The 144179-nt window shown below is 40.0% G+C and overlaps 1 protein-coding gene across 1 annotated transcript; it reads right to left on the reverse strand.

Moving 5' to 3' along the window:
* Nucleotides 1-11608: 11608 nt before the first annotated feature.
* GABRA5 (gamma-aminobutyric acid type A receptor subunit alpha5) lies at nucleotides 11609-103757 on the reverse strand (the record flags this gene model as incomplete). Its single annotated transcript, XM_080914687.1, has 9 exons — nucleotides 103645-103757; nucleotides 88284-88405; nucleotides 86596-86663; nucleotides 86271-86491; nucleotides 47235-47317; nucleotides 25427-25570; nucleotides 21902-22054; nucleotides 16919-17130; nucleotides 11609-11917 (listed from the first exon to the last, which is right to left on the reverse strand). The coding sequence occupies exons 1-9, from the start codon at nucleotides 103728-103730 to the stop codon at nucleotides 11609-11611; spliced, it is 1398 nt and encodes a 465-aa protein (XP_080770813.1). The 5' UTR covers nucleotides 103731-103757.
* Between the last annotated feature and the right edge of the window lie 40422 nt (nucleotides 103758-144179).

Consider the following 144179-nt stretch of genomic DNA (forward strand, 5'->3'; position numbering starts at 1 on the left):
CTTTAGCTGTCTTCAGAAACACCAGAAGAGGGCATCGAATCCCATTACAGATGGTCGTGAGCCATCCTTTTGGTTTCTGGGAATCCAGATCACAAGCTGTCTGGAAGAGCAGTCGGTGCTCTTAACTACTGAGTCATCCCATCAGCCCCATCATTAGTTTTCAAATCAGAGAGAGAAACAGGGTGTGCCTATGGGCCATAGGTCATAGGGAAGGGAAGAATACCTGGGAGGAGGTGGGGGGAGGGAGGAGAAATTATAATCAGAATATATTGTATGAAAAAAATCTATTTTCCTTTTTTTAAAAAATGACCACTCCCAAAACAACAACAAACAACAACAAAAACAAAACAAAAAAAAGGTTAAAATTATTGGAAAATATATTATAAGGCAAGGAACCACCCAGTGGGTTACATTAGCATTACCTGTTACTTCTAATGCGGCATGAGACATCACACTCCTATTACAATGGATGGCTGTGTAATCCAACACTGCAGTCTAAAGTCTCCAAACAGCCAGAGCAGCTTCGAGACCAGAATTGGATCTTGTTTGTGAATTATTCTTCATAGACACAAAACTTAGGAATAATTTTTAACCCAAAGAGGTAAAAGAAAGAATGAAGGATCCAGGGAAGTCTTTCACCGTGAAGTGAAGAAGGAAAACAACTGAAAACGAAGGCTATGTTAGCCAGTTCCCCTGGCTGTCATGTGACAGTGTGTAGGAATTTCAAGTCATCACAGTTTATGCCCTACTATGTACATTTTCTTGTTTGTTGTATCTAAATAAATTGGGTTAAGAATAAAAATAGAGAAGGACATAAAAATATTCTGAATTCTCTGTAAAGTCAGCTTGATGAGATGCTTGTCTAAATCTTTGATAACGTCACAATAAAAAGAAATAATGACAATTCTGAATTTAGCTGCATAGGATTAAACAATAAAGCACATGTCTAAACTACAGATGATAACAGAGATGAGAGAAAGTACCTCCCAATTATAACATAGCCTACTAATAAATACTGAGTAGCATTTGAGCTAGAAGAGCAGTGTTGTACAGCCAGCTGCAAGAGCTGCTATTGCATAAAACTAAAGTAGTTAAGTACTCTCAAATCCTTTCCCCAAAGAACAGTTAACATTTAAAAGAATAAAAGAGTAGCTTTATAGTGGAGAAAGCTGGCAGACCGAAGCTTAATGCAAAGATCAATGTGATCCAACAGGACATATTTAGCAGTAGGCAGCACTAAGAAAAGCAATGCTGTCCAAAAATACATAACCCAGACCCCTAAGATCTCTCAGACACTGAGCCACCAATCAGGCAGCATACACCAGCTGATATGAGGCCCCTAACACATATACAGCAGAGGACTTCCAGGTCTGTCGTTAGTGGGAGAAGACATACCTAACCCTCAAGAGACTTGAGGTGCCAGGGAGGGGGAGACCTGGTAAAGGGGGTATCCTCTTGGAGACAGGGAGAAGAGGAAAGAAATGAGGAACTATGGGAGGTCAGAATGGGAGGGAGCAATGACTGGATGATAAAGAAATAAATGTAATATTTGAAAAGAAAGGACATACTTCTTCCATTTAAGTTGATGCACTGCAGACATTTGTTACCGTGATGCGAAGCTGTATGCTGCATACAAGGCAAATTGGCCGAAGGAAGAGGTTTGTCATCCTTGCACTAAATAAACACTTAAATAGTCACAAAAGAGGCCTGGTACAGTAGTGCACACTTTTAATCCCAGCACCTCAGGCCAAAGGTAGGCAGATCTCTGTCAGTTCAAGGTCAACATGGCAAACCTAGGGAGTTCTAGGCAAGCTATGTCTATATAATGAGGCTCATTCTAAAAACCAAATTTGCAAAAGAATCACAAATGCAAAGTCAAGCCAGTACATTTAAAGGTGTGCAAAGTTTCAGATGATTTATCTCATAGATGAAAATACTCTATTTTCTTGCATAAAACAGAAGAACATTTGATGAAATCAAGACCACAGTGAAATATCAGAATGGCTACAATTTTAAAAGGCAGTAAAGTCACATTTTGTCAGATTGTTTAACTGCCTACTTAGTGGGAATATTAAAAGCCAGAAGAGCAGGAGGCAATGAACTCCAAGTTCTGAAAAACTAACTATGCCATTCTGGACTACGGCACCCAGCAAAGCTGTCTACCATAGTTAAAAGAAAAAGAAAATATTTCATTATATAACAGGCTAATATAACTCAGGTAGGTCTATGAAACCAGCCTTACAGAAAGTACCGAAAGCAATATCCAAGAGGTTACAGGGGAAAAAGCCATAATCCCTGAAGTATAAAATGAAACTAAAAACATAAACAGCAATAATAAAATAAAATTGATATTCCAATAATAACTTTAAATATTAGTAGCCTCCAACTCCTTCATCAAAAAACATGGGTTGATTTAATAGATTAAGAAACAAAATCCATCCAGGTGTGATTGTACCTACCTTTAGCTCACTACTTAAGAGACAGAGGCCTGAGAATATCTGAGAATTATGGACAAGCTTGATCCACAGTGCAAGTTCCAGGATAGCCAGAAATACATGGACAGGCCATGTCATAAAAAAATCATATTCTTGTTGTCCTGAATAAAATCACCTATTAAAGAGTTGTACAGTGAAAGGATGGAAAAGGTATTACAAGCAAATAGGACCAGGAAGCAAGCTGACATTGTTGTCCCAAAATCAGATAAAATATGCTTCAAATCAAAACTAATAGAAACCTACAAGATATGTCTCATGAACACCAAAGAAAGCTCATTCTACTAAGAAGCCCAAGCAAGCCCCTCTAAAATAAGCCATATCCTAAGTCAAAAAGCCAACTTGAACAAATTCAGAAAAATTGAAATAACTCCATGTTATGCTATCTGTCCACAGAGCAATACAACTCAAAATCACCAGCAAGTAAAACTCTGGTAATAATAAAATCTCATTACTGAATGACAAATGAGTCGAGGAAGAAATTAAGGAAGGTATCAAAAACAATTCCAGAACTAAGTGAAAACAATGCATTACCCCTGAGACAAAGTAACAGAAGTCCTATGAGTGACATGTTTAGCTCTAAATGTCTACACTTAAAAAATCAGAAAGAGCTCAAATAAAATGACTTCATGACATGACTAAACAGTTTGAAAAAAAAATAACACAAACAATCAAATCCAAATCTAGTAGACAGAAATAAATAATAAAAATCAGAGCAGACATTAACAAAACAGAGACAAGAGGGGAATTGTATTCTTTTGAGAAGATAGAAAAGAATGCCAGAACTTTTGCCCAGTTAGACAAAGGAAAGGTAACCCAAATGAACAGAATCAGAAATAAACAGTAAAATGTTACAACACAAGCCATGGACATTCAGATATCAGGAAATACTTCATTAAACTATTATGTTGAAAATGAAAAAGAAATAAATTTCTAGATTCATTCACCCAAGCCCCCAAAATTAGACGAAAAAGAAATGAACAATGTAAGCCAACCCATCACAAATAAGGAGATCAACATCAATAAAAAGCTTTGCCTGGGTGTATTCACAGCAGAATTCTGTGAGACTGTTTTGTTATATTTTCTCAGTTCTTAAAGACTTGTATACAACGTGCCTTGATAATGTTTGCACCCTTTCTCAGTTCTAAGAAGGTCCATCTTCCCTTCCCAACCTGTCAGTGCCTTCTTTTTCTTTTAAATCCATCAAGTCTACTTTGAGCTGCCCACATACTCCTGTGTGTGTGGTTTTCCCTGCAGGGTGGTCAACACACCAGGTACCACATCTTTTAAAGAAAACTGACTCCAGCATTCCTAACAGTGGTCAGTTGTCAATAGCCTCTTACCTGGGGTGGGACATCAGTTCCAACTCTCGTCTCTATGCTGGAATTTTTCTAGCTTGAGCTTAAACACTTCTTATGTATGCTGTTTCAACTGCTGTGAATTCAGATGTGCGTTTACTCTACTTTGTCAAGAAAAGCATCATTTTTCTGTGGTCGTCTACTACCTCTGGTTTTTATTATGTATCTACCCCCTCTTTAGCAATGACTCTTAAACTTGGAAGGGATGATCGATTGTGATATAAACATCTTTAAGACAGAGCATTCCATGGTCTCTTATTCTCTGCACGTGAATCATTTGTGGCTCTCTGTTAATTGTTATTTACTACAAAATGAAGGTTCTCTGGTGAGGGATGTGCTTTGTGACCGACTTCTTCTGTAGAGCTTCAACACCAATAGTCTACTCACTATAAAAACGGGAACCCACAACAGACCAAAGAAATAGATATGATTGATTGGACCAATGTCCAGCTTTGGTGAGCCAATAGGTTTTATTGGGGTTTCTTCTAGGGATATGGGTGAGTGGTTATTTACAGGATCATAAATGACTGAAAAAAAGTGTATCACCAAAGCTCAGTATAATCTGAGTGACAGCTCACCAAAGATGGCAATCTGGAGCACAAGAGTACAGCCTAAAGGCAGCTTAACTCTTAAAAGAGAGGCCTTTCTATGTGGGTTTGTTGTTCTGAGCCTTTTCAGGCTGCTCTGCTGGCAGGTCTCTGCTTCTTACATAGAGTCTTCACAACTTGACTTGCCTGAAAGTGGTTCTTGGCAGTTTTTTCTGTGAATACATCTTGAGAGGAGAGAATCTAGTGAATCTGGTTAGTTTCAGGAACTTCCTGAAGCTAATTTGAGATGTTTATATCATGTTTTAATGAGCTTTGGATCAGGATGGAAGGTTTCAATCTCAGGTGAAAACAGCTACATAACAGATTGCTTTCTGCTGCTGGGATAAAGAGCAAGATCAAAATCTGCTTGGGAAGGAAACAGTTATTTCAGTTCAGAGTCTATAATCCAGGCCAAGAAGTGAAGGTTGGAGCCTGAAGTCAGGAACTGCAGCAGAAGCTGTATAGGAATCTTGTCTACTAGCTTGCTGTCCATGGTCTGCTCCACTTGCTTGCTTATTAAAAGGCATTTTCTCTCCCTTGGTGACAAAGATATAGGCAGGATTAGGCCAGATTAGGCCAAATTAAAAGTAGATAAAAGCAGGTTTATTAGGAGACAGCTCTTGGGTTGGTTCACTGATCCCACACTTGGAGATCAGAGAAGTCATACATCCAGGATAAAGCAAGGGGGTTTATGAGTCTCAGGCACAGGGTGAAGACATGTCAGCTAGGAGCTTCATAAGATTGTGTCCATATGAAGCTGAACCCTTTGCTGGGCACCCATGGGTGAGTTGCTGAAAGCTCCTCAAATTTTCTGCATGTGAGCAGGGTTGGGGGAGGAACTGAAGATGGTGTTTCTTAGCTTGTGCAGGGAATGAGCAGGGATTTGAGCCAAACACGTACACTATCCAAGTCCACCTGCCCAGTGGTGGCACTGTTCTCAATGAATTGGGACATTCCACATCAGTCATTAATTAAGAAAGCATCCTACAGACTGGGCTACAGTTTAATCTGATGAAGGCATTTGTTCTGTTGAAGTTCCTCCTCATGGATAACTCTAGCTTGTGTCAAGTTGACAAAATGTAAACAAAACAAGTGTTGACAGATGTGCTAATCTGTGGGTAAAATGATGAGTCATTAGAAGTTGACTTTGTTTTTCTTTATGAGTCAAGTTTCTGTTCTTTAAGCAGAGATGTTTGTATTATTCAAGAATGAACTAATTCATAGCAAGGTTAGAATCTGTAATTATTTTTTTTTTTGATATTTGTGGTACGACTTTGCTATAAGTCTGTTGCTTTCAGCAGTTCCATCAAGGAGCCTCAGACATGTTTCTTCTGGCTCTGTGAACCAAGTCCAAGGTCCTGTGTCTCAGAATAGATAGGGCAACTGCAGTGCTTTAGCCTGGTTAGTGTCAGGACTTTGGCCCCCAGAATTACATATGCTGGCTAGAGGTTCCCTCCTAGGGATCAAGCTGGTATCTGGCTAATCCTTTAAGAGAGGAGACAGAAAAAAGGAAGTGGCTGTTCTTTGCAAGTAGCAGAGGCATTTCCCCAAATGGAGGGGAAAGGGATAAAATCTGCTGGTAGCTTACCTCAGTGGGAGTTGCATAACAAAGGAGGAGTTGGAATGGGAGAGGCAAGGGTGGACATGATGTAAGCACAGTATTATTTTAGGGTCACTATTGCTCTGATGAAACACAATGAACAAAGCAACTTGAGGAAGAAATGGCTTGTTTGGCTTACATGTCTCTTCACTGTTCATCATTGCACAAAGCCAGGACAAGAAAAACTTAGCAGGGTAGGAACCTAGATGCCAGAGGTGATAACGAGGCAATGGAGGAGTTCTCTTCATGGCTTGCTCAACCTGTTTTTTTTTTTTTTTTATAAAACACAGGACACTAGCCCAGGGATGGCACCACTGACAATGGACTGGACCCTCCTTCATCAATCACTAATGAATGAAATACCCTGCAGGCCTGCCTACAGCCAATCTCACGAGGGCACTTCCCGAATTTCCCTCCTCTCAATGACTTTAGTTTGCATCAAGTTGACGTAAAACCAAGCTGGCACTTGTACTGCTGTACAAAATTATCAGAATAATTCCTAAAATGTACTTTTCTAGTCAAATTTATCACCTTCTTATGGCACTTTGATTTGAAGACAGAAAAGTTCCCAACGCTCCCACATGATAAAAACAAACCAGTGTTCCTTCTGATGTCTGACTTTTTCTCTTACTGCTGTTTCTGAATTGTGGTTTGCTGCATAAATACAGAATCTTCAAGTGTCTGCCTAGATGCCACACAACTCCAAGGCTCCACTTTGTGCTCCTGATTCAGAACAGAACCATCTCTACTTCGCCATGTGTCTCTGAGCTGTGGTCAACAGTTCTTGTCTTTGCTTCCATGTTGAGTGTGTGTTCACATGTGTCACTCAAGCAGTTTCAATATTTTGGATTTTCAAATCAAACCTTTGATCTACCATACAGAATGACACAGGCTTATATATTTCCATTTTTTCTACAGGAAAATAACCAATTTTCACAGCACTACATGTACTTTTTTCCAATATATGGTTCAGATATCTTCACAGAAATATTTAGTACGCATATCTTTTAAAGTTTATTCCAAAGTCCTCTATTCTGTTCCATGTGTCTACCAGGTTGTTTCTATGGAAACACCTTCCTGTCTTCATCACTATAGTTCTGTAGTATAACTTGTGAGCTGGTGATGTGATGCCTTGTGCTGTGTTTATTGGCTTTAGGATTACTTCGTCCATTTTTGTGACTTCTTGTGTTTCTAATAAGAATTTCTGGTCTGATAATTCTAGTTCTCGAAGTATCATTAAACTGTTGAGAGAGACTGTACTGAATCTGTGGATGACTTTTCTTAGTGCAGCTGGTTTTACAATATTGACGCCGTCATTCTAGAAGCACTGCACATCTTCCCATCATCTAGTCTGTTTTAACTTTTTTGTCAGTGTCTTAGCATTTTCATCTTGGAGGCCTTTCACTTCCTTCATTAGATTTATCTCTGGAACTTTTAGTTTTGTTTTTTGTTTGTTTTTTATTGAATCCCTAGAAATGAGATTTTTTTCAAAATTATTCCTCATGAAGTTTGTTGTTTGTATATATGAAAGCTACTGGGTTTTGGATGCTCTTTTTATTCGTTTTGTGTTTTCTTAAAATGTTTTAAAATTAAATATAGATTCATTTCTCATGTAATACAATAACCAGAGTTTCCATTTCTGCATTCTTTGCAGTCCTCTTCATCCCCTGTCTTAGCCAGGGTTTCTAGTCCTGCACAAAACATCATGACCAAGAAGCAAGTTGGGGAAGAAAGGGTTTATTCAGCTTACACTTCCATATTGCTGTTCATCAAAGAACAAAGTCAGGACTGGAACTCAAGTAGGTCAGGAAGCAGGAGCTGATGCAGAAGTCGTGGAGGGAGGGATGTTACTTACTGGCTTGCTTCCCATGGCTCGCTCAGCATGCTTTCTTATAGAACCCAGGTCTACCAGCACAGAGATGGCATCAACACAATGGGCTGGGCCCTCCCCCTTTGATCACTAGTAGAGAAAATCCCTTACACCTGGATTTCATAGAGGCATTTCCTCAAATTTCTCTGAGGTTCCTTTCTCTGTGATAACTCAAAAACCAGCCAGTAAATCCCATGACACATTACATCTCCCCCAGATATAATACCTCTCTTTTGTCTCTTTAGGGAAATGCAGGCCTCCAAGAGACAATAGGACAAAACAAGAAATAATAAGACAAAAATCTCTCATAGGTAGGCTGAGCGTGGCAAAGCAAAAGGAGGAAAAGAGTCCAGAGAGCAGGTAAAAGAGCCAGAGATACACTAATATACCCATTCCCACCAAGCCGTCAGCCATAGCATATACTCTGGTACAAGTTCCATGCAGGCCTGTGCATTCCACTGCAACCTCTGTGAGCCCATATGAGCCTTGCTTACTTGATTCAGTGGCCCATGTTCTCCTAGTGCCTTTCCTCCCATCTAACTCCTGGAATAGGAACGCTATTCTTCCATAGGTCTTTTTGTAAAGAATTTGGACTAGTTTTTGAATTTTTAAAAGACAGATAAAAATGTATCATTTCCAAATTTTCAAACAAGGGGTTATTTTTCTCTGAGATTAGGTCTTATGGTAGAGGCTAATGTTGACTGAATACTCTGTGCAACCTTTGTTGTTTTCCTTGAGGCGGTTGTTTCTGGGGCATCACCATAAACATCCACACTAGGACTCTGGAAAGAACAATCAAATCAAAGACAGCATGTCTCTCATCATTCATCCAGTGATCTTCTCTCTCTCCTTTCTTCTCTCTCCCTCCCTGCTTCCCTCCTTACATCACTCTGCCTGTCTCCCTTTTACTTATGATAGGAGTGCTACTCTACACAAGACATTACGTTTGACATGAAAGAAGCACGGACTTTATAAAGAAAGTGTAGCTGGGAATGCTTTCAGTGGGAAAAGTATCTAAACCATATTTAATGTATAATCATTACCCAGGCCTTGGAATCAATACTTGTGTCTTAGGTCACATTTGATTCTAAATCATGATCCACATAGAGGAGTTCGATGGTGTTGTGAACTCAGGCTTAGAAACTGTGAGACTGAGAAATAAAGGGCTGGCTTTATGCCTCACTGGTCATATGCTTTAGGGCAAAGGGTTGATGACTTTGAGTTGCAGTAACACTGTTTATAAGGCAGCATTTTCCTATTTGCTGCTCTTTCCTACAGCTTATCCCAAGCGAGAAATGCAGTGCAATTTCTCAGATAGCATTAAACAATGAACAACTGGTTTACAGCCTCTTCCTTTTCTTCAACAGACTGCATTTGCTGGACAATTTTAGTTACTCCTCAAGCAGGTGAACAAGATCATCAAGAGCAAACTCAGACTTTAATGTCTACATCAATCAAAGCTTGCCCTAGATAGACCATTAGACTCATTAGAAAGGACATATGAAGTACTGATTGTGGACTGTTAAGAACACCCTTTTTTATATTGTGGTGATGTAAAAAAAAGATACATTTAAATATTCTGCTCTAAAAGTAGAGCAGTATAATTTATAATTATCTTCGGAAATGTTATTGCTTGCCTTGTCATTATTCCCCCAAGGTGATTCTTTATTATGTTCTCATTAAAAATAACAAACTCTGTGAATGTCTACAACACAAAATCAGAGAATGAAAAACAATGTGATTGTTTTTGTTAAATATTCATCAGATTACAGGTTCAGCAGCATAAAATGGGCAGTCTCCCATACGCTCAGCAAGGACTTTGGTGCAAAAGCCATACCTTAAGAAATTCAGTGTATCCTGGTGAAGAAGGTATCGTTATCTATTGAGAGTAAGTGGTTCAACATGGGTGCTAACACATGTAAACATTTTAGTATTCCTCTTCCATCTTCTTATAACTGCACTGTGATGCTGAGCAATAAGGAGAGAAGAACAATCCAGAACTAAAAAGCATAATGGAAATTAGACTCCACACTGAACCCTAGCTTTGGTTTTCTCAGGGCACTTTCATACTGTGTTGTAATGGAAACATGTCATGCTTCGGATGTCAGCATCGTATTTCAGGGAAATGCTTCCATAGCTTCCATGGCCTTTGTGTCACTCTTTTTCTGAGACACTGAGCATTGTTGTAGAGGTAATAGTGGAGGGGCTGGTGAGAGGGTTGTGTCAGGAAAGTGCTTGACGAGCATCATTTATTATTTATTCCAACAGCAAGTATGTGCACCAATTGTTCTACAGTGTCTGACTATTGATTAGCAAGTTAAATCAGGTGCAGAGCTAGGAACAGCAGACCCTTAAAAGAAAAGGAAATAACCAGAACCAGTAGTCACCAGAGCTGTAAGAGAGGTTGTATGAACAGGTCCAGCAATCATCTGACCCAGAAAGAAGGGCACAAAGCCAGGAGCAGTTGTCACCAGGTCCATAAGGAAATTGTAAGTTCAGGATCCATAGTCCTCAAGTCTGTATAAAACCCTGGAAATATGTTGAGGGAAGCACACTGGCTATATTTGTCTACCCTTACCATATCAACTGTGTCTTCTCTGAGATTCTGTTCTTAGAGTCTTCTGCATGATTATATTGGAAGAGTAGGGGTCTCCCACTAGGTTTTAACTCTCTTAGTTTGATTGTTCATGCGAGATCTTCTTATACCTTTTTTGGGAACTTAGTTAACCAAAAATCAAATCTAAATTATAAATTATATGGCATGAGATCAGTTCAGTTTTACATTTTTTAATGAACATTTAAGAGTCATATACAAAAGCTATCAGAGCGATAATCCAATCATGAAATATGTACAGGGAAATAAAACATAAAATGACTCAAATACAAGTTCTCAGCGCGGAAGCGGCAGAAGATGAGCTGGCATCCAGAAACAGTGGGCATGGAGTACCGCTGCCAGAGACCAAGGCCTTGTTGCTTTAAGGTTTTAAGATTTTTGTTTTCTTAGCCATTATTAAGGTTGTGGAGGTGTTTGGGTGGGATAATAAGTAAATATAGTTTCCACAAAACAAACGACAAAATTAACTTTGAATTAGTTGATTTCTTTTCCTCGGGGAAGTATTGGATCTGCTAATCTAAGACACTATGTGCTTGTCATTAAATTTGTCTGCATAAATATTTGCTTATTCTACCTCTTAATGTCAGTTCATGCAGTATTTTTCTAATTTCAGAACAAGAAGAATTGTTAAAGGCAAATCGTACTGGACATAAATGTCCACAGTTTGCTCTTCATGGACAGTGTGTACCCCAGGATCTTTGCTTTTTTGCCTGTCAAGTAGTCATCACCGGGATTCCCTAAAATGTTCTGTTGGCTGGGAAAAACGGTATGAAATGGCATTCGAAGTATAAAAACGTCATATACTCAGAACAGTTAAAAATATACTTATCTCGTTTGTAAACTATTGATGTTAGGACACTGAGCATCTGAGAGCCAGTCCTTGCCTCCCGTTGTTCTAGAAGGCCATTTGCTTGGTTTGTTAAGGGGAGATCCTTGAAACATTTGAAGTTACACGTAGAAACATCAAGGCAATATTATTTGTACATATTATTAAACATGCAAAATTTCCTGAAAGACAGTACCCAAACAGTCTCTGTGAGCTTGGCCTCTCCTCGGTTTCATTTCTGTGGGAGTCTAGTTTCCTGTCTTACTTTGGAGAGGTGGCTCCTTTTATCACGGGCTCTCTATTCAAATATGTTGCCCAGTAAACTAAGTTGAAAGTGCCGAACAAAATGGGGAACACTATCCGGGACATTTTGTCGATCTTGCTGATGCTGTTGTAGGTCTTTTTACTCTCAGAAGTCTTCTCTTCTGATGCTTTGATTGAGGCTGTACCCACAGCATTCCCCGTCCCAGCTGGAGGCTGCTGCTCCTTTGGGATGTTTGGAGGATGGGTCAACTTCCCAGTTGTAAAAGCATTTGTTGACTTATTTAGTATGAGTTCACGTTCTTTTTTCTGCAAAATAGAATAAGAAGGTAAAGGCATGTCATCTTTCATCTCCTAGTTAAGGTCTTGTATTCTTTCTTCAGAAGAGACAATGAACATGAATTCAGCCCTGGGAAAGGACCCGTCCCTTGCATGCCTAGCATCCCACAGCAGATACAGGTGGGTGAGCAGGAGTCCTTACTGATGTTAATGTTTGCTATTTCTCAGGAACCTACTGTAAACTGAATTAAGATCATTTCTTTATTTAAGTGTGTCCGTGGGAGTGAATACTGTATGTAGCTTGTTATAAGAAACATTCTTGAGAATGATCTTTAGAGAGTGATTGAAAGGAGAATGATTTAAAATGCTGACTACTGTAAGCAGTCCTTGGTGCAAGGTGTGTCTCAAAAAGGGATCTCGGGAATTAGCCATGTAGCTGTTTCCAAAAGCACAACAAAAATGTCTTTACTGTTGAGTACCATTTCTTTTCAGAATGTATAATTATATCTTTTTGATGGGAATATGTGCAGTCTCCAGTTCTGACTATTCTGGATCCAGCAAATTCCTTCTGCACACTGTCTTGTTTTCTGGGTTGATTGTTTGTTTTAATTACATATGGAACTCTAGAAGTGAGAATAAACTTTATGTGGAAAGACCAGAACCACGGTTACATTTAGAGAGGTGAGGACGTGAGCTGTTTAGAAAGAGATATATTGAGTTTGCTAATTGCTAATGATATGATGTAGATTTGGGGGGCATAAGAGTTGTGTTTGTAGGAACTCAATAAAGATATGCCTAATGTTTGTGTCCTTCATGTTGGATAAATTTTTCTCCAAGGGAATAAAATAAATAATAAATTACATTGAACTCTGGTTGAGGTTGTGCATGGAATTTATTTTGATATATATAAAAAATAAAATGAGTAATTGATGAAAGTGGGTCAGTAAATCGATAATAGTGTACAGATCATAAATAGGCACATGGATAATAGATGTTTGGATGGATGACAAATGATAGCGATTGATGGATGCAAGGTAGGATGCTGAATAGATAGAGAGGGTGCATAGATTGTTGTAACATAAACCTAGTAAAATGTTACCAGCAGAAACATTTTTAACATTACTATATGTTTGAAAATATAAATATTGTCTAATTTTTATTTCAATTTCATCATCAATATAATGCCATCACATTAAATGAAATTTCAATAAGGCAGCATTGTAATTATTAAAAACATGTAAAGACATGGAAAGATAACAAGAAGAGAGCAGAAGGAGCACGAGACAGGTGAGAATAAGCAAATGCAAGAAGTATGAGACTCCTGGAGACTACGGGAGGGCAGATGAGCAGGAAGCAGTCCAGGCTGCAGAAAACCATCATGTAGGCTTCATGGCAGCCTTCCAGAGCATGAGTAAGTGCGGCTAACTACTCTACACAATTTTCATCTTTGAGAATCAGAAGAACACAATAAGAGAAAAAAAATCCCTCAATAAGCACACATTTATCAAAATCAGAGGTTACCCAAGAATTATATATAAAATAGCTTAGTGTTTGCTTGTCATTTGCCTGAGGGCATTTTCCCACGTGCTTTAAATTCTTTAAATGCCGTCTAATACCTCGTGCAAGTTAACACTGTGCCAATACTTTTTCTTTTTGTTGTGCTTAGTGAATAGCCAAACACCAAATTCTGCTCTTGTTCAGTATATACCAAATATTTTTCTCAAGCTCTGGTTAGTTGTCTCAAAGATATGGAACCAGCAGTCATGTAAAGATGACCATATGTCCTTTCATGATAACATGTGCTTTAAACTAGGAGAGACAAGCATGAAGAAAAGGCAGAAACAGCACAAGACACAGTGAGGTTTGGTTTGGTGTGCTTCACATCGAGAACCACATATATTCCTCTTCCAGAAAGTGTTTGCTGTCCAGACATCATCAACAGAAGCCAGCAGTCCACTCCTTAAAAAACAGCCTCAGTTACAGAAATCTGCCTGGCCCTCTCTAGCCACAGTTGTCCCTAGAAGGTAGACCCATGGCTCTGTAACAGTTTCCTTGAGAGATTTAAACCTTCCAAGTTGGAGTTCTATCACGTATTCAACAGCACGCTTACAAGGAGGACAACACAGGGTACTGGAGCTTAGGTAGGAAACAACTCAAAATACCTCCAGGAAGTCCCTGAAGCTGACTAGGTTCACCATTACCCCCACTCTTCTCAAGCAAAGGAAAGCTGGAAATATTGCCAAGAGTCACTCTCAGACAAGATGAACTGCCTTGTCTAGGATCAGATCACACAAACCACCTAAAACCACCTGAATGCTTTGGCTATTCAGACAAAGCTCCAGCCAACTGAGCTAACTGGAATGGATACTCCTCAGGCTGTTGAGCTATCTGCAGGTTGTACAGTGTGCTTCAGCTTTGTGATTTATTGGCTTTGATGATTCAGCTGCCTTTGCTCTGGCAAGTAACTCCTCACTTATATTTCTATAACCCCAGTATAACTTATGTATTTACTGTTTTAAGTTTTACAGCTATTTGTGCTCAATTCCCTGTCTTGGATGAGTGATGTATGTTCATGATTCCTTAGGAAGAATGTCACTCAGCACCCACATGTTAGCCAGTGAGGCAGAACTATCACTTCCATAGCATGTTCTCTGACTTGCTTCAGAGTTTCAGGATAGATTATCTGAGGGTCTGCTAAGCCTACACACAAAGTATCACCATCTTCTCTCTTATCTTCTTCCTCCTTTCTTGGGGATAGGCATGAAACAATGGAGAGAATAGTTTGTTTTCTGAGTTCTTAAAGTTTTCTCCACTTGTAGTAATGACCACCTCAGAATAATAGATTTCCACCAAGGTGTTCATTATCCCTTAGTCCCTGAGTCTGACAGTATGTGTGATCAGCCTGATAAAGTGGTGCCTCCACACAAAGAGCCTTTCCAGCATTGGGGTAGGGCACAGCACTAGGGAATAATTCATCATCTTGGTGTCCCATATGGCTGAAAAGTGGGGCACACTGTGAGAGTGATTTTCTAAACTCTGTTCCCTTCTTTTGTCCCACAGACCTAGGGAAGAACAGTTACACGGAGCCTGTAATAGTTCAAGAACATCCTATTTTTGCAAATGTTTCTCCTGAACCTCACAGATCATCCACAGCAGCCAAATTATTTGTGTCTCCCCAAATCCTGAAAACAAACTCATATAGGCACTGTGAAGAAGCAACAGGCATAAGGGAAAATATGCTCAACAGTCAGACTTTAAATGATGTCACTAAGCTTTTATACTTATCAGGGGAAACCAAGGAAGCCAAGAAGGTTGTCTGTAGAGAAGAAACATAGAAAGCGTAGAAAGATGGGGTTAACCAGCTCACCTCATGTTACTAAAATATAGATCTTTCTGGCTACCTGAACCCTAAAGGGCCACATGGTAACAACTTGGATGAAGAAGCTCAGTGTTAGCCTATTTTTAGAAAACTTCCACTTAGGAGTGGTGAGAACTTAGCAGTTAGGCTGTGCTGCACCTCCAGGCAGGGGTCCTATTGCCAGTCTTCTGTCTTCTGATTCCTGTCACCATGTTCTATCATACAGCCAACTGGACTTGGATGTGGGACTCTGTAAGTAGTACAAGGCATGGGGAATGAACTATTAACCTTGGAAAAGATGATAGTCCATGGTAAAGTCAGAATGAGATATGCAATCCCAAACAAGCAAGGTCTAACCCAGACACCTATGTCAGACTCCATGGGGCAGAACCAGATGAACTCCTTGGGATGGAAGTGTACAGGTTTGCCAACTAGTGTGGTTCAGGACATCTAAACCTATTCATGCATGAATCAGTGTGGACTACCCTTGGGCTCCTTTCACAGAAGATAGATTAAGATTTCCTTGTAATCTTCTCCTGAAAGCACTGATCTCACCTCTCAGTAGAAAGAACTTGCTTAAAATGTGTGTTCTGTGTATTATGTAATAAGCGAGTTATCATCAATGGAGTTATTTTCTGTGCCTGTACATTTTTTTTATCTCTGTGGAAGTGATTCAGCTTGAGACCCTGTGCTGTTCTTTCCCTTCAGTTGTTCCTTACATGTATAAATAATGGAAGATGTGTAAATAATAATTACATAATGGAAGATCATGCAAACGTGTGACATTTCACACCACTACACGTGCTCACAGCTGAGTGGGTCAAATCATTCCCTTGAAGCGCTGGGTCATTTTGGCTGATGGGATAACTTTCCGTATGCTAGCCACCCGCTCTGAGATGTGCTGGTTATCTCAAAGAAGATATAGTGCATAACCTACGGATAAAAGAACATACCTAGGAAAATGGATGTATCTAGAGAATATCATCCTGAGTGAGGTAACCCAATAACAAAAGAACAGACATAATATGCAGTCACTGATAATTGAATACTAGCCCCAGAAAGCTCTGAATACCCAAGAAACAACTCACAGAAAAACAACAAAAAAAAAAAAAGGCTAAAAAGTGGAAGCCTCAGTCCTTCTTGGGAAAAACAACAACAACAAAAAGTGTATAGCACCCACTCAGAGTGGGGTACACCTAAACCTTAAATCGTCAATAACTCAAGAGCTAAGAAGATAGCCCTGTGGCAATTTTTGGTATTCAAAAATCATTATGTTTAATCTGTATACACCAAGAAAACTTGACTATTTCTATGTTTTGTTTTGCTTTACATGTACTTTATGCTTATAGTAACTAGTACGATTTCAATGCACACTATCAAACCATTAAAGAAATCAAGTACTTACAAAAATATATTCATGTGTTATGTGAAAATGATTTTTAAAAATCTGTACATGTATCTCTCTTTTTAAAAATAAAGTTGTAAAAAAAAAAAGAAGAACATACTATGGTTTTACTTGAGCACAACTGATTTTAAATAAATTAGACCATCTGTAACACCCTGTAAAGAACCTTGCAGGTAAGTGGAAAGATCATTCTTAAGAGAGAAGCAGAAAGAGAAATCTGCTGTTGAATATTTGTACCCTAAAAGGAGGATCATAAGCCATTTCTTACCTTAATTTTAGCTGCTTCCAGGGCCTTCTTGCCATCCCAGGCCCATCCTCTCTTTGTAAAGTAGTTGACGGTGGCGAACTCAATTAGAGCAGAGAAGACAAATGCATAGCAGACAGCAATGAACCAGTCCATGGCTGTGGCATAGGCTACTTTGGGCAGCGAATTCCGGGCACTGATGCTGAGTGTTGTCATGGTCAGCACTGTGGTCACTCCTGCTTACGAGGAGAGGGCAGGTTACAGCATGGGAACAAAGATCAGTGTTCCTTCCCAGAATTCCCTCTCCACACATGACAGAACATAGGCTTCTTTCTTTATCCTTAGCAAACTCATTTCTCCCTATATGTCCCTGTGATTATCATATTTTCTGCAGTGAAATCATTGCTTATCTAAGTGCCCCCACTGTCTTCATCCTATATAATTAAAGTTGAGGAGAGTACAACTTGTGGTCTGATTTCTAACTATCCCCCCTTTCCTTGGACAGGTCAGGGAAACAGTCAGGACTTGTTTGTATAAGTGAGTGTCAATGACCTTCACACAGGACTTAGCGATGTGTTTCATGGAAATTTACTGTGTACCTTGTAAGCAGTGGGATGAGACAGAATGGTGTTGTGTGTTCATTTCTTGTGCACTGACCATAAAGAGATGCTTGGAGATCCCTGAGTATCTCTGTACCAGGATGAGATCTCTCCTTCAAAGCGGGGGCAATATCCTTGAGCCTGTTTTGGCTCTAGAGAAACACTACAGTTGTCTGGCTGAGAGGACACATGACTTTAAATGGGAAAATGTATATATTATCAGCCAAGGGACAGCCTCTGATGTAAGCTACTTTCTGGAAGAGTATACTATATCTACCAGGCAAGAGAGCTGGAAACTTCTAGGCCCTTAGTAGTATACTCAAATTCCCATAATGAGAAGAAGTGACCATCTCTGAAGTCAGGACTGGGGTCTCTAACAGTCTAGACAGTCTCCCTTCTTACACATTTGGTGAACATGGACCTGTGTTTGGCATATGGCAGGAATGTACCTGTTAAGGCTTGAACTGTGATGTTTTTCAACTTGGCACACTAAAGTCCTAAACTCAATTACTTGTGATTATGACCTTTGAAGGAGCTAGGCTCTTAAGAAATGATGATATCAGCAGACAATGTGTCCCTTAATTCATTGTGACTGATAGCCTTTAAAAGAGGAAATTCTGAGTTAACATGCACACTCAGGAAACACCAGGAATGTGAAGCTGTAAGCTACAGAACCAGCAAAGGCAAGTGTAGACTCCTGGATTAGAGTCTCCCTCACAAGCCTTGGGTACAAACCATTCCTGCCAGCCACTTAATCTTGGGATCCCACCCTCCTGAGACTGCAGCACCCTCCTGAGTCAGCTGCTGGTAGCACTCTGATACAGAAGCCATGTGAAACCACTAGGACAATGGAGCACAAGGAGTCAGTGGTGGCCCAGTATCTGGGAGACCTGCAACTCACAGAACAGGAAACCTATGTGGAATGAATGCCTACGGAGATATTTTGATTTCTCTTAGGAGAACAGACAGTGAATTATATTGAGTAGTAGTGACTTATCCTGCACTAGTTGAGTGCAGACACTCAAATCACTCTACTCTAATCATTTAACATTTGAACATGTGCAGAGAACCTCCAAGAGGAAAGAGACTGTCACAAGCAGTGTGGCCCACACTTTCACTTACCTAAATAATAAATGTCCACTGTTGAGTTCATTAGGCCCATTAACTTGGTGAGCAAGTGCCTCCTGGCCATGAGTCAATCTCTACACCTTGATTTAAATTCTACATTGGATCATGGTAAGGTACTTAGTAGTTGGGAGCAGAGTGGTGAGCAGGGCTACCCCGGGCTCTTGTGTTCCTTACATTCTATCCTCAAGACAAGGTGCATGCGAATGCTTTCCTATTGTGGAAGGAAAACTCCATGTAGAACTTCTGTGTGAACTATGTTTCACAGCACACAAAAATATGAGCCTCTGTTGTCATGAAAGATCTACAAATTGCCTTTAACATCCCTTCCTAGCTGGGAGCCGTGTGAGTGCTGTGGTTCAGACACCCAGCACCCCTCATGTTAGAGGTTAGTTCTGCGGCTCCGGGTGGTGGAGAGTGGCATATAGTTTTCCAGTCACAGGGAGGATCATGCCCTAAAAGGGATCTTAGGACCCAGCCTGTGTTTATCTCTGTTCTGTCTTTTAGCCTCTCTACATCTATAACTTTTTATATCACTACCTCTACCTCTGTCTCTGTCTATCTGTCTACCTGCCTATCTGTTTATTACACACACACACACACACACACACACACACACACACACATGCCTAGGCACACGTGTACTGATCATGAGGTAAACATGTTCGCCTCAATATGCTGCCTTACCACAGGCCCAATACAAACATAGGTAAATGACTACAGAGTAAAATAAACTATTTCTAAATTCTGAGCCAAACTCAATCTTTCTACTTTTAAGATTGGATAACCCTGGTACCATGTTATAGTAAGAAAAGGCTGACTAGTGCAGTGAGCTTCAAGATGGCAGACAGCCAAATGCACTATGGCAAAGACACTCCTGAGCTAGGTTGTGCTGTGTCTAATGTCTTAGGGACACACAATGATGATTTTTCAGATTGTTCTTCAGTAGTGTTGATACACAGCTATTTCCTCTGAGTTAAAATACTCCTTCCTGTGAAGGTGTAAAACTCTGGAAGTTGCTCTGGAAACTTACATGTCTCAGGAAGCTTAAAAAAAGAAAGAGACAGACACATGGAAATTTTATGAGAGTCCCAAGGCCCTTCCTCAGGGTTATATAAGCAAGTGGTGATTGTCATGGGAAGGTAGGCTCCGTATGAAATTGCCTGTATGCTGGAGGGATGCGGCTCTCCTGTGCCATCAGATTGCTCCTGTAAGTAAACCACCACCTATGATCCTATAAGGTTCCATGATACACACATTGGTTTAAGAAGGTAGGCTTAGATGGCATCATTTTTTTGGTGTCTCAACAGGCATGAACAGACATTTCTCATGCCTCCCAGGAAGTCATTCACTAGTCACCATTTTGCTTCTGTTACGGATAGGTTCGGGGACACCTCAAATTTCAAAGCCTATAAACATTTGGGTCTCTTATATAAAATAGCATGGCTTCTACATAGAATTGTGAGTCTGTCTCTTACATACAATGACCCATATCTAGATGCCTTACAATACCTTATATAATATGATCATCAAGTAAAGAGTTGTTGTACTGTATTTTCAGGAAATAACAGCAAGACAAATAGTTTGCACATGTTTCGTACAGCATTGGATTTATTTCAAATATTTTCTACCTGTGGTTCTTCAAATCTGAGAATGCAGTACCTACAGTCACAGAGGGTTGAAAGTGTGTTTTTGCTACTACCATGTGGAGTACAATGCACTAGTGTACATACAATGGAATGACTGTATTCTGTTGAAGACCTTAAAGTAGTATGCATATTTAAAGGGAACTATATGAAAATTCAAAAGTAAATATTTGATAAGCGTGGGAAAAATACTACTGTGCCCAGCCTAGTAGTGTTGCTTGGTGGTAAACTACTTGCCTGCATTCATAAGAATCTGGCTTTGATCTGCAGTGGAACAGAGGGAGAAGCAAAAAGGGGAGGGAGTAAGAGAGGGATGCTTATAATTTAAAATCTGTAAAAGAGGTCCTGAGGAAAAGTTTTAAAAAATGGAAAAAATAAACAAACAAACAAATATTCTCTAGACTCCCATTCAAAGAAAAACCCTAATTCTTAGTCTTAAAAGTTTAGCCAATTGCACTCCCCCAGAAACAACTCACAGACTGTATGAAGTCCAAGAAATAAAGAAAACAAAAAAATATACATATATTTACAAAACAAGAAGACTTTGACTATTTCCATGTTGCGTTTTGTTTTGCATGTACTTTACGCTTATTGTAACTATTAGGTTTTCAATGCATACTGTCAAGCCCTTGAAAAAAATCAAGTACTGACTAAAAAAATATATTCACATGGTTTTATGTAAAAATTATTTCAATGTCTGAAAAAACAGTACTGACAAAAATGTATAATTTTAAGCAAAAAATGTTTAAAATCTGTACATTTATCTTTGTTTTGTAAAATAAAGTCGTTTAAAAAAATAAAAAAATAATAAAACTACTAAACTTGAAAAAAAAAAAGTTTAGCCAATGACTCCATTTGTTTCCAAGGTCACAGTGAATAGGCAACAGTAACAAAATTAACCATCTTCCAGTTACTGTCACAAAGTATGTGAGATAATTAACTTAAGAAGAGAAAAGGTTTGCTTTGGTTTACATTTTGGGGGTTTTAATTTATTGTCAGTTGGCTCTGTTGATTTAAGTCCAAGGTAGAAGAGCTAGCCATGACAGGAACTCGGAAAGGATCAAAGGGTCTCACTTGATGGTGGATAAGAAGTAATGACACTAGAGTCATTTCCTCTTCAAAGTAAAACCCCTAATGGCCTGACTTACTAGGCTCCATCACCTAAAACTTCCAGCCTCCAAATACTACCACAAAGGGACATGATACAATAACTGCTCCCATATCTTACACCTAAGCCACCTGGCTCTCAGAACAAAGCACAGAGTATTCTACAAAACAGATGTTTGAGAGAATTAAAAACAGCATGGTGCTGTGCAGCACATCCTAAGCTCTTGAGACACAACCTAACTGGAAAAAAAAATCCTGTAGTAAAAGAAGAGCTTAGCCAGCTGCTGACCCACATAGCCTCTCTTCCCCCTCTCCTTCTGCTGAATCAATAAAAGACATCTTAGTCTGGAAGAGAACTTTTCTCTCTGCTTAGATGGTATAAACCTTTCTCAGACTTTCCTGAATAAACCTGTCTGCTCTAGTGAGCCCATTTTGCCTTTTCTACACTGCTGCCCAATAAGGACCACACCTTTAACACACAGTTCAGTGTGGAACTGGACATTGCAAAGGTTAGTCTTGGAGCTACTCACCAAAAACTGTCCTAGCTGGGACAGATTCTCGATTTAGCCAAAAGGACACCTGGGACAAGATGACAGTCATGATGCAGGGAAGGTAGGTCTGGATGACAAAGTACCCGATCTTCCTCTTCAGGTGGAAATGAGCCGTCATGATTGTATATTCACCTGAAAATGCACAAATCAGGGAGCTCAGTGCTATCCTAGGACCAGGGCTACTACCCTCCTCAGAAGAGTCAATACTGCATCCCCTCTTCTGCCTTCAATCTCCTTACTTGTGCTATTTGCTTAGGTACCTAGTAGTAGGGGGTGCCTGGTTTATTATTATTATTATTATTATTATTATTATTATTATTTTGTTTATTGCTTATGATTTTTTGAGAACTTCATACATGAACACTGCCTCATTTCTAAACACCTCTCATCCTATGGTCATAACATCTTCTTTAATTACTATTGTTACAGTATGAACATACAGGTGTCAGAGGTGACCCCTGAAATTGGACAGCTTACACAGGAACCTGCTCCTGAAGGAAAGTGAGTCCCCTTCTCCTTCTCTCAGCTCCCACTGATCACCTGGTGCTCTTCACCTAGGGGTGGGAATTTCCTGTTCCACGTTAGTATGTCCGTTGGTGTTATCATATGCTGATCTTATTCAGGCAATCAGTACTGTTGATTGTTCATGGGTTCAGTTTCCTGGTCATATATAGAACACGTTTCTCACAGCAAACTATGGATCCTAAACTTGTGGCTCTGCTTCCTTTTCTATGATTTTCCCTAGGTGTGAGGGTTGCCCTGGAGATGAATTAGTTGGAGATGGGCATCATGCAAACTTCTTGGCTTTTTCTTTACCTTCCTCCCTCCCCCCCCTTTCTTTTTATTTTTCTTTTATACAATGCATCCCAACAGTAGCCTCTCCTCCCTCCACTCCTTCCAGTTTTCCCAGTCCCACTTGCCCTCTCCCCTAGATCCATTGCTCCTTCCCATTCCCTTCAGGAAATAGCAGGCCTCCCAGGGGTATCAGCCAAACAAAGCTGAACAAGATGCAGTAAGTGTATGCACATGTGTGGCACATATTGGGTCAGGCTGAATCAACTACGAAGGGCTCAGAGGGGCTCACAGAGACTGAAGTGGCAGTCGTAGAGCCTGTGTGGGTCTGAAGTAGGTTCATATACACTGCAGTTCTTTAGCTTGGAGACTTTGTGGGAATTGCTCCCTTGCTTTCCTAAAGGTCATTTCATAAGCAAACCTTGTGAACTCTAGCCTCCTAAGGGCTGGTGCATGCTGTTTTGGAGAAAATCAGATTTGTGTGTTTCATTAATCCCCAGTCAATCTGTGTCATGCTCCCTACGCACCCCCCACCACCATTCTGCAGGTTAGAGCAATCAGGATCTGAGGATTTAGCCTTTGCAGATAGAAATTGGGCATCCCGAGCTCTGCTGTGGATGAACACATCCTCCCTGTTTCCCAGCTGTTGAGCTCCAGGGAGACAGGAACACTATTGTCTGCTAAGGCCTGCTGCTTTCCCAACCCAGGTGGAGAATAACAAAAAGCCAAACAGGCAACGAATCTGGAAAGCTCATTTCTTCTGCTGCCTATCAGAGACATTAGCATACTCTGTTGCTCTAGACTGGATTACCTGGGCAATGCCCCAATGCCTTCTCTGGATTTGCCTGGCTGTGTTGGAGGCAAGTGGAGATCTTCCGCTTTTTGCTGAAAATGATGCCGTCCTAATGGTTAACTGGTAAGGAGCTAAGATGGGTGGGCTCTGGATCTATGGGTTGAGGATGTCTAGATGAGTTTTTGTCTTTTAAGAGATGGAAGGGATGCTTAGAGGAGTACAGGATATTGGACGGTCTGGATACTTCTCCAGTGAGTAGTATTAAGCAGGAATTGGGAACTGGTGGCTTGGCTGCTGGGTTACTGTGATAACAAGCAGAGTCCTGGAAAGATTCTCAATGCAAACTCCAGTTGTGGTCTTGCCTATGGGGGTATAGTTGTCTTTTGGCTGTGTAGACACGGCACTGGGATGCTGAAGGCTGCTTAAACCAAAGCTCATAGTTTATCAAGGTTGCTTTTAGATTCACTCAAAGCATACTTAACATGTCAGAAAAAAGGAACCACAGAGACAACAGGAGGTAAAATATGTCTTCTAACATATACTAAAAGAGTCAAAGTTCTACACAGTGCCTATTGCATGGTGGTGTAGAGTGTGGCTTTAAAACTCAAGGCAGCTGAGAGCAGCTAAAAGGCTAAGCAGGTTCTCATGTGAAAAAGAAACAGAAATACAGAGATGATAGATAGATGTCTAGTAGCAAGATCTTGTTCTTTTTAAATGACTAAATTTTTTTCCTCTATAACATATGAAGACAAGAAATGCTATTCAAAATACAGTCGAATCAGAAATTACTATCCTTTGCACTCTTCCTCTCTTTGTTTATTTATTGTTTACTTTTGAGTTATTGGTAACAATATCAGACAATACTTCTTAAAATGTTATCTTTGTAGAATGCACGTTGGGACAGAGCCTCTGTTATAAAATTTCAAAGAATTGTGTAAAACTATTCTCAAAGGCAGCACCCTGTGTCAGTACTCTGAATTCTGCCACATGCCTTTCGTTTCATTTCCATAAAACAAGATGTGAAATTCCACTTACTTTTCTCGAGGGATGGCACCTAGACCGGGACATTCCCCTCTCAGGCATTCTTTCTCATTCAGGCATGCCCCGTGCACTGTGCTATTGGTAAGTAGGAACCTGCCCCAACCCACACATGTGATATAAGAAAGAGTCTACTCATGGTGCCCTGTGTGTATCCTACCAGCTGCTAGACTGTGACCAAACAGTAAGCTAAACAAAGACTTCTTTGAGGCTCAGCCCACATTGCAATCAAGGCTTGGACCATCCTTTCAGACTTTTTCTATCCTATTACAGAAGGAAACAGGCAATGTCCCCTGCTAGCCAGAACTGTCACCTGGTAATAGCTTGAGCCATGCTGGCCCTCTGCCAGGAGAAGTGTGGCCAACTTGAAGATAGTGCATGCAGGTCAAGTACATGGTATTCCTTAGGCCTCACCCTTCATGTTTTATTAGCTAAAGCCAATACGGACTGCCCTACAGAGACAGTATTATGTGACTGAATGCATAGGCCTCCTTGTTGGTATCATCTTATCCACTCTTTGTCTACTGCTAGTTTGATTTCCCAGTTTCAGCTTCAGGGGGATCTCAGGGAAGAGAACAAGAGGATAGTCAGCAGGATGCAAACCCCACTTTGCAGAGGCCACCTTGTTTCTCAGATTTGTGGGAGGATATTATATAAGCTGATAACTAGGCCTCTAGATAAGACCAGTGCAGATGCACATGCACTATAGATCCTCCTCTCCATTCTCAGGTCACTGGAGCTGGTGACCCTTTGTCAATCTGTAAGGGAGCCTACATGAAGCAGGGTAGTTGCATGGGGTGTGTACTCCTGCAGAGTGGAACATGAAGCCACAGAGGGTGGGATGACCCTTAGCTCTGGGCAACAAGTCAGGGATCTTTTACCTGTGCTGGTGCTGATGTTCTCAGTGCCTACTGTCTGCCCCATGAGGTGGTACTGATTGAGTCTGGAGCCATCTTCTGCCACCACCACAGACTTGGTGGAGCCATTGGTCCAAACATAGACAACTTCAGAATTAGGGTAGGCATCTGTAGGAAAGGAAGTGGAGTAAGTACTGAGTGGTTTCCACTGGGGGAGACACAAGATAGTGGTAGAAGAGGGATGATGTTGAGAATCAACCACCAGGCCTTAGAAAGCTTACAGGACAGTACCCCTGTGGGTCAGACCCTCCCTGCTTCAACAGAGCTGATGCACCAAATATGCCGCAGATTAAGCCAATTCTCATATATTTTCTTTTTCCACACATCAAAAAAAAAAAAAAAAAAGTCAGATCTGCAAAAAGTGCCTTCCATCCCAGCAGATCGATGACCTTAGTAGGTCACCTATTCTGCATCGCAGATCCATCTTCTGTGGGACTGGTGATGGCAGGACCCACACTTGAGATTTAGATGGCTATCTGACTTACACAGTAACCCTTATCTGCAGCAAGCAGATCTTCCTCGTCCCAACCTTCCCTGTGTACTGACCATGGAAAGAGGAAAGAGGGCTGGTGGGTATCAGCATCTTGACCCAAGAGTCATGCCTGCCAACTTGTTATTTATATGCAAAAAAAAAAAAAAACTGTGCAGATGAAATAAAAGCAGTGGGATGAAAACCCAGAGATTATCTCAGATTATCATTATAGGTCGTCCAATAAAAACTGTTTTCTTGACCTGGAGCCAGGAAGAGATTTGCAAATAAAAGGGCTCAGCTGGACTGGCTCTTACACTGGAGGGAGAGACCACTCAAAGGAGGAAATGAGCCTTGTGTGGCAGTTGACAAGAAAGAAAAGGACCTTCACTCACAGACACCATTAACTGAATTACACCCCACCATAAAAGCATGCAGAGCCACTCAGAACCGGTGGGTAAAAATGCAATTCGTCCAGCACCATGATTCTGGCCTTGAGAAACAGAAAAATTTATCAGGTACTGTAGACTTCTGTCTATAAGACTGTGGAGCAACACAAGTGTGATTTTAATCTGCTGGGTTGGCAATAGTTTGCCATACTAGCAGAAATAGCAAATTAGCAAAGGCTGGATGGAAAGCAAATCCAAGTATCTCTCCTCGAGAAATCCATGCTCTGAGACGAGAAAGAGCTGTCACAGGAAAAGCAAACCGTGTGGGAAGTGGCAGGAAGTGCTGTGAAGGCACGCCAGCTAAGAAGAAAGGCCCGTCAGAGAGACTGAACAAGGTTTTATTTAGGGGATCTAAGAAATGATCAGGAGTGACTCTTTGAGATAAAGGAGGCTGCAGGAGCCAAGGTCCAAGCAAGGCAGTCCTTAAATACCTAAAGTAAGCTATTAATATAACAAAGAGGGCAGGATATGACAATAGAACCTTGACTGAACATTTGGGTTTAAAGAAAGTGTGTGACGTATTCAAATGTAGGTAATATCAAGGTCTGCCAGCCCCAGTGAGACACAGAATATAGGAGGGAAGAGACAAAGAAGTACATCCATCATGAAAAGCATCTCATTCAGCAACAGAAGGGGGAAGTGGGGAATCAATGTGATGGGGAGAGATTTTCTTGTTTCTACTGAGCAGAAAGTAGAGGTTTGGGAATCTTGGGTTCTAATAAAAGCACTATTCCAGGCCTTCTGCACTGGGGGCAAAGAAAATTGTGACAGGAAGATCTACTTGGGGTACTGAGAAGACAAATGTGCACAAGTCCAGAATTCCCAGATATGGTCAGATGGCTGGGGCTATGAGGTCACCCAGGTCATCCCCAGACACTGCAGGATCTAGAATCTGAGATAAGTCAACGGCAGCAAGCAGCTCCCACAGTGGGAGGGGCACAGTGGGTGATGGTAGCTGAGGGGTGCCCAGGGACTCAGCGGTTCAGGAGCAGTTCCATTCGAGGTTGTAGATCAGATCTGTCAGTCCTGCAGTTACACCCCCCTGTCTGCCCAGGAGCTCAAGACAAAAAACTTTCACAGATGCCCCCATGTGAGAAAACGAGCTGCCATACCTTCAGAACAAGGTTTCCTGTCCCAAATCCTAATTGCAGGGTAAGAAAATCATGTTCCATTGCAGCAGGTAAGTAGTCAGGAACTAGGGATGAGCTACAGAGATGGGCTATAGAGACAGCCTCCTAACACTCAGGCTAGTCCACTCCTCCAAATGTGCCTACAAGCAGCCTGTTATCTGGTCTCATAGGCATAGCTCCCTGCTTTGCTTCTAGGCAAGGCTCAGTAGGGATAAGCCAGAGCAATCTTGTGGCTGGCTTATTGAAAAATACCAAATCTCTGTAAAACCACATTGTAACCTCGACTCTCTTTCTTTGTTCAAACAATTATTCACAGTTGTGTGAAAGAAAAAACAAAAGGTATACACAGCAAATACAAGGGTCTGTGTTGTGACTCACAAAGCCCCTGCCCTTCTTGCCAAAGCAGCACTGTAAATCTTACATTCTCTGGTTTTATATTCACATTGTCTATTTTGTCCAGTCACTTAGTCCTGCCAATATGTGCATGGGCAAGAGACAATCTGTGGGTACACAGGTTGCCTCCCAGATGTCATATCCCTAAAGAAAACTCTACTCTCCCTCCCTCAACATCAATTGGCAGTGGGTCTTCTCCATCTGTTTTGGGATTTTGGCTGGCTTTGTTTTTTTTACAGATGTGCTTGCAGTCACAGTTCCTGTGAGTTCACGTTTGCAATAGCAGGTCTTTCACAACATCTTTCACTACAGTTGTCCCATTACCCTTGATTCAGCAAGGAATTGAGCCTTTCTATCCTTCTTTCAGGGTAATTTTGGAAGAAGGGCTGTGAAAAAGATGTCTCATTTAGAGTCAAATTCCACAGTCTCTTAAACTGTTCACAACAACCTGTTGTATGTGTCTGTATTAAATGATGTCCTTTGCAAAAACAAGTGTCTCTGACTAGGGTTGGAAGATGACTAAAAGGGTGTAAAGATTAATATTTAAGGGCAGTTTATTATTCTGACTATTTAGTAGAATAATTGTACTATATTCTCCCCTTAAGTCCTATGATCTAATTGGCCATAGGTTCTTAGCCCAGTTAGCAATACCGGACATGAATTTTTATGGAACAAATTCATAAGTTTAATCAAAAATGTAGTTGGTTACTCTGCACACTATTTTACCAGTAGTCATATCTTGTCAGGCCAACAGTTACTGTAGCTTGTGAAGTTCACATATGGGTAAGATAGTTGCGTCCTTTTCTGCAACAGTCATGTGAAGAATACCTTCAAACACTGTGACTCATGGCCACAGCTCCTCAGTCTTTACCAGCTTAATTTCTCAATGACCTATGATTCAAGTATCTGAAATGGGTCTCACATCAAGGTTTAGAGATTAACCAAGAGCAAAGACAATAGCTGGTAATGTTTAGGTGGCCTATTTCATCTCACTGAAAAACAACTCAAACAGAGGTAACCTAGTCCTACCCTGTGATATTTGTTTGATAGCCTATACTATCTAGGCAGGCACTGCCCTCACTTTATAGGCTAACTTCATTTAAATTTTAAATATACATGTGTATTTTAGGAAGCTTCTATAGCAGTAGTCTTCCACCTTCCATTTTCAATTCTTCACAGTGTTAGGTATTTCTCCCATACTATCTCTACTAACCAGACCTACCATCCTCTACCTCACCTCACCATTTCTGATCCATTATGCCATTCCCCTTCATACCTCCTGTTTTCTATCAGCCATCATTTGAAATTCTGGCCCCATCTTCTCTTTCTTGTTTCCTGGCTTTTATGGCTACATTAGTTTAAGAACATACATTTAATGAGTCAGAGCTGAAATCTATATATGAAAAAAATATATGTAGTTTGTCATTTAGGGTCTATGTTACTTCATTATCTTCTAATTTCAAGATTGCATTTTTATGAGTAATATTCTGTTGTATATATGTACCACATTTTCATTATCCATTTACTATTTGATGGATATCTAGGCTTTTCCCATTGCCTTTTTATTATAAAAAAGCAACAATAAGTATGGGCGAGCAAGTATCTCAGTCCTTTAGGTATAAAGAGTAAGACAGCTGAATCATATGGTAGACCTACTTCAAGCTTTCTGAGGAATCTCCATATTGATTTCCATAAGAGCAGTACCAGATTACATTTCCACATATGCCAGGATTCATTGTTATTTTTTTCTTACCCATTTTAATTTAGGTAGGATAAAAATTCAAACTAGTTTTAATTTGCATTTCCTTAAATAGCTTAAAAATTGGACATTTGAAAAATACTTCTTTGCCATTTTTCTTTCTTCTTTGGAAAAATTTCTGTTTAGTTCTGTACCATATTTTTAATTGGATTGATTGTTTTCCTGGTGTTTAGGGTGGATGTTATTGCTGTTGTCAGATCAATAGCTGTATAATATTTTTCTTATTCTACAGGCTTCTTTTCACTGAAATGATGGCGTCCATTGATGTAAAGATTTTGTGTGTGAGCGCGCGCAGGCTGACATTTTATTTGTTGAGTGTCAGTCTTAATCCTGTGACTTTTAGGGTTTTATTCAGAAAGGCTGCTGTGTTTAGGAGTTGAAGCATACTCTCTTCATTCTCCTTTGAAAGATTTAGGGTATCAGGCATCATGTTGAGAGCCTTGATGCATTTGGAGTTGAGTTTTGTACAGGGTGACCTATGGACCTAGTTTTATTCTTCTAAATGTTGTTTTCCAGTTTGACCAGAACTATTTTCTTTTCTTCGATGGAAGAATGAGCTTCTAATTCTGACCATAATTCTATTCCATTGATCACTGACTGTTTTTAAAACATTTTTTGTAAAGCATTCTTTTTATAAACTGTATTTTGACTATGTTTTATCCTCCCCTACTTATTTCTAGACCCTCTTAACCTTCTTATACATCTGACCTTATGTTATGTCTCATTTTTAAAAACAAAAGTAAAACAAAGAATCAAGAAACACACAAATCAGAAAATTAAAATAAAGCAAGTAAAAAAAAAAAAAAAAAAACCAATGAAACAAAACATGGTGGCCAAACAGCAAAATTTTGATGAAAAGTCTATAAAATATCACCGAGTTTGTTTTGTGTGGGTCAATGAGTCCTGGACATGGAGGCTGCCCTGAAGTCTGCTTAATACATTTAGTGAGACTCTATTAGAGAAAACTTTGTTGTTGTTGTTGTTGTTGTTGCTGTTTCTGCTGCTGCTGCTGCAAGCCATGACAATTGAAGAGAACTTCTTGGTTAGGGAACCTTGTGTCTACTTTCTCCTCTCAGCTCCATGACCTGTGTGGCTTGAATGTATACAGGCTGTGCACACTGCCACACTACTTGTAAGTTCATATACTCATCAGTTCTGTTTTATCTTGAAGACACAGTTTCTCTGAAGTTATCAATCTTCTCTGGCCCTTAAAATTTTCTGCCTGCTCTTCCACAAAGATCTCTAAGCCTTGAGGCTTTGATGAAGACATCTAGTTTAGGATAGTGTCCACTGAAGTCTCTAATTCTTTGCACATTATCCAAGTGTGAGTCTCTATGTTAGGTTTCTTTGACAAAAAAAAAAAAAAATGCTCCTCTGATGAAGAATAGGTGAGATGTTGATCTATTGGCTTAATGTCATGTTACTGGGTGACATTTTAGTGAATGTTCCTTTAGCAAAACAATAATAGTAGGTTCTCCCCTAGACCTATCTAGTCTCAGGTTCTTTACTATTTTAGGAGTGTCAGGTATGGCTTCCTTCTCACTGAATAGGCCTTAAATCCAATTAGAAAGTTTCTTGGTGGTCCCATAACATTATTTCTATTGCTGTACCATATTTCTTTCAGGAAGGTAGCTGTGATAGGCCACAGAAGTTGTAACGTGGAGACAGTAATGATTACTTTTCTCCACAGGGAGTGTTTAGAAGATTTTCTAGTACCATAGATTTTAGTCAACAGGGGTAAAGCTTATAGTTAGGTACCAGCTCAACTTCTCCATATCCCATGACTCATTTACGTGTTGTTTCCAGCAGTAGGAACTCACCACAAGGTTGTAAAGAGTAACCAATATCCTTAGTAGTATCCTGATATGTTTGCCTTGTTTCGTGGTGTCCTTTGACCAATGACTCAGGAAAATGTAACTCATTCCTGGCACTGAAGGTTTTACTTATTAAAATAAATTGTCTACTTGGGGCTTCATCTACCCTAATATTTGGAGACTCCATTTAGATTCCTTTCATATATTTGTGTATTTTAAGAAGCTTCTTCTGTAGTAGGTTTTTGTGTTGTTTTTAAATGAATTTTAGTGTTAGTTTTCTCACCTTATATTTTCTCTTTTACCATGTTTTCTCATGTCTCTTTATTTAACCCTTGTGTTCTAGTTTATCCTTTGCCTTTCAGTAAAAATATATTCTATTTCCACTACTTGGGAAAACCCATCTTCCCTGTTTTCTTACTATGTACCTAATTTTTGTGACTATTCATAATTTGGCACACATATTGAAGGCTTAAAAGCTAATATTCACATATGAGAGAAAACCTTAATACATATATATATTTTTTTCTTTTTGGATCTAGGTTACCTTACTCAAGGTGGTTTATTCTAGCTCCATTTATTTATCTAAAAATAATTCTTTTTTCTTAAGAGTTGAATAACATTCTACTGCATAAATGAATCATTTTCATTACCCATTCAGCAGTTAAGAGGAATTGAGGCTGTTTCCAATTTTTGTCTCCTATGAACAGAGTAACAGTGAATATAGATGAACAACAATCTCTGTAGTAGGCTGTAGAGACCTTTGGGTATATGTGCAGGAGTGGTATAGCTGGATCTTGAGGTAGATCTGCTCCCAGTTTCATGAGGAACTATCCTACTGATTACCATAGAGGATTGTGCAAGTTTGCATTCCCACCAGTACTATGTGAGCATTCCCCCTTCCCCACATCTTTTACCAGCATGAGTTGTGCTTTGCTTTACTGATCTTGGCCATTCTGGCAGGTGTGACATCAAATCTGAAAGTAGAGTTCGAAGTAGAAATTTATGGTTTCTTAAAAACTCAGTTATGTCCTGTGATGTTTTTCTGGAAGCTGTTTTGTGAGAGGGCATATGATGTTTTGCTGAAAACAGACACTTGAGAGATTGCATCATGTTTAGAAGGATTATAATTGGAATCCCACAGACAGTGAGAAGATGACGCACTTGCATTGCTATGTTGTGCAACACTTTGCTTCTGCACTGGTCATTGCTGGTCAACACTAGTTTTTGCTGGCCTTCACTTCATGAAGAAAAACACAGACAAGAACTTCCCATGATATTCTGAGCAACTCTGACTGCTTCCTATGACTTGTGCTGATGCAGTGGATCCTCGCTGTTTCTGTTGGATTGAGCTGTCACTGCTGCGTTTGGAGTTTGCTATTGAACTGGACCGCTGGTATTCCAAGGATAAAGAGAGAAATCATCATAAAGCACTACTACTACACATATCCACACATCCATTTTCCTGTTAAGCTTCTTTCTCCTCTGAATCTGGTTGGTCTGCTAAAAGGGAGACTGAAGCATTTAAGAATCCTAAATAAAACAGTTTTTTTTGAAAAATCTAAGCCTATAGGTTTAATTTGCATTTTCCTAGTATTTGAGGATGTTAGATATTTCTCTACAAATTTTCCAGCCATTTTTATTTTATTGCTTGAGAAGCCATTAGCTTAGCTATTGCTTAGCCCTCTCCATATAAAACTTTAAATTGGTTATTTGTTCTCACGATATTCAGTTTTTTAGTGGTTTATTCTTTTATAAACTATCAGGTGTATAATTGGCAAAGATCTTTTCCAATTCTGTAAGCTGCCACTTTGTCCCAATGATGGTGTTCTTTAACATACATCTTCCCAGCTTCATGAGGCTCTGTTTACTATTTGTTGGTCTTAATGCCTATCTTATCAGTGTTCTGTTCAGAGAATACATCTTTTTCTGTGTCAATGAATTCAATAATATTGCCTATCCTTTATCAGGGTACTAGTCTTATATTGAGGTCATTAATCCATTTGGAGTTGAGTTTTATGCAAGATCATAGTATTAATCTATTCTCATTCATGTAGACATCCAGATGGACCAGCACTGTTTACTAAAGATGTCTTTTTTTCCTGTGTGCACTTCTGGTTTCATTGTCAAAAATCAGGTGTCTATAGATTTATAAACTTGTGTCTGGGTCTTCACCTTGATTCGGTTGATAGACATGTGTATTTTTATGCCAATGCTATAATATTTTTATTACTATAGTCCCATAGTATAATTTAATATCTAAGATTCTGATTACTCCAACAGTTCTTTTATTATTTGGGATTGTTTTAAACATCTTGTGTGTGTGTGTGTGTGTGTGTGTGTGTGTGTGTGTGTGTTTATATAAAATTTAAAGTAATTCATTTTTTGAATCTCTATGAAGAATTTTGCTAGGATATTGATAGGGATTGCATTGAATCTGTAGACTGCTTTTGCTATGACAGTTATTAATACAATATTATTTCTACTAATGCATGTTAAGGGGAGATCGTCCCATATTCCGGTGTCATCTTTCATTTTTTCTTCAATCTGTATATTTATGCTAAGTTGATACATGATTGGACAGTGTAGAGGTAGGCAGAAAACTGTAGAAAAATGGAAGAGGAACAGAGATTGAAAAGGAAGAATCAAGATGGAGCTGGAGAAAGCAGGCTTAGGCCAAGGTGGACTTAATTGGCAATAGTTAGATATGAATATTTTAAGGTTTTCTGTAGGTCATTTTATCTCATATAGAAGGGAAGTTTGTATCTTTGTCCATTGGTTGTAATCATATTGTGTAGAGGGTTTATGGATTGAGAATTTATTATATAAACCTAACATGAAAAGCTATTGGGCAGTAGAGTCATGTTTGTGCCAGGCCATGAGGTAAGGATACACACCGAAGCAGAAACACCTGGGCAGATGGAGTGAACCACCTGGGAAGGGCATCTCATGGAGAATGTAGTTCATGGACCGTGTGACAGAGTCCATGTATTCAGCTCCAAACTAGATTAGCATCTGCCAAGTTAGACCTTGGGAGTCGATAAAAAGATAAACCATCATTTTTTAATATGTACTGCAATAATGTCCTAAGGATTTTATTATACAAGTCTTCCACTTGTTTGGTTACATTTATCACAAAATACTTTATATTTTTGAAGTTACAGTGAAAGGAACCACTCCCTGAGTTCTTTTTTGGTGTGTTTGTCATTTGTATATATCAACATTACTGAATTGGTGTGCTAATTTTGTACCATCCTACTTTGTTAAAATTGGTTATTAGCTATAGAGGTTTTATAGTAGAGATTTTAGGTTATATACAAAATAATATAATCTACAAATAAAGATACATGGAGAATTTACTGCCCCAGGTGTATACCCTTGATTTCCTTCTATTGCCTTTTTGTTCTAGCTAAGGTTTTAATACTAACTACACTGGTTACATATGTACAGAGTGGACAACTTTGTCCTTTTCCTGATTTTTAAGGAAGTGCTTTCTTATCCCTCATCATTTAGGTCGATATTATTTGTGAGCTTGCTATATATTGTTATATACTGCTATATTTTGCTATATATTGCCTTTATTCATGAAGATAGAGACACAGTAGATGGTTCAAGCTGAAGTGAAGATAGAACTAGCACAGTTATAAAACTCAGAGGCAGTCCTCAAAAGTAGAAGGAATCAAACAGAAGATAAACTAACAGGTTTCAAGGATAAAAATAGAGGCTCTAGATCAGATAAGAAAAAAAACACTAAAAATTTTTAAAACACATAAAATGTGGGATATCATGAAAAAATTCAAAATCTTTTAATTATAGACACATATGAGGTAGAATAATCTCAATACAATGGCATAGACCAAATCTTCCACATGATCAAAGGTGAAAACTAATCCAAACTAATGAAATACACACACACACACACACACACACACACACACACACATACACACACACACACACACACACACACACACACACACACAAATATAAGAAACACACAGACATACCAAATAGACATTGCTAGAAAAGGAAATCTTCACAATGTATGATTGTTGCAACACTAAGATATAACAAAGAAAAGTGTATTGAAAACTGCAAGAGAAAAAGAACATATATCATATAAAGGAGAAGCCATCATCCTAACACATGTTTCCTAGTGGAAGCTTTGAAAACAAGAAGAGCCTGGAGCAACGCATCCCAAGTGACAATCAACCTGAAATAAAAAACTGAGAAAAACTATCTGCCATGGATTGAAAGAGAAAGAAATTTTATTCATGGAAAAAATAGAAAGCTATATTCATTAAAAGCCAAAATAACAATGAGAACACAATAATAAGCAACACCAAACATCAACAACATGATGGACCCCTAATTAACACATATACATTTCAGTAATAACTTCAAATATCAATGGACTCAATTCTCCTTTCAAAAATATTGACTGAGCGGATTGAGAGGCAAAATTTATTTATCTTCTGCCTCCAAGATACACATCTGGATTCTGGTCAAATGAGGGTAACAAACTAGTATAGTCCCTGATTTTCCCAGGGTTCCTCTGACTGGTTGTATACCCTTGTCCCAAGCACCTCTTCTCTATCTCTTCTTTGCTATACTTGCTTAAATGGAGGGACTCTGTACCTGACCTCTAAATAGGGCTGCACATACATGGAGCAAGCATTGCTGTTAACAGACCCTCTCACAGTGACTAGGATTCTAGTCGAGAACTGTAAATCCGAAAGCTCATAAAGAGCTTGGGGCACGAAGATACTGTGACAGAGAACTACTCAAGGAGTTAGGAAATATTCAGTGTTCTAGTTGATTCTCTGTTGCTACATTTAACACCATAAACAAAGCAACTTGGAGAGAAAGGAATTTTTTGTATTACAGTCTAGTCCATAGGCTAAAGAAGAAAGAGATGGGGAATAAGTGACATGGGGCAAAGGAAGTCACACAAAGCATGGAGATGATCTTAAGAGTGGTAGGCTTTGGTAGTTCCTGTGAAACCTAATATGTAGTTGAGTCATGGAGTCTAGAGCCACACTGGTGGCCCTAACAGCCATGACAGCCTAACCTTCTAAAGTATGAAACTCTCCAACCTCATCTTTCTTGTCTGTCTTCTGAGAGCAATGGGCTGGTGGTAACACACATTTGCTGATGTTTCTTTTGGGACATGGAAATCATTATGTCCAAAGATAGACCTTAGGTTGCTATCAAGATGGAGTTCTGGGAGGAGCACATGGGATGGAAGCCACACTGCACTTTGCTCCTTGATAGATACAATTCTCTAAGCTTGTCTTTGATGTTGAAGGATAAGATGAGAAATCAGTACTCATCTTCCAGTAGGGTTTAGCAGACTAGTAACTGTGATTCAAATTACAGAGTGAATATATTATAACTTACAAGTTCTTACTTTCAAACTGTTAAGATTAAAAGATTTATCCATACTTCTGGTATTAATGAAGTCAACTACTACAACAGCAAAGACCATGTGATAACTGGCTTGTCAGTTCAACATGGCTGAATTCAGCTCTCCTGATTATGTTAAGGGTGAAAGAAATGGCAACTCGTGTTTATGGCAGCTTGGATGTTAACAGACAACACTAAATTCTCTTTGTTTAAACCTGTAATGTCTGCTGGGACAATATAGTAAAGAGTGAGTCATAGTAAGAGTTTTGGTGTTTTCTTTTTAATTCAGTTATGTTATGTGAATGTTTTTTATTTGATCCCAGGTATGGGATCAGAAGCTGTTTCACAGTAGGTGATTATGATTTGCCAAATGTACTAGTAGAGGTGTGGTTTTGCCAGCTACAGATAGTTTATGTTGGGAATACTGGGAATTTTGGACTGGGTATAAATGGAAGAGCACCTAGAGGAGAAGGGGACACTCTGAGAAGGCTGGTGATTGTTCTGGCTGTTATTTTGGTTTATCAAAAGATTATGAGCAAAGGGATAAGAAGAAAAAATTGGATATCATGAGAATGATAAGATTGGGCTGGTCCCCAAGGAACTCAAGACCCCTAATCACAGGAAGTATTCTATAGAAATCTACATACTCCTTTCCTTCTTTTTTTCTCATCTACCTAGTGTTGGGAGATTGGAAAGGATTAGTGTGGAATAAGGGTTGGAAAAAAGGGTAAGGTATAAAAACCCAATAAAATAGCTTTTAAAATACATTGACAGTGAGGTCTGCTGAGTGCCATTTGCTTTAAGTTAGAGTTTCAGAAAGACTCACACTTGTCCTCTTTGGCAGGCATGAGCAGAGCTCTGCAGGAAAGTTACAGGCATTTCCACCTACAGGTAACTTGCAGAATATATATTGTTAATTCCTAGGCCTCTTTCCCCCAGTGACACTTTTGACTTCATGTAATACCACAGATCTATGGGGAGACAATAGTACCATCATCCCTTTCCTGACAAGGCTGAAACCATGATCTTTAAGGAACAAAGTCACACTGATGTTAGCTCCCAAAGTGACAAGGAGTTAGCACTTTATAGATACTTACCTATCTGTGGTATAGAATAAACAATACCTACTTCTAACAGGTCAAAATGAGGACAAAACATAGACATAAATATTATATATTTAGTAAATAAGTGGCTTATACACAGTAGGTGTTTAATGATTAATAGCTCATATTAATGTGTGCAGATATAGAGAAGGATTCTAGTTTGCTGTCAAATCTAGTCTCATGGAAACCCCCTTGCACATATTTTTTTTCTTTTCTTTATCCTTTTCTTCGATTTTCCTATCTTCTCTCCCTTCTTCCTTGCTTCTTCTTTTCAGGAATGCTGTGGATCCAATGCAGAGCTTCACACAAACTAGGTACACACTTCTGAGCTATGACCAAACTTTGACTTTAATTTTTCATTTTAAGTCCAGACCCTTATACAGTCTATGAGGACAGTAATAGCCTTGTCTTCTAGCTATGTAGCGACACTTATCAGCTTCGGGTCAATATATAAGATGTTTATATAGCTCAGCATTAATTTACTCTGACATTGAAAATGAACATTAGAATTTAATCACAATTGTAATTTTAAATGGGTATGATTTGAGCAATGTAAAACTCATATCTCTAGTTGTTATCTCTATTATACAACAAGGGTAGAAACACAAGAGTTAAGAGTTCACTACTCCGAAGAACAGGCCACCCATCAGGCATGTATGTGACTTTCTACAGTGCAGAATGCTAGAGGTCATGTCAACACTCAGCACATCATTAACAAAATGTAGAAAAGGCAACACTGCAAAGGGTAAATGCCCATCAATGCAGCATCACTGTCATCCTAGAAGATCAGCATCCCTGCTTCAAGTCCAAAATGCCACATTGGTCCACTGGGCTTTGCCCGCTAATGAAAATCAGCTAAGGGATAAGAAATTTATAAGCAGGAGAGTGAACCAGCAAAGTGTTTCACTGTTACCATCTAAGATGCGGAATAGGGTCAAGGCTGCCAGAAAAGGAAGGTACTCTGGGCTTTGCAAGATGCTGAGAGAGCATTAAAGAGTCAGTGATACTCCTCTTCATGCATATGGGACTCAATCAGACCAGATATGGAGCAAGAGAAATGGGCTTCCAAACAGCCTGTAAAAACAAAATGATCAGTCTATCTATCTATCTATCTGTCTGTCTGTCTGTCTGTCGGTCTGTCTGTCTGTCTGTCTGTCTGTCTGTCTGTCTGTCTCTCAGAGGCGCCAGAAGGCTACACAATAATATATGGTGAAGTTAAATGTGCAATGTCCTAGCAATGTCCTGTTCATCATAGACCAACCAAACAGAAGCTGCTTCTGGTCACTTCAAATCTCTCAAGAAAAACTGTTTTCCAAGTACCTGGTATTCATATCATGCTATAGTAATTAAACAATGCCCCTTGTATATGGTACACATTTGAATTTCTTTATTGGACACTATTGCTACCAAATGGTGTCCTATATTTCTGCCTTCTATCTTTGTCTGAGCAATCACCCCTCTGTGCCCCCATCTTTTTTCAATCTCTATGAACAGTCTTGGCAATATACTCTCCCTTGACTCAAGGGACATCACCAACTCTGCTACCACTGTGCACTTCATATTAATTGCCCTTCCTGTTGGATTTACGGTCTGGCCTTTATTTCCTCAAATAAGCCTTCTCTTTTTAAAAGTTATTTATATCATTTTGATCTATGTTTACATTTAAGACATTCAATTGGGTAATATATCATTTTTGACAAGAATGTTAATTAATTCACAATGTTGAAATATACATGTTATTGTCCACTATGGTTATGCGCTTTATAGTGAGTCACTAAATTTCTTTTTTTTTATTGAAAAACTTTATTTTTTAAAAAAAACAAAGATAAATGTACAAATGTTTAAGCATTTTTTTAAGGTTTGCATTAAGATCTTACTAGTTACAATGAGCAAAAAGTACATGTAAAACAGGATGTAACCCGGAATTTGTCAATGTTTTCTTAGTGTGTAAGGATTGAGCCTGTTTTTTTTTTTCTTTCTTTCTTGAACTTCACACAGTTTGTGAGTTGTTTCTGGGGCAGTCCAAGCCTCTGGGGTTAGCATCCCACTATCAGTGACTGCATATTATGTCTGTTCTTTTGTGACTGGGTTATCTTACTCAGGATGATATTCTCTAGATACATCCATTTTCTTGAAAATTTAGTTAAGTCATTGTTTCTGATAGCTGAGTAGTACTCCATTGTGTAAATGTACCACAATTTTTATATCCATTCATATACTGAAGGACATCTGGGTTCTTTCCAGCTTCTGGCTATTATAAATAGAGCTGCAATGAACATTGTGGTGTATGCATCTTTGTTGTATATTGGAGTGTCTCTGCGGTATATGCCCAGAAGTGGAATAGCTGGATCTTCAGGTAGTACTATGTCCAATTTTCTGAGGAATCGCTAGACTGATTTCCAGAGTGGTTGTATCAGTTTACAACCCCACCAAGAGTGGAGAAGTGTTCCTCTTTCTCCACAACCACGCCAGCATCTGCTGTCATCTGAGTTTTGGATCTTGGCCAATCTGACTGGTGTGAGGTGGAATCTCAGGGTTGTTTTGATTTGCATTTCCCTGATGGCTAAGGATGTCAAGCACTTCCTTAGATGTTTCACAGCCATTCCATATTCCTCAACTGAGAACGTTTTGTTTAGCTCTGTACCCCATTTTTAATAGGGTTGTTTGATTCTCTGGTGTCTAGTTTTTTGAGTTCTTTGTATACCTTTGATATTAGGCCTCTATCTGATGTGGAGTTGGTAAAGATCTTTTCCCATTCTGTTGGCTGCTGTTTTGTTTTCTTGACAATGTCCTTAGCCTTAAAGAAACTTTGCAATCTCATTAAGTCCCATTTGTTAATCTTTGACCTTAGAGCTTGAGCCATTGGCGTTTTGTTCAGAAAATTTTCTCCTGTGCCTATGTGTTCTAAGGTTTTCCCTACTTTCTCATCTAATAGTTTCAGTGTATCTGGTTTAATGGAGTCACTAAATTTCATTCTTGTGGCTGAACTGATTTTGTATCCTTTTCTAACATCTACTGATTGCTAGCTCTAAGCTCTGGCAACAATCCTTTCTCCTCTCTGTTTCTAGGGGAATGCTACTTTCATACCAGATCATATGGCTACTGGCTTTCTGTGATATTATTGTAACTTCCTCATGTTCATGACCTTGACTGGTATTTTGCCCTCATTCACACTCAGGTCTCTTTTCTATGGGTTCTACCAGGTTCCCTTCAAAACATGCTCTTAATTATGAAATAGCTCTATCATCTGCAAATTCCAGTAGCCTCTTCTAACCTTGTAAAGTTACATAGTCAATCTCCAGTATGTTTCCAGAGTCAGCTCATTGAGGAAAGGCTATGGTCATTTATGAAATTTTCTCAGTGCACTCAGTACAGTGCAGAGAGCTTGCCCTGCCCCAGTGACAGCCCAGTCCTCCAAAACTCATACTGGATTAGCATTCTGGAGGAGTAGGCCATTAGCACTCAAATAGATTATGTAATAGAGCCAGCCCTCAAGATAGGATTTGTGCCCTTATAAAACAGATACAAGGAGGTCTCTTGTTCCTTCTACTTTTTTAAGTTAAGGACAGCCTTGGGTAAACATGAAGCAAACCTTCCTACATACAAATTCTGATGGCAACTGGAATTTGAGCTTCCCAGCCTCCAAGTGTGAGAAATGAATGTATTAATCTGTTCATAAACATAAAATATAAGTATTGTTAATGGTTAAATAATAACTAGCAGCCATAACAAATTAAGGCCGTACACAAAGTATTTTTAAGGAGTGTTAAGTTTAGTTTCTTCCAACGTAGTTCCTGTATTTTCTTGCATGTCCTCATAAGACAGAAAGGATGAGAAGAGCTCTTTAGTAAGTTAGTAATCCTACTCCTCAAGGCTTTGTCCTCATAATGTAATAACCTGCTGACCATGTTCCTAACTCTGTCTCTGATGCATTGAGAATTAAGTTTACAAACATGAATAGGAAGAAACACAATCATTCAGATCACAAAAAAAAAAAAAATTTACCTACTGTGTCTGCATTATTATTCAACAAATCTGAACTTCACACATACATGGGTAAGACATCAGTGTGTTTCTAGACTTCATGACTTTGATGTTCATATATACCAGCATTTTAGAGACTGTGCAGCCACTGTTTCCCTGGGGACAAGAAAAGGCTCAGATATCCATATTTGGGATGCACTGAAATCTCATAATATGAGATACATAACCAATTTCCATACCAAAGAAATGTCTAATTGTAACTTAGTAAATGTTTTCTAATCCCAAGTATTATTTCAAAATTTAAACGAATACATAATGCACTATTCTAAAGATAAAATAAATAAAAGAATTAGGACATTCATGCAGCAAATGGAAGCCATACCATTATCACTAAGTAACTTCTTTCTGGTCTAGGAAGGCCTATCTGTAAGATAGAACTAATTTGAACAGTGGAGGAGAGGCAGCCATGATAGAGGCTCACTCCGGCTCAGAGACCCTCATTTGCATTCCTTTGTCTCCTCATAGCAAGGAACTGTTGAGTTGAGTAATTTAAACTCATTTACACTTGCACATTGAGCTTCAGCATGCTCATATGCATAAGTAGCATAAGTGGACATGTTGGAAAAGCTTCTAATGTTTTTGTTTTTTTTTTTTTTTTGAGCAAATCTGAAGATAAAAGAAAAATAAAAACCCATTTAATTGAATAGCATTTCTTTCTTAAAATTAGAGTGTTTGAACATGAAGCTTACGAGCTGAGGAATGAGTTTTCCAGGGTTTTCTAGTTCTCAGTCAATTGTATTGAAACACGGTGTGTGGTGGTACGCATGGTGATATTGACAGACACTGTAAATAAAATGATCAACACTGGAAAAAACTCAAATCCATCTTCACAATATCAAGGACATTAAAGGAAATCAGACGTGACAATCTCAAATTTCTACTGAGGTCAGTCCCTGTCCCTGCTGGCTTTGCTTTATGTGTGGTGCTGATATTCTGAAGGAGAGAATGAGCAGCCTCCATTAGGTTTGTGTGCATCTCTGATTGTGAGAAGTGATTTCACCACAGTTGGTTGCCTGACAAATATGAGATAATTTTAGTGATGAAAAAAATTAGGCTGTCACATACCTTTCTTTATCCAAAATTGCTTTTGAGCTGTCTGCCTAGCACATCATTGCCATTAAATCTGGGAATCCAGTGGCCTGGATTCATCTACCCAGTGACCAGAGCAGCCTCATGGTGTGGCAAAGAAAAAAGAGTATTTGTGTTTTGTTTTTGATCAAATCAAACCATAATCTTCAAATATAAAGAGCAGCATAAATTTAAACTGCAGTTAATGTTCTAGAGATAGGACTGATTCCTGTTCCTTCAGCTGTCGGACTCAGGGGTTTCAGGTGACCTACCTGAGGACCTTCAGATTCAATGTCCCCTCTTCAAAATCACTAGTGTTGACTGTCACCCACAAGTGATTCCGAGAAGTACTGGTGAGAATTCTTTATACTACCGCTCCCCAAAGAGCCAAATGCTGCCATTGCTCTAGAGTACTTGAACGTAACAGTTTGAAATAAATAAAGAAAATATTTTCTTCCACATAATGTTTCACTCATCATACAAATTTACTTATCTCCTGTAACCAAGCCTCTTTTTAGAAGCATAGGGTAATCTATAATGAAAGCCTTTGGGTCAGAAAGGCTCACTTCCAGGAACAGTAGATGGTAAAAATCAGGCAAGTATTATCTGGATCCCTGTAAAAAGATGCTGAGGAGAGTTGATGCTAAGAAGTATCAGCTTCCTGGATGGAGGAAGCTGTAAGTCAAGCAGGATTTCTCTGTCCTGCTGAGAAACCTGATAGCTGCAAAGGGAGGAGCATAATCTGTCAGGGACTAGTCCAGACTGAAGCCAGAACTCTGATGTGTATAGATGTGCAGTCACCCCAATCCTCCACCTCACCACAGCACTGCAGCCAGGAGAGTCTGGGACTGAAGCCATGTAACCCTATTCAAATGTGTGTGTGTGTGTGTGTGTGTGTGTGTGTGTGTGTGAGATATTTTAATTGTACAGCATATTCTCATTTCATATAAAGGTAGCAAATATAATATTTTAATTTATAACTATTATAAATATCACATTTAAATATGGAGCTATACATTGGAGTAAAAATATGTAAGTTCACCCTAAATTTCACAGTCTCTGTAATGTACAGGTAAGAGCATCCAGACTTTTATATGTGCTTCCATAGGGACAGGTTTCTGTTTCATCTTACAGTAAGTGTTGTTAACTGAAGGAGTTAGGAAAGCTGCTGCTGGCTAAGAACAAAGGGGCAGGCACTAGGCCAGTGAGCAGAAGTAATTCAGCTTGGGCTGGTGGCAGCCATAGAGCTGGAGCTCAGTTCAAAATGATGCAAACAACAACAAATACATACACAGAAAGAAGAATCTGGAAAGTGAAAACAGTAGTTCAGAGATTCACTATGCTGGTTCCTCTAGGGGATAAATAGGGGACTAATTGTCAGTGATTACTAAAGATTCAGGCTGATGGAACTCACAGCTGGACAGCAGCTCACAGCTAGACAGCAACTTCCATCCCCCACTCATTAGCTTCTTCTGGTGAATAAAAGTGCTAGGTGGCAATTCCAGTGATGCAACTTTTTCTTAAGGCTGCTTGAGAAGAAGCCCTTGAGTCCTTCAGTACTAAGAGGACTCAGCAAGCACAGGACACATCAGAGTTGCTTAAAGCAATGTGGGTGGCTTAGACAAGTTTGATGAGGTTCAGACTGTCTAATCAAGAGGTTTAATGAATGAGGACAGGTCATGAAGACTAGAAGACAGTCACAGTAAGTTCTTCAATGTCACTCAAAGGCTTATGTACTAAAGGTCTGCTCCCTGCGTCATATATTGGGAAGCTACATAAGTGAAGTACTTGGGTCATTGATGGTAAGCCCTTGAAATAAATTTGGGGATTCACCTACTTCCTTTCCTCTTTGCTCTCTGTCTTGTGATGTGGGTATTTTTGTTCTGCCATGTATTCTAGTAAGAAATGCCATCTTTCTACAGACTCAAAGAAACCTGAAGGATTGCAGACTAAAACCTTGAAATAATTTGATCTAAAAGTATTTTTTTCTTTACAGGTTGATTATGTTAAATTTTGTCATAGTGACAGAAAACGAAATATAAAAACAATGCTTTGCGAAAGGTATTTTCCAATATAAATGAATGAATGAATGATGGGTGGATAGGTAGATAAGGAAATAACAAAGAATATAATTAAATATGGTAAAAAATGGGATGAAATTAAAAATAAGACTCAAATAAAGTTTTATGACTTCTTACCAATATCTTCAAAATAACCACTGTAAACAAGTTCACCAAAGTCAGATAAGTAACACATGAACAAAGTACAATTTAAAAAAAAAAGAAGATACGAAAGAGTGCCACACAGAAACAATAAAGTGGAGTACTACAACACCTAAACTAAAGAATTAAATAAAGTGAATCAACAACAGACTAGAAAAAGTACACGAAATAACTGGTAAAATTGAAGATATGTCATAGGAAATTATTAAGCAAAAAAAAAAGACACAAAAGGATGAGAAAAAAAGACATTTAAGAGATTTATAAGACACCATTAAGTGGACCAACACTATGAAGCTTCAGAAGACAGAAAGGACGCTGAACTGTCTAGGGAAGAGATGAACAAATAGACCCAGGAAGCCAAAATGCTCTCTCAGCTCTCAAACCACAAAGAAATTCACACCAATACAGACTATAAGTAACCTTTCAAAGTCAAAGAACAAAGACATGGTTGAAAGCACAAAGAACAATTGCCTTAAGTATACTTAATGTCCAAGTCATTCACAAAGAATAGCTAATGAATCTATTCTGGGAGCTTAGCAAGCCTGGATGACATTTCAGGCACTTGGTCAAGGGGTAAGTTATCCAAAATTCAATAACCCCTACCTTTCAAGCTTAATCTCAAAGAATAGCGTCTGTTTTCAAAAAAAATGAAACTTGAACAGAGGCCTTGCAGAGTTTTGTAATCCCAGCCACTTTAATGACTAAAGCAAGATGATCATAGTGGTCAAGGTAAGCCTGGAGAGGAAGTTCATACAAGGCAGCCTGGGCTAAATAGTGAGATCTTATGCCAAAATAAAAAATAAAATGAAAGCTAGAGATACAGTCCAAAGCAGGGCTATAGGGTGCAAAAAGCATAAATGGAGAGTTTCAGGTCATATGGGCATAGAGGTAGAAAAGAAGGAGGAGGAGGAAGGGGGAGGAGGAGGGGGAGGAGGAGGAGAAGGAGAAAAGAAGAAGAAGAAGAAGAAGAAGAAGAAGAAGAAGAAGAAGAAGAAGAAGAGGAGGAGGAGGAGGAGGAGGAGGAGGAGGAGGAGGAGGAGGAGGAGGAAGAGGAGGAGAAGGAGGAGGAGGAGGAGAAGGAGGAGGAGGAGGAAGAGGAGGAGAAGGAGGAGGAGGAGGAGGAGGAGGAGGAAGAGGAGGGGGAAGGGGAAGAGGAGGAGGGGGAAGGGGAAGGGGAAGAGGAGGAGGGTAGGTAGTTAAGTTACAACCTCACACACAGGGACTGGAACTTAGTGACTAGAACCCAGAAATATCCACAAGATCTGAGAAGTGTGCACCTACTATATTTTGATTTGACCACTTAGTCAAGTAATTATACTCCTCATGTGGTCTGTACCATTATAGGCCTGGTGCCATGAGCATCCATCATAGATCAGGATAAGCTGGTCATGTGTGAAGACACAACTGACTTACAACTCCAGTGTTCTGAATGAGTAGAGACCATATACATTAAAGACAAGATCACTGAACTTACCAGAGCCTACAAGAAAGTCAGCATAGCACTGCAAGAAAAAAAGTCACTGGCTGCATACTCGAAACCGGGAGGCTTATAACCTAATTTATGAAGAACACAGAGGAGAGGGGTCTCTGCAAAATAAGGCTGGTAAAAGGTGCTTCTAGCAAAGATTTAAGAAAACATCAGTCATACACATTCTAGACTGTTTGGTTTCTTCACACACAACCAGCCTATCTTGATCTATGATGCTCACAGCACCAGTTCTCATGGTACAGATGACACTGGAATGGAGAATGCACACTCAGAATCTCCAGATAAACACACGGATGGATAGTGCACACCCAGAGTCTCCAGAAAAACCAGATCCCACCATATGCACTGACAGATTAAACCCAATTCTGAATTAATGCAGATTTGACCCCCAAGTACACCCATGCTTCTTAACATATGAAAATAACTTACAGCTGCCAAATTTCAGGGGACAAGCGTGGGCATCCATTGGGAAGTCCTCAAGCTGCATTGGGCATTCAGCAGAGATAGTCAGGCTGAAAAGTAAAAGAAGATGATTAAAAAGTCCCACCTCTTCCTCCCACAAAGCAATTTGTATTTAAAAATATGATGAATGTTTTTATGAAATTGTCTAACTATTTCCACTAAATTACATTGTTGTGCTGAAGGAAGCATCACCGGGAGTATAGGTGTGACCCCAAACCATTCAGAACCCCTGTGGCGTGATGTGTATGACTATATACACATCATCACTCATAATGCCATCTGGGGTGCTTTTCCAGTGATGAATTGCCACTTCCTACCCCTTGTTCATCATTGTCTAACACACTTTCTTTGACAGGGATAAAAATGCATTTATTTTCTTAAATAGTTTATGCACTTAAAAGATATAAATGCAAGGTAAATAAATGTACAATCAAATCTTTACCAGACTCTGCTTTTTTCATTGCTTAATGGTCCAGAAAGGAACTTGTATTGCAATAGCAATTTTTGACACAATCTGATTATTAGCCTCTTAAGTCAAAATCTAGTCTTCCACATTAGAATTTCACTGACTACAAGGCTGATGGCCATGGTTGCTCATGCCATGCCAGTCATTGTGTGAATGCTCTGGCTATATTAACCTCCATCACCACAGTAGAACAGAGAGGTCTACTACAGCTACTACATGGCAATGTACATGCCATACTATGGCAGAGCCATGAGTAGGGCTCAAGCTGCTGGCCTCCTTCTGCAGAGAAGTTCCTATAGCATCTAGAACCTACCCTATGACTGCAGGCTCTGCTCTGTAAGATGGCATAGTACTGCTCCATGGGGTATGAATGCTGAGGCACATCCCTAGTGTAGTGGGATTCCTAAAGATTTATATGCTAGAAGTCTTTAGCATGGTAGTGTAGACTTAGTAGAGCCTTTAAGAGTTAAGATTCTGTAGGTGATGATTGGTCACTCAGGGAACCACTCTAGAGGGATTGATTTAGTTCTTTGAAGGGTAGGTTGCTACAAGTGCCAGGATAGACTTTGGTTTCCTTTGGTTTCTCATCCCACCATGAGTTTCTTCCACACATGCTCCAGCCACTGTTATATCATTACCTCATTAGAGAGGTAACACAAATTACCTAGGATGTTTCAGTTTCCATGGCAAGGAATAAATAGGCCTCTTTGCTTTGTATATTATTCAACATCTGGCATTGTGTTGTACAATACAAAACAATAATACACATGCTTTTATGTCTCTACGGAGTTTTGCTAATTTGGAAAAATTCTAAATTGTACTGAGTTTATTTTTTGTTTCTTGTGCTCTATTCCATTATTTAAAATTAAATTAATTACACAAGATGAAATAAAAATATGAAACATTTGACTTCCTCTAAAACCCTACTTTTAGTGCAGAAAATAAATAGCTAACAGTTGTTCATTGCTTGCTATATTAAGCAGAGATGTTATTCAAGATCACAGGATGCAAATGAAATGCAAAAACATTCATTTTGGCTTTTACAACTTCCTTTTGTTAAAACAGATCAGTCTGTTGTTAAATTGGTAACATTAATCACAGGTGACCACTGCAGCCTGAATAGCCAATCTAGCAATTCTATGAGTAAGCAGGATGGAAGTGCATGCCCATCAACATGAGGAAATTCTTTGACACTGTTTTCCAGGACAGTACCCAGGGAAAGAGTGAAGCACCAAGGGGCATGAGTACAGGACAAGCAGAAATGTTACCAGTTTTCATATACAGATGCAGATGCAGAGATGGCTTTGAAAGGGATATAATCTGTACTATGAGTGTGTGCAATAGATAGATATATAGATAGATAGATAGATAGATAGATAGATAGATAGATAGATAGATAGATAGATAGATAGATGCTGGATATGCACAAACATTCTGATAGGTCTTGTTTACTTAATATACCATCTGGAACCTTTCATTAGAAGTTTTTCTATGTGTGTACCTACTGCCTTATGACTCTTGGCATAAAAATGTATCTTCTACACATTCAAGCAGAACTATCACCCATATCACAAATTATCACACTTATGGCTTTGAAACACTTACATTAAAACTCTAATATGCATTCTGTGCATATCTGTTAGCTTAGCTCATAACTGACTGACTTTCCTTCTACTCTTAGTATTTTACAGGATAACTAACTGAAAGGACTAGCTTCTGCCAAAAACTATAAAAGAGAGATGTTATCCAAAACTGTGAAATGGCAATGGAAACAGAGATTAATGTACCAGAATTAGGAGAGTAAGAACTTAAAAAGCACATCCTTTGAGAATAGTATCCAGACATAATAAAGATACTATCTATGATTCTTAGAAAATTTAATAAATATTAGAGAAAGCAGCAATGGACAGAGACATTCAATAATGGAACCAGAATCCATATGACAAAGTATCAGCATCAAGGAACATGACAGTGAGCATAGGAAAGAAGAGGATTGTGAGAGTTTCGTGCCCCTGTGGCTTCCTTCCACTATGCCATACAGCACAGAAGACTTCAGCAAGCAGGCTCAGTCCGAAAAGAGACACCTAATTTAGAACAGTAAATAACGCTCAAAGGAATCAGAATTATGCTTTTGACAGAAATTTATAAATTACTAGAAATTACAGGCATATGGTATTTGTTTTCCAAGGGTCCATTTTTCTGTTTTACTAATATATTCTAAGGCAATTCAAGCATTAACAAGAAAGGATACAATGTCTGCACAACAACTTAATTTATAAGGAAAAGGGCACTTTGCAAGTAGAGGTCATTGTTTCTAATTGGTTTCATGTCACATATGAGATTATAGGACCCTAAACTCACTAGGGAGCTTCCAGCTTGGTCACTGGTGTCCTCAAAGGTAGAAGACATTTTCAAATAGTCTAGACAATCATATCCAGTAGATACATTTTATTAACTGTGTGATATTTATAAAAAGGTCTAACTTCTTTAGTCCAGTCTTTTCATTTGGAAAAGAGAGGAAAAAGTTGAATGTATACTCTGAAAAAAAGATATGAAACAAAGGGTTAAAAAGGATTGATCAAGGAAGGAAGTTCAAGGACAACAAAATGACTAAAGATTGAAGGCTTTCTTGTTCCCATGGCAATATTACAGCAGAAGGTGTGCTGAGAACAGACACACTGCATTAAGAAAATAAACAGCTCTCCCAGACCTAGGACTACTCACTTCATATGGCACAAGGTATTTTGCAGATAGTATTAATGTAAGTTTCTCAGAGTGGGGCAATTGTCCTAGATTATTCAAGTAGACGAGTATAATCCCATTGCTTCTTATAGGAGGAATAAAAGAGCAGGAGTCTCAGCAGAGATGCAGAGACAGAGCAGATATAGAATGATAAAGCCTAGAGTTCAGAAATTCAAGTAACTGGAAGCAGATATGAGAATGGCGCCAAGGACTCAGAAATGCAGGTGTCTTCCAGGAACCAGATGAAACACGAATCACCTCTGGAGCTCCCAGAATTAATGCACCTGGCCAACACCTTGATATACAACCCCATAAGACTTCTCTGGCTTCTGACTTGCAGAACTATAAGTCAATAGGTTTCGATGTGTTTTAAAAAAATACATTTGTGACAATTAATTGCAGTACCAGGAAGAAACCAATACATTCAGAAAAGAGCCATTACTGTAACAAAATCTGAAAATATGGAAATAGAATTAGCAATGGGCTGACAGGAAAAGCCTAGGTTTCCTGGGATCGAAAGACCATGAGTAACTAACAACTCTGCAACAGTGTGGTGGTTGAATGAGAATATCCCCTATAGGTTCTTATTTGAATATTTGGCACCCAGGTGGTAGAACTGTTTGAAAAAGTAATCATAAGGTATTGTCCTGTGGAAGAGGTGTGTCACTAGGGGTGAGCTTTGAGGTTTTAAAATCCCATGCCATTTCCAGTTAGCTCTCTCTGCCTCTTGTTTCTGAATTGTATGTAAGCTCTCAGCTGCTGATCCGGAAGCATGCCTGCCTTGCCTGCTGCCATAATGATCATGGACATGGCCTTTGAAACTGTAAGCCACCAATTAACTTTTATATAAGTTGCCTTAACCATGTCATTGAAAAGAAACTATGGCAAGTGGTGAGAAGCAGGTGGAGAACTGTCAAAGGCTAACTGTTAGAAAAAATCCACAAATATCACAGGGCAGAATCTGAAGCAAGTCTGGAGCTACTGGAAACAGATCCTGTTGTATGGTAGCAGAACGCTCAGTTGAATGCTCTCTACCGTGACAAGGAAGCAGGATGTGTACATGATTTTAGGAAGCTAAATAACACTTCCATTAATCTCCACAGCATGTAAATATTCTCATGCACAAGAAAGTAGGTTTTGTGGATGTAAATAGGACATCTTGAGATGGAGAGAACATCAGTGTACTCAAAGAAATCACAGGAATTCCTGGGGGAGGGAGGTGGAAAATGAAACCAGACAGAAGAGCACAGCTGAAAATGGAGGAGTGTTGAGTTGTTGTACTGTTAGCTTGACAATGCAGGCAGGAGTCCTGATAAAGAAAAGCAAAGGACACAGCTCGGAAAATGATGGTAATGTGTATCTGAGCCTCTAGGGGGAGTATGGTTCTGCCAACATCTTCATTTTGTTTGTACCTGTGAGACCAATTTTTGATTCATGGCTTGTGAAAGTTTGAGAGAACGCCCTTGTATTATGTTCAGTATATGAGTTTGTGGTGACTTGTGAGAGAGAAATTGCAGAATGTGAATGCCATGATGAAATTGGGTACTCATGGGGAAGAAGTTGCCTTTTTAATTCTTACCTTTCATGTTAAATCATGAGGAGAAATGACATGGAGGGAAAATTGCTAACAGTGAAGCTACATTTGATGACATGACACATTATAGCTTGTTTCTCTTATGGTTATGTTATATCTTACCAGGAGTGTACAAGCTAAAGATCAAAGCTGCAATTGGACATATTTTGTCAAGAGCCTCCAAATGATCAGAATAGAAGTGTAGGGCTCAAGGACCAAAGAGGGAAAAAAAAGAACAAGAGGGATGGCTTTAAATTCCACATGATTATTCCAAGGCTGGAGTTAGGAACAGCAGAGACTGAAGCTTTCTTTTCTCAGGACTGTCAAATGAAAATTTCTGTGAGGGTTTCTCTGTCTGTCCTGTTGTATGCTGGTTCCAACATTCACACAAGCAGAGGACAGTATCATGAACAATCACCAATAAAATATGCTGTGAGTATTGCTTGTGCAAATATATCCCTAATTATATGAAAATAATATATAATAGTATACTGAAGCCTTGTGTCTTCAAATCCTCAGTAGCAATACAACATTGAACTATATTGCATATAAAGAGAGATGAGTTCAGAGTGCGTGCTGGAACCTGAAAGTCATTGCCAGCTGGATCAGCTCCACATAGGTGGCATATGTCGTATAAACTGTGCCCATTCAGTGACTAGTGTAGATCCACAGATGCTGTGTTCTATTTAGCACAGAACTGCACATAGACTTCCTCCTGGAGGCCAATTATTGTCATACCTCATTATCCAGACTCAGAACTTACTACATCTCATTCACACCAACAGAATGGCTTGGCATAATTAAGACCAGTAGGGCTGCTAGGATAGGGGATCAGAGTGGGAAGAGTGACAGGCACAGGAAAACATTTTACACACTAGAACCTTACTAAATTCAATGAAAAACAAAACATTTTCAATTATTATCCTAAATTTTAATTTCCCCCCAAAACATTGCATTAAATGCTTTTACTTGTACAATTGTAGAATTTCACCCTTTAAAAGTGCTATACACAGCAGTAAGAGAAAAAGGTAAAGTAAATTATACAGGCAGACACATCAGAATTACACCAGACTCCTCTACAGAGACTAGGGAAGCTAGAAGATCCTGGACAGATGTCATACAGACCCTAAGAGAACACTATTGTCAGCCTAGATTACTATATCCAGTACACCTTGCAATTACCTTCGATGGAGAAACCAAGATATTCCACAACAATACCAAATTTACACAATATCTGTCCACCAACACAGCCCTACAGAGGAAATAGATGGAAAACTCCAACACAAGGAGGGAAACTACACCCTAGGGAAAACAAGAAAGTAATCATCTTGTAAAAACCCAAAAGAAAATAGTCACACAAACATAATTCTATCACTAAAAACAAAAATAACAGGAAAAATTATTATCCCTTAATATCTCTTAACATCAATAGACTCAATTTTCCAAGAAAAAAACATAGACAATCAGACTGGATATGTAAACAGAGCTGAGTATTTTGCTGCATTCAGGAAACTGAACTCAGGGAAAAAGACAGTCAGTACATCAGAGTAAAAGACCAGGAAAAAAATTTAGCAAGCAAACAGTCCCAAGAAACAAGTTGAAATAGCCATTATAGTATTGAATAAAACAGATTTTTAACCAGAAGTTATCAAAAAAGATAAGGAAGGACACTTCATACTCATCAAAGGAAAAATCTATCAAGATGAACTCTTAATACTAAATGTCTATTCTTCAAATGCAAGAGCACGCACATTCTTAAAAAAAAACAAACAAACAAAAAAAAACTAAAGCTCAAAGCATATGTAGCATCTCACACAATAATAATGGGAGACTTCAACACCCCACTCTCATCAATAGACAGATCATGGAAGCAGAAACTAAACAGAGACACAGTGAAACTTACAGAATTTATGAAACAAATGGATTTAACAGACATCTATAGAATATTTCATCTGAAAACAAAAGAATATAACTACTTCTTGGCACCTCATGGCACCTTCTCCAAAATTGACCATATAATCAGTCACAAAACAGGCCTCAACTGAAATAGGGAGATTGAAATAATCCCATGCATCCTATCAGATCCCCATGAACTAAGGCTGATCTTCTACAGCAATGAAAACAACAAACACATACACATGAAAGCCAAACAATGCCCTAATCAATGATAAATTGATCAATTAAGAAATAAAGAAATAATAGATGTTTTAGAATTTAATGAAAATGAAGGTAAAACATACCAAAATTTATGGGATACAATGAAAGTTGTGCTAAGAGGAAAACTCATAACTCTGGGTGCCTCTAAAAAGAAACTGGAGAGAGCATACACTAGCAGCTTGACAGCACACCTGAACGCTCTAGAACACAAAGAAGCAAATGCACCCAAGAAGAGTAGATGGCAGGAAATAATCAAATTTAGAGCTACAATCAACCAAGTAGAAACAAAAATAATTATACAAAGAATCAACAAAACCATGAGCTGGTTCTTTGAGAAAATCAACAATATTGATAAACCCTTAACCAGACTAACTAGAGGGCACAGACTATTAAAATGAACAAAATCAAAAATGAAAAGGAAGACATAACAACAGAAACTGAGGGAAAAAATCATCACATCCTACTACAAAAACCTACAGTCAACAAAACTGGAAAATCTGAATAAAATAGATAAATTTCTAGATAGATACCAGGTGCCAAAGTTAAAAGATAAACTATCTAAATGGTCCCATAAACCTAAAAGAAATAGAAGCAGTCATCAAAAGCCTCCCAAATGGAAAAAATAGCCCAGGAACAGATGGATTTAGAGCAGAATTCTATCAGACCTTCATAAAAGACCTAATACCAATATTCTCCAAAGTATTCCACAAAATAGAAACAGAAGAAACACTACCTAGTTCATTCTTTTAAACCACAATTACACTTACAAAGAAAGAATTTTAGACCAATTTTTATGAATATAGCTGTAAAAATAGTCAATAAAATTCTTGCAAACTGAATAAAAGAACAAATCAAAATGATCATTCACAATAATCAATTAGGCTTCATCCCAGGGATGCAGGAATACCTCAATATATGAAAATCTATCATCATAATCTACTATATAACCAAAATCAAAGGGAAAAAAAACACATGATCATCCCATTAGATGCTGAGAAAGCATTTTACAAGTTTCAACACATACTAAAAGTCTTAGAAAGATCATGAATCCAAGGCCCATACCTAAACATAGTAAAAACAATATGCAGCAAACAAGTAGCCAACATCAAACTAAATGATGAGAAACTTGAATCAATACCACTAAAATAATGCTGCCCACTCTCCTCCGACCATTCATTATATTGCTGGAAGTTCAAACCAGTGCAATTACACAACAAAAGGAGCTCAAAGGGATACAAATCTGAAATAAAAAGTCAAAATATCACTATTTGAAGACGACATATTATACTTAAATAACCCAAAAAAATCCACCACATACTCATAAATTTGATAAACAACTTCAGCAAAATGGCTATATATAAAATTAACTCAAATAAGTAACCTTCCTGTACGCAAAGGATGAACATGCTGAGAAAGAAATTAGGGAAACAACATCATTCACAATAGTCACAAATAATATAAAATACCTTGGTGTGGTCCTAACCAAGCAAGTGAAAGATCCGTATGACAAGAACTTCAAGTCTATGAAGAAAGAAATTGAAGATCTCAGAAGATGGAAAGATCTCCCATGCTCATGGGTTGACCAAATTAATATAGTAAAAATAGCCATCCTGCCAAAAGCAATCTACAGATTCAATAAAATCCCCATCAAAATTTCAACTCAATTCTTCATAGAGTTAGAAACAGCAATTTGTAAATTCATTTGGAATAACAAAAATCCAGGATATAAAAAACTATCCTCAAAAATAAAAGAGCTTCTGAGGGAATCATCATCCCAGACTTCAAACTGTATTACAGATCATTCATAATAAAAACTGTATAGCACTGGTACAGAGACAGACCGGTATATCAATGGAATAGAATTGAAGACCCACAAATGAATGCACACACCTATGGTCACTTGATCTTTGACAATGGAGCAAAAATCATTCAATGGAAAAAAAAGACATCATCTTCAACAAATAGTGCTGGTTCAACAGGCAGTCAGCATGTAGAAGAATGCAAATCGACTGACTGACCCATTCTTATCTTCTTGTACAAAGCTGAAGTCCAAGTGGATCAAAGACCTCCACATAAACCAGGTACACTGAAACTAGTAGAAGAGAAAGTAGGAAAGAGCTTAGAACACATAGGCACAGGGGGAAAATTCCTGAACAGAACACTAATGGCATATGCTCTAAGATCAAGAAATGACAAATGGGACCTCATAAAATTGGAAAATTTCTGTAAGGCAATGGACATTGTCAATACGACAAAATGTCAACCAACAGATTTGGAAAAGATCTTTGCCAATTCTACATCTGATAGAGGACGAATATCCAAAATGTACATAGAACTCAAGTAGTTAGACCCCAGATAATCAAATAATCCTATTAAAAAATGGGGTACTGAACTAAACAAAAATTCTCAACTGAGGAATACCGAATGACTGAGAAACACCGAAAGAAATGTTCAACGTGCTTAGTCATCAGGGTAATGCAAATCAAAACAACCAGGAGATTTCACCTCACACCACTTAGAATGGCTAAGATCAAAAATTCAGGTGACAGCAGATGCTGGTAAGGATGTGGAGGAAAAGGAACACTCCTCTGCTGTTGTTGGTGTTGTGAGTTAGTATAGCTACTCTGAAAATCAGTCTGGTTGTTGCTCAGATAATTGGACATAGTACTAGCTGAGGACCCAGCTATAACACTTTTGGGCATATAGCAAATATACTCCAAAATACAACAAGGACACAACATCCACTATGTTCATAGCATCCTTACTTATAATAGCCAGAAGCTGGACAGAACCCAGATGTCCTTCAACAGAGGAATGGATGCAGAAAATGTGGTACATTTCTACAATGGATTACTACTCAGCTATTAAAAACATTGACTTCATGAAATACTTAGGCAAGTGGATGGAAGTCGAAAATATCATCCTGAGGGGGGTAACCCAGCCACAAAAGAACACAGATGGTATGTACTCACTGATAAGTAAATACTCGTCCAAAACCTCAGAATACCCAAGAAACAATTCACAGACTTTATTAAGCTAAAAAAGAAGGAAGGGCAGAATGCAGATGCCTCAGTCCTTCTTGGAAAGGAGAACAAAAATGTTCATGGCAGGAAATACAACATCAAATATAGGAGCAGTGACTGAGTAACTGTAAAAAGATCATCCAGAGTATGTCTCACCTGGGAATCCACCCCATATGCAGCCACCAAACCCAGTTACTATTGCTGATACCAAGAAGTGCTTACTGCAAGGAGCCTGATATGGATGCCTCCTCAGAGACTTTGACACAGCCTTACTGATACAGATAAGGATGCCTGCAGCTAACCATTTGGCTGAGCAAGGAGACCCCAATGGAGGAGCTAGAGAAAGGACTGAAGGAGCTTAAAGGGTTTGCAACCCATGGGAAGAACAACAATATCAACTAACCCAAACCCCCAGAGCTCCTAGGGACTAAAACACCAAACAATGAATATAGATGGAGAGTCCCATGGCTCCAGTTGTGTATGTGGTAAAAAGAAAATGGCATTGTATGGCATCAATAGGAGGAGAGACCTTTGGTCCAGTGATGGCTTGTTGCCCTAGTGTAAGAGAATGCAAGGTGGTGAGGTGGCTGTGGGTGGTTGGACATGTGAGCATCTTCATGGAAGCAAGGAGAGGTGGGAGGGGGATGGGAAAGGGGAAAAGGGAAAGCATTTGAAATATAAATACAGAGAATATCCAATTAAAAAATTTAATTACATCAAAAGAAAAAAGTACTGCATCCAGAACAATTCTGTAGACTTAACACTGCAGAAGTTGTGAGAATAAGATTTGGAGGTCATTGCTACCTCAGAAAAAATAGCAAGATCCTGTCTCAAAATTTTCTCATTTTTCTCCCAAACATTTACTATTGATATAGCATAGCTTACATTCTTTTCAGAAATGAGCACACACAAATCCTACAACTTACTTCAAGTTACAGAGTTCATGGGTTGTTCTGAGGATAACTGACTCATTTTATATGCTTGGGTATAACTGGAATCTACATGAGTCCAACCACCAGAATTACACTGAGCTAAAAATGCCCATGGAGCTGTGCACCATTTATTTGTATTTTTGTTCCTCTTCAGCTGTTGGGGAGAAGATGTCAGCAATTTTTGTTTATGTTAGGAAAATCAGCATAAATGTAATCATCTCAAAAGGCTGATGTGTTGCTGATCCAAAAGAAACAAGGCCATTGTGGTTCTGTTTCGATTAATGACTTTTTTTTTTTTGTTAAAAATATTCTCTCGAATTCATTTTAATAATGAATAAAGAAGTAGAAATATTTCATTTTATGTGCATCATATACCCCAAAATAAATACACTATAATAGATCAATTGTGCGGGAATAAATAGGACCCTGAAGAGTAAATAACTGTTGCAAAATAGGAAGGCAAATGAGCTTTTTTTTTTGTAAGGCAAACTAAAAGTTTAACTTTGGAATCTGCATTTCTTTAAGTATAGAGCACAGAAATCATCCAGCTATAGTTGCATTAAATGACATATGTGTTGTGAAGAAACTGTTGTTGTGACAGGGACCATGACAGCAGGCATTTGACTCAGTACCTTATAAGTAAAAAACAAAACAAAACAAAACAAAACAAAACAAAACAACAACAACAACAACAACAACAAAAAAACAGTATGGAGTTGGGAAGACTGGGATTCTATCCCAGCACTGAAAAAAATCCTACAACTTCTTCCCACAAAGGACTCTTAGATTCTACAACTGTAGTCCTTAGTAACTTGTCCTTCTATCTAGTCTGTAAAGAAATGAAAATATCCATGGTGCACGTGGAGGCAGCTTACCCTACTGCCCCAGTCCTCATGGGCTTAGCACAGTAGCTTTTCCCAGTATTGGTGTTTACATTAGTCATCTAGTATTGCCATAATGGCACAATATATTCTCAGATCTCTGGAGGCTGATAGTCTGGGATGAATGTACCGTTGACTTGGTTTCTTGTGAGGCCTCTCCCTTTGGCTTATAGACAGTAACTTTCACCCATATCCTCTCTGGCTCTTTCCATTATGTCTGGCTATGTCCTTTTCTTTTCTAACAAGGACACTAGCCAGATTGGATAAAGGCTCACTGGTCAAGACCCCATTTTAACTTTCATTATCTCTTCAAATACTGTTTCCAAATATAGCCACATTCTGAGATATCAGGGGGATTGGGACTTTAATGCAAGGATTTTGGATTGACAAACTTTAGCTCACACATTGTCACTCCACCCATGGCACTACTTGCTTTCTGACATGACAAATGATGGTGCTGAGAAAGAAGCAATAAATAAATAGAGTTAAACCAGTTCAGCTGCAATTACTGAATAATGTCTTAAGAGGGTAAAAGCTTAATTCATATGAGAAATGATGTCCTATTCATATGGCTCTTATGGGATTATTTGCACAATCTTCTGGCTTTCTTTACAGAGACACTACTGGACTCTTCGATTCTTTGAGGATGACATTGACAGGCATACATGAACAAACATTGTTTAAGAACAATGGGCAAGGATGACCTGGGGAAACAACCACAGGGATATGGGGCAGGAGAGACAGTGTGTGTGACCTTGTACTCCGTGTGGCAAACAAGGACAAGTATACGCCTTGTCAGAGATATGAACTCTAAAACACTCCTTTCACATGTATTTTTCATAACAAAGATTCTTTTGATTTCCTTAAGAGCTGGTAATGGCCAGTGTTGTCAGTGTGGTAAAATGTAAGATGACCTTGAAGATAAGCTGTTGAGCATGCTAGGAAACATTAACGTGATAACATTAACTGAAGTGGAAAGATCCACCCACTGTGAGTGACACCATTACCTAGGCAGAGGATGCTGCACTATATATAATATTGAAGAATGTAGTGTTGAGCTTTAGTGTGCACACATGCATTAATTGTATTGCTTGCAGGCACAAAGTGCCCAAAACTTCTATTGCTGATGCTGTAGCTTTTCTTCCATAGGGCACTGCAACCAAAAACTTCTGCTGACATGAACTCTTTCACCCTAAGGTAGTTTTTTCACAGTATCTTATCACAGCCACAGAGAATAAATTAAGATAAATGCAGAAAGTAATTAGTAGCAGACTGAGGTTTTAATTCATGTAGAAGAAGTTCAGATACTGGACAGCAATGAGAGTTGGATACAAGTATGCAAGTTAGTTGGCTAGAAGTCAGCCCTAAACATGTCAAGGGTTTTGTAAGGAATCCAGTGGTCTATGCCAACTGGCTTGGAAACTATATTCAGAAAGAATCTGAGACAAACTGAGAGGAGAGTATCAGCCAAGCAAAGGTAGAACCATCTAAAATCTGAGGATGGGGACCCACGTGGGCAATCATGGATGTAGGCCAAGGAGTAAGAGAGGCCTCTGATAGATGGCAGCAGGAAAAGAGAGTCATAGGTGCCATGGCATAAAAAAGAGAGCAAAGGGCTGGAGGCAAACAAAACTGGCTGGTTACTGTAAACCTCAGTCAGCAGGTACTATGCAAGAGGGACTGTGGAATGTTTCGAGCGGTTGACAGGCAATACATGGGGAGTAGCATATATAATACACTAGACTTCAACTAGACTTTAGGTTGGTTTTTATGTCTATTGGTGGAAGCAGAAGTTGGACATCTGGGGCCAAATAGTTGTTGAAGAAATCTTACAGCTTTGGTGGGTGATAGGGGGATGCAGTGGCCAGTCAAGGTAACTGAACTTTGACAAAGGCCAAATCACAGTTCAGTTTGCAACAAAATGGTGCAAAAATATACACTCAGGGACCTTATAGGGAAGCATAGAGCACACTGACAGAGGCTAGAAAAAACGCCAAGAAAGGCACAGAGAAGGGAAGAAGTGGTACTGGTAATGAGAGAGCACAGGAAGACTTGGGTTTAAGCAGCCTATGATAATGAGAACCAAGGATCTGAGTTAAGTAAACAGAGAGAAACTAGATTTAAGCAGGAGATACTTAGCCTGAGCAGGCTAGCATCTGTGAGAGATAGATAGGAGGCTAGGCTCTAAGAAAATCTTGTGCTGTTTGGCATACTACAGAAGAATGGAATTTCCTCACATAGGAGGCATTTAGGAGTCACTCTAGATACACCTATACCATCTCACTAATGGTCCAATGCCATCCTAATCTTATGGATGAAAAGGATGAACTGGGTCTCATGTCACCTGTGTAGTGGGGAGACAAAGATACCACTGTCCTATGGTGTTGGGAGAAGTGACTGTTCCAAACACTTATAGATTCTCTATAAGGAGAGCAGTAAAGGGCTGGAGAGACTCCTGTGCAAAGCACTTGCTTGCTATTCCTATGGCCCTTGGTCCCACCCACAATATCACAAGCAAGGAAGTTAAAGCATTCATACATTCAGAGAGAAGTGCACATCATTACCCATGGATCACTCCCAGGTAGCTTTGCTTTTGATATTTTCCCCAGTGGCACATATTGTTGTGCAGTACACGTGCCTCCAGATAAAAGAAACTTTCAGATTCAGAGAACCTGCTCATGGCTGGCTGGGATAGAAGCTTTCTATTCTGTCTCCATGCTCTACCCTCTGTCCTCATGACTGCTTGCTGTTATACCTACTCTATAGAAATTTGAGGGAAAGGGGTTGGGCATGAGGACATGCCACATGACTGGCTTACAAGGAGCTCTTGTATCTTATGATCACAGAGTTCTCTGGGTTTCTTTTATACTACCTACTGTCACCTTGCATACAGGGTTCCCTGGGTTGATTTCTCCTACCTATTGTCACCTGTATACAGGCCCCGTAGGTTACTCTTTATCTATTTTTTATGTCCAATTTCTGATTAATTCTTGTTCCTCTTCTTAGCAGTCTTCTAAAGTAAACACTTTATGTGACTTCACATTCATTCCTTAGGTTGTACATACTTTGGACCTCTGGCCCCTGTGTCGAGAACACCATGGTAACTGTATCCTCATGCCATTGTTCATTCCAGCCTTTCTGTCTCTATGTGAACTCATACTGCCTCTCATTCTTTACTGCATCCTCAGCATGTCCCCACCATCACTGTGACCTGACAGCTGTGGGCAGGCAGCTGCTCTCAGACATGCTCAGGGTGAGACATTGTGATGTCACTAAATAGATGAAGATCAGGAGAGGGTGGATATAAAGGGCTGAGGCAGCAACAACAGTATTGGGTGTTTTATGTATTTACATTTTAAATGTTATTCCCTTTCCCTCCTCTCCCATACCTCCTCCCTGTCCCCCTGCTTCTATGAGGGTGCTCCCCTTCCCACCCACCCACTCCCACTCACCCTGGCATTCCCCTATACTGAAGAAACTAGCCTTCACAGGACCAAGGGCTTCTCCTCCTATTGATGCCAGACAAGGCCATCCTCTGATACATATGCAGCTGAAGCCATGTGTCCCTCCATGTGTACTCACTGGTTAGTGTTTAAGTCCCTGGGAGCTGTGAGACTTTTGGTTTGTTGATGTTGTTCTTCCTATGAGGTTGCAAACCCCTTCAGCTCCTTCAGTCCTTTCTCTAGCTCCTCCATTGGGGTCCCTGTGTTCAGTCCAATGGTTACCTGCAAGCATTCTCCTCTGTATCAGCAAGGCTCTGGCAGAGCCTCTCAGGAGATATCCATATCAGGCCCCTGTCAGCAAGCACTTCTCGGCATTAGCATTAATGACTGGGTTTGATGGTCTATGGATGACCTTTTCTTCAGTCCCTGCTCCACTCTTTGTCCCTGTATTTCTTCCCATAAGTATATTGTTCGTCCTTCTGAGAAGGAGTGAAGTATCCACATTTTGGTCTTTCTTCTTGAGCTTCATCATATGGTCTTGGGTATTCAGAACTCCTACTTTTTTAAAACATGAATTGACAGACAGATCAGCTCAGATGGATATCTGTCTCAGGAGATGAAAGTTCACTCCCCCAGTTCACAAGTCTGCATGCGGATACATGTGTGCGCAGGCATGCATACTTGTGGAATCAGACTCTCCTTCTGGCTGCCTGCAGAATAAAGTCGCCTGCTGTCTTCCGATCAAGACATAGAACTCTTGGCTCCTCCAATGACATGTCTGCCTGTACACTGCCATACTTCCTACCAAAAATGTGCACACCCAGGCACATTCACCTTTCTACCCCTATACTCACACACTCACTAGCTCCTATTCTAGCCATCCTCAGTGATACAGTCTCAGGCTCACTTGTCCATGAACAAAGCACAGAACAGAACAGGTTAACGAAAGGGCTTCCTGTCCGTATTCTGAGCAGGTTAGGTTTCACAACTGGGTAGATCAGGATGTGTTCTTTGGGCTGCTGGCACACAGAGGACATAGATATACTCCTGAGATGGGTGTTCACTCAACCTTGCTTGTAATGGCTAGCACTTGTCATTTATCACATGTAGCCACCCCGAGGGTTTATGACCCCCCCCCCATTTCTGGGATTTGGTCTCAGTAGGTCAGTACCCAGGGAAAGGTCTTACAGTGCACTCTCTGTGAAGTCAAACACACTTGGGATGTACTTTTCCCAGACAGTTTCATTTAGCTGCCTCAAAGACAATCTTTGTAAAATTTAGAACAGAATTCATTTCTATCACTCACTGTGAAAGACTGGCAGCTTTCAAATGTCCCTACTTATCCCTTTCCCCATTTCCAGGCACTGCCTTTGGGAATGACAACATTTTAAAGACAGCATTACATTTAACACCTCCAATACACTGACTGCTTCACACTTTCACCAATCTTGTTAGCCTCAAAGAGTAGGCATGGCCCCTTTCTCCTACATCTCTGGAGTCTGCCCTCTTCTCTCGTCTGGATGCTTCATCCCAAATGACTTCCCCTTGAATGGGGACCTCACAGGCTGCTATCTCCACAAAACAGCTGTCCTTTGCTTCAAACCAAGTAAGAGTTGATGTTCTCCCTCACCTTCCTGGCCTGTACTTATCGCAAAGGCACAGAATTCTGGAAAACCATAATTAGTCTTCTCTTAATTATCCAAGGCCATGTCTTCTCTTGGGCTCAGTAACAGACATCTTACTCCAGGAAGCTGTTGCTCTCCTTTCCCAACGCTAAGGGTATCCCTTCTTCCCCTATGTTTTCTTATTGTGTTTGAGTACTGTCAACTGGAAACAACCTATGATTATTAACTTGCCATACTAACACTGTGTGGTATACTGTGGAGGAACTTAGCTTATGCTGGAAAGAAATCATATTTCAATAATAAGGATTAGCCATGTACTATTCTCCTCTTCGGTGTCTATGAATGCACTCGGAGTTCATTTGGCTACACTCATATTTGAAATGATTTAGAAAACTCCTTCATGTTAACAGAATGTAACATCAAAGTTTTAATGTTCCTCAAAATACTCTAAGATGTCACCAAAGCCTAAAACTCCCCTTGATCCTCAGATGTATGGCTTTCTGTATGCTCATACGACTAGCACAAAGCCACTGGGACTACTGCTGTGTGAATGGCCATGATCAGAGCTTGAGTCTCAAATCTGCCTGAATTTCCAACAGATCTTGATGGAGTAATATGAATTACCATGAATGGTCTTCCTAATACTGTTCACATCTAGCAACTGGCTACTTGAAATGTGGTGTCTTAGGGTCTCAATGCTATGAATAGACGTCATGACCAAGGCAGCTTTTATAATGACAACATATAATTGGGGCTGGCTTACAGCCTCAGAGTTTCAGTCCACCATCATCATGGTGAGAAGCATAGAAACATGCAGGCAGGTATGATGCTAGAGAAGCCAAGAGTTCTACATCTTGATCTGAAGGCCACCAGGAGAGGTACTTCCACACTGGGAGGAGAGGGTGCTGGAGCATAGAACCTCAAAGCCCATGCCCACAGTGACACATTTTCTCCAATAAGCCCATGCCTACTCTAGCAAGGCCACACTTCCTAATAGTGCCACTCTCAGGGCCAAGCATATTCAAACTACCATATGTGTTAGATAAACTAACAGTGGTTAGTACCAGAACCACTGATTTCATTTATCTTTAGTTTCTAAAGATTTGTAATTTGCTTTTACTCTTTAAAAATGTGTATGTTAGGGGTTGGGGGCTGAGGTGAATTCTGGGTATGTGCCCTTGAGTGCAAGTATTTGCATGGGCTAAAAGAAGGCCTTGGATTCTGCATAGTTTCAAAGGCTGGAGCCATATCAGATTGTCAGCAATCTAATGAAGATCTTATGAGCCAACTCAGGTTCTCAGCCAGAGTAGAGCACTCTGTTAACCACCAAGCCCTCTAACCCCGTCTTTACTTTTTAAATGCTATTAAATTTTAGTCTGTCCTGCAACTAGGAAAGCCATAAAAACCAACAAATTTGAGATTTGACTTTTTTTTTTTTTTGAGAAATGGGATACTGTCAAAGTATGTATCATAACTCTTCATCAGCATCAGGAACATGCTTAGTCATTTCCGGGAAAATCTCAAAATCTTACAGCCATTCCACCTCTGATTTGGCTGACATTTATAGGTAATCTTAGGCTCAGGAGGCAAGGACTGAATGGAGACAGAGCTACGTGTAATGTATACTCATCAATTTCTAACTACTAAAAAGTCTAGCCACATCCTTAATTTGTTAAATTCATGAGGCCAAATTGCTCATGTTTTTCACCAGGATGGGAAGTTAGGGTCTTTTCAGCAACCTTTGACCTTGGCCTAGAACTCTGGTGTTGCCACTCCCTGGGAAGCTGGCACAGTCCAGCAGCACAGCAATGATGACCACAGCTGGCTCCCTCAAGTACTCTCCAGGACCCCCCTCCCCGAGCCTCCCCCCCCCCCCCTGCCTGCATCTTATTTCCCCTGAAAGCCCTTCAGTGATCCCTTCTGCAGTGATGCTTGCTCAGCAGCCAGCTCCTGTCTCTGGCCTACTTATTTCCCAATGCATGTACCCACAGCACCATCTAGTGGCCGTAACTTTCATTCCTGTTGTTCAGTATCCAAGTTTCTTGGGGTTTAATGTACACTAGGGCTGTTAGCTTTCCTAGATAAATGTATGCCTATAGTTCATCATGATGGGTTTACCTTTTCTATGGATGGGGACAATGTTGTCACAAATCCACCATGAGTTGTATTTCTAAAACACTCGGTGCAAAGCAAAACCATGCGAGGTCTTGTGAATTAGTAAGAGACTTGCTCAAATGGGTCCTTCCATTCAGACATTTCTGTCTGCCAGGGTATTTCTTCTGAAGCTGAGAATGAAAGGCTGATGCTGAAACCCTCACCAGCTTGGGACTCAGCACCCAGACCACCACCTTCTTTCTCATTAGACCTTCCCCAGAAGCCTGTGGAGGTTGCAGCCCTACATAATAGGTGGCTCTGTTTAAGAAGATCCTCAATAAGCAGGGGATGATGGCATGATGCCAGTTAGGCAAAAGGAACCCATTAAGACTGAGATGATCCATAGCCTTGGATATGGCCCAGGATAGAGAGAGAAACATGCAGAAACAGTCCATTTATGCATCCTACTAAATGCCAAATGCACTCATGGGCTACGTTGAACGGATGAGTTGACTATGGAAATCAAAGTACACCCAGAAAATATTCTAGTCATATTTTTCAAAGGAAGAAATATATATGTGAGATTTGTGTTCTTAGAAGTTTCTTGTTTGCACATTTCTCATCAAATATAAGCTCAAGTCTTCACATAATTGGAAGAAACTAATCATTAAGCACATTTGAGAACAAAACAAGAATCACCTGTTTGTTTCTGTGTGATTTGGGGTTTGTGTATATTTGTATGTTTGTATATTTGTGTGTCTGTTTGTCTTTATGCATTTGTATTTTTTATTTCTGTTTATTTGCCTACCTGTTTATGTGCATTTTCAGAAACTGTATGACTACTTACAGATTCAGTATTAAACTGTTTGGTAACATGTGACTCATAGAAGTCAAGAAGGCAATGAAAAACTAGAACTAAATTTAAGTGAAAGTACAACTATTAGAATTTTTTAATGGCAAATTGGAGGGAATCTTAAGAGAAAGGCTTATGGCTAGGAATGCCTACGATATAAATCATGTGTCAAGGAGAACATGAGGTTCCATGCATGTAATTCTAACAGTAGAAAGGCTGAGCCAAGAAGGTTGTCATTAATTTAAAAGTGAGGTCCATGCACAGTGAAAACCTGTTTAAAAATAAAGCAAAATAAGAACAGGAAAATCACAAATAAGTTATTTATAACACACTTCAAGGTAGTATAAAAATATACGCCAAACTTAAGGTAGTAGGCAGTAAGAAATAAGGAAGGTCAGTAAGAAGATAAAGAAATAAAGATGCAGAGAAAACCTCAAAGAAACAATAAATCCAAATGCTACAAACAAAAACAAATTAACCAAATGAGAGTAAAACAAAATTGTTAAAATTTAAACATGCTATTACATTACAAAAGATAGCAATGAAAATCTTAGGATCATTAGGAAATACTTAAAAAATTTTAAAACAAGTGGATAATCTAAAAAAATGTGTAAACTCCCTCTTATAACCTACCAAAATTAATCCAAAAGGTTATACATGATTTAAACAGATATATAGCAAGCAGCCAATTGAAGAAGTAATAGTCTTTTAATGAAAAGACCCCCCCAAAAGAAAGTGATCCTGTGATACTTCAGGGAAGGACTCAAGGTGGTATCAGATCTGACTCTCGTTAAGGAAGACAGTCATTATCAAGTTCCACAATTCAAGCAAAAGTTGTAGACATAGGCAAGAAACCATAAATGATAAGGCAATACCTGATATTCAATGGAAGACATCAGATAAAAACTATAGCTATAAACACCATTTCCACTGAGAGAAACAAAGCACCATTCCCTATGAGGAATTATTATCTCAGTGAATACCGTGAAATCCACCACTGAAAGAAAAAAGAGGACTTACCATTTTCTTGTTTTAAATCATTTTAATTTGATATTCTCAGTATTTACATATCCCATCCCACTACCACCCCTCCCCTTGCTTCCTTAAAGATGCTCACATTCCCTACCACCCACCTCAGCACCTTGGCATCCCCCTATACTGGAAAAATGAGTCTTCACTGGACCAATGGCCTAACTACCATTTATGCCAGACAATGCTGTCCTCTGCTACATATGCAACTGGAGCCATGGGCCTCTTCATGTGTGCTCAGTGGTTGATGTTTTATTCCCTGAGAGCTTTGGGGAGTTTGGTTTGTTGATACTGTACTTCCAATGGAGTTGCAAACCCTTCAGCTCTTTAAGTCCTTTCACTAGCTCCTGCATTTGGGTCCCTGTGGTCAATTCCATGGTTAGCTTCAATCATTGTCATTGGTATTAATATGTATCCATATCAGGCTCCTGCCAGTAAGTAGGCATCCATATCAGGCTCCGGTCAGTAAGCACTACTTGGCATCAGATAGAGTGAATTTGGTCAATGAATAAGGCATGGATACCTAGATAAGGCAGTCTCTGGATGACCTTTTTATCAGTCCCTACTCCACTCTTTGTCCCTGGATTTCCTCCTGTGAGTAATTTGTTCTACCTTCTAGGAAGAACTGAGGCATCCACATTCTTCCCTTCCTTTTCTTTGAGCTTCATAAGGTCTATGATTTGTTTCTTGGCTATTCAGAGCTTTTGGGCTAGTATTCCCTTATTAGTGAGGATGTACAATATGTTTTCTTTAGTTATGTCACTCAGGAGGATATTTTCTAGTCACATCTATTTGCCTAAGAATTTAATGCAGTCATTGTTTTTAATAGCTGAGTAGTACTCCATTGTAGAAATGTACCACATTTCTGTACCCATTCTTCTGTTAAAGGACATCTGGATTCTGTCCACATTATAGCTGTTATAAATAAGGATACTATGAACATGGTGGAACATGTATCCTTGCTATATGTTGGAGCATCTTTTGGGTATATGACCAGGAGTGTTATAGCTGGGTCCTCAGGTAGTACCATGTCCAATTTTCTGAGAAACACCAGACTGATTTCCAGAGTGGTTTTACCAGCTTACAATTACACCAAAATAGAGGAATGTTCCTCTTTCTCCACATCCTCACTAGCATCTTCTGTCACCTGAGTTTTTGATCTTAGCCATTCTGACTGATGTGAGTTAAAATTCATGGTTGTTTTGATTTGCATTACCCTGATGACTAAGGATCTTTAGGTGCTTCTCAACCATGCAGTATTCATCACTTGAGAATTCTTTGTTTACCTCCATACCCGATTTTTTAAATAAGATTATTTGATTCCCTGGGGTCTAACTACTTGAGTTCTTTGAATACTAGCCCTCTATTGGATGGAGGATTGATAAAGATAACACCCCAATCTATTGGTTGCCATTTTTGTCCTATTGACAGTGTCCTTTGCCCTACAGAAGCTTTGCAATTTTATGTAGTCCCATTTGTCTATTCTTGATCTTAGCGTGTAAGCCATTGGTGGACTGTTCAGGAAATAATTTTTCCCTGTGCCTATGTGTTCTAAGCTCTTTCCCACTTTCTCTTCTAAGAGTATCAGTGTACTTGGTTTTATGTGAAGGTTTTTGATCTACTTGAACATGAGCTTTATACAGGAGATAAGAAAGGATCGATTTGCATTCTTCTACATGCTGACTGCTAGCATTGTTGAAAATGCTTTTTTGCATTGAATTTTTTTTAACTCTTTTGTCAATGATCAAGTGACCATAAGTGTGAAAGTTCATTTCTTGGTCTTCAATTTGGTTCTATTGATCTACCTTCCTCTGTCTGTACCAATACCATGCAGATTTTATTATGATTTATCTATAATACAGCTTGAGGTCATGGATGGTGATTCACCCAGAAGTTCTTTTATTGTTGAGAGTAGGTTTTGCTCTCCTGGGTTTTTTGTTAATCCAAATTAATTTGCAAATTTCTCTTTATAACTTTATGAAGAATTGAGTTGGAATTTTGATGAAAATTGCATTGAATCTGTAGATACCTTTTGGCAAGATGGCCAATTTACCATATTAATTTTGCCAATCCATGAACATTGGAGATCTTTGCATCTTCAGAGATCTTAAATTTCTTTCTTCAGATACTTGAAGTTCTTATCCCTGGTTAAAGTCAAACCAAGGTATTTTATATTATTTGTGACTATGTTCATAAGGAAAATTGGTCTGAAGTTCTCATTCTTTGTAGGGTCTTTATGTGGTTTACGTAAAAGTGTAATTGTGGCTTAGAAAAATGAACTAGGCAGTGTTCCTTCTGTTTCTGTTTTGTAGAACAGTTTGGAGATATCGGTATTAGATGTTCTATGAAGGTTAGACAGAATTCTGCACTAAACCCATCTTATTCTGCACTTTCTTGTTTGGTAGGCTTTTGATGACTGCTTCTATTTCTTTAGGTGTTATGTGACTGTTTAAATGCTTTATTGGATCCTGATTTAACTTTGGCATCTGGTATCTGTCTAGACAATGGTACATTTTCTTCAGAATTTCCAGTTTTGTTGAGTGTAGCCTTTTGTAGTAGGATCTGATAATTTTTTGAATTTCCTCATTTTCTGTTGTTATGTCTTTCTTTTCATTTCTGATTTTGTTCATTTTAATACTGTCTCTGTGCCCTCTAGTTAGTCTGGCTAAGGGTTTATTTATCTTGTTGATTTTCTCAAAGAAACAGCTCTTGGTTTTGTTGATTCTTTGTATAGATGTTTTGTTTCTACTTGGTTTATTTCTGCTCTGAATTTGATTATTTCCTGCTGACTACTCCTCAGGGGTATGTTTGCTCCTTTTTGTTCTAGAGCTTACAGGTTTGTTGTCAAGCTGCTAGTGTATACTCTCTTCAGTTTCTTTTTTGTGAGGCACTCAGAGCTATGAATTTTCCTCTTAGCACAGCTTTCATTGTATTCCATAAGTTTAGATATGTTTTACCTTCCAAAATTATAGATGGAAGTTGAACTCTCAATCCTGAACATTTATATGCTTCAAATGCAAGAGCACCACATTAATGAAAGATACTTTACTCAACCTCAAACCATATATTGCACCACACACAACAGTGGGAGAGTCCAACACCTCATTCTCATCAACAGCCAGATCATAAAAGCAGAAGCCAAACAGTAACACAGTGAAAATTACAAAAGTTATGAACCAACTGGAATTTATAGACATCTATAGAACATTTCATCCTAAAACAAAAGAATATAAATTCTTCTCAGCACCTCACAGTACCTTCTCAAAAACTGACCATAACATCAGTCAGCATTTGTGAAAGATATTGTGTAAATTTGGCTTTGTCATGGAATATCTTGGCTTCTACATCTATATTAACTGAGAGTTTTGCTTGATATAGTAGCCTAGACTGGCATTTGTGTTCTCTTAAGGTGTGTATGACATTTGTCCAGGATCTAGCTTTCATAGTTTCTGTTGAGAATTCAAGTGTAATTCTGATAGGTCTGCCTTTATATGTTACTTGACCTTTTTCCCTTATTGCTTTTAATATTATTTCTTTGTATTTTGCATTTGATGTTTTGACTATTATGTGACAGGAAAAATATTTTTTCTGATCAAATTTATTTGAAGTTTTATACACTTCTTGTATGTTCATGGACATCTCTTAGATTAGGTTAGGGAAGTATTATATTTATTGGGCCTTTAAGTTGGGCATCTTTGCTCTCTTCTACACCTATTATTCTTATATTTGTTCTTCTCATTGTGTCGTAAATTTCCTGAATGTTTTTGATTAGGAGCTTTTTGGTCTTTGCATTTTCTTTGACTATTGTGTCAATGTTTTCTATGGTATTTTTTGCCCCTGAGGTTCTCTCTTCCATCTCTTAAATTCTGTTTGTGATGTGTGAGGATGACTCCTGATCTCTTTTCTAGGTTTTCTATCTCCAGGTTTGTCTCACTTTTTAATTTCTTTATTGTTTCTATTTCCATTTTTTATATCCTTGATGGTTTTGTTCAATTCCTTCTCCTGTTTGGTTGTGTTTTCCTGTAGCACTTTAAGGGACTTTTGTGTTTCTTCTTTAAGGGCTTCTACTTGTTTACCTGTGTCCTCCTGTATTTCTTTAAGGGATTTATTCATGTCCTTCTTAAAGTCCTCTATCATCATTGTGAGATGTGATTTTAAATCCAAATCTTGTTTATCTGATGTATTGGGATATCAACTACTTAATGTGGTGGAAGAACTGGGTTCTGATGTTGTCAGGTTGTCTTGGAATCTTTTGCTTAGGTTCTTGTGCTTGCCTCTTGCCATTTGTTAATCTATAATGTTAGTTGCTCTTGCTGTCTCTGACTGGAGCTTGTCTCTCCTGTGGGCTTGTGAGCCTGTGGGCTTAGGCATGAGTGTGCTCCTGGGTGATCAGCTCTCTGCAGGCAGGTTTTGGGTCCCAATGGCAGTGGGAGAGCCCTAGTTCTGGGCTCAGATGGAGACCAGAAAGGTCTAGTCTCAGGCAGTCCTGCAGTTCCTGTGCCCTGTGAGTTACTGATGGCTCTCTCTTTGGAAATTCAGTGGAGAGAAAGTGGGGCCTCACCTGTGGGATTAGGAGTGAGCATGCTCTTGGAAGATCAGCTCTCTGCAGGCAGGTTTTGGGTTCCTGACTTACCATTTATAAATTAAAAATTAGAAAAACTCAACCAATGAACTAACTATGTATTTTCAAGTCCCACTACAGATGAGAAACATTGTAAAATATAAAGACACTATATCTCCTTCCTAAATCATTAATTTCAAAATTAGAGTATGTAATGAAAAGTACTAAGAAGAAATACCAGACAAAGAGAATGATTTAAGTATGTTCTAACAATTCAGCTAAGAGTGAGTATATTCAAAAAAGACCAGTAAAGGAGAAAGGAGGGTGTGCGGAAGAGAGAAAGAGATAGAACACATAAAAATAAAATGGTCAGTCTACAATATAAAACTAGAGTTCCAATTGCCAAACTGAAATGATGATAGATTTTTCTTGGCATACTGAACATATTTATTGGTGTGTTCTGTTTAGGTTTGTTCCTCTGCTGTGTTGTAATACTAAATATTGCCTCCCCCAAGGTTTGGTTGCCACAAAGGACAAGAGAATCTGCAGGTAGACCCAAGTGATTCTGTGCCCTTGCTCACCCAGTTATCCCTGATAGGTAATAAAAATGTCTACTGCAGCAGCTGGGCAAAATTAAGATAGGCTGTGCTCAAGGTTACCTGTGCATGGGGTCCAAGAAGAACCACAAAGTGGAGAGAAGATGCTATGAGTTAGCTGAGGCATGAAAGCAAGGCCATGAGGGCTAGCCAATTAAAGTTAAGAGAATCCAATTATAATTTGGAGTTATTGACGGGGAAACAAATTCTAATAACTTCAAAGGAAGATATATACCCAGATCTAGTGCTCTTTAAGGCTTATTATATTATTAAATGTTATATTAATAAATTATTATATTAATAAAAATGTATTTTGTTTAGAAACAATGATCAAAAATGAGGTATAAGTCCCCAATTGAGATTAAATATTTTCACAAAAATAAAATGTTCAGATATGAGAACTAAAATTGAGTTGTTGTGTAACATTGTAGTTTATTTTCTCCTCACTGGCCATGGAACCTCGGCATGTTAGGCATGAGCTTTGTCTCTGATCTATGTTGCCTCTTCAACATGAAGCCTCACCAACAAAATGGATCATGTGGAAGTCAGCAAATCAGAGACGGAAGACAAGGTAGAGGAATTAGATCACTCGTTAAAGTTATAGAAGAGTTTCTAAGAGAAATATGAACAGGGAGTTGCAGAGCTCTCTGGGTCGCCATAAAAAGACCTAAATTTCAGATGCAGAGAAAAGGAGACAAATATCATAGTGAAGGGATTGAGAATATTTTCAATAAAATCATGGGAGAAAATTCCCCAAATTTAGAGGAAAACAATGCCCATAAAAGTGTAAGACATATACAGAACTCCAAATAGATGGGGGTAAAAAAGAAAATCTTATAACATATTATAGGTAAAACATTAAAAAAACAAATAATGGAGAAAATGTTTTAAAGGTTTTGAGACAGAAAAGTCAAGGCACCTTAGGAAGGAAACCCACCAGAGTAACAGCCGATTAATTAGACAAAAGGTACAAAGCCAAAAGGACCTGAAATGATGTATTCCAAGTTCTGAAAAACCACAGTTATGTACTCAGTTATTATGCTCAGCAAAACTAACTGTTAATATTAAAGGTAAGATGAACACCTTTCATGATGACAATAGGTAAAGAAAATTGTGGCTACTTGGGTCTAAAGAAAGGGACAAACTGAGCACATGCATAAATTAGTAATTCCAGAAGAATTAATAAGAAGAGGTCTAAGAAAACAGCACAAAACAATAAGATGACAAGAATTAAGAGACACAATTCAAAATAAATCTTAATATTAACAGTCTCAGTTACCTCAATAAAAAGCAAAGACTAGCTGACTTCATTAGAGAACAAGATTCATCTCTTTTTGCCACCAAGAAATTTACCTCACCATACATGATAGGCACCACATTAAGATTAAAATACTCCAAGCAATTGAAACCAAAAAATAGTAAGCAAAACTATTCTTACATGGCACAAAATAAACTTCAAAAAGGCTCAGTTAACACTCACTGAAGGAATGATTAAATGAAGAGGATAATACAATCCTAAACATGCATGTACCAACCACAGGTGAACCCAATTTCATAAAAGCCAAGCTAACAAATTTAAAAGCACACACAGATTATCTCCATCACACTGATAACAGGTGACTTCAAAACTTCAGGGTCACCAATGCACACGACATCTATTTTAAAACAAAAGCAAAACAAACAGACACACACACAAAAAAAATTACAGAGACTCTCTGGAGTTAATTTACATCATAAATCAAACGGACCTAACAGACTTCTACAGAATATCTCAACCAAACACTAAATACACTAAATTCTATTCAGGAGCCAATGATATTTTCTTAGAAGTCAATTACATATTATTACACAAAACAAGTCTTAACAAAAACAAGAAACTGAAATAACATCTTTCATCTTATCTGAACAACAGAACGAATTTGGATATCAACAATCTAACTGTGGCAAGCACACAAACTCATGGAAAGTAAAAAACACATTATGAAGGATCATTGGGTCAGGAAAGAAATCAAAAAGAAAATTGGAAATTTTGTAGAACTGAATGAAAATGAATAAACAAAATATCAAAATTCATAGCAAAAGCATAAAGATAGTCCTAAGAGGAAATGTTACAGCAAAACATTTTAAGATATATCAAATTAATGACTGAATGGCTCACCTGAAGACCTTGTAAAACCCAAAAATAAATAACACCTCCGAAGGTAGAAATAAAGCACAGTGAAGGTCAATAATAAATAACATAGAATCCTTTTTTAATAAACAATAAAATGAAGATATAGTTTTTTGACAAAATTGACAGACCTTTAGCCAGATTAACCAAAGTGGAAGGTTGCAAATTAGAGATAAGTAAGAAGACATTGCAATAGACAGTCATTCAGAGAATCAATCATAAGAACTTATATACAGTTAGGCTGGAAAACCTAAAAGAAATGACTGAAATTTTAAATGTATATGACCTACAAATGTTAAATTAATGGGAGGTAAATAATTCAAATTGACATATGTCAAAAAATGAGACTGAAGCAATATTATAAAATATTCCTGCTAATTTATATGGATGTAATGTCAAGCTGCCTTCTTAAAAGCCAGTGGAGTATTGTATGAACTCGAATCTTACAAATTGCATTATATGCAGTTATAGTTATATTTTATTTCCCTAATACTATGAGGTGGGTGACAACTTGAAAAAATTCTCCTAGTAAAAACAACCCAAATGGACTCAATCCACAATTCTATTTACTCCTCAAAAATTGACATTAATCTCAAAGTGTTTCAGAAACTAGAAAGCGAAGGAAATCTTTCAAATTCTTTAAGAAGTCAGTATTACCTCGGTACTTAAAACAGACAAAGACCCAATAAAAAGAGAATTAAAATTTATAATAATATATAATATATATAATATAATGATAGATATTATTGTTGACCACGAACAGAAAAATTCTCAACAAAATATTTGCAAGCTGAAATGAAAAATACACTATAAATTTCATCTACCATGAAGAAGTTGGCTTCATACTAGAAACACAGGGATGGTCCACCATATCTAAATCAATGAAACTATCACACGAATAGAGTCATTGACATATATCATATAATAATCTCAGATGAAAAGTCTTTAAAAATAACTCAATATTGTAGCATGATAACAGCCTTGGGGAGCCTATAAATAAAGGGGACTCATCTCAACATAATAAAGACGGTATACAGCAAGCTAACACCTAATACCTTGTTAAATGAAGAAAAAGAACAACTCGAAGCATTTCCCTTTAAATAAGGAACAAAATCAGGATGGCCACTCTCTTTACTCCTGTTCACTTGATGATACTTAAAATCTTCACTAGAGGCATTAGTCTCAGTTATCACTGAAACATGAAATTTGACTTTTGAGTTATGCCTATATTTAGTTTAACAAACATCTAAAAGACGTAAGTTATGGACTCAGAAGATGGCATAATTATAATTTCATGTGCCAAAAAATTTTATGGTTTCATATAACAAAGTATCCTATATGATTGTCCTTGCTGTAAAATACCTACGTAATATGAAATAGAAAGTCAATAAAATAAAATGATTGTTGTTGGAAATGTCCAGATATTGGAAAGAAAATATGAGTCAAGGAATTTTAAGTCCTTAAAAGAAAAGCAAATGACTGAGAAACATTTTTTAACTGTTCAACATTCTTAGCTATTAGGAACATGCAAATTAATCTACTTTGAGATTTCATTTTGTATCAGTTAGAGAAGCTAATATTAAACAAAACAAAATATGCTGACATGGATTTGGAGAAAGGGGAACATTTTTTATGGCTATTCATGTTGCAAACTGGTACCACAACTATGAAATTCGAGTGGGTTTCCTCAAAAAGCTAGACATTCATCTAGAACATGCTCCGGCTTTACTGTTCTTGAGCATATATCCAAAGGACTCTTTATATCCTCCTATAGAGATACTTGCTGATTGATGCTCAAATCCTCTACATTCACAATAAGCACAAAATGCAGATGAACTAAACGTTTTCCAACTGGTAAGTGGATAATGAATAATATTACTACAGTGAAAACGTGGTACATATATACAATAGACTATTATTCAGTTATAAATCAAAACAAAATACTGAAATTCACAAGTACAAAGATAAAGCTGGAAATCATCACGCCAAATGAAGCAACCCTGACCCAGAGTGACAAACGCTGAACATCCTCTCTCACCTGTGGGTGCCAGCTTTGATTATTTGGATATATGTGTCTAAACTGGCATAGGACACAAAAAACAGTATGAGGCGGCTACTGGCGGATATTATGGAAAAGGAGATGAAACTGAGGTGTTATGAAGAGAGAAGAATGGATGATGGTGTAGGAAGAGTTCTGTGGGCTGCAGGATGGATGGTAAGAGGAGAAGGAGTAAGGTCAAGGATGACTAACACTAATAACCATTGACAAGGCCATAAAGAAACTAACTACAATGAAAGCCTCTAGAAATATATATGTCTAAAAGAAATTGAGTTGAAATTAGCCTATAATGAGGGGTGGTGGCATTGCCTCTCTTACAAACTACAGACTGTGAAGTGAAAAGCTAAGTGCCAGGTACCTTTGTTTGTGTTGTCTGTCTGTGGGTTCTCATAGGCCCTCCCCAAACCTTATAGTCTTCTGCTATTGTTTTTGGGTATGAACTGAGTAGAAAGATTCTACTACTTCAAGGGGGAATTCATGATCCATGGCTATGAACATCCTAGACCCTATGGGAAAACCTACTGTTCTCTTGCTCTACGGATATGTTGTCAGACAGCCGTCTAAATGTTCATGTTTAGATCCTTAGTGTGGGTTAAAGAAGCATATTCTTTAAGTGAACATTGGCGAGTGCAGGGAGTCCTAACTGCTCAGAGTGCTGAGAAAAGGTCACTTTAGAGAGTTCAAACCTAAACTGGACATCCATCTACAGCATCCCTTTAATGCTCACAGAACATTGTTAAGGAGAAGTTAGTGTTAAGTTTCAAAGCCAGAGGATGTAAAGGAGTGTTTGCAAAGTTATCTTCTAGCTATGACGTTTGTATTGAATCCATGAACTCACGGTAAAAAAAGACTGGGCTCATCAGCATTATATCATAGATCAAGGAAAAGTTCATAAACCCTAGTCCTCCCTGAGGCAGTTCATGGTTGATGGAGGTGGGGAAGTCATATTCTTCATTTTTGTAGCTTAAGCAAGTAAAACCCTACCACCCTACCCAGGCTAATGAAAGAAATTCTAAGTATAGTGGGCCACAAACATGGAGGTAGCAGGGGTCTCTTGGCAATAAGAAATTTGGTAGTAGGCAGAAGTAAATAAAAGAGAAGTAATAGGGGAAATTATAATCAAATTATATTACACACATATGTTATAGAATCATGAAAATAAAGCTTAGTAAATAAGTTGGGTCAATTTAATTTTAAAAATGTTATTCACAAAACGCAATACAAATGACCACAGAATATTTGAAGAAAATAAGTTGAAAATTCTCAGTCTCTAGGGCAAGGCAAATTTAATCTACGCTAGAATTTCATCACACACCATCAATGTAGCTCTGAAGAAAACAAATTACAAGAAATACTTATAAGGATGCAGGGAAAGATGATGCAGTCACTGCTAGTAAGGATGTAAATTGGAACACCAACTATGTAAATCAGTGGGGAAGGTGCTCAAGGAACTAAAAACAGAACAAACCCAAGGAATTCTAAGTCAACATACCACACACACAGGAACACATTCATGCTTATTCACATACTACTCACAATTCCCAAGATATGGCACCATTCTAGATGTACAGCAACAGATGAATGAATCAGTAAAAGGTGTTATAGATACACACTGGAGTTCTTAATTAATTCCATCCTCAAGAAGAATGAAATGACATCATTTGTAGAGAAATTGGATCAAAGTGTGTTAAACTCAGAAAGACAAATGCTGCATGTGGTCTTTCATGTGTATAATAATGTATGTTGTTATTAGAAGAGGAACTATGAGATAAAGGACTCTGAAAGGGAAGGTAGAAAGGGGAACAAGAAAGAACACGTGGGTGTGGGAGAGAGACGGCATATCACAAACTGTCTTTCATACGCTCACTACAGATTCAACCATCTGTATACGCACACATGTGACATGAAGGCAGAACAGGAAATATTTGCGGGGAGGAAGAGGACAAGTGCGGGTGGAGTGGGAGAAGAGTTGGATGACAAATATGGGCAATAAGTACCATGGTGTATGTACGAAAACATCATAATGAAACTCATCATCTTGTAAGCTAATAACAGTAATGAGAGAACCTTTAAGACACACTTCGCACTGAAAATACACACATCCTCAGGGTAAACTTTACTCTCACCTACAGGCAACTTATCATACAAAGTGCAATGTGAAACTAGGTAAACATCTGCTATGTTGTGTTATGTTGAGTAGGAAATAATGTCCAGAAAAGTTGTCATGTTTGCTGAAAGTGTTCTTGCTGTTGTTTTCTTTTGGCAATTTTGTTTGCTTGTTTATTTGTTTTTTGTTTGTTTTTGTTTTTGTTTTACTATGTGTGATCTGGGACTGAGTGATAGACCCCTTTCATAGGTGTTAAACATGGGACACTGGATAATCTAACAGTGTGCTACTCAGCATGTTGAAATCCCAGAATGCAAAAAGGTGAGGTAGTGAGAGCAGGCTAGCCAGAGGAACCAGTTCAGAGTCATGTGTCAGAGGACTAGGAGCCAATGAATTCGGAGTTGAGTAATGATGTGCACAGGCCTACAGTGAACGTGGTGAGAACAGGCAAATGAGAGTAAAGAGATATCTGCTAGGATCCAGCCTCCAGCCTCTAAAGTGAGTGCACTGAAATCAAGCAGTATAAAGGGGGCTTCTTTTGCAAACCCATGGGAAGAACAACATTATCAACCAAACAAACCCTCCAGAGCTCCCAGGGACTAAAGCACTAACCAATGAGTACACACGGAGAGACCCATGGCTCCAGTTGCATATGTAGCAGAGGACAGCATTGTCTGGCATCATTGAGAGAAGAGACCTTTGTTCAAGTGAAGGCATGTTTTTCTGGAGTAGGGGAATGCCAAGGTGCTAAAGTGGAGAGGGTGGTTGGGAAATGGAGTACCTTCATGGAAGCAAGGGGATTAATCCCTGGAATTAATCCAAAGTATATCTTATCATAAATAGATAACTAAAGTAAAAGGACCTTTGTACAGAATCATGAAGGTGAAATACTTTCATAATGGAAGACAATGTGTCACAGTTTCAGAATTTTATTCTGAAATATTTAAGACACAGGAAAAGTTTCCAATGTATGTTACAATGTAGAACAAAATGGATTTTGAAGAAATAAGCCATTGAAAATCTGTAGGAAACTCCTCTGTGTGTATGTGTGTGTGTGTGTGTGTGTGTGTGTGTGTGTGTGTGTGTGTGTGTTTGTAAATATACACTGTAGGTTAGAGTCACAGACACAATATATATTACCCTCTTAAATATTAATTTTGACTGTTGGTCTACTACTCTGCCTTGTGAGATCAGATAACAGCCTGAGATCTCCTGGGACTGGAGTTACAGATGAATATGAGTGCTATGAATTGAACTCAGGTCCTCTGGAAAAGCAACAGGTAGCCTTAACCACTGATCCAACTCTACAGACCCCCGTTTATGGGTTTATTGCTTTGCTTTGGTGGGGTGGAGCAGACTTGTGTCAGTCATTCCCTGCTTTACTCCTCTTAGACAGGGTCTCTCAACTGAGTCTAGAGTTCACTAATTGGCTAGTCTGTCTCTCGATTGAGCCCAGGGCCCTCCTGTCTTTGCTTTGCAGTGCTGGGATTAGATGTGACAAGGCCTTCACATGGGAGCTTTCTTTCTACATGCTAGGAACTGAATTTGAGTCCTCATTCTTGTAGAACAAGTACTGCTCAACTAAGCCATTTACTCAGTTTTATAATAAGTAAACACTGGGGTGTATTATGTGTAGATGTTTACACCTGCATGTGCAAACACCCATGTAACTATCCAGTTCAAATTTTTTAACTATAGATGCATAATACTCTTGAAATAAATTATCTGTAGATCAGATATTTATAACATATGTGGTTCCCGTATGTTACACTTTAACCAGAAGGATGATGCCAATCTGTGAGTTGAACTATGGATACACTGCCCTCCAGTGGGCGTTGGAGTGATGTACATATTTAGACTACCACCATTCTCAGCAAAAAGACTTAACACCGAATGTTCTTACTGTATTAGAAGAGATAAAAAAAAGTGACAGAGGTGAATACAATCAAAATGCATAATCTGCATTATGAAAATATCACAATGAAAGCCATTATTTTGCACAATTAATATATGCTACTAGGTTTTTCTTTTAAGAGTAATACAATAGTTTTGATTTTGTTTCTGTTTTTCAATATGCTTTCTTCAGAGTGAAATAACAGCGGGCAAACTCGCTGGGTAGGAGGGAAACTGGAGAAGCACCTGATGCCAACAATGCTGGCAGCTGCTATTCTGCCATGGGTCTTGTTACAAAGGAAGAACTGTCAGCCCTTCAGTGTTCCTGCCCTGGACTTGAAGATATCTCAAGTGAAAAGCTGCTGTTCCCTCATATAGGCAGGACTCTGGTGGTGGAAACTTCCTATAACTCCTTTCTTGCCTTTAGTGGGGTTTCTGCCCAATAGACTAACAACTTCAGCCACAAGCCCATTATTCAGGGCTATGTTCCCTAAGGCAGTGCCTACAGCATTATCGTACAGTGCGGGCATGTGCAGAGGGTGTAGGGAAGGAAAAGAAAGAGCAGTCATGGGTAGCCAAGTGAGCTGCTTCTAAGATATATCAAGTCACAGCTCGATGCCCCACTCTGAGGCCTACCAGAGGCCCTCCAAGCTCACCTTCCATGTAGTGGAAGAAAGTTCCACCCTGAAAACAAAAAGCAACTACCTGGGCTGGTCATAACAATCTTCTTGGAGAGCATAGTCCCTTTGTTCCATGACCCTAGATAGAAAGGTCTCGGGCATCTCTGTGGAGGCTTCTTTGGAAGTGACCTATCCACCAGTACTGGGCACACAACTCTAGGAAAGGTGAATGCTGGAGGCATCCTACCAGAAATCACTTCCCATGTCAGATCGGCAGATTTGACAGTAACGATGTGAAAATGAGACACTAAAGGAAAACAATATTTTGAATTTCATATTAGTCCTCTTCTGGCTTAGTATACTTTGGTCTGAACTTCTTGGGGTATGATTATGCAGATGTGTTTATATTTGCATATGCACACACATTTCAGTCTCCAATTAATTTTTTCTACCTATAAATGTATAATATAAAGCTATAATAAGTGTTTAATTACAAATATTTGTAGTGACAGATAGCCATGTTCCCAGAAGCCTTGTGCTTGTGGGATAACATCAAAAACCAGGCAAGGTGCTACTATTAATCTTCTCCACCAGCCTGAAGGAATGAAAGGCATCTTCAACTCGGAACACTTTCCATTTGCAATGGGTTTATTAAAATCTAATCCTGAAAACTACATTGTAAGTCTCTGAATCTATCATTGGGGTTTGTATGTGTTTTATTGGTTGGTACTAGGAATGAAGCCTGGGGTCTCATACATGCTAAAGTCACAAGTTTTCCTCTGAGATATGCTCTCAGCAAAAGTTATTTCTTTAAAAAGACATTAAGAAATGTCAAGGGTTCCAGGCTTACTAGAGCTGCTGGTGAAGTTTCTCTTTGGATCATGGAAATAATGGTTCACAGGTACAACCCTGAAATGTTTTCAGATACTCCATTGACTGTTTCTTCCTTACAAATATGTCAGGTAACAGGCACTTGAGGAACTTCACCGACAATGGCTAGAAAGATCTTAGTGATGTGAGTTTTTAAATGACTTCTAACTGAAAAACCTTCTAGGACATGGTAGGGATTGTAAGTAAAATCTTATCCAAGCACAGGCACTTCTTTGACTTATACTGAATTTTACTGTACTTGGGGGAGTTTCATTTTATCAGACAGTAGTAGCTACCGCTTTGAAATATTTCTAGGTCTGCCTTAGAGTAAAAAGGACACCATGCCTTTACTACACTATATCTTTTGAGTTAGATACAAAGTCTTACAGAAGAATGGGACAAATTTTTACTTTAAATATGTGTCCATTGCATATTTCTTCTGCTATTGGGTGTCATGAGCAGTATCATAATATACATTTCTGTACAGATGTTAATAGCATGTTTCTTAGGACATCCCCAGGGCGTATACTACATAGGAATCATGGAACTAGAGAAAAACCACTAGTTTTTTGTTATCTGTTTCTGTAACAAATGCCCGCAAAATATCAATTTACAAAGAGAAAAGGGTCTCTGTCTCATAGTTTTGGAGACTGTAGTAATTGTTGGCTCCATTGTTAGGGGCTTGCTCTAAGACAGAACATAATGGTGGGAAGGCATGGCAGAGCCACACCACATGTCTTGTGCTAGGGAGCTGAAGGGAGGAAGAAGGAAGCTACCCCCAACTAGAAGACTATTCTACATCTCTTTTAGATTCCATCCCTGCCCAGTATTACTGCTTAGAGGGTAAATGCTTTAGCATACTCGCCAAGGAAGAACATTCAAGATCTGAGCAGGTCTCATGAGTAACCTCAGTACTGAACACAAAAGCTGCCCCCCCCAAATGCCCATTATAGTTAGTCATCAAGCCCTCCTTTACCAGCATGTGCTCTGGGCACCAACAGTGATGTATGCTGTCATGTCGCTGTCTTTGCTTAATCAGTAAAATGCTGGTGGGTGTTTGTCATCTGAACACAAACTTAGACATATCTGGGAAGACATAATCTAAAATGAGAAGATAGCTCCGTAAGATTGTTTTATAGGCAAGTTTGGGGGATAATGTTTTGATTTGTGATGGATGTAGAAAGGCCTAGCTCACTGTTGGGAGTGTCAGCCCAGAAAGGTGGTCAGGGCTTATATAAGAAAGAAGACTGAGGAAAAAAATAAAAAAATAAAAGAAGACTGAAAAGGCAGTAAGCCAGTGGGCAGGCAGCATGCCTCTATAACCTCTGATTCAGGTCTTGCCTCCTGGTTCTGCTCTTGAGTTCCTGTCCTGACTTCCCTCAGTGATAGCCTGTTCCATGGAAATAAATGCAGAGATGAGCCCCTTCCTCCTCTTTGGTCATGGTGATTATCACTGAAGTAGAAACCCAACTAGGACAGCTTTAGCATACCAAGAGGCACAGCAGTTCCAAGAATTCTTCCACTTCTCAAATGTTGTAGAGCAAGAGAATGAAAACTCATTATCAACTTTGCAGCTCGTTAGCAGACTCACTCGGCATAAACAACCACTCATTACTGCCACAAGCAGCTCTGTGTCTCATCGTGTTTACCTTCCTTCTGGGCTTGATTCTTGAAAGATATACTAATAGGACTCTCCTAGATCCAGTAAGAATGTGGCTGTGTTCCAGTGTTCAGTTGTGGTGGATGCAGCAAGGATATTGCTGAGATTATGGTTGGCCCTTTGATGGCTCTGTGACCCTGAGGTCACTACTAAACTCCTCCAGCCTCATTTGCTCTGAGCATTAACTGTGAAGGCGTTTGCCTGCACCTGGCATGCAGAACTCTTTGGGAATGGAAGGATTTGTTGTCTGTAGTCTGAAAAGCACACTCAGCGAGGGACACTCTATCCTGTCTGTTCCCCCTCTCTATAGTGTACCTGTCTCCACTCCACACGTAGGCAATGTGCACCAAAGCACATTGTGCAGCACATAGCTCTGAGTAAAGCTGCACATTTTATGATGTGCACCTTCTATTTGGGGTCTAACTATTCTCTCAGAGATGAGACTCAAGGACAATAACCTAATGAGATGATAGATATCTTTATTATATGGAAAAATGTCACTCCTACAATAACCTCATCCAACCCTTCACCCCAAAGTTAAGTACACCCTAGCATGCTGCATGAGCTTCTACTCTATCTTGCACATTTCTCTGCTGTACTGAGTTCCCTTGAAGACCCTTTTCCATAGGGAACTAACCTAGGATTCATTCTCAATCTTCCTGCTGTTTCTCAACTTCTCCACAGTCTTCTTTGCATGGAGAATGTGCTGTTTAGCGACACATACTCTCACATTCTATGGCCATTGACAGGCTCAAGTTCAAGAGCAGTGTGAGGAGAAGTGAAGCATTGGGCATAAAATGAGATACCAAGATGTATGTCACAGGCTTGCTTACCACTACACCTTCCTAAATGTTAAATTTTGGTGTAAGATAGGTGCAGAACCATATGCCTATATGTTGCTGAGTGCCTACAATTCAAAATAGAGTCTCCATAAGAATAGCTATATTATTTTCCAATATTAAATATATTAATGTTATTTTTGGAAAAAAATTCCACAAATAGATGGATGAGTATAGGGGAGAGGTATAGGAAATGCAGCCTTCTGGGTTTTGTTTTGTTTTCTGTAACTTCAAACCCATTTCTTAAAACCTACTTAGTTTTGCAATGGAAACTGAAAAGATGTGAAGGATTCTCGCTCATTGGTCAATTCATTGATTAACTGAAGTCTCTGAGTGATTCAGAATAAGAGTGCCAACTATCACTTTAATTTATAAATATTATAACTTATTCTTAGTATTTAAATCTTATCAAAACATAAGAGATGGGTGTTCAAACCTTGAAAACTCTATATAGCTGCAACAAAAAAAATGGGTTCATTTTATGTTTTTAATAAGATTTGTATAAAATGCAATTTTCTTCTTTCATTATCTGAGTTGCAACTTCAAAGGATGCTCTTGAACACATACCAAAGTTAAAAATGAGTTCAGATGTTGATGGCCATGGACCTCTGCAGCCTAGTGAAACTGTTCTAGCCTTAGTATCTATACATCTCAGAGCATAAGCGCTCACTATGCTGGTACATCATCCCTCCACAGCACGTGCAGTCTTCAAATCATCTACATACCAGTTAGCCGCTGAGCATTGTCCAGATATGTCCAGGACGGCATCAGCTGACCTGACCTGCCACCCAGGGGTACTCAACTGCTCACCGCATGGTGTAGAGAAGCGTGCCATCATCCTCCAGCCTCAGCAGCTTGTTGGGTGTCGTCATGTTATGCGCAATGGACTTCTTTCCATTGTGGAAGAACGTGTCTGGGGTCCAGATTTTGCTGGCAAGAAGGTTGTTGAGGGGGAGGCGTTGCATGGGCCCCTTAAACCTCAACCTTTCATCTTTCCAGCTTTGTCGGAAAAACACATCTATGGTATATTCCTAAAGCACGGGAAGACATCAGAGTGACAACTCAGTGGGAGAGGTTCTTACTACAATTAATTCAGTGTAGAAATTGCCTGTGTTAATAAGGCTTTGGTACCTACCATTTCTGTGTCGGACACTGGACCAAAGCTGGTAACATAGATGTCTGTTCGCACCTGCGTGATTCGCTCTGGAACACAGACACAGGTTACTTTGCACTGCCTTACCAAGAGCCTCCTCTGCACTGTGTTGTTGTTCTCAGTGCCATGCTCAACTTCATTCTTTGCAACCATGACACGCTGCTGTGTTTTGTAAACCTACAAGACTAGAGTCACTCTCTATGGGCCTGGACTGCTTCCAACTACAGATCAAATAGTATATCCATCACTAGCAAAATGGCTTAGGTCTCAGAGTAACTCTGTCCCTGGGGAGTCGTCCTCAGTAGATGTGGACTGAGATGAAAGGTAGTGAGTGGTGACACTCTTAAAGACGGAACTCTTAGGCCATCCTGCTGTGGCTACTGACTTGCGTGAAATAAATAAAGCTGGAAGCACTGGGTGGCCTCAAGAAGTGAGTAATGAGAAAGGGCTTTGGTGCACACCAAAACAAGTATGGCTGGAAAAAGAGAACCACTCCTCCTTCTATGACGTTGTGAATTGTTCAAAATCTCCCATCACAGAGTCCTACTATATTACTAAAGTAATTGGGTATAAGGAATTGATCAAATTATCAATAATACCGGGGCAGGGACTAATGCTTTCCACGAGTCATGAGGAAAGACTCCAATCAGATCAGAATCCAGCATCACCCACAGTAAAGCACAAGCTGATTGATGGCATAGTAGGCTCAGATGGTTTCCCTGAAGCTCCTCTTAAGGTGAGAATGCACTTATTTGCCATGTCTCTGTAGTATGTTTGTAGGGCCTGACTTTTGTATGAGATACAAGCCCCACTGTCCCCTTTGAGCCAGAGTAGCCCATTAGGCTCTCTGCTGAATGAGTAATAGTGGTACAGATTGCCTGAATAATATTTCTGAGTTGATAGTGGCTCAACACTCCTCGCTATGCTTTTGCCCACTGAATGTGCAGAGATGGGACCATTGGGCACTGATCCTGAAACATCTTACAGTGGCACAGAGAGATGGGGGTCAGACCTGTGAGGACTTCTCTTGCACTAAAAACTTTGAATACAAATTTGTGCTTTCTGTAAATCTTCATTAATAATACAAGCACCGGAGATCTCTTCTTACTTCAAGAATGCCTCTGGCACAGGGTCTAAACCTCAGTTTTTATGTATCAGGAGCAAAGGTAGTAGATGCAGTTTAGAGGAAGTTTTAATTTCAGACCTTCACTGGCGTTCAGGAGACTTCCCCTTTAGATAAGCAGGTACCCTGCAAAGGGACCTTAACTATGGTCTCAGTGAGAAATCATACACTCAGAATGTAAAGACACAAAGCAAAACTGCACTAGGCAGTGGACTTCTGATAAGCATTTACAGATAGAAGAGCGGGGGCTTTGTAAAATGATTTCTTTGGGTGCTCAGCTTTGACAGAACCTAAGAGCTCGGTTCTTTTCTAAGGAAGGAGAATGTTCTGTCTGGTTATCTAGAAAACAAGGAGCCTTTGATAAGGCTTTGGAAAGGAGACCACTTCCCTCCAGCTTCATGAATCAGGAGACTGATGATAGGACACGAGCTCAGAATCCTGACAAAGTAGTTTTCTCAGACGTGGTCTGAGCTTCAATTGGCACATCTTTCTGGCCAAGGGTGACTCCTCCCTGGATCATCACCAGCCTCAGCTAGAGCTCACTCACCTCCCAGCCCAGGCCGAAGTCTGTTGTCATAACCATCCAAGAGCCCGTCCAAGATCCTGGTGAATACGGTGATGTTGTCATTGGCCTTGTCTTGTACTGAACTAGTTGGCATTTGCGAAAAGCTTTGAAATAGAGAAAGGAAAAAAAGAGAAAGTTCCAGTTGCTTTGTACAAATATTTTTTTTCCCAGACAGGAACACAATACTCATATGGCATCTGACCTTGGAGGACTGGCATCTGAGAAACATACCACCCACACTGCCTTGGCTGGCAACTGGATTCCTTTAATGAGCTCTGGATCTAGACTCTTCTTTCTTATGCTCTAGGCCAAATGACTGCCAACTTAAACTTAACATTATGTTCCAGGTCCCACCTTCTTCTCTCTCTCTCTCTGTCTCTCTGTCTCTCTCTGTCTCTCTCTCTCTCTCTCTCTCTCTCTCTGTCTCTCTCTCTCTCTCTCTCTCTCTCTCTCTCTCTCTCTCTCTCTCTCTCTCTCTCTCTCTCTCTCTCTCAGAGCTGAAGTTTCATGATATTTTTCTACATGCCAGGCAACCCTTACAGGAGAGTGCATTGTGTCTGTGCTATGCTGTATCACAGAACGTGGCTATCAATGCTACAGTCACATTTGAAAACGAGAACCTCTGTACATGGGCTGGCAGGATGATGAAATCACATGGGATTTCGGAACTTTTACTTAAATTTAAAAGAAAGTGAATTTGCAAGTCATCAATGAGAACAGAGAGGCTGAAAATGTCAACCCAGTGATGGTATGGTGGCACACAACTTCAATCCTTAAGTTTAGGCTGCAGAGACAAAGCAGACCTCTGCAAGTTCAAGGCCATCTGGTCTTTATAGTGAGTTCCAAGCCAACAAAAGCTACCTAGTGAGATCCTATCTCAAAAATGTTTATAAAAAACTTACCCGAGTTGGAAGACAAGACAGTGAGTACATATCTCACTGTGCCCTTCCTAGCAGAGTGGCCTTTTTAAAAGGAAGTCTAAAAATAGTATGGTTTTATTCAATGGTGTGACGTTTTGCAGACTGCAAAGGAAGGTAGAGCTAGAGATGGAAGCTATAATTGACCCACTTAGATGCAATCAATGAAAATGCATGATTTTTAAGAGCTGAGAGGGGAAAGGGTATGTCCATTCTGACCTCAGCTTCTCACTGGGGGATAGCAACTCTGACTTCAACAACTGCATGAAAGAAAGTGATTACAAAGACCTGGCATCTCACAGCCAAGTTTCAAGAACTTGGGGTGTCACACACACAGCAGTTCTGACCTCACTATCTACCTGGAGGAACATTAAACAAGCCAAGGAAACTACCTGGGGGACAGAAAGTCTACATACCCAGGAGATGGAAACGTGCCTCAAGACAACAGAGCCTTCTCCATTTATTTCCATTGCTTTGAGATGTGCAATCAGCACTTGACAAGCAATATAGTCTTGGCTTCGCAGACTCAAGGTGGATTACTGGATGAAACTCAGTACACTTGGCACTCAAAAAGAGAGCACATGATTCCTGGCACTTCCCCCAGAAGCCTGGCTGTGGGATGCCAGGTCTGCATAATCACTTTCTTCCACGCAGTTGTTGAAATCAGAGTTGCCATCTCCCAGTGAGAAGCTGAGGTCAGGATGCACATGTCCTTTCCCCTCTCAGCTCTTGAAAACCATGCATTTTCATTGATTGCATTTAAGCAGGTCAATCCTTTACTGGCCCCTTTAGAATAAGCATAACATTTCCCTTGATCTAAATTTCACATCACCAGTAAAATGAGTACAGCTGAAGCTCGTACAAGCTAAAATTCAGTCCTGTTAATACAGAACCCATGAATGCGAATATTTTATTCTTTTATTTTTTAAATATTATGAGCTTTTTAAAATTTTTCTTCCCTCTCTCTCTCTCTGTCTCTCTCTCTCTGTCTGTCTTTCTGTCTCTCTGTATCTCTCTGCCTCTCTCTCTCCCTTCCTCCCACTCTCTCTCTCCCTCATTTTTTTGAGACAGGTTCTCCGTATATATTTCTGGTTAACCTGGAACTTACTTTGTAGACCAGACCAGGCTAGCCTTGAACTCACGGAGATCCACCTGCCTCTGCCTCCTGAGTGCCATAATTAAAGCAAGTGCTAATTCACGTGGCTTTGCTATGCATCTCTCATTTCTAAGACCCATGATAAGTTCATACCTCAAAACAAACAATGGAGCCCCCATAGCTAGTAGTGGAATGAAAAGCCTTGAGGCATCTGGGCTGCATAAGATAATGCTGTCCTCTACTCTTGCCTGGTTGTCTAAAACCTGGTCCCCAAAATCTGGCCTCATAGTTTGCTTCTCATGACATTCAAAGACTGTCAGTCTGGTTATCCAGTTTAAGGCAAAGTCCAGATCCCTAATATTGGAAGGGCCTCACTATTTCTGCAATTCAAAAATTTACACGTGAGAATATACATCTGTAGGAAGCAACAGCATTGTCTCTCCTCACACATTCATCTATCTTCTGCCATTTAAAGTACCCAAGGGAAACTTCATCCAAATGTTTTAAACATAAAAATGACATAATAGGTAGTCTAGAATTTATAAACAGCGCAGTATTCTGGGAATTGTGTTTCTAACTATCCACACTGTAAATGCTACTTGCAAATGAGCCATTCGATAGCTGGCTTGGTTGGAGTCAGCTGTTTCAGCTGGTCTGTCAAATCACTGCAATGTACAGTGTCAAGTAAAATTTAGTTTACTTGATAAATGGTCCTAAGTACAATAATAATGATGTTGGCAGTCTTTTTACAATATATAACATTTTTATTTTACTATTGTTGTTCTTAATATCTTAGTATGCTAATTTATAGACTGTACTTTACCACAGTGTTCATTATAGGAAAGAACTTAAAAGATGGGGGATTTAGCACTCTTCTAAGTTTTAGGCACACACCAGAGGTTTGGAATATATTCCCACAATCAAGGGGAAATTATTTTAACTTTCCAAGACTTTCCTAAACTTGTCCATTATCAGATGTGAACTGTTCTTCAATCTTATTGGATAAGAATATCCCTGGCCATCAAGAGAAAATGATTTGATAGTATCATCATCACTGGCTATTTTCATGACAGTGAACCACAGTGTTGCTGTGTTGCTTAGCTTTCTTATCTATCTATCTATCTATCTATCTATCTATCTATCTATCTATCTACCTATCTATCTATCTATCTATCTATCTATCTATCTATCTATCTATCTATTTTCTATCTATTTACCTTCTATCTACCTACCTATCTTCCATCTATCATCTATCTATCTATCTTTCTGTCTGTCTGTCTATCTACTATCTATCTATCTATTTATCTATTTTCTATCTATCTACCTTCCATCTTCTATCTACCTATCTTCCATCTATCATCTATCTATCTATCTATCTATCTACTATCTATCTATCTATCTATCTATCTATCTACCATCTATCTATCTATCTATCATTCTACCTCTTTCTCTTTGTAGACATATGTCCACTACTTCATTGTTTCTGACAGCTGGATTTTAATCTCGCTTTACACATACCCAAATTCTCACCAATCCAAGGGATAGAGTGCTTATGAATTTCAGAAGTGTTCTCTTTTATCGGAATCATATTTAATTTGTCACTTTTTATTTTATGTTCATGGCTGTTTTGCCTTCATGTATGTTTTTGTAACAAGTACATGACTGTTGCCTACAGAAATCGAAAGATGGTAATCAATAACTTGAAACTGGAGTGCTGGGTGGTTGTGAAGCACCATGTTGGAGATGGGACTAAATCTAGGTCTTCTGGAAGAACAGTTAGTGTTCTTAACTTCTGAGACATATCTCCAGCTAAACACAATGTTTAAGATATAGTTTAAAGTGTCTACTCACACTACTTATCCATAATGACACTTCTTTTGATACCATCTCTGTCTTAACATAATTTCCTCCTGTACTGATCTTTAGTTCTTTGTATAGCAGCATTCAGAGCTTTGGGGGGGTGTCTGGGATATTTTCTATTCTGTATTAAATAGTCATGTCCAAAGAGGAGTAGAGAAAAAAAGACATAAGAAACAGAGTTTGCGTCTTGCTGCTGTGTTGTTTTCCAAAATCAACCTGAAAAACATGGCCATGCAATGTCCTCCTCTCACAGTACTGAGGAGATTGCAAGTACTGTCTGCTGCCCTGGCACAGTGCCTCCTTCACCCACAGATATCTGGGGACTTGGTTATGCCACCATCAAACTGCAAGATCTTTAAGAACACATTTTAGGCAAAAAGAAACTCTCATTTGGCTCAACAGAAGGCCTCGGAAAGGGAAACAACTGAGACATACTAGAATCTGTGTTCAGTGTGACTGAAGAGCCTTGGGTGGAGCCACGGTGGCTTCACCAGGCAGGCCTGGTTACCATCCATCTTAACACTGCTAAGTGGATTCAAGGGGATCAGTTTGGCTAAAATAGCCAAATTCTTTTAAAATATGGAAGTTTTTTTTAGTGTATTACTGAGGAAAGCATGCTACACATATCCAGTGCTCCATTTTTTGACCTTTTCACATTTATTGGTTTTTCATAAAGTAGATTGTTTTGTTATTTGTTTGATAAACTGCATTTTAAGTTTTAATTAGTTAGTTACTTAACATACATCATGGCCACAGTTTTCCCTCCCTCCCCTCCTCCAATACCTTCTTTCACCCCCATCAACCCTCCTCCCCTTCTCTTCAGAAAATGTGAGGCCCCCATGGATATCAACCAGCCTTGGCATATCAAGTTGCAATAAGACTAAGTGCATCCTCACTTAGGAGTATTGAGGCAAGATGAAGCAGCCTAGTCAGGGGAAAGGATCTTAAGGCAGGAAACAGTCAGATACAGCCTCCTCTCCTGCTACTAGAGTCCCACATGAAGAACAGGCTATACAACTGTTACATATGAGAAGATAGCCTAGGTATATCTCACGCACGCTCCTTGATTGGCTGTTCAGTCTCTGTGAACCCCTATTAGCCCAGGTTAATTTGTTCTGTAGTTTTTCTGTGGTATCCTTGACTTTTCTAGCTCCTACAATTCTTCTCCTACTTCTGCAGGATTCTACAGCTCTGCCTAAGGTTTGGCTGTGGGTTCCCTCAGTTTCTGTGTGAACCCTCTCTGATGATGGCTATGTTAGGCTCTTCACTGCAAGTATAGAAGAATATCATTAACAGTGTCATAGGTGGGTTCCCCCTTTTGGCATGGATTCCAAGCTGGACCAGTCATTGCTTGGCCATTTTCTTAATTTCTGTTCCAACTTTACCCTTTGCACATCTTATAGGAAGGACAAATTGTAGATCAAAGGTTGAAACTCAAGCAACAGATCACGCTGGTGAGCATATGGAGAAAAAGGGAAACTCTTTTGTTGCTGGTGAGAGTGCAGACTTGTACAGCCACTTTGGAAATCAATTTGGTGGTTTCTCAAAAAAATTGAGAATAGATCTACCTCAAGACCCAGATATACCACTTGTGGGCACATACTCAAAGGATGCTCCACCATACCACTAGGACACTTCTCAGCTATGTTCATAGCAGCTTTGTTTGTAGTTGCCAGAAACTGGAAACAGTCTAGATGCTCCTCAACTAAAGAATATATAAAGAAAATGGAATTTAATGGAATACTACTCAGCTACTAAAAACAGTAACATCATGAAATTTGAAGGCAAAAAGATGGAACTAGAAAAGATTATCCTGAGTGAAGTAACCCGGATCCAAAAAGAGATGCATACAATACATTCACTTATAAGTGGATATTAGACATAATATGCTACAAGCCACAGATCCAAAGAAGCTAAGTAACAACAAGGGCTCTAGGTGGCCCACATGAATCTCACTGAGAAAGGAGGGTAGAAGAGATATAGTGGGTAATAGATATATAGAGGAGATAGGGATGGATACTGTGGGCACAGGAGAAATCAGGTCAGAGGAAGATGGAGAGAGAACACTTGGAGAGACACCTGGATGGGGGGATCATCTCTGGAATGAGCTAAAACCCTAGGGAAATGGAAACTCCTAGGAGTCTATGAGAGTGGCCCTAGTTAAGACCCCTAACAATGGGAGATATGTAACCCGAACCCTCCCTTTTCCTAAACCAGTAAACACTTACAATGGAGAGATTGGGATACTGACCCAGCCAGAAAACAGATTCTTAAGACTACAGAAATGCTCTTCAATATAGAACTGAAAACTGTGGTCCTTTTTATAATTTGGATTTGCATAGCATCTCCACACAGCCTCCCTTATACTTAAATGATCTCTAGATCTAGTTGTACTGATGGTTATTAAAGCATGTTTTATATATCTAGGGAATAGTATGTTATATTCCCACAGGTGCAGAATTTGCAGGTATGTAGGGCCTGTATAGAACCAACCCAAATTGTTTTAAAAAATCACTCCTTTTTACAATTTCTTTTTTTAAGTTTATACAGAAGACACAGGGATTTGACCAGGTTATTCTGATGGTTGGGTTTGACAAATAAAGGATACAAATGAGCTCCATGCTCTAGGCTAGTGAAAGCAGTGACACAGGACAGGTGGGGGCACTGGTGTGCACTTCAGAGTTCTGAATGAACTGGAATCCCTGTCATGGCGATCCAACTTCTAATTCTGATAAACTGAGTTTAGAACCACCATCTCATGAAATCTGATCCACCAGCAGGCAGGCTTTCCAGGCAGTCTTTAAGAGAGATAAACTGTGCATGCCTTCAGCAAAAGTGGAGTTGTCCAAGTACATGAATCTTTTTCACTCAATGTTGTCCCATTCCTGGCTTTTTCCAGGCATTAGCACCTCAATTTCTGGCTCCAGGCGACTTGGGTTTAACTGATCACAGAGGGACTAAAAAACAGTATTTGCAGAGCCTGATTCCACTCTGGAGATCTACCTGGGTGGTCCTGGTGAAAAGTGTGTGCTCTGGGGCTAAGATGCAGATAATGGGCTGCCACAGGGCCAGTTACATGGGTTCCAGCAGCCCTTAAGTCTTCAAATACTTCCTTGGGGGATGCCCATGATGGGTTTCAATGACTGGTGTCTGAACCATGTCTCACTCTGGTGAGATCTAGACACAGGAAGAAGGCATTGTCGTCCCTGACATAATTAGGAAAAACTTTGGCACTAGAGGGTGGCACATAAAGGGTAGAAACTTAGTACCACTTTACAAAGCATGATAAGACAGGAACATGAGGGAAAGGGAGAACTCAGACTCTGTCTAGGTTTGGAATAAAAGAAAACAGGCATGAATTTTTGAGATTGAAGATTAGGTCAAGCCAAGGAGGGAGATAGTAGATAAAATGAACAGTTGTCATAAAATGGCAACTAGCATTTGCAGAAGGAGTGGGAGACCTCTGAAAAAATCCAGCACTAGGGTAGAATTGCTCCTCAGTAATAGAGTACTGGAAGGGGCTAGACTCTAGGAAACAGACCACTGCAAGGGGCTAGCCTCTGGATAAGAGAACATAGCAAGGGGATAGCATCTGAGGAACAGAGAATTGCAAACTCCAGGAACTGGGTAACAGGGTCCTGTAAGCACCAGGCAGTGGGTAACAGGGCCCTGTAAGCACCAGGCTCTAGGTTCACACATCAATACCACAGAACTTTTAGAACTCAAAATTGTAACCTGTATCTAGGAAAGTAATCACGCACAAGTCTATAAAACAATTTGAATGCCGTGCTATACTTTTATGTTCTTCTTGAAGATGGTGAAAACCTGCAGTCTTTCTGCCAGGGCTATGGTCAGCTTCTGCATTACAGACTTGGGAGAGGTAGAATGGGAAAAAAGAGGCTACTAACTCAGGAGACAACCATGAGGATAAGAGAAGCACAGAAAAGTGTTACTAAGTAGATGTATTTCTTTTGACCTTAAAAAAAAAAAAAGAAATTTTAGGTTCCCCTCATACTCACAAAACTCCACCATGCTGCCATTCTGTTACCCAAATCAGAACTTCCTTCCTCAGGAGCGTTTGTTTCTGCAGGCTGCCTCATAGTCCCAAAGCTCATCATTGGGACTCTACAAGCTATAGCACCTACAAATTACCCTGTGCCTTTGATCCTCTTCTCAGTAAATTCACTGGAAAAGCTGTATACATTAAATACCCTCTCCTCCTCCTCTCCAGCACCCTTCCTTCTCTTGCAGGTGCTCCTCTATAGATCCTGCCACCTATAACCTAAAGGCCAGGAGGAAACTCTGAATGGACAGATCCAAAAGTCAAGACCGATCACTCACCTTAATGGGACCAGTAGCTACATTCAGAAAAAAAAAAAAAAAAAACGCATCTCCCTTCCTAAGGAGCCATCTCCTCTTGGTTTCTGAAAACTTTTCTCTTTAGGTTCTGGCTGTTGTGTGCATACTTGATGGTTTTTGGTTGGTTGGTTGGTTGGTTGGTTGGTTGGTTGATTGGTTGCTTGGTTTTTCATTTTGGTTTTCCAGACAAGGTTTCTCTGTATAATAGCCTGATTCATTTTGTAAGCCAGATGGCCTTGAATCTGCCTGTCTCTGCCTCCCAACTGCTGGGATTATTGGTTTATTCTTTATGACAGGGTTATGTTGTACAGCTTGCAAATAAGGTCTTCTTGCTTTAATTCATAAATGCTGCTTAGTGCAGAAATACTCTTCTTCTTCTCCATACCCCTCGGTCATGCTTATACCCTCCTAAATTCATAATACCATAATGTCTGTGCTCAGTTTCAATCTGTTCTTATGCCCAGTATCTTTTAAGGCATAATGCAGCCCAGTCACTTTCTGGCCTCTGGTTCCCTATCTCCAAAGCCCTGCCCAGCTACATAAATATGGAAGTGGATTCTTCAAGGACTTAAAAAGCACAAACATTATCTTCTACTTTATTCTCCATCTCAGTGGTAAGAGGAAGGGTTGATGAAGTACCCTTGACCCTTAATCTTTCCTCATGCCCATGTTATCCCATCCATATATCCTACTAGTCAAAACGGATGCTTCCTGGTATGAATACGTCTTAGCTGACTGCATACCAACTTCATCTCTTCTTCTTGCCCTGGACTCCACTTAATTCTCTTTGCTCTCATAAGGGATGCAAAGTTAAGGTCACATTATTGCTTCATCTAAATAAGACCATGCTTGCTCAAAGCTACTCCATGGGGCCACCTGGCACAGTCTGTGGTAGGAGGATTACATAACATCAGCCATTCTCATCTCCAAAACAATAAAATGGGATGAGGCTGTCATTCGTCTGTAAAGTGCTCGCCTAGCTTGCACAAAGCACTAGGCTTGAACCTAACCCTGCATAAATTGAGCAGCATGATACACACAATAATCTCACTAGTCAGAGATGGGGGTGAGAGGATCAGGGGTCCAAGTCCTTCCTTGGCTTCATGGTGAGTTCATAACTAACATGGGATGCATGAGACTCTTTCTTAAGCCAACTATAAAATAAAAATATTAGCACACAAACAAATAAATTTCACTCCACTCCATGGCCCTCTGTAACTCTCTAGATAAAGTTTCCTGACATGGCAGGTTGCCTAAGATTTAGTCCAGTTCTTTCCATTACACTGTGATCATACCTTCTATGGATGTTTACAATCGATGTCATGCTAACTGCCTGACTGCTTCCAATTCTCTGCGTGGTATCATGACATTATCACCCAACATTGGTTTGGTCTTCTCAATCATTAAAACTGTTATTAAACCTCACTTCCTTTAGGTCCTGGCCATGGTATCTCCTTCCAGTACAATCACTATCTGTCTTTCTGAATTGTTCTTTTATTAATCACCATCACTTTGTCATTCCTTGTTTATTGCCTGTCCTTTTCAAGTCTGAACACATTCTTATTGAAGCCAGGCATTATTCTGGTCCTTAGCACTAGGCTTTATTTTGGTCCTAGCACATGGAAAGAGACACATTCATGCTACTGTCAAAGCAGAGAGATGCCTTCCATACTCAGGCAAGGAAGGATGCTTGGGTATAACCAAGTTATTATCTTACTTGCGTTCAGGTCCAGCCTAGGCACTCTGGTTACCATCTGGATCACTAGCCTTCATGGATAGACACCTGAATCTCTTCTAGCATTTTGCGTATCAGTGTTGTGATGGATTATCCTCAGAAACTGAGGCTTCATTGACATTTAGAAACTGAGCTTCAGGCTGGTGAAGGAACTTCTGGAGCCAAAACAGAGATAAAAGCTGGACCCACTATCAATAAGACTCTTCATGTTTATCATTAGTGATCTTGGGTCAGAACCAAACTGGTTGTGAACTGACGGGAATACTGACTTTGAACTAAAAACCAATGCCTAATATTTCTCTGACTTATAGATTCTGTTTGTTTTGGAGATAGCTTGTAAATACAAACAAGGTGGAGCTTTTCTTTCCCTCACCTGTGATGCTTCTGGACGAATTATATTTCATTCATCTCCTGTCATAGTGAGTTTAGCCTGGGCTGCTCAGGAGTGGCCCAATTCATCTACTAGTTCAGGACACACTTTTGTTTCATTCTGAAATCCCTGCAATACACCCACAGGCCTGTTGGTAATTCTCGTTGCCATGAGAGTAAGACAGATTTCTTTTCTGCTTTGATTCTAATACTTCCCTTTGAATCCCATGCCAACTAGAATGTGGGGTTTGTGCCACTGAATCTTCATGAACAACCGAAACCCACAATCTGCACACACGTGTATGCACACACATATACATACGCGCACACCTCTCTACCCAGAACCCAAAGCGTAAGTCATCCTGAAGCTTAGGGCCAGCCTACTTAGGAGAGCTGTGCTCCCTGCTATCCTGAGTGCTGCTTACTAAGCACCTGTGCATCAAACATGCTTAAATTCAGTTTCATAAAGTCGAAAGTCTGGAAATAGGTCCCCTTTACCCCCTTCCTCCTCTCTGCCTATCCGTCTCTGCAGCCTCCACACAGAACCACCATTTCCATTCCTTTCCTGCTGCCTGGTTTGACGATGCTGCTAATGGTGCTTTTTCAAACATTACACTGAGTGTGTGTCCTGAGCCGTGGGAACCTGCAGCTTTGGGGAAGGATGAATCTGTTATCTGAGGGTACGTCAGACAACTTCCAGCTTCAGGAGATATGGTGAACACAGGCATGATTCAGACATGCCTACTGCTCCAATTAGGATAGACAACTATCCCTGAGTACAGAAAGGAGGATGAAAGGGTCTCTTTGTGGGACAAAAGACCAAGCTGGTCCACAAACATGTACACAGAGAAAGGCCTTTCTTCCTGTTTAAAAGAGCTGGCTTTTCATTGCCAATTTAAACATACTGCTTTCCAACATGTATTTGAATTGTAACTCCCCTATAATAAAATTAAAACCTATTTTTTTTCAATAAACAAATTTCTGTCCTAATACCAGTAAGTGAATGGAATCTGGCATCACATATTGAGCTGATAAATTATCAAATGTGCCTTGCAATTATCACTGGCCTATCAAGTCTGGTAAAGCATGATTTTAAATGTTGATAAATTAATTCTAGTTTAAACATATCATTATATAATTCAGAAGCGCTTAGTGTTTCAGTTTTAATTTTCTATACTGCACTGGTTTCGTTAAAATAGCTATAATGGGTTAAAGAATTCCATGTATCTAGATGGGACGTGGCAGAGGCTGACTACAAGGCCTTGGTTCAGTTGTGTGTTCTATAATTCACAGTGTATAATAAAATTAGAAAACGATTGAAAATGAACTCTTGGTGATTAAATTTAGAAAAAGATGTGAAGACAAATAACTCTCTTGATATTTCCAATGCAAGTTTGGATTAACTATCTTACATAATCACCAGACAGACTTCCCTTGTCACAAATACACCCTTTGTTGCTGAATGTGCAGATATTTTACAAACATAATGTGTCAACTTGTACCTGTGCGGAACCTTATACGTTGCCTTTTTCTCATTCTCCCCTGCCCAATTTTCCATAGAACTCCTTACTCCAGCCAGCTCTCAAGTCTCCCGGGCATACTTAGGAGTGTCAGCAGTTCTCTGACTTAAGTAGTGATCAAACCAGGACCTTTGTAACTTCCCTTTTCAGCTCCCTTTGAAGTTCAATCACAGAAATCCTTTCTTTGAGGGAGGATGGACAGAGAAATTGTTCGACCTGTTCCCTTCCCCAATTTCAGAGTACAGAAAACTCTTTTTAAAGCTCAAAGAGAACAATACATTTCAGGGCCATATCCCCCAGCTTCCAGACTGCTTTGACATATTCCAAAATTGTAGTCACAGAAAGAAAGCACGGGGTGAAACGGAGCAAAATGACACAGAGCAGTGCTGAGTGAGGAATCCCAGCAGGTGCTGGCTGGGTAGAGCTCCCTGCTTAGATACTTATCCATCCCACCTTGCCAGCTGCAGAGTCAGGCTAATGACACTGGGCTCATAAGGAGGCTCCCAGGATCGGCTCAAGCATTATCATATTGGGTACTTCGCATTCTGTCCAGACCTAAAGTCGAGGAAATGTTACGAGGCTGGCTGGGTTCAACAGGATTATTCCTACCTACAACTAATCTGAAAGCAAACAGAACTTCATTTAAGAAGAAATAAGTGAGGGTTTAATCTGTTTTATGATGTGTTCTGCGTGCAACGTGTGCTGCTTGGCTCAACAGCACCTGGTGTATAATCCCACTAGTAGGGATGTCTTTTTTATTAATTATTTGCTTTATTTACATTCTACTTGTTGCTTCCCCTACAGAGCCCCCTTCCACCATTCCTCATCTCATTCCCCTTCCTCCTTGCCTCAGAGAGGGTGCTCCTCTTCTCCCCTAACCTCAGGCATCTTCCTTCCCTGGGGCCTCAAATCTCTGGAGGATTAGGCTCATCTTCTCCCACTGAGGCCAGACCAGGCAGTCCTTGGCAATATATGCTCAGACCAGTCTTGTGTCTTCTAATAGAAACAAGTTCAAATACTTAAGAAATCTCCAAACTGCATGCATTCTATATAAGAGAATCTAGAGCAGGAAAAATCAGAAATGATGTAAATGTCCCAGAGTAGGGAAGTAGCTCATGTTGGCTCACTTTGTTCTGCTACAATATCTATCCATTTTATAAGCACACAGCCAAAAGAATTTGTAATTGTGGAAGGATGGGGCCCCAACCCAACAAAATGCTGAATATGAAGTAGGCCCCAGACACATACAATAAATACACACAAGAGCAGCAGTGGTAGGAACCAGAAGGGCTGATCCAAGTTCATAAACTAGTCTGCATCTCACACATTTCCTGCAGTTTGTAAATATTATTTTATAATAGACTAAAATGACGAAAATCTTCCAGTCTAAAGCATGAATATCTTCTCCAACAGTCAATGCTTTTAGGAAAATGAGAGCTATCCTCAGACTTAATGGAGATTTCCTTCTAGAAAATAACAAGCTCAATCTGCGTTTTGTAAAAGACCTTATTCTTTTTTAAATGTCCACACAAATAAGAAAGAAACTAGTGAAACTCATACACATAACTTTCTACTTCAGACTTGTATCTACCAGAAAGTGTGGTAGCTTTGCCTGCCTTAGTCTATGTGCAGTCAGAATAGTGCTAAATCCTACAAACGGTATGTTACAAGATAGCACAGATCAGCATGAACATCACTTCTAAAATACTTCCCACTATACACATAACATCAGAAAACAAGCCAACTACTTTAATGTATTATTTTGCAGTAGTGAATATTCATGAGATTTCATTCACATGCACCTTCCATTCAGAACAGCAATGGAGAAACTACAATTTATAGGATTTACTACTAATACAACTAATAAAAAATCTTGCAAGAAAAAATCTTCATATAGTATATTGAGAATCACAGGACCAGGGATTGGGAACATGATCCCCCAGTTAGGCATGAATAGCACCCAATAAATAGGGACACACACATCCTTTCTGGTGTGTTTTATAGCCAGTGAAAAGCACAACTTGCTAGACAGACTCAGTTTCAGAACTAAAGCTCCCAAGCATTTGACCTGAAAAACAAAAATGGACTCTAGGGTGTATTCTGCATGTGTGTAAATGATAAATGGACAGAGGCCATACAGGGCTGGGACAGAGCCCACAAAGACACATTTTTCCCTACCAAGAAAAGATGTCCTTGCTGGGGTATTACATTTCCTGCCTGTGCTCTCTACATTCTCTGCCTATCTGACCTTTCCAATTTAAACAGAAGGAGGAGGAGGAGGAGGAGGAGGAGGAGGAGGAGGAGGAGGAGGAGGAGGAGGAGAATGAGAAGAAGAAGAAGAAGAAGAAGAAGAAGAAGAAGAAGAAGAAGAAGAAGAAGAAGAAGAAGAAGAAGAAGAAGAAGAAGAAAAGAAAAAGAAGAGGGTGAAAGAAGAGCCAGAGCCAGAGCTAGACATATAGAAGCATCTGAGATAAGTATGAGAAAGATGAGGCAAGAGAGGAGAGGAAAGAAGATGAGAGAGGTAAGAGAGGAGACAAGAGAAGATAGGGAAGACAGATGGACAAGACTTTCTCAGATGCTCAGAATACATCCTAACTGTCCCAGACACAAGCCCAAGCCCTCATGAAAATGTTGTTCAGCAGAGTGGACCTGTGCACACCTCCCAAGTAGCCTGCCCACTAGCCATACAAATGGAAACAGGTGACTGTGCACTGCAGTCCTTTTAAGTATCCCAAGCGTCCCCTAGGGAAAGAGCCCTGGTAAACAGGAAGTCAAGCAGCACTGTCTGTTCAGTGGGAGTACTTCAACCTGCAATCCTTTTGATTAGCCAGGACAATCTGGGTCAGTGAGGGACACAGGAGAGAAAAGGAATATTGGTTGCCTTCAAACAACATGCATCGTGAGTGTGAGGTATTACTCGTGTGGCAAAGGCTAGTATTCGTCCAGAGACACTAAAGGCCCAAATGAAAGAGGTCAGGGGAAATGACATTTTCAGAACCTCGGGGGTGAGCCGGTCGCAGCTTACAATCTCCGGACTTGGCTCAGGCCAAGACTGTTGTGGATCCCTTTCCATGGCACATATACAGCACAAGTCTGGCTTGAGAAATAAAAATCAGTGGTATTGTGGGCTCAAGAAGAGAACGGAAGTGTGGCACACTTGTCTAAGAGCAGCAGATGTCCTTAACACACATGAACTTCTGAATCTCTTCCAACCTGAGTAGGAGGGAAACGCTTCCCTTACTCCATGTTCAGCTTTCACTTGTTAAAACGCCTTTTTTCTTTTGTCTAACTCATTTCCGAGACCCTGCACCGGGGAACTGCTTTGTTCAGGAAGAAAGCATGGGTCAGGACATATTCCCCACAAACCAAAGGGTGCAGGACTGCAGAGGCGGCAGCCACGGGCTGTCCTGTTCTACGGAGCTTTACAACAGCACAGGCCCCCAAGACCACAAAATGAAAACACACGGGGTGGGGGGGAGCAACTTACCCAAAGTGACTGGATAAGGTCATGGAAATACAGAAGACAAGGAGGGTTTTGGTCATGATAAATCTAGAGAGCATTCCATTGTCCATTCCCAGTGAGAATAATAGTTGAAGCAGATGAATTGGGAAGAAAAACTGTCCTTTCCTTCAACTTGATCTCGTAGCTGAAAGTACACAAAAGGGAGAAGCACATGAACACACGAATGTTCCTGTCACACAGCGAATCCAACTATGCTGCTGCCACAGCGAAGCTGACAAAGACTGGAACCTGGCCCTTGGTCCCAGCAGACTGTGCCAGCACAGTTTGCACCACCTTCTCTGGGCAGCAAGGCGGTGTAAAAAGGTGACGGTACAGCTTTAATCCACTTTCACAGAGTGTACAGTCGTTCTGATAGACTGCTTGTGTCCCTCGGTATTGTACCGCTGTAGCATGGTATAAATGAGCCACTAACTAACGTAGGGCTCAAAGTTATCTGACAACTGCATTTTGCATCTATCAAATCCACAAGTGAGATAAATTTACCTTTCTGAAATATTTGCCACACGTTCAAAGCCAGCAAGCTGCTTCTGGTTCTGCAAGATGCTGAAAGTGTGTGGGAAGAGGGGGAAAGGCACATGTCAGAAAACACGTCTTCTATAGAATCGCAATGGTAGACTTGCCTCTGAGGGTCAGACTTTCTGGGTTGGCATCCTGCCCCCAGGACTACATGACTTAATAATCACGATGCTTGGAAAATATCTCTGTTCTTAACTACACTCTGGATAGCACAGTGGAAATCCAAGCAAGCACTACCCCTGGGCCAGCAAAAACCTTAGAGAAGGGACATAACATCTCAACATGCGCATAACGCAAATAGATGCTCAATGTACACTAGCAAGCCAGAGTTCCAAAAGAAACACAGTTCTAAGCAGACCCCCTCCCCAAAAAAAGTCTAGAACTGAATAAAGCACACAACAGGTACTTGTATCTCAGAGGAGAAGGCCCTCTGAGATTCCCTTCAAGAATAGAAGGCTGGCATGCGGTGGTCGCCTGGGCGAATCCTAAGGCTCGGCGCTGGGAGCCTGGCAAGTCTAGGCGGTGAGCACGCGGCGCCGCATGCGGGCAAACCCGGGCGGCACCTTTTGCCGCCCCTGAACCCCCTACTTCCCTCCACCCCTAAGACTGCTTTCCCCTGGAGGCCCCCCAGATCCCGGTGCGAGCTCACCAGTGCTGGCGCACAGCGCAGGTGGGATAAGGGGTGGCACTGCGGAGCCGCAGCCTCCGCCACACTGCACCTGCTGCCGCTCCGCAACGCCACGGGCTACCTCTGGTGGTCCGGCCCTCAGGCTCGTATCGAGCCCTTCAGACCTCCTTAGCCCCCCGAGCCGGCCGGGTGAGCGCTCGCCAGGCAGCGCCTTCCTTCTCTGCTGCGCGCGGTGCAGTGGCGGCGCAGCCCGAGCCCGGCCTCGAGCAACCCGCGCGACAGGCGCGCGACACCAAGTGGGGCCCGCGCCCACCGCGCGCCCCTGCTCCCGGGCGGGAGCCTCCTTCCAGGCGGGCGAGCTCCGCGACAGCGGCAGGCAGCAGGTATCTGCTGCCTTCGGTGAACCGGGAGGCGCTGCGCCCCAAGCCCCGTCCAGCCGCGCCACCCGATCCCCTGTCCTCAGTGCCGGTGGCCTCCGCAGTCTCCCGGCAAAGTTTGCGCTGCGGGATCCGCGAGTGCCCAACTGTTCTGCGCTCCCCCTGGCCCTGAGGCCGAGTTGCCCGCAACGGTGGCCGCCGCAGCTCCTTACCCTACGCGCGGGGCCCGAGCTGGCAAACCGTCGGCGAGGGCGCATCCTGCTCCGCCGCCGCCCGCTGTCCCTGCGGTGGGTTCGCCGGGCCGGTGCGGCGTCACCGCCCCTTGTTGCCGGCGCGAACTTGCCCGGCGCTAGGCGCCGAGGAGTCCCGGAGCCCCGCGCTCCCGCCGCCGCCCTGCGGCTCTGCTCCGCGCCGCGCCTGACGCCGCGCGCTGCCCCGCTGCAGATTCCCCCAGCGCCCCCGGCGGACTCGCGCTCGCTCTCACCTCTCCAAAGCGCCACATGTCGTCTCTGGGTTTGAGGACCGTCCCTCCGCCTAGGCGCCCGGTAGAGGCCGCCAGACTCTCACCAAATGCCCGGCCCCCAGCTCAGCCCAAGGGGGTTGGGGGGAATGGGAGCTCCTGTATGACCCGCTTCGGGGAAGACCTTGTTTCTGCTGAAGTTGCTTGCGGGCATTGGAAGCATATCTGGTTTTCCCTGTAATAACCGCTAGTCATCTTTTAGGACAGAGGAGGAAAGGTGTGGGGACTGGCAGCAGTGTCTGTAACCTAGGTGGATGCTTGTGTCAGGTAGGATGGCCAGCACTTTCCGTTCTTCCTCAGTCTTCAGGAGCAACCCTAGATTTACCCAGCCATTCTTTTTCAGAAAGAAACTGGTGCAAGGGAGCCCTCGTTTTATTCACGGATAGTAATCATTGCTGGATCTTAAAATGAAACCCTTTCACAATAGCAGGACATGTTTGGGGAGATACTGGAGACCCATTCCTTGACAAGCTATAGGATCCTTAGTACAGAGACAGGGTATGGGGGTCGCAGATCTAAAAGTAGGTCATAGGCAGTGCCAGGCTTATCCGTGACCCTTTGGGGCCTGGAAGGACATCACCTTCTCAGCGGGAACATGTGTTTGATTAACGTGTTGATCTAATGTCACTAGCATAATTTCTGCGAGGCAAGAGCAGAAACCACTGGGCAGAAAGAGTCCCTTTTAAATGCTACACAAACTGGACGCTGAGGCAGCTCCTTCCTTGACTGCATTGTGTTGTCTCCACTGGGGTAGGATTAGTGCTTGTTCAGCGTACAGGATGCACTGGGTTCCATTCCCTGCACCGTATAATCCCTACACGGTTGACATATGCCTGCAATCCCGGAACCCAGGAGGCAGAGCAGAAGATCAAGGTTATCTGAGAGTTCTGTGCCCGCCTGATATACATGCTAACCTGTCTAAAAGCAAAACTCCAGAAAAGACTTAAGGTGGAACCTCGGGGTTTGCTTTGGTGCTGCCAAATTTTGGGGGCACAGACTGTTCAGTGACTTCTAACTGACAGCAAGATCAGTCAAATCTATCTCTCCTGCTGGATCCTTCTTTAACAGCGCTGAGCAGAAAAACCCACCCAAGCCTCTACCCATTCTCCAGTTTTGTTAGACACTGGGTTTTTTTTTTTTTTTTTCAAAGTTTCTGATGGTACTTTTTACACATTACAGAATTTCTGATTTTCTGAAAATGAGAAGCTGTAAAATCATTTCAGACACAGGATATAAATATTACCTTTGGCGCACCTGTAATAGTGGTTACCATGACAATTAACCATAGTCTTAAATAACTCTGAGTCAAGGAGTTCTTCATGAAATAGGAGATAATCATCCAAGTGGATTTTCTAAGATGGATAAAATGAACACAGGCATCTCTCCATCTGCTGAGTTCTCTGAAGATGTGTCACTAAGATGGAGTTCCCTGAGTATTTTGTAGTTAGGATTCTGAATGTACCCTGAAGGTTCAGGTTGTGGAATCTTGGTTACCTGCCAGTGAAGCTACTGAAGTGAGGTGTCTGGTGTTGAGCCATTGGAAGTGTACCCTTGAAAGGGAACGGGAAGACAATCCCTCTTAGCTGTTGCTCCTGATAAGCACTCTCCTGGACCCTGCACTCCCAGCCATAAAGGACTAAGTAGCCACAGACTCAGAGGCAATGCCACTGAAATGTCTAGGACTCTGCCCAAAAGGACCTTTCCTTCTTGCAAGTTGTCTACTTTGACCTTTTCCCCTCATGCTGTTACAAATATAACATAATAATTTAAATCACCGATTTTTTTAAAATTAATTTGAATTGATAACTAGCTTAACATGCTTTTCACTTATTGTGTGTTAATTCTAGACTTAATGCCAGGATTTCTTCTGTTCTCTTACTAAACAGTATTATGTAAATAAAGACTTAAATTATTAGTGAAGAGACAGCTGAACACAAAGTTGCTATCACTAGTTTGGCAAAGAAAAACATGTACTAAAAGGATAACTTTCTGTATTATCATCGTTATGAATATTAATCTGTCATGAACTAAATATCAACTTTGTCTGAACCTTTTCTTTTGAGAGACCACATTTGTTATTTCAATGTTTTGGACCACCAGTTTCATAACAACAGATTAAAACATAAAATGAAAAATATAACTAAATAAGATCCATTCCTTAAAACTATTCGAACCGAGCATGGGGCACAAACCTGTAAGCCTGGGCTCCTGGAGCAGAATTGTGAATTTGAAGTCAGCCTAGGGTACAATACTACCTCCAAATCCAGTGATCACCAACAAGACCCTTGTGTGGGCTCATGTTGCCATGTTCCTTCTCCCTTCCTATGAAGTGGTGTCACATGCTCCCCAGCAATGTTTACATGCTATTCAACACAGTCATAAAACATTCAACATAGATGGAGCTAAAGGGATTCTGACCAAGAACCTGAGGCTTACAGAAGTGCTCAGTTCTAGAAGTCTATGTACTGTCCCTTCAACAAACTCAGGGTTACTTTGAACGCAGTGTTTGTCCTGGTTGGTGGTGACCCGCCGGCCACATTCCTATTTGTTCATTAGCAATTCTTTTATTGAATGAAGCATCGTGGCCTTAAGTCTGAAAAACAGTAGAGGGCGCCCCAGTTCCACATAATCCCCGTGTTGGCCTATTCTGTATTTTATGTCTAATGCGAAAGCCTAAAATAGTTGCTGTCAGAGTAGCTGTGTAATGGATGGAGGGACATTTTACCCAGCCTTGACTCCATATCCCAATAAATACAGAGTACTTCTACATGTACAACAGAGGCTGAGCGGTAGCTGTGCCTATGTCAATGGATGCTGTAGAGTTTCCTATAAAGTATGGCAGGTGCATCGTGCCAGTGAGCCTGTGTGGCATCGTTCTTTCAATGCCTGGCTCATTTAACTTAGCATTTCTTTCAGCTTCATCCATGTTGTTACCATCAGCAGAACATACCACACTGTTAAGGCTAGAGAATATGTCGTATAATTTGTACATTTTCTTTATGCTTTCAGCAATCGGCAGGCATTGTGCCTTCCATATCTTATGAAAAAGGTGAATAGTCATGGGGACACAGATATCTTTTCAAAATGAGCATTATGGGTTTTTTTTTTTTTTCTTTTTAGAGATACACTCCAAATGGGAGTGGGCATGGAAATATAGCTCAAAGGAGAAGAACTTACATGGGATGGAGATGCTGCATTAGCATGTCACCATACATACGTGGTTATGTGTGTATGAATATGTCTGTGTGCATATGCGTGTGTGTGAGTAGGAATCAGTATATAGATATGTAATGCATAGCCCTGTGACACCAACTAGCGACATTGTGTTGTACCTTTAAAATTTGCTGAGGGGTGAACTTTAAGAGTTCTCAACCACACGCAAAGACTGAGGATGAGACTACAGGAAGCAGTGCATACGTTTATTATTATTATTATTGGTGTATGCATGATTCCAAATTATAAAGCAGATCGACATAAAGGCATAGCATTTCAATCATCAGTGACACCTCAAAGAAAAAGCCCACAAAGCAGAGCCTGGTCAAGGCACAAAGTAGACTTCAAGCTAAGAGTCCACATGTGTGGAATGAGAGTGCCACTTAATGGAACTGTGTTAGCTTTCTTTGTGTAATTTTGAAGACTTGAATGCAAGGTGAATGTCACAAGAGATGACGTGAGCTGGGTGTGTAGAGGCTGGGAGGGGATGAGGATGGGTGAGAGAAATGACTTTTTCCTGAAAGTTTGGGGCGCTTCTAAGGAGCTCTGATGTCGCAAGTACTAGACTAAGCAAGAGTCATCTTGGCAACTGTCACCAAGCAAGCATGGAGAGGAAAATCTAACCTAACAGCAAACAGGTGCAGCAAGGCGGCACAGGGCAGCTCTGCATGCGTGTGTGCAGCAGCTACTTCACTGACAGGGAGTGTGATCATGGCACAGCCAACACTCGGGCACTCTGAGCACATGCAAGATGGTGATTGTTAGAGAAACAGAAATGGTGAGACTGGCATAAGATATGTATAGGGAAGCAATGGTGGATCGACCCTGACTATGGGCAGCAGGGTCAAAGGATGACAGACAGCGAGGCAGGAGTGGAGGAGAAAGCACATTGTGCCTGTCTTCAATCTGGTACTTGGTTCCTTTGGATTCTGTGTTATTTAAATCTGAGTGGTGAAAGTAGCCATTCCAAGACTACATACAGATGAGCCGTTCTGTAATTAGCTGGGATTGGTTTAGAATAGAGATAGTATTTTAAAACTCGATTTTTATATCAATGAATAGACAGACGCATATGTTGAGATTTCTAGGTTCCATTTACAAAATGAGAAAAAAAAATCACACAGATTTTATTACATTGTCACACCCCACGTTCTTGCCCAGTTCTGCACACTTATCCTGGAGCAGGCACCTTAGGGCATCATCACCTGGGCTCTCTACTTAAGAGAAATTACCTCATTTCTGTACCTCTGGAATTAGAGCTGACCAGGGGTGTTGAAACATCTAATTTTTTTTCCATATTGTATTCATTTTCTGGCTCAGTGATAGCTGTCTTGGTTTTTTGTTTTTTTATGAAATAGTGTTTGTAAGGTTTAATAGATAGCCTTTAAGTCCCTCTGTTTCTCAAGAAAGATTGTGCCTTTTTATTTCTGACATAATGCAACTGACAAAGACTTCTTATACTTCGGTGTGTGTTAGTATGTGAACATGCAAATCATGTCGCATATGAGTCTTACGCACCAACCCACTGTTCCTTCCTGTCCTACCTGGCAGTATTCATTCTATATTCTGCCTATTATTTTTCAGATTAACAGTCAATGTTTAATGGATTTTTTCAATAGGGAAAGTTTCTAGTGAGAATCATTTTAATTATTCTCAGAGAAACTTTATTTTTATCATTTCTCTATAACAGACCTTTTATAATAAACTCTACAAACTTACATTACTTCAAAGAGTATTTTTTTAGAATCACTTTCGAAAGTTCATTTTCCCTGTGTAGAATTCCAGACTGACACATGTTTTTGTGTTTGCTAAGGTTCTGTGTCGCTGCATTTGAATGCACCCCATTCCCAGTAAGAAATTAACTGCTATTCTCTTAAATGTTTATGCCCTCTCCTGAGTCTGACTTTCAGATTTCCCCTGTATCACCAGTTTCAGCCTCTTTCTCCCTCTCTTCCTCCCTCCCTCTCCCTGCCTCCCTCCCTCTCCCTCCCTCCTTCCCTCTCTCTTCCTCCCTCCCTCCCCCCCCCCCCCCCGTGTGTGAGTTTCTCTCTTGTTCTCCCTCTAAGTTTTGATTTAAAACCTTTGACCCTTGAGCCTTGGTTGTGTTAGCTAAAAATGTTCACCTTTTTTTTAAAAAATAAAAATCCATTATTTCTTTCAGTCCTGATTTTTAGATCTTGTTCTGTTTCCTGCTCTCCCCACAGGTCACAGAACATTTGCTTAACTTCTTTCTCTGGACACTTTCCATTTTTAGGCCTAGGTTAATAACCCTTCCTTTTGAGGCTGAAGGGCTGACACTGATCCTACCCAGTGTGTCTTTTACTTCAGCCGTTGCTTATTTCATCTCTGGGATTTTATCTTTAGATTGTCTGTAACCCTAGTTACTGTGTTACGCTTTGATTTACACTTCAGCACACATTTGTGACAGATAATTCAGTGATATTTGTCACTCTCGTTGTTACTGGTGTGTGAGGCTGTTGTTGCTAGTTCTTTTGCTTATGGATTTCATTTTTCTGCTATGTGCCTTGGCTGCTGATTTTTGTATTGGATTATGAATCTTTTGTTAAGTGTATGGTTCAATCAGCTTCTTTCAACCTTCGTGTCCTTTGTAGTAATGGGGATGGCTGAATGGGTAGGGAGCTTGCTGTACAAGATCTGGGTTCAGACTTCAAGCATCTGGAGTAAGCCAGGAGTTGTGTTGGCCATCTTTGACTTTAGCTCTGAGGATACAGAGACGAGTGCCAGGTGACTTGGCAGCCTGCCAGTCTAGCAAAAATGGTACCTTCCAGGTTCCCTGTCAGTCTGTGTCTCAAAAAGGAAATGGAAATGACAGACAAAGACACTGACACCAACCTTTATAATCTACATGTCCATGTATTGGAATATACATATACACAATCATATACATGTCACATGTATGTATGTTCCATATATGTGTATGCACATGTGTCTTCTACCTCACTATGTTGCATGCTCTTTTAGACCAGATATTAAAAACCAGTGCAGCTTCATGTAAATACACTTATATGCATTCACACAGCACAATCACATGCATATCCAATATAATACACATACACATTCACACCCACACCCACATAATGCACACACACACATCTGTACACAGAACGCACATACAAACACACATGCATGTATCACTTATGTTTATTCAATACACATATGAACATATGTAGATACTGTAAAACCCGTGCACACACCACTTTAAGCTCTACAATAACTAATTTGAAGTAGCTGCAGTATAGGACTAGTTTAGTCTCTCACTGAAGTGTGCTCCCTTCAGTGCCTCAGTCAAAGACTAGGGTGTACAGTGCCGGTTGCTTCAGCATTTTCCAAAGAAAGGTGCTTTCTGGGGGCTGCTCTTCTGACTACTTCATGGCCATGCATTATTCAGCTTCCTGGGTTTTCCTTCATGAACACATAACAATGTATTCCTGGCCACATTTGCAAACATCTCTGGAGACTTCTGTAGCCACTACTTGTGACTTCCCCTTCTGTCTAATACTTTAGAAATTACTATCTCCCTTCTGACTGTAACAGTCTGTTTTGAGAGGCCCCTGGTAGTAGAAATCAAAGGACATTGAGTTTGCTTCCTGAGTTTACTTTCTCATTAAGAACTTGTTTCTATGTACAGCTGTCCACATTTGGAAAGCACTTAAGGTATTTTCTAGGTGTTTATAAAGGATAAGTTGAATCTAATCACACTGACCCCATAATGACCCTCTACACTCAAGTTTGATGAACATGTGTAGTAATTTTCTCCTATGACAATAAAATAAAGAGACTGTTGCCATATATAGATGCACATTGTTTTATTTACTTTTGGTTATTAGAAAACTCCTTGAAAGTCAGGTATTTTGGTGTGCCCCTATAATCCACACACTCTGGAAACTAAGGCAGAAAGATCATGAGTTCAAGGTTAGCTCTAGCTACATAGTGAGATCCCTTCTCAAAATAGAAAAACAAACAATAACATAGAACAAAAGGAGGGTAGGTTCTAGTTTCCTCTCTATTGCTGAAATAAATATCAATATCAAAAGGAACATGTGGTTTATTTCCGTTTAGAGCTGGACAGGAAGTGAAGTCAACCTGGAGGCCAGAAGTAAACCAGACTATGGAGAAGCATGGCTTACTGGTTCTGTCCTAGTGGCTTGTGAAGCCTGCTTTCTTCTACAGTACAAGTCCCACTGCACAGTAGCAAGCAGCACCTCTCATGTTTGGCTGCTCCCTTCTCTGTCAGTCATCAATCAAGAAAATGTCCACAGAATGGGTGCATTTTTATAATTGAGTTTCGGCTTCCGAGATGATCTTAGGCTGAGTCAAGTTGACTAAATAAATAAACAAACAAACAAAACAAAAGAACAGCCAGCATAGTTACAAGCTATCATCAGTGAGGATGGTACTGTCATGTGTAAGCTGAAACTTAGGTTATCTCTAGTAGCCTTTTATAATCAATTTTTAAGATTTTTTTAAATTTTACTTTTCAACTTTCTTCAGAGAGACTATTACTGAGCTAATTTATCCCTTCTTGCTCCTGTGGGGCTGGTACTCTTCTCTAGTCAACTGTAAGGCACAGTATTGCTTTCAACCTTTAAACATGGCTTTCTAGGCCAGGTGTTTTTTTTTTTTTTTTTTTTTTTTATCCCAGGACTTCACTGGGGAGGCAGAGGTAGGGAATGTGTGAGTTTGAGGTTAGCCTGGTCTACAAAGCAACTTACAGGATAGCCAGGGCTACAAAAAGAGACTCTTTCTCCAAATAGATAAATGGATTTATAGATAGATGATAGATGTTTTCTTTTACCTATAGCTATATTTATTTGTACAAAATCAATTGCATAATTTTATAAATATGGGAATGTGCAAAATAAAAATTAATAAGATAGAGTTAATTTTCATAAGTTAATTATTATCATAGAGATAGTTTGGGTAAGGACTCCAAACACTCCTGTGTAGGAATGTTGGTCCTCAGTGTGGGAATATTGGAAGGCATTGTGACCATGAAGACATAAAACATCTATGTAGAGAGTAGGTCATTGGGTGGATCCTTCAAGGCACTAGCTCTGGCCATGACTCTTCCAGACTCAATGTCTTGCCTTTTCCTTTCCACACATACACTCACTGTGATGCTGCCCTACTGTGTTGTGATATAGTCAGAGGGCTGAACAGAAACTGATACCATGTTTTTAAACTTGTAGACTGGTGAACTCAGTAAAGTTCTTTGTCACACAGCAATGTAGCTTTGAGCAGCTACATAGTAGGTTGCTATAGCAACAGAAAAATATAATGCATAAACTATCCAATGACCTTTAGAAATACATTATTGATTACATTAAAGCTTCATGCTTATTCTCTGCATCTATTAGATTCTATTATTTTAAATGTCCTACTTAAAATTAAGTTATTGTGTGTATGTGTTCTGTATGAACAATATACTTTCTATGTAAACACTGTCTAGTAGATATGACAAGATCCAAGATAAAAATTCAATATCTTTCCATGTTAATGTGACATATTATAAGGAAACCATTCTTTTTTTACCTTTTTGTGAACTGGATTGTCACTACCTGATCACCTTCCTTTGCTGAAGGTTCCTTAGCTTAACTCCAGTGTTTGCTTTCACAATAAATAAACGACTTGCCTGGCATCAGGGACACAGGGATACGTAGGCAGCACTCGCCAATGTGTTGCTTCTTTTCACCCACTGCATTTTGCATTCTTGTGACGTCCCTCGGCCTTCCACGGGTTCCAAACGCTCCTTATCGCTCTTACCTTGAATACCCTAGAAACCAACAGCATTTGTTCAGCTCCTCTCCGCTGACAGCCTTCCGGCACTGCCTCAGTGTGCTGATGCTCTTTGAGATCAAAGACTAAAAACCAGACCAGCTTCATGAAAATACCTATTGGGGCGAAGAGAGGAAATTTCCTTTTTCTTATTTTGCTTTTCGTTTTTAAACATTGTCATTTCTTTTATTTCATTCATATAAACGTTTGGCCTGCGTGTATGCATATGTATCATGTGTGATCCTGGTGAAGGTGGAGAAGAGAAGACGGCACCATATTTCCTGGAACTGGAACCGTAAAGTTTGTAGATTCTTCTGTGGGTTTTGAAGACTGAACTTCGGCCCTCTGCAAGAGCAATGAGTGGCTTATCTGCGGAGATATCTCTGTAGTCCTGTACATTAAAAAATATTTATTTATTTATTGTTGAGTAAGTTGTCTGTTTACTTTACATCCTACTTTCAGGTTCCCTCTCTCCTTTTCTCCACACCACTCCCTCTCACCTCCCCCTTCCCCATCTTCTCCTCCTCTCTTTCTCCTCAGAAAAGGGGAAGCCTCTCATGACTACCAACCAGCCTTAGCATATCAAATTACAATAAGACTAAGAGCATCTTCTACTGAGGCTAGACAGGGCAGCCCAGTTGGGCAGTTGGCGGAAAGGCAATTTAGTTAGAGACAGCCCCTGCTCCTGCTTTATTAGTCTCACATAAAGACCCAGCTGTATAAATAAATTACAGGATAGCCATGCCATAAATCACACCCCACCTGAAATCACATGTTAAAATTATGCATTTTTAGTTAAAAAAGTATAGTTTTCTTGAAGCAATAGGAAAGAATAAAATTCTCATAATTGATACATTGGAAAGACAATAGGGAATGTGTCATATGTCACCTGAGACTCTAATTAAAATTTATAAAGAAAACTCTAGGCCTGGAAACTATGAAACATTTTTATTTTAAAACACAAAGCAAGTTTTTTAAAGCCTCTGTTAGAGAAACAAAATAAGAAATAAAAAACTTCAAGATTTGTAAAGACAAAGTTACTTACTATTTGAAAAGAGCCAAGGGATGGGAGAAGAAGACAGAGAAAAGTTCTGAACACTGTCCTTAAAATAAGAGTGCAGCTGAGTGACATCATCACAGAGTACTGAACAATGCAATGACTAACTGAAGCTTTTGTCAGGTCCCATCTAAGGTCAACCAAGTCTTTGCGAAACCTTTCTTATTATCATTTACATTGCAACGAAGCAATATCTATATTCATTTTGGTAAATGCAGAAAACATTCATAATCAAAGGCTTCAATGAGGGTATTTAAATTACCAACTAAGGAATGATCAGGGAGTCTCCAAGGACTTATGGGTGTGCGTGAAGCAAGGGCAACGAAACCCAAAGCAAAGCCCATTCACATTCAAGGGGAGAGGCAAGCAGAGGGTTTTCCTGATGAGCAGTTAGAGACTTACATAGGCTTCTTAGAATTAAAGTTGTTTGACCAAAGTGATAAACAAAATTTACATGAGAAATATATCTAAAGCAAAGGAGAGAAAAATAATGAACAGGCTTGTCCAGCTGTCAGTCCTGTGAACTACAGTGACAGCTTCCCTGAGAAGAAACACTCACTGTTGGGCTGGAGAGATGGCTCAGTGGTTAAGAGCACCAACTGCTCTTCCAGAGATTCTGAGTTCAATTCCCAGCAACCACATGGTTACTCACAACCATCTGTAATGGAATCTGATGCCCTTTTCTGGTGTCTCTGAAGACAGCTACAGTGTGCTTAAAGAAACACTCACTGGTATAGAAGTGGTATGAATATTGTCAGAATAACCAAATGCTTTCTGGTTGGACTTAAGGCCATTAACTGTAGCATTGACTGGGCTACAACCCTGTGGCTGGCTAGACCCTAGGTCCTTATTTTTCAGTATAATGAACACAGCATTAAGCTGCCCTTCATTTTCTTTTTTAAGACTTAAAAAGTATACGAGTGCGAGTGTTTTGTTTTCATGTATGGATATTTACCACATATATGCCTAGTACCTCTGGAGGCCAAAACAGGGAGTCAAATCCCATGGAACTGGAGAACCAGAAATACAGGGAGTTGTGAGACACCATGTGAGTTTTAGGAACAGAACCCAGGTATCATCCTACAGAAAAAGTAAGTTATCTTATCTGCTGAGCCATCTTCAGGACATAGCTCATATCTTTATAGCAATGAATTATTGCATCTCCCAGTCCTCTACAGAGAAGCCTCTTTGGCGGTAGAAACAACTAATTCAGAGACCCAAGACTAAACAACATGCAAAGAATAAGAGACTGTGGAGTACTCATGAGTCATCCACATCATCATCCCTCCCTATATGGCTCATGGATCACTATAGAGAAGGGAGATGGCAATATTGTAAGAGTCAGAAGAAGTGCATGTTTGCCATGAAAGAATATTTTCTGGAATGGCATAACCAATGCCCAGATGAACTCTCAGCATCCGAAGCTGCAGACACACAACCTGCACAAGGGCGAGACACTCAAAACCTTAGCTGGGGAAAGCTCCCCCCCATCAGAACAGCCCGTAGGCACACAAATTCTCTACACTGTTCCTGCAAAACAAGTTCAAGAAAGCACCATGCAGACCCTATACCAGAGCCAAATTTGTTAGAGAATTTGGAATGCAAGATTCTTCAATAAACAATAAAAATGATACTGATACGGAACCAAAACAGACATATGGATAAACATTACATGAGTGTATAAGTCGATGTAGGAAAGACAATGGGCCTGTAACTGGAATAGTCCATGCCTCTACTGGGTGGTGATTACATGAATTCTGGGTTTTTGTCCCACATTCTCATGATATGCATACCTTAATCTTTTGTGATTATATGACAATATGAGTATTTAAAATATGTAACAGCACAACACATGAAGGGTGTTCTTTTCCATTTGTGAAACATCAACACATCAGTTATGTTTTTGAGTGCTGCCATTACAGGTGTGGGACGCCATGCCTTGGCTTTTTAAAAAGTCAGATAAATATGACAGCACAAAAAGAAAGGGAATTAAGAGAGAAGACAGAGTTACAGCAGTGCAATTCTGTAATCAAAGCACACATCCGGAAAGGTAAGAGAGAGAAAGTGTATGCTTGAGACAAGCCTAAGTGATACAGATGGATTTCAAATAAAATAATTGTGGCAATGAAACTCAGTGGTAGAGTTCTCTCACAGTCTGTGGGAAGTTCTAGATTCAGTCCCATGTGCCTCTAAGATGGGTAGGAGCAAGGTTATCAAGGAACATCCATCTCATGGGCCCTGCTACTGTTTCCCTCTTAAAGCTCTATGAGCCTCCACAATTCAACTTGCCACCCAAGTCTAGTACATTTGAGTCTCTGTGTCTGGGTTGGTCACAGATGCTGTGAGTTTGTTCTGACTACAGTCTGGACTAGCATATAGAAGAAGAGCTATGAGCTGCCTGCTACCATCACATAGACAGAAACCAGGAATCTGGATATTTAAATTGTGCTTTATTCAAAATCCAGTGAGTCTGAAAGCCCAAGTAAAATCCATCTTCCCAGATCGTTTTCTCATTAGTCTTTTCACAAAGATTCAGAACAATCAATTCAAAGCCCTGACAACATGAAAATTAATTTGGAAACTGATAACTAATGTATTTCTAGAAGTTTCCATAATTATTAAAAGTGACCAGCATATTTTTATGTAATTAACATGTCAAAAAGAGAAATGACAAAGAAAAAATCTAAAAATTAATTTTAGTAATGAAAATAGTGTTAATACAAATGAGATTAAGGTATCATATAGCTTAAACAAAACTAAATATCTGTTACATAAAGAAAGGACTTATCTTCATTTTCCAAAGACTGTCCATATAATTCATTGGTGGAGAGAGAGCACTTAGCAAGTGAAAGGCCTGGGTTCAATAATAAACAACAATACATTTTTAAAAATTAAAATACACTCAGTTTCCTTGAAGTAGTTTTTGTTTTTGGTAAATTTTACTTTTGCTGATTTTGTTTTCAAAAAGCAGTAGTCAAGAAACAAGTCAAAAGATAGTATAGCTAATGGCAGAATTTAAAAAGTAAACAAATAAAAATTAGATCAAAGTTTTTCTGAGAAAACATTAATAGAAATTGGTAGACATGTAAGGATGCACATAAACAACTTGATCTTTGGCGGATGCTTGCATTTTAGCAAATGATCACAGTAAACACCTTGGTTTTGCCTGCCTTTGTATGTGCCTTTCTGTTTTCAGAATTGAAGGAAAGTAGTTCCATGTACACGCAATGCTAGTTCTGCGAGGATGAGGAAGGGGGTTTGGAAATAACACAGAACAGAAGGAATCATAGCTCACACCCAGTTCCAGCACACTCCACCCATGGCACACGATTCTGGGCCTGTTCTTCCCTTCCACTCAGAGTTACTTGTAAGAAAACCCGAGAACCATATTCTACATGGATAAATGACTCATCTTGTGTGCAAGATGAAAGAGTGAAACTTGCAACATATTCCAGTCCTTCCTAAAAATCAGAGCATGCTCCTGTCTGCTGAGACTGTGTGATGCTCAATCCTCCCATCTCAGTCCTTGGAACTGAATGCTGGGGTTAGGGCCAGTCACCCAGTCACCGTCAAGCCAACTGAAAGGTTCTTTTGGGTGAAAGGATGAAAGTAGTTTTGATATCACAGACTTTGCAGTTTGTTCTGGTTTGATATTCCTAATCCAGAAGAAGGGAAGATTTTAAAATGCATATGGTTAAGATTTTGCATATGGAAGATTTTTTAAATTAGTGGCTGGGATTTAAAAGCCAATATTTATAGCTGTTTCAAAAAAAAAAAAAAAAAAAAAAAAAAAACCAAAGTGTCTTTCATTGGCTTGTGACGGGTCTGTATGGTCTTAAGGAAAAGAAACTCAGGAGCAGGACCTCACAGATCACCATGTAATTGAGAGGTAACATTAGCACCTGTTGGGAACTTCCTGTATTGTGATGGAGTGAGGTATAGCTCAAATGCAAGTTCTAAAATGCTTGTCCACTTAGATTTCAGTCCTGGAGATTCTAACAATGATAAAGGAATTTTTAGTTTTTTTACTTATAATAGTTAAAACTCAGCAAATTATGGAAGAAAAACAACTAGTCACATTCTGTTCAGTTTGTACAACCAAACTCATAACAGTAACAATGTAATAATTCATCAACATTTGCAGATTTTTAATATTTAAAGCATTTATTTATTTTTATATTATGAGTGCTTTTAAAAAGATTTATTTATTTATTATATGTAAGTACACTGTAGCTGTCTTCAGACATACCAGAAGAAAGCATCAGATCTCATTACAGATGGTTGTGAGCCACCATGTGGTTGCTGAGATTTGAACTTAGGACCTCTGGAAATGCAGTCAGTGATCTTAACCTCTGAGCCATCTCTCCAGCCCCTCTTTGAGTGTTTTATCTACATGTATGCTTGTGTGCCATATGTGTGTCTGTGCTTATGAAGACCAAAAGAAGGCATTAGAATCCCCTGGGATTAGAGCCACACACAGTTGTAGGCCACTGTGTGGGTGATCAGAATCAAACTTAGGTTCTCTAGAAAAACAATGTATGCTCTTAAATGCAGTGCCGACTCCCCATACCCTATGATGGTATTTTAAAAGGCACATGTGTTTCTGTGCTAATTTGAGTCTGTTGAATACAAACACAACATTCAGGAGACACACACACATCAAGTCAAGATATAAACATGTTTTGTCTCTCATAAAGAAAACAGAAGCTTTTTGCTGTCTTTGTTTTGTTTGTAAAATATGGTGTTTTACACAGTTTTCTGTCTCCAGACCTGTTTATTGTGTTCCTGGATAGCCATTTTAAAATGGGAATTAATATTCATCTAAAAATTACATGCTTGTCTTCTAGCAGTAAAGAAAAGATATGTGTATGAAGCAGTTTTGAGTATCTAAAAAATTAAACACACACAGCATGCACACATGTAGTTTACTCTACAAAAATGAATGTCTAAGTCTATTTTATGGTGCTATAACAATTCACACAGAGCTTGATACCTCATACAGTAAGGGGTGTATATAATTCATGGACAGGGATGCTGTAAGTGCAAGATCAGATTGATTCATCTGTGTAGCCTTTGTTGATATTCTTTTTTTCAGATATAATTTATTTTGTTATATATAATTACATGGTAAAATAGTTTCCAGTAAAATTTCAGTATTTCTCCCCTTTCTCACCATTTTGTAAAATTAAAGTAGATCTTTCTATAACATTTCTCTTTGTAATATGTCTCTGTTTTACTTCTCTCTTCTTTTTTTTTTTTTTTTTGCTTTTTTCAACTATATCTTATTTTTTATTAGATATTCTATATTTACATTTGAAACATTACCCTTTTACCCTGCCCTGCTCCCATCACCCCTCCAGTTTCCTTCACAAAGGTGCACTCCCTTCTGATCCCCCTCTCCAACCCATTGCCTTGGCATTCCCCTGCATTGGGACAACTTGCCCTCTCTGGAACAAAGGCCTCTTCTCACGTTGATGCCAGACACTGCTATCTTCAGCTACATACACAACTGGATATGTCCAAGTGCCTCTTCATAGGCACCCAGATCTTTTGAAGGACTCCTGAGGAACCCTGTAGATGCCTTAGTCACATCAGTTAGAAATCAGCATCTCTGAAAGAAGTGCAACAGATCTAGACTGAGGACAGTGTGACAAGAGGAATTTAATTAGTCTGCATTTTTGCTCTATAATGTCATGGGCCAAGCATGGTACCTGAGGCCTGTCTATATTTCTCTCTCTTTTCAGATGTTTGTAAGTATGAGTGCAGCTGCACTTGTGCAGTAAGATGGGGTGAATGCTGCTGCTGCGAATCAGTCCTCCATTACTCTGTCTTACACACTGTGGTAGCATCTCTTACTCTCAAGGAGATGGTCCACGTAAGTTAGCGTCAGCCATGACAACATGGCAATCCTCTGCCTGTGCCTTCTGAAGCTGGAATCAAAATTACCTGGATGCTAGGAAATTATACTGTTGATGGCCCAACAAGTTCTTTAACCATTGAGCCATCTGCCTATCCATCTTGATGACATTTGAAATATATAGTTTCCTTGATCAAAGGAATATCTGAACCATGATTGTTTGGGGCGGCAGTGTATTGAGATATGAATTTTGTTCTGATGTAATCAGGATTGGGATAGTCATCACAGAATGGTAAATTTGAACCAGTTCCACTAACCTCCTTCATTTTCAGTTAACATTTTCATTCTCTGATACTATAGCTATAATTTCTACATATGGTCAAAATCTCCTTTTTCTGAATGAGATGGGAGGTCTTTGGAGTAGAGTGTGTAAATGTCTGCAGAGGAAAGGTACCACCCACAGCAATGTTACCTCTGTGAGCTTGCCAGTCTGTTTTGATAGGATGTTTTCCAGACTTCAGAATTTTGAATTACTGCAATCTTTTGAAATAATGCCATGTTAATTGGAACATGAATTAAGGTACTCAACTGCTTAGAAGAAATTAAAGCCAAAAGCCCACCCATCACCAAGAAACCACTGTTTCTCCTCACTCCTGTAAAGAAGCCTTGAGATTCCTGTTTACTATTAAGCTGTCTCGCCAAGCCTGATCACACCTTGGGAACCCGAATTTCTTCAGGAAGTACTGAGTGTTCCCTGCAGAAGCAGAATTGAATTATCAGAGGAGACTGACCTGATTGTAGGTTTAAGGTTTAAATGATTTGAGGCCAGGTGCTGACACCACAGTGTATTTTACGAGGCCAGTGACATTAGACAAGTGCATTGGAGCTTCTGAATCTTCAGATCTATGTGAGTAGAGGTGGGTACCTCCTGGGGAAGGAGAGGAGAAAATGATGAATGTAGAGACAATGAGATTATATGACCCATTTGATAGCATCTATAAGTGCTTCCTGGATTGTCTTTACTTCCTCTCTCCCCCTCCCTCCCCCCTCTCTCTCCCTCTCTCTCTCTCTCTCTCTCTCTCTCTCTCTCTCACTCTCTCCCTTTCTCCCTCCTTCCCCCTCCCTCTCTCTCCTCCCTCCCTCTGCCTTTCTCTCTTTCTGTTTCTGTCTCTCTCTGTTTTCCTCTCTGTCTTTCTCTGTGTGAGTGCACATGCATGCACAAACATGTGTGTACTTCATGTGATGATGTTAGGTATCAGCCCTGGACTTTCTCCCTGCTATAGATGCCAAACTGATTGCCTTGTCAGGTCTGGGGATTATGCTTTTTTTCTCACCTCTTAACTCGATGACAGAGCACTGTATGTGCGACCACATCTGGCTTCATCTGGCTTATGAGGATCTGAACTCAGGTCTACACACTTGAAATACATGTGAGTTTTGCAATCTCTCCACCACCTTAGTGACAATCATTTTATTGTTTGTTGGAGCCAGTTCATCTAGATATTCAATATGCCTAAACTTAGAGGAAGAGGATCAAATGTACAGCTGCAACAAAAAAAAATTCACACCCCACCAATTCCTGAAGCATGTACTCTTTAAGTGAACCTTAGAAGCATTGTCCTTTGCTGTAGATCATACAGAGCACCATTCCGTTATCTATTTCTTCTGTTTAAGGAAGGGAGAAAGGAAGAAACAAATGAAGAAAGGAAGGAACTAAGGAAGGAAGCAAGGAAAAAAGAAAGAGGAAGGAAGGAAGGATGGAAGGTAGGAACAAATGAAAAACCTAAGGAAGGAAAGAAGAAAGGACCTGTGGAAGGAAGGAACAAATGAATGAAGGAAGGAAGAAACAGAAACTAAGGAAATAAGGAAGGAAGCAAGGAAGGAAATGAAGGAAGGAGGGAAGGAGGGAGGGAGGAAGAGAAAAAAAATCAGCTAGTGAAAAGTGCCAATCAGATCCACTGCTCTTGTCTAGTAGTCAAGTATACTGTTCAAATCATCTAATCCCCTAAGGCTTAGCTTTCATCTGCAGCCAAAAAGCAGTGCTCTCTGGAGTTTTCAACCAGGGGAGACATTTTAAAAGTAAAAGCCAGCCGTGTGTGGATGCCATGCCCCATGTAATGATGGGGAATCAGTCACGGTCTGGACAGTCATCTCATTTGTGATTTACTTTTTTATTTAAATTCAGCATAAGGAACAAAAGTGGATTCTAAGAGGATATGAACTGGCAGCTGTGTGAACTCTGTGCCTCAGCATCCTAGGTGTATAAATGCATGGGATCCATAAAAAAAAAAAAAAAAAAAAAAAAAAAAAAAAAAAAAAAAAAAAAAAAAAAACATGTATAAGATGTTAGGAAGCCTGTAAGCATGACGGAAGGGACAGAGACCAGTATACGGTTGTGTTGGTGTGCCATATGTCTGTTGACATTTTAGAACAGCAGAATCCTTTCCAAAAATACAGTCAGCGAAGGTTGGACTCCAGTATGTTCTTCATTATGTTTTTCTCTCTGAGACCGGGTCTCACCTGTCTGGCCTGGAACTGACTGAACTCATAGAGGTCACCCTGCCTCTGCATCTCTGAGTACTAGGATGGGAAGTAAGTGCCGCCAGGCCTGGCAAGTTCATCAGCTTTTGAAGCAATACCTAATCATGTTTCTCTGACTGATGTGGACACATAAGGGAGAAACAAAATGTACAGTGATTCCTGAGGTGACTCAGCACTGACACCCGCTCCTAAGGAACAACTCACAGACTGCAGTAGGTTATATTCTGAATGCATTGCCAACAGAAAACCGCGCAACAGTGAACACAGGCCTGGAAGGAACTTACTGGCCAGCAGCCAGGTGTGTGGGGTTGGTGCGGATTGGGGCAGAGCAGGAGTCAGCCAGGGACTGCGTGTGATCACACTCTGTGTGCTGGGGATATCACCAGTGCCTGACACGGTAGGTGGGGCAGGACCCTAGGAATCCCAGTACCAAGTCTTCTATAAAAACAAGCACCAGCTGCACGTAAATGCTCAAAAGAGATATCCGCATTTGACCACCTTCTTCCAGAAACCCCTCTGGAGGTCCGGACTCTCTCCCGTGTTCATGAATGAGCGCACCCAGATCTTGAGTTGAGGTTGGAGCTTTGTGGACAGGCAGCGTGAGATTGCTTTAGGCTGTGCCCTGTTTCCCACGAATGCCATTCAATGTGCACGTCAGAACTAATTCACAGGTCAGTGTGCACACTGGAACTCCCAGACAGGCCATTTTTCAGGAAAATTTAGCACTCGGCAGTAGCAGTGCCAGTAGCCGTGGGGCGGGATGGTGGCAGCAGCTTACATACAGTATGTATCCAGTGGGTCATTTATCAACACTTCTCCAGGCTACTTACCTGCCCTTGATATTCCTCTCCCCACTTCCTCTCGGCTGCATTTTGCTAGACAAATCTCTATCACTGGGCTTCATCCCTAACCCTTTATAATGTGGTTTAAAGACATTTATTTTCCTGTGAGAACAAAATTAACTTCAGGTTAATAATATCAATAGCCATTAAGGACCATTTTTTTTAATTTTAATATATTCAACTTTAAGACATTAACTTATTTTGCTAATTAGCATTACTTAATGAATTTAACTAAACTTTAGTTTGTTTCTGTTTTTACTTTGTTTCTCTTTGGTGTGGTTGGTTTCTATGTTATTTAGGAGCACAATTTCCAGATTTTTTTTTTTACCTTACCTTTAATGTAACATACTTTTAAATGGAGAACGTATCAGGCTATATTAGACAGTATTTTTATTTGTTTACCTAATTCTTCTGCAGCTTTATTTCATGCTACATTATCCCTTCGACTTTGGTGTATACTTGAAAATAAGGGGCTATTCTCTGCCTATTAGGGTTTTGAGGTAAACCTATTTTTATTAGTTTTATTAGTTTTGCTTTTAAATTAAATTTATTTTATACCTTTTTAGATATTTTTATGTATGTGTTTGTGCATGTCACACATGTTGAGGTCAGTGCCTGTGAAGCCAGAGCATCAGGCCCCTTTGGAGCTGGAGATTAGAGTAGATGTGGATTCTGAAAGTAGAACTGTCTTCCCCTGGAAAGGAACACTGAGCCACAGCCCAACGTCTATATCCTAACGACTCCTTTGGTTTCTATGCTGTTTTTGCCTGCGCACAATGTGTTAATGTGTACCAGCGTCAGTTTCTATTAACACCAGAAACTCGAACTTTCTGTGCTGAACAATTTTTCTTTAATTTGTGCACTGGTAAAAATAACTCCTTTATTCTTGGAGGAATGTCGCCTTTTATAACAAAATGCTCTTCATTTTCCCATTCAGTACTTTTTCTTAGACTGCGTACACATCTTGGTATCAAAATTGCAACTCCTCCAATCTTTAAAATTAACAGAGTTTTGAAGAGCAGTGGAGGAAAAGGCATGAGTTGATGCCCTGCCCTGGTTCTCCCAGTAATAGCTTTCGTACTGCTAGCAGCTAATGTGAGCTAGACATTACGACTATGCTAATGGTCAGCTACACAATTTTGAAAAAAAAATCTCACTGACCTAAAATTCTCTTGTGCTTAGTCCCCTTGCCCACCCACCAGTCCCAGGTAATTGCTTGTCTCGGCGGGATCTCCGTTAAGTCTGCCTTTCAGCAACGTCACAGTGACGGAGTTGTACAATGCCTAGCCTTCCAGACTGGCTTCTTCCGGGTACACAGTGTGCTTTCGGCAACACGTTTCTGAGGTGTTCGTCCACCACATGCAGTCTGTAGTGTTTTCCTCTGCGTCTTTCTCCATTGACCTGCTTCCTTCTCCTGGTGCCTCCCACAACTTCCATCAGGCTCGTGGTTTCTTGTTTTTAAATCTATCTAAAATATTAGACTTTCTATTTGTTTAGATTCAGATGATGGACCATAGTTTTCTTAAGATCCCGAGCTGTGCACTGTGCAACGCTGCCCCCTCTCGAACCGCCGCCCCTGCACACTTTGAATTCACACCTTTCCCTGGATGGCTGCACCAGTCCCCATGTGAAACCCCCTGGATGGACACACTCTAACTCCTGCAGTCTGGGTGTTCCCACTCTGAGGATACCTTCAACTTGCTACAAGCTCATCTAGAGACACTACTTGAAAGTCAAGGCACATTCATGTCTTTTTTGAAGGGAAAAGGTGCTAAAAAGAGATGGGGCAAATGGCATCCACTGACTTCTGCTCACGGGAGCCGGGCAGAGGAGGGACAACCCCAGGGGTAGCTATCTAGCAGCACTGGAGTGACTGGAGCTCTGCAGGGTCCAGGCAGCCCATCAGGTGCTCAATGGGATTCACAAGAGCAATACTTTTCCTAGTTGGGTTTCTCCTGGTGGGCGTGTCCTCTGTAAGATGCTGTTCAATTCCGGCAAACCTTCTCCAGGCCCCTTTCTGTCATAGAGTTGTTTGTGTGTGTTAGATGCATGTGACTTGGGTACTTGTACCTCTGCGCCTGGGGATGAAGGCTGGTGTGAACTTGTAGCAGGAGGTGGGGATGGGGGGCTTGCAACACTGCACTTTGGAGCTCACTATGGCCTAGGGGAATATTTATCTCTGGGTGGATTGGCCTTTCCACTTCATTGGTCTTTCCAGGATCCTGTCCCTGTTGATGTACTCCATAAATAACATTTCCAGTAACTTGGCGCCTTTTGGGTTTTTTTCTGAGTTATCTGTGTCTTCAGAATCATTATTACCGTTGGCTCCTTGCTACTGCGTTCTTCGAAGGTTTGGCTATTAGGAAAGCTAGTGATTTTGTGCCCACCCGGTGACAACCTCACTCTGTACATGATTTTTTTTTTTTTAACTTTTCAGTCTATAGTGGCCATTGATCCTGGGCCTGTAACTTTGCAGGTCAAACCAGATCTTTGCTTCTGTAGACAGCACAGCAGCTCCTGTGTGTACTCAGTGCGCACCAGCCCAGCTTCTCTTGCCCACTGTGTTACTTTGCTTTTCCTGCCTGTTCTCAAGAATGTCAAATGCACAAGCAGACAGAAAATGAGGAGGAGAAAGGGGTGATGTTATCTATTACCTTCTCCCAGCCGAATGTCCCCTGTTCTGTTTTTGGACTGCTCTTCTGCGGCTTCATTGGCTTGGGAAAGTGTTCACCTCAGCTCTATGTGCAGACACTATTAGGACACAATTCCTCATAGTTCCTTTTTGGTGCTCTTGCAGGGCCCCACACTAGAGCTTGCTCCTTGCGTGGATTGTGATATTTAGTTGTCTTAGCCTTGTCATGTTCTTACCAGAAATGGCCCCATCTTTGTCTCTCAAAGAGCCAACTTTTGACTCTGTTACTTTTATGTTTTGATGTTTATCCAGTATCTACTAATAATATTGACTTCTTATTCTTGGCTTGAAAAATTCCTTTTTATTTTTGGTTTGACTTCATGTAGATTAGATCATTTCATCTTTCTCAGTCACTTTTTCCAAGAGAAATTCAGTTTAAACATTTTCTTATAATTTTCATTTGAATGTTCAAAGCTTATTTTTTTTAAATATACTTTCTAATTTTAAGACCCCATTTCTTCTTTAATCTATGGGTTACTTTCTGATCAGATTGAAATTTCGCTGTGTGTGTGTGTGTGTGTGTGTGTGTGTGTGTGTGTGTATTTGCCAGGCATTTTGAAATGATTTACATCTTGGGGAAAAGTGTATCTGGTCTGTTCTTTGGAAATTGGCTGAATCAGTCTGACACTGTAACACCAAGACAATAAACAGGTCTTCAGCGTGACTGTAGTGGACATGCCACGTATTCCACATGTCCGGGACAACCTCTTCTAAGCCGCTGTATGGAATTATCTACAGTCCACCATCACTCTTTCTGCTTCTGTTGATAGATAAGGAGGACATATTCGTGTTCTGTGAGTATTGTTGCACGTCAGTTTCTCCTCCCATTTCTGTAAGTGCTTGCTTTTTATCTTTTATCTCACACTGCTTTAGGAAAGTAAATTTCAAGTATTTTTTTACAATTAGATGATTTTTCTTTCCCCAAAAACTATCTAATATAGGATTTTAGCGTAAATTTATTTAGTCTAATAAAACTATACCCATTTAAGGGTTCTCGGTTAAGGCTATCAGATGAAATGGGATGGAGCCAATTGTCCTGCTTCCCAGCCTCAGCTTTCCCAGTATGCCTCTGCAAGGGGCGGAGCCAGGGCTAACCAGTGCTCAGTCCTCAACAGCTGCTCAGACCAAGGACCTCTGCCAGGCCTTTCCTAGTAACAGATCCCCGCTGCTGCAGGGCCACAGACCTCAATGGCAGTACAGGCCAGGATCTCAGCATAGCCTTAGGTGTCACTGCCAGCTATTAACACCAGCCTGTTCACGACCTTCGAGTCACCACTTCTGTCTCTATTCATTGCGCACACATGCTTCTGCTTCTTCTTTTCTTCCTTCTCTCCACCACTTACTCGCTTATCTCAGTGGTACCTCTGGCCTCTGTGTGTCTGTGGTTGTCTCAGAAGTCCTATGCCCTGCGCCTGCTGAGCCGCACCCAGCAGAAGCAGAGGTTGTCTGGGGCATGATCTGCCTGCCGGGGCTGCATGATGACCTGCAAGCAAATGAAGACGTTCCTCTTTCAGCACAGGAAGATGTTCTTCCGGAGCTTGTTCCAGGGTTCACGTCCTGACTGGTTGCTGGCTCCTGGGCTCCCAGAAGTAACTCTTGTATACATATCATATGGTTGGAATTTGTACTTATGATTTAAAAGTCAAGATAGAGATGACTTTATTCTGAGTGGGTTGATTGTTATTACTACCTATATTAATGAAAAATTGTATTTAATTTTGAACCATATGTAATTTCCTTTTCATGTATTCCTATTAAAGATGCAACCATGGTTTTTAGTATAAAAGTTAAAGCAGCCCTGCAGGAAGGGGAAGATACAGAATGGCACACTGCTTTCGAGTGAGAATGTATTTTTGTGTACTGCTACATATTTTAAATGCCATAATTATATTTATAGAAAGCCCCAAAGGATAAGTTGAAATAAACATTGGCATTTACTTGAAGCAACTTACAAGCGTAAGCATCTCTAGGTACTTCATTAGCATGTGTTCCAAGGGAAGCAATGATTGGATTCTTTCAAGGTAAGACTACATTCATGCAGCCACCAAACCCACGCACTATGTCTGATGCCAAGTAGGGCTTACTGACAGGAGCCAGATATGGATGCCTCCTCAGAGGCTCTGCCAGAGCCATACTGACACAGAGGAGGATGCTTGCAGCTAACCATCGGACTGAACACAGGGACCCCAATGGAGGAGCTAGAGAAAGGACTGAAGGAGCTGAAAGTGTCTGTAACCCCATGGGAAGAACAAAATTATCAACTAACCAAACCCACGACAGCTCCCAGGGACTAATACGGCAACCATTGAGTTCACATGTAGAGACCCATGACTTCAGTTGCATATGTAGCAGAGGATGGCCTTGTCTGGTATCAGTGGGAGAAGAAGCCTTTGGTCCAGAGAAGGCTCATCTTCCCAGAGTAGGGGAATGCCAAGGCACTGGGGTGGGAGAAGGTGATTCAGAGAGAGAGTACCTTCATGGAACCAAGTGGAGGGGGGAGTAGGGGAGGAGAGAAGGGGATAACATTTGAAATGTAAATACAGAGAATATCAGATAATAAAAAATACAATGTATCCTAATTAACTGTCATCATCATGCTTTATAATAAACTCTGAAAAAAAATAAAAACAACATCAAACAAAACAGGAAGACTACATTCCTGACCTATACCTCTAATCCTTAAATCAAGGAAGCTGAGACAGGAGAACTGGTATTGACACCAAGGCCAGCTTGAGATTCAGAGTAAGCCCCTGTCTCAAAACAACAACAACAGACAATCAGCCTTCACAGGAATGTGCTTAAGAACATGCTATGGCATAAATGTAGGTATTCTGAAAATATAAGGCTCTTATCAAGTAAATTTACAAGAAAAATTACTGGATGGTATAAAACAAGAATACAATAAAAGAAAATTGGTGTATCATTTTATTCAGAAAATATTCACTTGTATCGATTTTCACAGCTTTTATTTTGCTGTGTCCAAATGGAAGAGCAGGCTCTAAGAGATGGCACCCACTGTCTGCTCTCATATAAGGAGTCATATACCAAATATGGACAAGTATATTATACATTAGGCAGGTCACTGGTCTAAAGCAAAGACTTGCTTTTAATTTGTTGTATACTGAAATGCCCAATGGAGGCATTACAAGTAGTGCTTCCATAAATATGTATGTTTATATCTTTTTCCGCTTTTCTACATTCATAGTGACCACAGAAGAAGAAAAGTAGGAGACAATTTTTCCCCAGGTGAAGTAAGATTGTACAACTCCTTTTTTTGGCTGTAATTGACTTACACTCAGAGGATAAGAACAGACACTTCTAACCTACTCTCAGATGCCCTAAGTTTCTACTCACCTCCCTAACTAGTCTATTTACCACCCCTTTCATATCTCTCCACTCCCAGTCTTTCCTCCGAGGAGAACCCAATATAATCTTTTCAAAATCAAAACAATTTATTATTTCTCACAAAGAATGAGATGAAATTATATAATGTAGTCCGATTTCTTCGCTCTAGGCAACCTTCCCAAACCCACTTCTCCATCTCCAGCCACCATGGAATCTATTCCTCATTTCAGTGCCACCTGAGATGCACTGGTCCTTCCCTTTAAAGGTAATGGCGCCATCTCATGGAGCCATCTCTTTGCGCCATCTAGTGGCTATACAAAGAATTTTCCTAAATGGCTTGGTCTCAGTTATTGATGAAACAAACTGCCAATTAGTCAATTTGGAGCTGCCCTCCTCTGGTCTGTGTGGACTATTAACTTCTTACTGTGCAAGCCAGAGGCTTTAATGGTTTGGTCTCTAGTTGCCTGCTGCTTAGAGCGTCTCAAAGAAGCCCAATAGCAAACTCAAAGAGGAATTGTAAAAATCACAAGAAACAGGAAGGGGCTGGGTAGAAATTTGGACACCTGTAGAGTGAACACAACATAATCCACACTACATATCTTTGCTTCATAGAACCAAAGGCTAAAAGAATCATCCTGAGGATAATGAACAGATACAGATAACTGATATGTGTTGGTAGAAAATAATAATAAATGAGACTTTGCTCTAGTTGGTCATTTGCTAGACTACAAAACATGGAAATAGAACAATTTGAGGTGTCATGGATTAGATTCCACGAACAGCAACAACCAGACCCATATATGTATAGAGCTTTGCAGGCCACATTCCAGAAGATGTAACTACATCGCAGAGAATCAGAGACTGGGAGTGGAGAGATGTGAAGTGGGAAGTAAAGAGACTAGTTAGGGAGGTGACATAGAAACCTAGGGGGTCTGAGAGTAGGTTAGAAGTATCTGTTTTATCCTCTGAGTGTAAGTCAATTACAACCAAAGAAAGGGGTTGCACAATTTATCAATGAATATTAAAGAACTCAAGTTACACCTTGTAACCATATCGCAGAATTTATCAATGAATATTTAAGAAATCAAGCTACACCTTTGGTGAGTTTTGACTCCCATAAAATTATTAGGTACCAGACCAATAAAATTCACATATCATAAATATATGATAGAGGTTAGATAGCCCAGAAATTGTTGTGTGCACATGAGGATGTTGCTAGGCACATAGTCAAAAGCTAGACCCCCAACCCCCCACCTTCAGAAGTCCGAATCAGGAACTGAAAGTTCGGAGAGTCTATGACACTAAGTTATTCAGTCCACATTGGAACACCAAAGAAGCCAGAGTCTGATGTCAGTGGAGGATAGTTGTAGTGGTGACAGACACACTTTACCAGAGGGAGAGACGCAGGTCTGGACACACTGGTGTTGACAGGAACCTTTTTACAGCTCAGTCAACCACTGCATGGTGCCATTCAAATTGAGGACAATCTCTCCAGTAACACCATCACAGATAGACCCAACACTATTAGTGAAATGGATAGTGGAGCTAAAAGAATACACATGGACAAGCATTAAAAGGACCATGATGACTGTGAACTGAGATGGTGAACAGGACAGTCATTGGAAAAGTGTGCTTTCTCATGAACTGCACACATCTACAGTTCCAGCCTCTCTTAGTCAGGATTTCTATTTCCGCACAAACATCATGACCAAGAAGCAAGTTGGGGAGGAAAGGGTTTATTCAGCTTACACTTCCACATTGCTCTTTATCACCAAAGGAAGTCAGGACTGGAACTCAAGCAGGTCAGGAAGCAAAAGCTGATACAGAGGCCATGGAGGGATGTTACTTACTGACTTGTTTCCCCTGCCTTACTCAGCCTGCTTCTTTATAGAACTGAGGTCTACCAGCCCAGGGATGGCACCACCCTCAACGGGCTAGGCCTCCCCCTTGATCACTAGTTGAGAAAATCCCTTACAGCTGGATCTCATGGAGGCATTTTCTCATCTGAGGCTCCTCTTTCTGTGATAAAACCAGCTTATGTCAAGTTGACACAAAACCAGCCAGTACAATTGACCTCTTGTCAATTTGACACACAAACATATCACTATTAAGCCTCAACCCTTACTTTCTTATTCATCCCCAAGATCTAAATAACCCTAAGAGTCCCACCGTCTTTATAAAATCTTACATATTAAATTTTCAGTCCCTTTAAAATATCCAATCTCTATTAAAATTCAGTCTTTTTTCAATTCAAAGTCTCTTAACTGTGGGCTCCACTAAAATACTTTCTTCCTTCAAGAGGACAGGGTCAAAATCAAAAGCAAACTCAAACTCTAATCATCCAATGACTGGGATGCACTCACAAATTTCTGAGCTTCTCCAAGGGCTTGGGTCACTTCCCCAGCTCCGCCCTATTTAGCACATAACTTGTCTTCTAAGCTTCAGCTGTCTCTTCTCCATCGCTGCTGCTGTTCTTGGCGGCATATTGGTGGCACAGGCATCTCCAAAACACTTCTGTCTTCCAACTAGCCTTCACCAATAGCCTCTCACAGGGTCTCTTCATGGTGCCAAGCCTCAACTTCTTTGCATGACCCTTTCAGTCCTGGGACATTCATTGTAACTGAGGATGTACCTTCACCAATGGCCTTCCATGGACTCTCACAGTGCCAAGCCTCAGCTGCTCTCCCTGACCCCTTCATTCCTTCAAAACCAGTGCCACCTGAATGACTTTTACACGTTACCAAGTCCAGCCACAGTACAAGGTACAACCTTGGCTATCTCTGGAACACAGCTTCTTTGTGCTCTCAAAAACTAGTTATCAGAAGATTTCACCTCAATGATGCTGGTCTCTTCTTAATTACCACTAATTTCTTAACTCCAGCTGACCAGCATCAATAGTCCCAGTAATGCAAAAGTTTTGCTTTAGTAGTTTTGGTATCTTGTTAATTACAGCTGACTCTTCATCTCCAGCTAACCAAAACCACAGAATCTTCACAATCAAAACATCAACAGCCCTGATAAGAGTCATTAATTTTCTCTTTGAAATTTCATAAGCCAGACCTTCGTCTTCTGCACTGTTCTCAACATTACATTCCAAGCTCATACAGAACATCCCACAGAGCTCTTAATATGCCAATGGCTCTTCTAGCTCAAAGTTCCAAAGTCCTTGCACAGTCTTCCCCCAAACATGGTCAGGTTGTCATGGGAATACTCCACTCCCAGTACCAATTTGTTTTAGTCAGGGTTTCTATTCCTACACAAACATCATGACCAAGAAGCAAGTTAGGGAGGAAAGGGTTTATTCAGCTGACACTTCCATATCCCTGTTCATCACCAAAGGAAGTCAGGACTGGAACTCAAGCAGGTCAAGAGGTAGAAGTTGATGCAGAGGCCATAGAATGATGTTACTTACTGACTTGTTCAGCCCGCTTTTTTTATTTTTTTAAATATTTATTTATTTTATGTGAGTACACTGTTGCTATCTTCAGACGTACTGGAAGAGGGCATCAGATTCCATTACAGATGGTGGTGAGAATCACCATGTGATTACTGGGAATTGAACTCAGAACTTCTGGAAAAACAGTCAGTATTCTTAACCTTTGAGCCACCTCTCCAGCCCCCTCATCCTGCTTTCTTATAGAACTCAAGTATACCAGTCCAGGGATGGTACCATCCACAATGGGCTGGGCCCTCTCTCCTTGATTGTTAGTTGAGAAAATGCCTCACAGCTGGATTTCATGGAGGCGTTTCCTCAACTGAGGCTCTTTTCTCTGTGATAACTCCAGCTTATGTCAAGTTGACATAAAACCAGCCAGTCCACAGCCTACATCTTCAGATGGGGAAAGCTACTATGACACTCCCAGAGCAACTTCACCAATAAACAGAGGGATAATGATAAGAATTGAACCGTAGTTACATACACAGGTAACGATGGAGTGTCTCTCCAAAAGTCCATGAACTAAAAGCTTGGTTTCCTGCTATGATGCTTTTGGAACTTGCTGGACCTATTGAGGTTGGTCCAGGAGGGATTATGTTGAGTTAATAAGTAGATATCCTTGGAGACAATATTGAGGCACGGCTGCTTCCTGTTTGTCTATTTGTTTCCTGTCTGCTTCCTGCCCCATGTGCTCTCTGTCCTTTTGTATGGGTTCAGGCACAAAAAGTAAAACAGCCTAGAGCCAGAAACAGAGACTTTTGAGACCATGTACCAAACTGAACTTACTGTGGACATTGGTACATTGTTACTATTAGAATTCCTGTAAATTGATCATCTCAAGTATTTTAGCCATGACAACTGAAAGCTAGCTTGAGAGGTTGTCAGAAGACATCAGTTAATTTACCGACCTCTTTTTAAGTACAAAAAAGCAAACTGTAGTGGTTATGTACCAGCAACTAGGAAAAAAAAAGCTGAAGGTGCCACTTGCGGTATAATAAGAACGCATAAGAACAAACAGTTCTTAATCAGGTCAACGAAGAAACCCTTTCTCTCCACTTCAAGCAAATAATCAACTTAAAAAATATAGACCTTTGCTTTGAGTCAGCACAGAAGGTACTTGGGATCAAGGATGGAGGGGTCAGAGGAGGAGGTAGAAGTTTGAGAGACCTTATTTGACTAACTTAAACCTCACCTATCCTGGATGTGTAACATACAGATTGTCTTGGTTCATTTTCTATTACTATTACAGGCTACCACAGGCTAGGTGAATTATAATAATGAAAAATGTATTTCTCATGATTGTACAGTCTGAGAATCCAATATCAGCATGTTATGAGGGCCTTGTGTAGCATCATTATGGGGCACAAGTGTATTGTTTGGTCAAGGGCAATTAGAGGGAGCAGGGTGGGGGGGGGTAAATAAGAAGAAAGATCCTGCTCCTGTGAGATGCACCACTGGGTAGAAGGATTGGAAGACATGTCAAGAGGGGACAGCCCTCAAAGCTGAATACATTCTATCATAAAGGAAAGAAAATTGGACATGAGTTTCAAAGAAATATTTAAAGCATAGCATCCCTGGACATGAACCCACCCCCTATTCAGCTTAGTGTCTAAGTAGATGACTCAAACTAGAGTAAAGCTCCAGCAAGGAAAAGTAGAAGGCTGTACTCCTTCCCAGAGGAAATGCTATTTACCTCTGTTCTATGTCCTAGATTTGTCCTTCTAAGTTTGTGGGACCATGCAAGGTAGCCTGGTTCCGGGTTGAGCTAAGGCTTGAAACCATGGAGACCATGAAGGGATTGTTAAGCACTTAACCTATTCCCAGCACCAGGACCCTGTCACTAGCCACATTCCCCCAGAGATTTGTGGCCATCAATCATGTATGGGCGATGATGACAAAATCTCCTCCACATGTAGAGGACATGACCTGTGGTCACGTAGGCTCAAGACAGATCTCCATTTAATGAGGGGACTTCACAACCCTACATAAGTTATCTAGTGGTCAATAAAAAAATTATATATGAAACAGTAGTCTGAGGGAAAAAAGAAAGAGAGTAGTCGAATCTCCTGAGACTCAAATCATGACATGGTCACAGATGGGATTAAGAATGGCTATATAGGATAATGTAGTCTGTATCAGAAAGGATAGGAGTATACGAGACTGGTTGCACCAAGATGGAGCTGCAAGGATCTAAAGATGGCAGGAATGGAAGGGAAGAAAATGATGCAGGATGCCTTCAAAGGATTTCCAGTCATCAGCAGGAGCTGAAGTACCACCTCTTTATTACCATCAAAGCAGCCTATGGCTTCCTGTTTTAGAGACGTGTAAGTCTGTACTGAAAACGCCAAGTACAATAAGCCAATAGGAATAGAGGTAAGGATTATCATACTTCTGTATTGTCATAGATAAAACAGTAAATGGCTCTTCTAATCTCAAAGATCATGTGCCAAAGGCTGTTCTCTACTTACATGGGCCAGAATTATTATTATCATCATTATTGTTGTTGTTGTTGTTATGCAAAAATATGTTATATATCAGGCCCTCCCATATTCTTTCCTCTCTGTTCACTTCTGCTTTAATATCCTATATGAATATATGGTTCTGTAACTATATAAAATACACTAAGTGCAAATGAATAAAAAATATGTCTATGGCTGATTTAATTTGCATATATCTTCTAGTAAATGATATAACATTATTATTCATGGTTGAAAATTCTATGTGTGTATATAGATAGAGATTTAAGTCTAATTACAATATTTTACCCTTTCATTTTCTCCCTCTCAAACCTTCCATAGACTGCTGCCCACTTTTCTTCAGATTCATATTTCATATGGATATGATATACATATAAATGTAAATAAAAGTATATAGTACATATATATGTATATATACATTCCTAAATATAGCTCACTTGGCCTACATATTACTGGCATGTGTGTTTTCAGGACTAACCTTTAAACAGTTGTCAACCAGTTGGTGTGTTCTTCCCTGGTCAGGATCCCATCTTCAGCACTCAGCCTTCCTTGGTTATCTGTAGAATTTTGTATAGGGTGACGGCCTTGTGACCTTGTGGGCTTCTTCCCAACTTAGTTTGACCTGCCCATGAGTGTTGTTCTATTTCAGTTCACATTTAGGTAGCCATGCTACTGAGACTTTGTGGGTACAACTCCTGATGTTACTACAAGCCACAGTCTCACAGAGAATTCTGATCCTCTGACTCTTAACATCTATTTTCGCCCTTCGTTGTTCATCTGCCTCCAGATATGGGGGTATTTTATAGAGTTATCCATTAAGACATGGCTTCACAATTTGCATTTTGATTGGTTTTCTGTAGTGGTCTCCACGTGTTGCAAAGAAGTTTCTTGATGAGGGATGTGGGTTATGTTCTTTTAATAAATTAGTGGTTGTAGATTCTCTCCTAAATACTATGATTTCTCTAGCACTGAGCATTTAGCCAGATGTCCAGTCAGCTATATTTCTCTTGTTGAGTAGGTCTTAAGTTCACTACTGCCCCCATAGGGTTATTATTCCATGCTGGCGATTGATATGGTCCAAAGGTGTCGCAGCTTGACAGGACCATAGACTGCCTTCCTCCTTTGAAAGTGTTGATGGTGCCTTCTGGGACCATGAAAGATAGTACTCAGGGAATGCCTGGCTCAGGAGCTTCTAGCTCCTGTTTCTTAAGTACATGGTACCCTCAGCAATAGAGAGTTACTTTCTATCAACAGCCATAGGCTGTATGTTCAGGGAGTCTCTTAGACAGCTTGAACTGACAACTACAACAATTGATTCTCATGTCCTGCATTGGTGTTTTTGTTAGGTAGTCTTTGGGATATTCTTGTAGGGAGCACCATCATTCTAGATGAGAAAAGTTCATTTAAACTAAATATGTAGCTCTAGGCCTTAGTGTTGTCTTCCTTGAAACTTCTGTACCATGAGAGTGAAGTGAGAGAAGGGAACGCTCAGGCTGTAGAGCAAGAGAAGAAAGACACGGCAGTAATTAACTTATGCACCCATGAAATCTACAGGAGCAGAAGTCAGGGGTACTGAAGGCTGTGATGCTGATACAATTGTTGGGCTGTATGCTGCTGTCAGTGAGAATTCTCCATGAACCTGACACATCATCATGCCCAGATCACCTGAGAAACCGACTGCCTTCTTTCAAACCAAAAACAGTCCCACTGACCTTCTGCTCTGGACCTTTGGAATTCTGGACTAGTTCTCTTCTCAACTGTGGCCAAGTAAAATTCATGTACAGTAAAATTTTTTTTTTGCTGTCTATGCTGAGGAAAAAAAGCTATAGGAGGATTGCTTATTTTAACATAAATAATTAATAATACAATTTTTGTAGCTTTTTTCACCCACCAATAGTTCTATTTTATCCAGTTCTCTCTTTTTTTCTGTATTTGGCTCTCTCCCCAGTCAGTAAAGAGCTCCTCCTTTTCTAGTTCCCCTAAGAGATCACTGTATCCTGATAACTCCCCTTCCCTCCATGAGGAGACACTGCTCTTCTGTGTTGATGATCAGATCACTTGTGCCTTGGTATCTTCACCACGTCTCAGCAATGGTTTCATATTACTTTCCAGGCTATGTACTCACATCTGAAGATGTGAAGTTAGGAGCCTCTAATGAAAGACAACACGCAACATCTATCTTTCTGGGTCTAGATTACTTCTTTGATATGATCTTTTTCTAGTTTCATCTGTTTACCTGAAAAGTTTGCTTTCATTTCTCCTTTCAGATGAATAGTCTTCCATAGTTTATAAGTACCCCATTTTCATTATGAATTAATTGTTTGTGGGATATTTAGGCTGTTTTTATTTAAAAACTATTGTGAATAAAGAGTCAATGAATGTGACTGAGCAAACATCTTTGGAGTAGGAAATTAAGTTCTTAGGCATATGACAGAGTGGTCTAGAATACAGCAAGAGTGTATAATCTCAGATCTCTCCCACCACATAGATGAATGAACTCTATCTCCTACATCCTAAAGGCAGATGAGAGAATTTCCAACTACATGTAAGTGAATGTAGATATGTCTATGATAAAGGCCAAAGAGCTTAGGCCTAGGTTGTATGACTTCCATGTTTTTATTTCCAAGAAACTGCCAAAGTCTTTTCTAGTGTCAGCTTGTGTTACCTCGATCAACAGGTTGGGTACCAAGTTTCTGAACATGCATGGCATTGGATGTTTGGTAATTATTTCATTATTCTAATGGGTTACAGTGTTCCATGGGTATTCTACTTGTGCTCCACCCCTAGCCAATTGTCTTTACACTGCTTACAGTCTTGCACCCTGTTCAGGGAAAAGTCTGGCATTTCCTGTACTGTAATTAGGGTTTGGGAATTTTTGCTGTTGGGTTTTGACAGTCCTCTATCCAAATATAAATCACCAGGATGTCTGTATTTTGAAGCACTTCCCTCTACCCTGTAGCCTGTCTCTTATACCTTGGTAGACTAATTTACCAACCTTTCCATTAAGTATTTTGCCTCTTTGGGGTCATGTTCAGAAAGTCACTGTGTCCAAACTTTTCCTTGCTAAGTTTTCTAAGCGTTCATAATCACTGTCTATAAAAGTGCCTGAGTTTGGATGTAAATGTCCATGCAGGCTCCTGTGTTGCCGGCTCAAGAGCTTCCAGGCAATGATTGAATCAAGGCCTCTACCTTCACAAATGGATTAACTCACTGGGGGATTCAAAATGTGAATGCACTAAGTTTTTCATGCCCAATGACATAGAAAGTATATGTGATTCGCACTGTTTGGGTAGAGTGCTCTGTAAAAAGTCAGCTACATCACTGGGTGGAAATGTTCCCTCCATGACCTAACCTGCACATTCCTGCAAGAAAATCAGAGGTATTCATAGGATTCATAGGTTGTCTCCTTCTGCTTTCCATTGTATCATTCTTGTGTTGAATGCCTATGGCTAGGTGTGCACACACATAGGGATACTGTGTGTGCGCACGAGGACACCATGCTATCACTGTATCTCTATCATCTTTATCATCGTAAATTCTCTCTGCTCTGGGATATACTTAGTGGGATGGTAATTCTGGCTTGTTTTTTGTTGAAATATGTATAATATTGTATATACATCTCATCCTTTAAATCTATTTGTGTCTTCATATTTGAAGTTAGCATCCTGGGTCTGGTAATGCAGATCTGTAGAAGATATGTCAATCATATGAGAAAGTCAGGAGTCAAACCCCATCACTTTGAATGTAAGACTCAAAGTGAGTCTTATCTATTTGAGGTTCTCATGAATGAGAAGAGAGATCGGGGATCGATGTAAAAGCAAGAGGTTTATTGGTCCAGTGCACTGGGTTAGCAAACAGCTTTTATACTATACAGGTTACATCAGCAAGGTTAGAGTTTAAACTTAGTGACTAAGAGTATTGGCCTCTGAATCTATTGGCTAGGAAGCATGTGACAGGCATTCAAATTCTATCTGGGACCAGAGGGTCAGGTAACTATCAGACAGTTCATTCTGCGGTTTTTCTGAAAATCATTTACTCAATGGTGTTCCTTCTGCCCAATCCGGTGGGCTGTTGGGCCATTGTTCCCTTTATCTCTATTTGTCAGGCACAGATGGGGAGAAGAATAGAAATTTGTGAAATTGGGAGGGCAGGGTGCAACTTCTTCATTGATACATGAATGTGTGCCTACACTCACACATTCTTAAATATGTAAAGCTGGCTTGCTGCATGGTTAGGGTCATTGTTAAGAATATACTCTAATATTCATATTAGGCCATTTGTACGTAATTTAAGTATTGATATAACTGAATATAGTTCTACCTAATTTTTAATATGTGTATAGGTGTTTTAGTAATTGTCATTTATATGACATATGTATACATATACATAGATTGATACACATGCACATACACACACACACTGACTTTTCACCTTTTGCTTACAATAACAGTTTTATCTAAGTGGCATACAGACATTTTGTCATTCCACTTAATCTAATTATTCGTGGCATATATACCTTACATACTTTGCATATTATACAAGCCTATTTAATCTATTTCTTATTTAATTTTGGGAAATATGTTGTTTTGTTCCATGTCATTTCCTATTCTTCCAGGTTGTCACCTTTGTTGTGGTCCTCCAGCTGATTCACTTAGTCTTTACCATTTACATGTATTTGTCTCTTCCAAAGGTATCCCCCTCCCTCCAGGGGTGCTGCGGATTGAGCCAAAGGACTTGCATATTCTACACACCTGTTCAGATGCCTATGCATGGGGATGAGCCACATCCCCAGTTGAAAGTTTTGTAGGAGGGTTTCATTTGGTTGGCTTGCTTTTGTATTGTGTTTGTAGAGTTTGAATCCATGACCAATGTATGCAGAAGGAGCACTCCACATTTTCATCCTTAACATGATTTCTTAAAACAGTTGCATAGTTCATTAGATTTTTGGGAGGATCTTAAAAATTATTTATTTTTTACCTTTCCCACACTGCTAATATTTTGATACTTTCCTGTTTATTTTGCTTGTTTCATTTTCTTTTTCCAGTTTTTCTGGTGATTTCACCTCAGGTGGAAAATGTTTTCTGCTTTTTCTCATTTCTTGGGTATTTGGTAATTTTAAAAGCAAAGGACCTGTTCACAGGTGGTGTCCTTACCCACCACGCCTAGCTGATTCACTGTCATTCATGGCTTTATTGCTTCAATTAGTCCACTTATTCTGTCAGTTTACTTTAACCTTCCTGACTGTATTCTAGCATAACATGTACAATAGCAATCAATGTATTCCATCATAGGATGTCATCAAGCCTGCCTGGTATGTTCTGTCTTTGAAAGAAGTAAATTCTATTGGTTAGTTTTTCTACACATCTCAATGTTTGTTTACAGTTCAAATTTCAATTAAAATGTTTCTCATTTATGATTTATTTCTGAGGCTTTATTTAACATGACTTCTCACAAGGACCCTTCCATTATCTTGCTTTGTTTAATTTTTATCAATAGACCCACCCCAGTTTGGGAGCATTTCTCCATTCCCTTTCCCTTCCATAGAATTTAGCCATGGGTTCAGTGTCTTACTAGCTACTGTTAGAGCAGCAACCCCAGCTTGAACTAACCTAGTGCTATACTGATGCAAGATGAAGGACATACATAGATCCTTCAAATGGTATTTCTTAGATTTTCCAAAAGCCAGTAGGAATACTTCAGCAAGTGGATGCAAACGGATACATAGTTGTTCGAGGAATTTTAGGCCTTAAAATTTAAAGCCTTCCATCATATCCCTCTTTGTATTTTTTTTTCAGGAATGCAGTTAAAGAGCATGGAAAACTTTATGCCATTTATGAAACCAGGTAAGCCTCAGAGACCTCATTTCATTATTAAAAGACTTCATTTTTTATTGATGCCACAAGTGTTGCTTGTTACTGTTAGAACATCAGTGGTTGCAGGAACCATTGCTTCTTCCCTTTCTTTTTCCTTCCTAATCTTTTTCTCCCTTCTTCCCTTCTTCCCTTCTTTCCTTCCTTGCTCTCTGCCTTCCTTCCTTGCCCTTTCTTTCTGCATATCTAATGCTTAGGCATTAGATATTTCTGGTATAGATACTGATCTATGATTAGATGCAACTTTTGTCAACAATTTAACATTTTCTTAAAAATAGAATTTTATGATAAAAGCTGAAAATTTAAAACTTCCTTTTTTCAAAAATAAGTTTGTAGAAAATCTGCATCATACGGGCTGGAGAGATGGCTCAATGGTTATTCGCCCTGACTGCTCTTCCAGAGGTACTGAGTTCAATTCCCAGAAACTATATGGTGCTTCAAAACCATCTATAATTGGATCCAATGCCCTTTTCTGGTGTGTCTGAAGACAATGATGCTGTACTCACATAAAATAAATTAAAAAAAAAACTGTGTCGTAATTACAACGTCCAAGTTCCTCTGTGTTAATTACCTGCATAGCCACCTCACACAACGGGAAACAGAATATTAGTGGCACCTCATAAGTATCACTCTGTTCCACCCTAGATCCTGTTCTTTTTTGTAAAGAGGTAGCCAATAGCCACCTATCTCAGGTTAGGGTCTTGCACACTATTCCTTGGAAGGACCAAATTACTTTGAGACAACCCAGAGTGCTCCAACTATACAGAGGCCACAGCTGATGTGAATGAGACAATACACCCCTTCTTTTCAAATATTCTTCCCATTATTTCTGCTGGCCCACAGCAAAGCAAAATTCCCAGCATCCCTCACAATCTGTCTTAGATTATCATCACCCTTTTGACTGTTTTTCTTTCCCTGAAAAAATTACAGTTCAACATGGTGTTAGTCCTTGTCAAGAAATGCTATAGTGAGTCATCCAGAAAGCAACAAAGGAGTAAAGATAGTTGTGAGATTCCTTCCTCTGACAGTGGTGTGGGTCAGTTAATATTCCATCCAGTTTGGTAACTGGCTCCTCCAGTGGGTAGTAGTAGCCCAACCTGTATCTTTCATGGGATTACTAACATCCCGGGTGGAAATGGGTCATTTCTGAGAACATGAGCAGAACAGTGATAACATTGCTGTCTTGAAGGCTTTAAGATGTTGTATATTAATGTACTTACTTATTTGGTGCTGGTGACAAAAGTAGTCTTTCATTCACCTTCTTTTTTTATCTCTTCCTTTTACTTTTCCATCATTTTACCTCTTCCAGGTACTGAAAGACTTTCAATAAAC

The sequence above is a fragment of the Micromys minutus genome (assembly GCF_963924665.1).
Source record: "Micromys minutus genome assembly, chromosome: 3".
Lineage (NCBI taxonomy): Eukaryota > Metazoa > Chordata > Mammalia > Rodentia > Muridae > Micromys > Micromys minutus.